We start from the raw sequence: 144,179 nt of genomic DNA, 5'->3' as shown, positions 1-144,179 counted from the left end.
GCCCACTCCCCGACTTACACGTCCGAAATAGGAAAGAATAAGGCACACCCCAGCGGGGAATGAGACCAGGAGAACAGGCTGCAAGAGTTAGTAGTTTATATAAAATTTGCATCCAGAGAACTCTGCTGCCCGAGAGCGTTCTGGCAAACATTACAAATGTATTGGCTTAAGAAGGTAAAAGTCATCACAAACGACATCATCATATAGGGGACTACATAGACACAGGATTGGGTAAAACATTCGGCTACATATATCTATGTTGACGTTGCTCCCTCTGAATTGGTTGTTCAGTTGGTGGGAGGGCGCGTGTCACGAGGTCCAGTTGCCTGTGTCCGGGTGGGGTGAGGGTCAGGTCGCGATGAAGCAGTGCAGGCACCAACTAATCTAACATAACATATTGTTTTGAGCATGCACTAAACAATAGTCACTAAAGATCCTTTGAGCAAATCATTATACCCTATATATTCTGTGTTTATGATAACACCAATATTCACTGGGGGCTTATGGGGTTTATCAGGACTCGGGGTTCTTGGTCTAGCTGGGATCATTGATCGTGGGGTGGGTCTCAGCGCATCAAAGGGACTAGGGGGCATTCTGACAGTTGTTAGTACTGAGGTGCAATATACTGTGACAGAGGTTGGCTTTTGTTAGTTAGGGCACACTGGGGTGGGCATCACACCAAGGTTACATGTCTGGCACATCAAGAGAATACCTAGCGGGATTGGGGCCCTGTTGCGCATGAGAGAAAATGGCGGCTCTTGTGTGAGCTCCGGCTGGATCCAAGGCCGTAAAGCCAGAAAAAATAATTTGCCGGCTCCGGTTCGATTTTGCCAGAGAACGGGTAACAATATCATCCGATTACCCACACGAAATTTTGGACTGATCGGTGCAGTGATTCCAGAGATAAGAACCCGGATGGTCGGCGTGACAGCCCGAGACTCGGCGACCGGTGAGAGGGGAGAGGAACCCCACCCCAAGGCGGCGTGTGCGGTGGCAGCGAACCGCTCGATTCATCCATCCAGCGGGGGAGAGTCGCGGGCACTCCAAGATCGTAGAGCGCCTGCTGGCCCCCTCCACCTTCATCACTCCAGAGACTCAGCCCGTTGCGAGATCGGACCGCGGCTGTGGAGGTAGGCCCTTCCCGCTCCCTGTGTGCAAATCCTCGCCCTCCGCGCGCCTAGCGAACTACACCACAGCCCCCTGTGAGCTCAGAGGCTGAGGGACAGGCGGCTGTCCCGATAAAAGACAGACTTTTTTCATCTGCTTCTGCCTCGTAGTCGGGCGCCATTGACTCCCCAGCTCAGTGTGAGCCGTGTGCTCCGCTTCTCAGCGGGAGCTCGGGAAGGCCTCCCAGTACCACCTAAGCAACTCACATCTAAGCCTCAACCCCTGGAACTTTTGGCGCCCGGGTGCCGGGTCAGACATTCCATTTTGCCATATATGACGGATCTATAAGAAACATCAGAGGCTACCATTAAAGCAACGGCTGGGCACTGATTCCACCGCCACAGCATCCGGGGCGCCTGGGACGACGAGACGATAGAGCGTAAAGTAAAATGTGGTAGAACTATCATAGCCCTCCCCCTGAGCACTAGGATAAGTGCCCACAAACTGACACACGTTCATCCAACCCACCACGGGGTGTAGTGTGCATCCTGATCAAGTCATTTAAGCTGGCAACAGGGCGGGTCTGCCCCCAACATTCTCTCTTTGTGGTCACCACGTGGGATCATACCAGGGCAAAAACTACACCGCAGGATTTAATACAGACCAGACATTGGGCTGCCGATCCGTCATGCTCCTCTACCCGGCTCTGGGGTTAATGACGATCACAAGATAATTGGGGGGGTGGAGGTCTGAACCACTCACATCTGATACATCTCCCAGACCTGGGACGATGCCCAAGAACTTTGGCTCAAAGAAAGGCAGAGGAACCATCGATAAATACACGACCGCAATGCAGATAGAAATGGAACCCGGGAGGGACGAGGAAATGCCTGTACATGAGAAGCAGATCCCCCCGGCTACCATGATGGACCTCCAGTCTGTTTTTCAGGCGATGCAACAGGGCTTTGCAACACTCACGGACAAGCTGGATGGTATCACGGCGAGTGTCGCCAATATAAAAACACAACTCGACAAGACAACCACTCGCATGAATGAGGCAGAATCCAGGATATCTGGCACTGAGGACACTCTGGAAGCCCTGAAGAACACGGTATCCACAATGGCTATTGAACTTGGCATAGTGAAATCCAAATGTGAAGATTTGGAAGCAAGATCCCAGAGAAACAATATCCACATAATTGGTGTTCCGGAAGGGGCCATAAAAGGATCAATGGAGAAGGTGGTAGAGGACCTTTAACGTACACTATTGGGTGATCCTGGATGGTCGTCGATGTTCATAGTAGAGAGGGCACACAGATCATTGACCCCAAAGCCAAAACCCGGGGCATATCCCAGGTCCATCATAGCACGCATGATAAACTAAAGGGATAGAGACCTGATCCTAAAAACCGCTAGAGAGAAACAGGAGCTAAAATGGGAGGCAAATATTATTCGCATCTTTCCAGATTTCACCCTGGTGGTCCAACAGGATAGGAAACACATTTCCCGAAGAGGCGGCGAACTTTATAGAAACGCATATTCCCCCTAATAATGGACAAACCTAAAGTGAGGGCGATCTAAACAATTCTGAGGCCTAAACATTGCCACCACGTTCTCGAAGTAAGAAGGAACAGCAACGTCAGAGGCTTCCATCCTGGCGGCCCACATCTGGGATGTTAAAAAAGAATGTACATGTTTCAAGCTGCAATGAAAACATCATCCCAAAAACTTTAGAATGTGTGAGAACAACATGCGGGAACCGGACATGATACTCATAATTAAAGCTGGCTTGGGCACTGGAGATGCCGCAGCCCCCCTTGTAGCAGGTGCTCGAGATGTTGCTGGGAGGGGAGGGATGGATATCTAACAACACAGTTAAAGTTAGGGGAACTGTGAGGGAGGGGGAGGGTCTAACTTGTGAGTTCTGGGGTTTTGTTATCAAAGGATGGTTGGTAAAGCAAAAAGCACACAGGTATCAGGCACGAAGACACTTCAGCGGGCAACGGCAGATCATCAGGGTTTACATGGCAGCGGTCGCCCCATTGACAATGGTTAAATTAGGCAAAGACAATATTAATGTGCTTAGCTGGAATGTAAGGGGTCTGGGATCCAGGATCAAGAAAAGGAAGATTCTGGCCCATCTCAATAGGCAAGCTGCCAAGATAATCTTCTTGCAGGAAACCCATTCCGGACCTCGACAAGGTGAACAATTGATGCCCAGCTGGGGGTCACATCAGTATTTTACGACATACTCCAGCCGGGCAAGAGGGGTTGCAATACTGATACATAAAACGTTGTCTTTTGAATGTATTAATACTGAGTGTGACCCAGAGGGGAGATATGTTTTGCTTCATGGCAATCTCGATGATAAAGAATTTGTCTTTCTTAACTTATATGAACCGAATATTGGCCAACCAGACTTCTACGCCTCAGTATTCGAAAAATTAGCGAGATACCCTACAGCCCGGGTGATATGTGGTGGGGATTTCAATACAATTCTAGATGTACATCTTGATCACACATCAACACAAACTAGAACACTGACCAAAGCAGCACAGGCAATACACTTACATATGGCAGATCTACACCTGAAAGACGCCTGGAGAAGGTTGAATCCCACCAGGAGAGAATACACCTACTACTCCACGGTCCATGACATGCACTCCAGAATAGATTTATGGCTAATAGATGGAGACAGCATGGCATGGGTCACAGACTCCCATACTGTCATGATCTCTGCTTCCAAAAGGTCAAGGTTTTCCCAACTCCCTTGGAAGCAGATCCATAACCCAGGTTCCGAGTGCCAACCAGTCCCAATTGGGACCTTTTGGACCCAGTCCTGGCGCCAGTGGCACCAGGCTCATAAATATGCCCAGTCCCAGCGCTGGAAGCGCCGGGCTCATAATGCTTGGGTGGACTTACCTTCAGCAGACCATGCTGCTTACTTGCCTGCCAGTTGAGCCTCTGATCCTCTTCTGTTTGGAACTACTTTTCCTGTTGGGTGGGGCTGGAGCCACTCCCTAGATTCAGAACACTGGAACTCTTCTGGAAGGCAGGAACTCTTTTCTTACCAGGAACTCTTTTCTTACTTAGGCGTGGCTGTGGAAGGAGACACCTAAGCACTACAGGAGGCTATTTAAACCACACCCGGTGGATGAATCTTGCTTTGCGTTATTCTGCAACCTCTGCAGCAGAACGCTCATCGTGTCTTCTGCATCCGGTCCTGGGCCTAAGGAAAAAGGCTTACCATCCTGAATCCAGTCTTCAGCAACACCTATAAAGACAAGAAAGAACAGGTTAGCATTCCGGCATCTGAAAGGCAAAGGCTTACCATCCTGAATCCAGTCTTCAGCAACACCTATAAAGACAAGAAAGAACAGGTTAGCATTCCGGCATCTGAAAGGCAAAGGCTTACCTACTCTTCATGCGCTCCGGAGGTCTTCACACTGCATTCCGGCATCTGAAAGACAAAAGTTTACCAACTCTTTGCACGCTCCGGAGGCCTTTGGCGCTGCATCCCGCATCTGAAAGACAAAACAAGGTGCGTTTAAAGACATTGGGGAACTTTAATACTCACGTGCCATTACTCCTTTCCACATCTAATCCAGTGGGTATTCCGGCACCCTGCAGCCGCTCCGAACTCGTACCTGCAAAATAAAAAGACAGTTAGAGCGCATAGTGAAGCACATAGTGAATCACACGGGCTCCATCTTCAACTCACTTCAGCCCGTCATCCGCCATCGCCGGAACCCTGCAAAACAAGAGACATCATTACTAAAGACTTTAAAGACATTTGAATGACTCGAAACTTACCGTTCGTGCAGTAAACGACGGACAGCAGTCCTCTGAAGTCAAGAGGCCTGCGCTACCTATCCAGTGAAGAAACTGGTTACAGCACCCTGCCCCGAGGCAGATGGAGAGCTCGGCATTCACTTACCTAAGGTGAGAGCGTTAACCTTTGGGGGTCTACAGGAGAGGAGAAGAGGAAAGAGATAGGGACACCCCAATAACCCCAGTTCATTAACCCCATATTTTCTATCTGCAGACATCTTACTCTACACGTCAGGCATACAGTGCACAGAGGTCCAGCCCAAAGAGCCAACCGGGTGCTACACATCACCTTTGAAGATACAGTAGTCGCCCAGTCAAGACCGGCGCCTCTGCGAGAATCAGGTGAGCGTTACAGAACGCAAAGCCTACCGCAAAACTCTCGCCCAGGCGCTATGGAAACCTCGGATACTGACCCCCTAGCCCGGTTACTTGGGGAACTAAGGGCAGAAGTGCATGCAGCTCGTCAGGAAACGAATGCTCTAAGAAGGGAACTAATTATTTCCAAGGAGAGAACAGACAATCTTGCTAGACAAGTGCTACAGTCACAAGCCGGACAGACCCCGTTACCCGCATCAGGGGCAAATCTTCCTTCAACATCCTCTATGAATCCAGTGCAGATCAACCTACCTGGGAATGTACCTCTGGCTCCGCCCGAACGATTTTCTGGTGACCCAAAGAGGTTTGCAGTATTTATCAATCAGTGCCGGTTGCACTTCTTATGCCGGCCAGCAGCCTTTCCAACTGATCAAGCAAAAGTAGCTTTTGTACTTTCGTACCTTAGTGGCAATGCGGCAGACTGGTCGATCCCTCTAGTTAATCAAGATGATCCGGTTCTCCATGATTTTCAAGCCTTTCAGCTTAGTATGGAAAAACTGTTCGCAAGACATTCACAGGGGCAGGCCTTGGACAATGAGCTTCTTTCGTTGCGACAGGGTAATCAAGACCTTTTGGCTTATATTGCATCTTTCAATAGACTAATAGTGGAAACTCAATGGCCTGAGGACAAAAGGATTACGCTGTTTTATAGAGGTCTACGTGGAGAGCTCAAAGACGTTTTAGCCCAAGTAGTGAATCCCCCACAAGACTGTTCGGATTATATAGACTTGGTCGTTCAAATAGATCACAGGCTGCAGAACAGGAAGGCCGATCGTTCCAAGTTTGATGCTCGAGTATTTTCCAAACCGCCAACTCCTTCCAAAGGAGTAGACTCCGGGGAACCCATGCAAATAGGGGGTCTGAAAGGTCCTCTAACACAAAGGGAGCGGGAAAGGAGGAAACAGTTGCAATTATGCCTATATTGCGGAAACTCAGGGCACTTTCTTCGAGACTGTCCGGTGAAACCTGCCAAGAAGGCAGTAGGAGCTGCAGTTACCAAAGTTACAAACTCTGAGCAGGGAAACGACCTCGCCCGACAAGAATAGAGGTCCTCTTGCCGAGCGTGAAAACCAGTTCCGTGACCTCGCATTTCGTGATACCTATGGTCCTCATTAGCCCTGATAATCCGGATCGATTACATGCAATTGAAGCTTACGTCGACAGCGGTGCCATCGGCAATTATGTGGATCATGAAATGGTTTTGAGGATGAATCTAACTCTTTGTCCCAAGGCTGTAAAGGACGTCATTACTACGGTGGATGGTACGGAGATAGCCTCCGGGCCAGTAACGCATACCACTCAAGAGGTGACGCTAGTAAGTCAAGATGGACACCATGAGAAGATCGTGTTCGATGTGATCAAGGCCCCTCAGTTTCAGATTATTCTAGGAATACCTTGGTTAGAGAAACACAATCCTCTGATCGATTGGCGAGCAAGAACGGTCCAGTTTCCAGAATGTGTCTCTACTTGTCACCCTCCACCTGGTGTTGCACTGGCCGCAATTTCTTCAGAGACTCCCCAGTTACCTCCCGAATACCTAGAATACCAAGATGTTTTCCGGAAGGATCAGGCTAACTCTCTACCTCCTCATAGGTCTTATGACTGCCAGATAGACCTGATACCTGGATCTACTCCTCCTTGTAGTAGAATTTATGCCCTCACCTAGCCTGAGAACCTTCACCTTCGACAATACCTGGATCAATACCTGGCAAATGGGTTTATTCGTCCTTCCAAGTCCCCTGCTTCTTCAGCTTTGTTCTTCGTTCCAAAAAAGGAAGGAGACCTTAGAACTTGTATCGATTATCGCTCCCTGAACCAGATCACCGTTAAGAATAGATATCCGTTACCTTTGATCCCTGAACTCCTGGACCAAGTCAGAAAAGCATGCATATATACAAAGCTGGATCTTAGAGGAGCTTACCACTTGGTACGAGTAAAAGAGGGCGATGAATGGAAGACGGCCTTCCGCACCAAGTATGGGCTATTTGAATATCAGGTCATGCCCTTCGGACTTTGCAATGCCCCGGCCGCCTTTCAATATTTTATGAACGATGTCCTCAGAGAGCTCATAGATGTATGTGTTGTTGTTTACATTGACGACATCCTCGTTTATTCTTCATCGGAATCTGAACATCGGAAACACGTGAAAATGGTCCTCGAAAGATTGCGTCAACACAAACTTTTCGCTAAGTTGGAAAAATGTGTTTTCAACGTGACTGAAGTTGAATTCTTGGGATTCATATCACCTGGCGGAGTGCGTATGGATTCAAAGAAGGTCGATGCAGTTCTCAAATGGCCATCACCATCCTCCGTAAAAGGTGTGCAAAGCATGTTAGGCTTCGCTAACTTTTACCGCAGGTTTATCCCCGAATTCTCTCGAATAGTCCAGCCCATCACTGCCTTGTTAAAGAAAAACAAACGTTTTGAATGGTCTACCGAGGCGGAACAAGCTTTCCAGGATTTGAAGACTAAATTTATCTCTGCACCAATCTTAAAACACCCTCGCCCCGAACTCCCCTACATCATGGAAACTGATGCTTCAAGCCTTGCCATGGGGGCAGTTCTATCACAAAAGGACCCGGTAACCAATCAGTTGCATCCCGTGGCATTTTGGTCCCGCAAATTCTCGCCTCCTGAAATCAATTACACGATTACTGACAAGGAACTTCTGGCTATCAAGTCTGCCTTTAAGGCTTGGCGGCATTATCTGCTGGGGGCCCGACACACCGTTACTGTGATTACGGATCACCGAAACCTGCAATATTTGAAGACCGCAAAAGCCCAATCCTCTAGACAACTCCGTTGGGCATTATTCTTTGCCGAGTTTGACTTCATAATTACCTATCGACCTGGTACAAAGAACGGTAAAGCCGATGCCCTTTCTCGGATGGGAGTGGAAGAACACTTGGTCAACCCTAAACCTGTACCAATCATTCCCGAACAAAGAATTCTGGGTGTAATCGCCACAGAATCCATAGAGGAAGTTAAGGATAAAGCCAGGCAACTTGTAACTCCAGCAGACATACAGAATTGGCATCTGCAGGGAAAGGACTTTGCAGTAAAGGACAACTTATTGTATTTCCAAGAACGATTATACCTACCCAGCACAGATTTACAGAAAAAAGTAATCTCTTGTTATCACGACTCTTTAATGGAAGGTCATCCCGGTATATCCAAGACCTCAGAAAAGATCAAGCGCTACTTCTGGTGGCCGTCTTGGAAAAAAGATATCAGAGACTTTATAATGTCCTGTGGAGTATGCGCCCAAAACAAGAGTCAAAAGAAAGACCAGCAGGCCTCTTACGCCCTATTGACATCCCACCTCGCCCTTGGCATACGCTTTCTATGGACTTCATCACCGATCTACCTCCATGCTCCGGATACAATACGATTCTAGTAATCGTGGACTTATTCTCCAAGATGGCGCATTTCATTCCGCTCAAAGGCTTGCCAACAGCAGCAACTCTGGCCCGAGAATTTCTCGAAAACATCGTCCGACTGCACGGTTTTCCTTCGGTTCTAATTTCGGATCGAGGTAGTCAATTTATTTCTCATTTTTGGCGAAGTTGCTGTCGGTCGGCTCAAATTGATGTGAGACTATCGACCAGTCACCACCCTCAGACCGACGGACAAACCGAGAGGACCAATCAAACTCTGGAACAGTATTTACGCTGCATGCTGCAACAAACTGAAAAAATTTGGAAAGATATCCTTTGGATAGCCGAGTATGCCTACAATAACTCTGTCCATTCGGGAACTGGGAAAACCCCGTTTTTTCTTTTGTACGGCAGTCACCCTCGAACCTCGGAGTTGGATCCCCTCCAAGATCTTGAAACACCAGCAGTAGACTACCTGCATTCTACAATCACCCAAGCCTTTAAGGAATCTGTTTCTCACCTTCAAAGGGCTAAAGAACAATACAAGAAAGGAGCAGATCAACATCGGAAGGAAGCCCCTCACTATCAAGTAGGGGATCAAGTCTGGTTATCCACCAAATATCTATCTCTAAAAGGGCCACGCACATTCAACCCAAGATACCTTGGTCCCTATTCCATCACTACCATAGTAAACCCAGTAGCGGTCAAGTTGGACTTGCCCCCGCACATGAAGATACATCCGGTCTTCCACGTCTCTCTATTAAAACCTGTGCAACCTCAAACCCGACTAACCAAATCTCCAAAACCTATCCTAGTGGATGGAGAACTCGAGTTTGAAGTCAAAAGCATTCTGGACTCCAAGATCTCCAAATCTAAACTATTCTACCTAATTGACTGGAAAGGCTACGGCCCCCAAGAGAGATCCTGGGAACCTGCTGAATATGTCCACGCTCCTCGCCTAATCAAAAGATTTCACCGAACATTTCCTGACAAGCCAAAACCCCCGGAGAAGCCCGGTTTGGGAGGGGCCTTGAGGGGGGGTACTGTCATGATCTCTGCTTCCAAAAGGTCAGGGTTTTCCCAACTCCCTTGGAAGCAGATCCATAACCCAGGTTCCGAGTGCCAACCAGTCCCAATTGGGACCTTTTGGACCCAGTCCTGGCGCCAGTGGCACCAGGCTCATAAATATGCCCAGTCCCAGCGCTGGAAGCGCCGGGCTCATAATGCTTGGGTGGACTTACCTTCAGCAGACCATGCTGCTTACTTGCCTGCCAGTTGAGCCTCTGATCCTCTTCTGTTTGGAACTACTTTTCCTGTTGGGTGGGGCTGGAGCCACTCCCTAGATTCAGAACACTGGAACTCTTCTGGAAGGCAGGAACTCTTTTCTTACCAGGAACTCTTTTCTTACTTAGGCGTGGCTGTGGAAGGAGACACCTAAGCACTACAGGAGGCTATTTAAACCACACCCGGTGGATGAATCTTGCTTTGCGTTATTCTGCAACCTCTGCAGCAGAACGCTCATCGTGTCTTCTGCATCCGGTCCTGGGCCTAAGGAAAAAGGCTTACCATCCTGAATCCAGTCTTCAGCAACACCTATAAAGACAAGAAAGAACAGGTTAGCATTCCGGCATCTGAAAGGCAAAGGCTTACCATCCTGAATCCAGTCTTCAGCAACACCTATAAAGACAAGAAAGAACAGGTTAGCATTCCGGCATCTGAAAGGCAAAGGCTTACCTACTCTTCATGCGCTCCGGAGGTCTTCACACTGCATTCCGGCATCTGAAAGACAAAAGTTTACCAACTCTTTGCACGCTCCGGAGGCCTTCGGCGCTGCATCCCGCATCTGAAAGACAAAACAAGGTGCGTTTAAAGACATTGGGGAACTTTAATACTCACGTGCCATTACTCCTTTCCACATCTAATCCAGTGGGTATTCCGGCACCCTGCAGCCGCTCCGAACTCGTACCTGCAAAATAAAAAGACAGTTAGAGCGCATAGTGAAGCACATAGTGAATCACACGGGCTCCATCTTCAACTCACTTCAGCCCGTCATCCGCCATCGCCGGAACCCTGCAAAACAAGAGACATCATTACTAAAGACTTTAAAGACATTTGAATGACTCGAAACTTACCGTTCGTGCAGTAAACGACGGACAGCAGTCCTCTGAAGTCAAGAGGCCTGCGCTACCTATCCAGTGAAGAAACTGGTTACAGCACCCTGCCCCGAGGCAGATGGAGAGCTCGGCATTCACTTACCTAAGGTGAGAGCGTTAACCTTTGGGGGTCTACAGGAGAGGAGAAGAGGAAAGAGATAGGGACACCCCAATAACCCCAGTTCATTAACCCCATATTTTCTATCTGCAAACATCTTACTCTACACGTCAGGCATACAGTGCACAGAGGTCCAGCCCAAAGAGCCAACCGGGTGCTACACATCACCTTTGAAGATACGGTAGTCGCCCAGTCAAGACCGGCGCCTCTGCGAGAATCAGGTGAGCGTTACACATATACATCCAAGAACATACTCAGACCACTCGCCGATACAACTGACACTAGGAATCCCTGATAGGATCAACAACAGGACACCTTGGATATTTAAACCTGCGGCCTTGAAGGACCTGGTTTATACCAATTTGATGAAAAAATAGATACAAGAGTACTTCGATGTCAATGAACACTCGGTCTCTAGCCAGTCTATACTATGGCATGCATTTAAAGTCTGCGTCAGAGGTCAGTCAATATCCGCAGAGGGCGGAATCCTCAAAGACATTAGAAATAGGTTAACTAGACTAGAAACACAAATAACGTCTTTGCAATCCCAGTACGCATCCTCCCCGTCACCCCTGCTCAGCTCAGAAATAAAGGCCAAATCAGACGAATATACTGAGACAGCAGATCAAGAGGTCAGATACTTTGATCGACCTGCTGCAGCTCGTAGATATGGGGAAGGGGAATGCCCGGGGAAGTTATTGGCGAGAACGGTACGAGGAGAGAACGGCCCCACAACTATATCCTGCATACAGATGCCAGACGGCACGATGTCCACAGATCAGGACAAGCTGAAGGGAACCTTCTATGCTTACTATAAAGACCTATACTCACTGCAGTGTGCCGTCACAGATGCTGGCATAGAAAGCTACCTCGCCCAGATACCTACAACCCTTTTAGCAGATGCCACTAGGGAATCATTGGAGAGACCCATCACCGAGCCTGAAATAATTGAAGCAAAAAAGCACTCCCCAACGGGAAAGCGCCAGGTGCGGACGGGCTGGGGGCTGAATTCTATAAGGAGTTCAGTAGTGAACTGGCTCCCAGGCTATACGTGGTCTGGATTGGAGCACTAGACACAGGTGAACTCCCCGAAACCACCAGGGAAGCAATAATTACACTCCTGCTGAAATCAGGGAAGCCTCCTGGGGAATGTGGGTCATAATGGCCTCTTTCCTTAATAAACACTGATGCCAAGATCCTAGCGAAGATAATAGCAACCAGGCTCACACCACTGATGCCATATATGGTACATGAAGACCAGGCTGGATATATATTGGGCAGGTCTACGGCAACAAATATAAGGCGATGTCAACAAATCATTGCCACAATACCCCCAGAGACCCAAGGAATAGCAGTCTCCCTAGACATGCGGAAAGCATTCGACACTGTCTCTTAGCCTTTCCTATTCGGGGTGCTAGGGAACTATGGGTTTGGCCCAAACTTCATAGAGTGGATCCAAATACTATACACACAACCTCATGCGAAGATTAGAATTAATGGGTCCTTCACAGACATACTAGAACTACTGGGTGGTACCAGACAGGGTTGCCCACTCTCCCCGCCACTCTTCGCTCTAGTTATAGAACCCCTTGCGGACATTCTCAGATCACGTTATAGCACATTCGGGATATGGCTTGAGGGCAAACCACATATTATAAAGTTATATGCGGATGATATTATATTATATATGAAGACCCCAGACCGCACATTGGGCAAGGTGCTGGCTGAAGTGAAAAAGTTCGGTGAATATTCAGGTCTACGTCTTAACTCCAATAAGTCTGAGATATTCCCGCTCACAGACGGCACCACGCAGCCCCAAAACCTACACGGTCTTATATGGAGCCCAGTACACATGGTTTACCTAGGCGCTGCTGTTGCCAGAACTGCCCAATTATCTCGAACATTGAACTATAGTTAACTGGCAGAATGCACTATGCACCAAGATGAAGCGCTGGAACGCCCTGCCCATATCAATGATGGGGAAGATAGCATTAATCAAAATGATAATTTTGCCTAAGCTTTTCTATCTTTTTAGTACAGTGCCAGTGTGGCCGGGTCGCGCTCTGTCCTCCAAAATCAACAGTGCATGCATAGAGTTCGTATGGGGTGGCCACTCTAGTCTGAGCTGGAGGGTACTAACTGACACGTATCCTAGTGGCGGCCTGATGGCTCCTGACATAGAATTGTATTACCTGGCAGCGCAGGCGTAATATGCGGCCGGCTGGGCTACATGCTTCCTCAATCCTGGCCCCCAACCCCCGCCTTCGAGAGAGCGGGAGGCGACACTGGCTCTACAAAGAATCACTAGGCCCGCCCCTAAACAATACAACACTATAAACCCATACAATGTCACAATCACAGCATGGGCCAAACTCGCTGATATATTTGGAGCCAGTAAGTTATACCACCCGAGCATGCCAATATGGGGCGACCCACACACACCCTTCCCCATAGACAGTGCAGTGGGTTCGTATTGGAGTGCCAGAGGCATTACACAACGGGGATAGCTGTTCCGGGATAAATGCTTTCTTAAGTGGGAGGAGATTAAAGACACTGTGGGAAACACAAGTACGCATAAACAGCAGTTCGATAGGGTCGCAGCTATTACACAACGGATATACCCATCATTCCCGAATGAACCCGAAATAAACATAGGACTAGGTTACATATTCACAGGGGGGACTCAGAGAGTCACGGCCTCCCCCCCTACAAAACCATAATGCAATCACACCCGATAGTACCTCACACAGCTAAGACCGGGTGGGAGCTGGATCTGGGCCAACCGATAGAAGACCAAGATCGGTCCCAGATTTGTGCACTGACCAAGTTGATATCATGCAACTCTAAATTCAAACTGATCCACTATAAAATTGTTCATAGAACCCACTACACGCCGGTGAAACTCAAGCGACTATACCCTGCTCTCTCTGGCACCTGCCCAAGATGTAACTCTGAAAATGCTAATATATACCATATGTTGTGGGACTGTGTGGAACTGAGACAATATTGGTCTGAGGTCTGTGGAGCTCTAGATAAGATGGCAGACCAACCAGTGGAATGGACACCGCGGATATGTATGCTAGGTGCGATGGGGAAAATGAACCCAACATGGCGAAAGCTGCTCAATTTAAGCCTATCGTTAGCAAAAAGGGTCATATTAATGAGATGGAAGAATGCACAACTGCCAACAATAGAAGACTGGAACAGAGATATGATGTGGGCTAACGATACCGAAGAACTGTACATAGATTCAGTGATGGCCCCCTCTAAACCCAGAAATGTATGGGCACGGTAGAGGCAATATTTGGCAGATTTATCTGCCCTTGATGACTCGTATACAACGCAAAACTAACCTGTATGTGTTGTATGTTTACTGGAATTGAATGTCGCAAATGTATGTGCTTAACCTGGGTGCAATGTTAAATAAAGTTGTAAAAAAAAGAGAATACCTAGCGGGGCCATGGGGTTATACTGGCAGTAATTTTCCAACGGCGGGGGTAAGAGGGCACAGGCAGGTTTGTGGAGATGGATGGGCTGCAAGGCCTGGTTCGAGCCGGTTCACGCACAGGACAGTGATCTCAGAGGAAAGGTGAGGCGTCACATCTATTTTGTTGCAATTACCTCCAGCTCAGGCGTGAGAATGGAGCTGCAAGGCTTTCGGACACGGGGAGGCAAAGGAGGGGGCCTTTGAGCACGCTGTGTGTGGCGCTGCAGAGTGGAGAGAAGCCTTTTCATATTATCACAGTGAGGCCTAGTCCAAAGATGGAGTCGAGGGTGCCCAACATGGATGCCAAATGTCTCTGTAACAGCCCCACCTATGTCATCATCAGCACGGGTGCTGGTTATGCACACAGGGGCGAAGGAAGCATCCCCCACTGTTGGTCTAGCAAGTGATGCATCTTGAACTGAATGGGTGAGGGGGGGCCCGAATGGCCCGCCACTCCCACACACTGGTAAGAAACGCCTTGTTGGAGGAAGCCGTAAGGTTTTTACAACTGGTTTGACATTTTTGAAAAATGTATACTTTTTTTATTTTGCATTTTTAAAGCACTCACAGAGCCCACGGGCATTGAGGTGCTGTTACAGGAATTGTTTGTTTTTTAGTTGCATAATTGTTTTTGTCTTAGCTGCATATTTATAACGCGCTTAAATACCCTGAGGTTTCTAAGCACGGACACGGAGATCAAACCTGTGTTGCTTCATGTCGTCTTGCTTTCAAGGCGAGCACGTTGCCGCTGAGCTATCCTCCCAGGACGAAAAATTAGACTCTCTTTTGCATATTAATGTGTTAATTCTGCCCCATGCAGTTACGGGAATGATAACTACAAAAACTCCCTCAGAATTAATATCTCTGCTATCCCATTGTCATCCTGAGTGTTTTTTTCAGAGGCGTGAGGAGCTTGAAGCCCATCCAATGTGTGATGACTGGCTAGAGATAGTGAATGCTCTGCACGGGCAGGGAGCAAGGGGAGCACCCCAGAACTGAGTTTCCAGGTCTTTAAAAGTGGTTTCAAAGGACAGTAGGGGTTTCTCCTCTTGGAGGAAATGTATGCCCTGGACTGTTCTGTTCTGTGCCTGCAAGAAACATGGCTGGTAGAGTCTCCTTTGCTAGATGGGTTCTTCAAATGTGATGTTAAGGCACAAAAGGCCCGACTTTTTGGGGGTCTTCTTTGTGCCATCAGAAACTCTACTGGCATTACCATGACCATGTGTGACTCAAAAGGCAGTGCTGTACTGCTTGTAAAACTCTTCTAGTGGAATTGTAAGCCAAAGCAGACCAAAACTTGCTATATATATAATGTGTATTTTAATCCCAGGTCTATGACATATCAAACTTGTTTGTTTCTAATCTGGTCTACAAATACTATGGCTACCCCTATTGTTCTTGGGGATTTCAACAGTGAATACCTGAATCAATCCTGATATTTAAAGGAGAAACATTTGAAGACCTCAGTGGCTGCAAGAGCCCAGGGATGTCAAATTGTGAATGAGTTGGAAATTCGTTGTAAATATGGGATCTGCAACTCCTGAATGGGGTGATTCATGGTGATAAGCCTCCTAACTGTGCATGGCGACACTGGATTAAATTTTTATTTCCAGAGAGGCTGCGCACAAGTGTAATTTATTGTCTGTGGTCTTGACTGAGAAAAGTGACCATTGTATCCTGTGTTTAGACTGGTGTATTGCTGGGGATGCCATTATTGTCCAAATGGTAGAGGGTAGTCTTGTTGTTAAGGGTAATAACTGTGTATTGTCATGAAGGCCATCCATGGGGTTGAGGTTTAATGGTATAGTAGAGGCCGAACTTTATGATTCCAAATTTGAGCCTCTTTAAATCTGAATACTTCATGCAAACTGTTCAGGGCATACTGAGAGGTGTAACTAGGGGTAAGGATCTGGTTGCTCAGATCTCCAGGACCACTAGAAACCATTGGTTTGACCTAGAGGTTCAGCCAAAAAAGGCATTGCTCCACCTAGCAATTAGGAGATTTAGTGAAGGAGTACTGAATATGTGATAGAGATTAGACACCAAAAACAGGCCTACACAAATTGGCTAGGATACATAAAGACAAAATGTTACGCTGGGATTCTGAAAATATGATAAAATCCCTGTCAAACAAAAATGCTAGTTCTTTCTGGGCCCTATTGAAAGCACTGGGTACACAGGCTTCGTTACAGGTTCAACCAATACAGGATTTGGCTTGGGTTGACCACTTTCTAAAGTTGTAGGGAGGCAAGGATATGTATAACTCTATTCCCTTGCCTAATTTAAATAACCCCAGGCAAATTACTCTGGACTATGATTTAATTCTGGAGTTTACAATTAAATTGAAATCATCCCATGCCCCGCGTCCAGATGGGTTGTAAAATGCCACCTGAAAGCTAACCCTGAACTATGGTCAGCTGTGTTACTCCAGCTGTTAAATAACATTTTAGCAACCCAATTAGTACTAGAATCCTGTAGACAAGCTGTGATTATTGTAACCTTCAAAAAGGGTAGTAGAATGGACCCTATGAACTACAGGGCGATATCGCTGCTGGATGCAGCCAGTAAGGTGTTTTCTGGCCTGGCTCTGAGAGATTTCCATGTTTGGACCTAGAATGCAGGTGTACTGGATACCTTTATGAAGAAGCTGGGTACTTCCCAGAGTTGTATTTTCTTACAACTTTTGGCAGCATAAGTCAAGCTGACTGGTAGATCCTTGTCTGTCCTTCTTGGACCCGTCACAGGCTTTTCTTTGCATTGACAGTTGTACTGATGAAGATACGTCTAGATCAGCATGGGCAAGTTACGAAATGGATTGGGACACAGCAAGGTTTGTGACGGGGCTGTGCTCTAGCTCCATTTTAATTACATTTTTATATACATGAAAGGGCCGCCTCTTTTGTAAATGTCCGCACAAACCCTCCATGCTTGGGCCAGTTGCCTCTTCAATATATGACATATAGTGATGATCTGGTCATTTGCGTCCAAACGCCAAATGGCCTTCAGCTTACATTAGCGGGTGTTTACAACTTTCTTTTATCACTGGATCTTAAAGTTCATGTGGTGAAAACATACATGTGTATTATGAAATCAGTGAGGAAGAGAGGAAAGTTGCCCGAGTTGGGTTTAAAAAAGAAAATCCGGCATTGAAACCGTCAGACATTTTAAGTATTTCAGCATGACTTTCCATTCTATCCAGTCCAAATTGGACATTATTAATAATGTGCGTGCCAGTACAAGGGGGGGCAGATGGCTAAATCGGAATCTTTGATCATCGGTTTGGGCAGTTTTCCATTGCCCCTTTGATGCGGTTTTATTCACAGAATATCTGACCAAAACTAATGTATGCGGCTAAAACTTGCTTGGTCATGGTCAACTGGCCAAAAATGTTATCAGTTATCTGGTGAAGAGTGTTGGTTTTGCCCAAATGTGTGCCAATGGGGTTAATTTGGCACGAGTTGGGCTTGAAAACTTTGAAAGCTCACAGGGATTTGCAACTGTCATGCAACTACATGCTAACTTGTTAGATCCCCGTCTGATGCACTGTTTGAAAAACTTGCTGTGCAGATGCATTTGGGCAGATGTAAACCCTGGAAGGAATGGTCTCTGTCTTCTAAAGACATGCTCAGGGCTACAGACTCTCACGAGAGGGAGTTGATATCTTTTCCCCTTTGAGTATAATTCAGCGCATAATTAATTAGCTGGATTGGATTAACAATAGAGCCTTGATAATGAAGTATCATCTTTTTTTACCATTTTTATGTGGATATTAAACCTTTTAATGTCTTACCAGTATATTTATGGAAACACCTATCTAGGCCATTTAGAAGCGTGTTCTTCAGATTTAGGTTAAACCTGAATCTGATGAGAAGATATAGGAAAGCGCTCAAATGTGGCCAGGACGGAAAGGATGTGTTGCTACTGTAAAGGAGACATTGGGCCTCATTACACAGTAGGTGGTAAGGGTTAACGGTCACCGGTAAGGGTACCGGTGACCGTTAACCCTTACCGCCTTATTACGAGGTCCCTTTGCGGGTTGGTACTTTAACGCCTGCTTTTAGCAGGCGTTAAAAAACGAACCCACAAAGGGACCTTGGTGCTAATTACGGTACTGCAATTTGCGGTACCGTAATTAGCGCCTTCCCCATTCCCATTATGCCCTATGGGGGCAAAAATGGGAATGGGGAAGGGCCTTGGTGAATGGGGAATTACCGCCCCCGCTCACCTTGGAGTAGGGCGGTAATTCCGCCATCCACCAAGGCGGACACGGTAAAATACCGGCGGCAACCATGGCGCTAATAGCGCCATGGTTACCGCCTACCGTGTAATGAGACTTTTTGTCACTTGTTAACCTTTTGTCCCGCCCTATGGCAGCTCCAACATGATTCATTTAAGAAATGTGTATTATATGATGAAGTCTTGATTACCTACTTTTTGGGTTTTGAATTTTAAATGTGCTGGATACTTCTTTATGTATTGGAGTTTTAAACTTTTTAACTAAGGTTTTAGTTTGATGGAACAGTAGAAATTGAAATTGTGGATTTGTACATCACTGGTGTTATGTCATTTTGTAGTGCACGTTTACTATTCAGGTTTTAACCTGTGTTCCCTTTAGAAAACAAATTGAACTTTTGTGTCTTTTTTAATATTTGGAAGGTTTGTTTGTTTAAACACCTGTGCAATAAATAAATAAAAATAGTTAATGCAGGATATTTTATGCAAGTTGCATTGCACCATACACTGGACACCTGATGAAATGTCTTTGAAATTCCTGATAACAATAACAAGGCTGTGTTAACAACCCTGCAGCAAGTTCCACCCACAACCGCAGGCCCCAAACATGCTGACTTATCTGAGGACTTATTGAATTAGTATCACAGCTTCCAGATTGTTTGTGGTCCTCACAGGACAATGAAGTAAGGTACATTCACCACACAGAGCCTGTCCAAAAATGAGTGGGCCTCTCAAAGTGATTGACAACAATTATGCAGTATCAGTTATGCCCCAGAAACAGGAGAAACGATTGACCCACTATTCGGTCCTTGTTGATGTCATATTCAAGGTAACCCAACCCACTATGATTACATAGATGCACATATATCTGGGTATGGCGGGATATTGTCCACAATGGATACTAGGTTATGCAGCACTGGTCGAACCTTTACATGAAATAATTCAATGAAACACCTCCATGCCACTGCAATGGTCAGCATAAGCATAACAGGCGTTCACCACAGTAAAGCACACACTCTCTAACATGCCTGCCCTGGAGTTACTAGATTACAACAGGAAATTAATTTTGAATTGCCACAATTGGAATGGATTCTTATTGGTAGTACTCACCTAGAAACATGGTGGCAAACCACATCCACTTGCAAATTACAGCACCCCACGTGACCAAATGATTGTAGGGTGTTCCCCTTGTCTCAGGTCCATTGCAGCAGATACCCTTTAAGTACAGCAGGTTGAATATATTATTTTGGGTTCCCCGGTTGTGATTGCAGTACCACATGCTATAACTGCACTGTTATTTAAAACAAAAATACAACACCTTGCATCGTCAGCCTTAACCAAATATGAAATGTTATTTGTGGGTTCATTTCAAATTACTCTGACATGCTGTCCTCTTTTAAATCCTGCATCTCTCTTTTCTAGTGCAGCAATTGCTTAACTAAATTACACAACATGGAAACACCTCCTTAAAGAGCCCTTTACACAATGCTGATTTGATTTATTGTTTGATGGGTCATGTGTTCGTGATGATAAAGGGAAAATAGTTGTGGGCTTCCCCTCAGACTGCTGTAGAAAGTGGCAAATTGGGGGTTCTGCAGAGCAGCAAAAGAAATGGCAGTTTAGGAGCTAGCTCCGACCCTGGCAAAATCCTGAGCATTAAAATGTCTGTTCCAGTGCCTGTGTTCGACATTCCGCCTCTACACAGATGTGCTGATAGTCCTCAGGCACCCCATATTCAAACTTCATCCAGGTCCGCACGCTGGAAGTGAGGAACCGAAGTGCTGCAGATCTGACAGTGAGGCGGCTGGGCAGGCTCTGAGGAAAGCATCTGTGGAAGTGGGTGCACCCACTACTCGAGCCCGGCGCTGTTGTTGCCTGTGTGACTCTGCCCATTCCGACCCGCTCCTCGTCTACAAAGTGATTGCAATGGGGAGGTGGGGACGGTGCAACACCGTGGGCCTGCCAAGGCGTTGAGAGCGGGTGGCTCTATGATGCTACATCTGCAGGCCGCTCCCTAAGGCGGGACCTGCGACTGGGGGACACCCGAGACCGCAGGCATACCGCAGGAGAGCTGAGTGAAGCCACGGTGCGCTTGCCCATGTCGGGTCCTGGGCACTGGGCCGTTCACCACCTGCAAGCATAATGGCCCCACCCCAACCCCCCGGGCCGTGCTACCTCCCCCCTCTAACAATACCTATGCTGCTGAGATCACGAGCGGGTCCTGCTCAAATTGTGCAACATTCACCCCTGCTACTCAGGCTGTGTGGTGGTGTGCCCGTGTCCCCCTGGAAGTGAGAGAACGGGACATTGGACCACAGGCAAACAGGATAACGTGGGGGTCAGCTAACAACCTACCGACCCACATTGACAGCGTAGCTATCATGTGCGTTTAAGACACGCTGTGTACTGGATGTGCACACTTCTGTAGTGGGGGACACTGATATTGCAGACTACACCAGCAGCCGTGGGAATACTCGCACCCTGAGAGGCCCTGCTGAACAGTACCCCTGTATAGTGGTTTTTGTGACAACCTATGCAGCTGGCTGGGCTGGTGAAAGGGATCTGCCTGGGACTCCACTGCAAGAGAAAAATAACTGCATATACGGGTGCTGAACGGGCCCCCAGGCTGAACCTGAGCACTGCACTGCCTGATAAGACACCCCATGGGACAAGGATCGCATCAATGCCCCCACAGCAGAAATCCTAGCCCCCACATGCTGCTAGGCGGCACTGCTGCGTCACATCCAGACCCTGGACCATAAACCCACCGAGTGGCCCACAACTGGTGGGATAAGAAAGCAGTAGTGGAGGGGGAACACCAGAGGCTACTGACATGGGGCAGGGTTTGGTCCTCACAACCACTGAGCTATCCCGCTCATAGGTCATTGAATGCACTGCGCTACTGCGTTTGGGGGAGGTGAGGACCCGTAACCTGCTCCTCTCTCAAGCTGGCAGAAGTAGGACACTGTTGCTGGACTATGTGGGTTTGATAGGCCTGACCACCGAGGCTGGGGACATACTGTAGATTTTTGAAAATCCACACCAGTTCACCGGAGACTAGGTCCACTGGAGGTACGCTGAGTCAACCAGAAAACCCAGCTGTAAGGACCTAATCCAATTAAGATCCTTTGATATAAAGAGCCAGGGCGCACTCCCTTTGGCTATATAGTGGCAACAGAGGGGAGGCAGGTGGAGCAACATTAGCAAGGGGGCTGGGAAGAAACACAGACCAATGGACTCTTTCACCAGCAATCATGCTTTGGGCCCCAGACCGGCAACGCCTGAACAGGCGGGGACATCCGCCCCCCTCGGGCAGCAAAACCAGAGATGACCAGTTACTAACAGCTATGCAGAGTGGATTCTTGGCAGTTAACGTCAAACTGGATGACATAGTAGCCACCATTGGGTCACTAAAATCCAAGCTTGAAAAAGAGACTGGTCGTATCAATGAGGCAGAGCACAGGATAAGTACAAGTGAGGACATGGTGGGCCAACACGACCAGGACATCACACTACTAAAAGCTGAACTCAAAAAGACCAATGAAAAATGCGATGAACTAGCATCATGGTGCAGAAGAAATAATGTACGTATTGTTGGAGTGCCGAGGCTGCGTGCAGAGGACCCATGGAACCTTTCATAGAAAATCTGTTGAAAACCCTGTTCGGCAAGCATCAATTTTCTACACACTTTCTGGTTGAGCTGGCGCACCGCACTCTAGCCCCGATCCCCAGACCGGGTGCCCCACCGCTCACCATTATTGCAAGAATGCTTAATTATAGGGATAGAGATCACATCCTGAAACTGAGAATGTGGGACGCTCCACTATGAAGCTCATAACATTCACATGTATCCCGATTTCGTAGCTAGCGTTCAGACACAAAATAGATCATATGATTCGGTCAAGAGACTACTGAGAGTCAGACATATACCATACATTCTGCTGTTTCCTGCGAAGTTACGATTTCAACATAGGGGAAGGGCACATTTTTTCAAAAACCCGGCTGAAGCTACGGTTCATATTGAAGTGTCCATCCCGCTCCCCTTACCGGAGTGTGGGGGAGTACCGCTTCAGGTCCCAGGTCCCAGGAAACAATGCTAGACAGAATGGTGGGGAAGCTTGATGGAGAAAAGGTATACTGTCACTGTTAATGGCTATAGCATATACAGGCACATGAAACAAAATGTATGGGTGGTTAGCGGGGGATGCGGTTGCTGGGGTGACCTACTGCTGTGCTACTCTGGCCGCACCTCTGGAAATGTCCATGGATCAACAGGGACGACATCATCAAGTTGGGGTAGATGGTGAGGGCGGGGGAGGGGCAGAGTAATTCAAAGGGAATGTTTAAGCACAGCAACCAGGGAAGCTGGCGGGAAGGAGGAGGGCAGAGAAGGGATGGGAGTTAAACGTTTCTTAAAAAGCAGACAGCAGCGGGCTGATGGGTGAACCTGGTTACTGCAATAGCCCATAAGATGTATGCATAGTGTTGGTCTGTTATTGTTCCCTGGTAAGACCAAATGCAGGGAGAAGTGACTGAACTACTCACATGGAATGTTCGGGGTCTGATTAATACTATTAAGGCCAGAATGATTGCAGCATACGTGACTAGACATGCGCCTAAAATAATAATGCTGCAAGAAATGCACGCACTAGGCCCGGTAAATACTGGCTTTGCACACAATTGGGGTAAACAGCGATATTACACAACATACTTATGTCAAGCTAGATGAGTCCTAATTATAATACACTGATCATTGCCGTTCCGAATGGAGGAGATGCAGGTGGATCCCAAGGGACGATATGTCAAAGTTAAAGGAATTCTATCCGGGGGAAGAAGGCGGTATGGTGAGGAAGGCAGACCTGGGTGCTTACTGGCAAGAGTAGTTAAAAGCGAGAAAGGGATAGCGCCCATCATGGGAATTGAGGGGACAAACTAACTAACTAACTAAATAAGCTCTTACATAGCGCACACTAACGAGGAGGACTATTGCATGAAATGTGGGGAGGGGGCTTGGATTTGTTTCACATGTTCTGGACCTGTCCTGTTGTGGCACAGTTCTGGCAGAAGGTTGCAACAACACTACATGATATGGTTGGGGTACCACCTACACTTCTCCCACTCAAATACCTGCTGGGTGATATTGGGAAATGATCTGCATTGAAACGTTAACTATTTAACATATCCTGTATAGTGCAGATAAAATGTATACTGCTTAGATAGAAGTTGGAAAATGTGCCCACATGTGATGAATGGCTCAGTGAATTGACATATGTAAATGAAAAAGAGGTGGGATATGCAATGACTGTACCTAGAACATGTCGACCAACGGATATCTGGGGACCATTCTGTGAATACCTGCAAGCATTATCAGCGAAGACTTGATTGGAAAATAATGCAATTGTAAAGTTTACCATTAGAATCATTGGGGTCGTGGGACCCAGGTCCAATCTTTCTTCCTATCTGCTTAAATAAAGGTTTAAAAAAAAAGAAACTGGCCAATTGCCAAATGTGTTCTCTCTCCAGGCTGCCAAATGAGTAGCTCGGACCAGAGCATGCATATTACTGACCAGCAGATTGTCACAATGTATACAGACTCGCAATATGCTAGCGGGATTGCCCAAGATTTCGCTCAGCTTTGGAAGCAGAGAGGGTTCCTCCCATCATCAGATTCTCATACCAAAAATAATGCTTACTTCTCTGCTCTGTCAGATGCCATCTTGTTACAGAAACAAACAACAATTGTCAAATGTGCAGCCCTTCAACCCTTTTATGAGGGATTATCGTAAGGAATCAATTGAGTAAGGTGGCTATGATATAGTGTGTTATTTATAACATGCTTAATGCCCAGAGGTTTCTAAGCGCAGACCCGGGGATTGAACCCGTGTTGCTTTGGGTGGTCTTGCTTCCAAGGCGAGCCCATTGCCCTGAGCAATACTCCTGAGTTTGAGATTTACAGCCTACAAGTCTCTGTTTGAGATGTACAGCCTATAATTGTATCAGATGCAGACCCCAACATTTTCTTCAATGCTTGTGCTAGCTACTGTGCAGGATGCGGCTCCAGAATGAGTAAAAGCTTGTGTCTATGATGGGATGTCGTTTGCCCCATGAGGAACTTTAGCAGGATCAAAATGGTTGCTAATCACACCAAAAGGTACTGCTGTCCAACTTGGCCGGTATTTATCACAGCCCTAAGTATGAAAAGGGGCTATGGTTACATCCATCGATCAGGGCTGGTACGCACCAGAATTTTCCTCAGTAGTTCGAAGGTATTATAGGCAGCGCTTCTTTTGCCAACAGCATAATATAGGTGAGGCAGTAAAGCATACCTCAGTAGCGCCTCCTTGCCCCGAAGGACTGTTTTTTTAATATTCGGGGTTGATTTTATCCACCTACAGAGATGCTCTAGGTATCAGTATGTGTTGGTTCTTGTGCATACCTTGTCTTGTAAGCTGGTCCGATAGCACAGTGAGTAGAGCGCTGGCTTTGACATGACCGCAGGTTCGAATCCCAGTGAGGCCAAACTCAGCCTTTCATCCTTCCGAGGTTGATACACCCCCACACTGTGGATAATAATAAGCAGCACTCATATACCTGTAGCGCTATATAAATGCTAAATTATTATTATACCTTTTCAGGATTTGTCGAAAGGCCAATTGCAGGACAGTTGTGAAGATATTGATAAAGGATTTTGCACCCCAGTTTGGGGGTCCCTCTGTGCATAAATAGTGGCAGGGAAACCCATTTCTCTGGCCAGGTTTTACAGGAACTGTGCACAGCCAAATACAAGGGCACCTGGACTGCGTTCACCACCCTCAATCAGTCAGGAAGCTTAGAGCCACATGCCACAAGCAGCAGGAGGCCTGGCAAGTGGTACTTTTTAGCATTCGAGGTACAATAAATATGAAGACTAGTTAAAGCCTTAATGAAGTCCTGATGGGCCAATCCATGCATCTTCCCTCATCACCACCACTAAATGCATCATAGATTAACTCTGATCTGACTGAGTAAATTATGCTAGAGGATGGCAAGCAATGCACCACCTTCATTAGGACTCGTAGGCCAAAGAAGCCTATCACAGGACACATTCATTAGAGCCTGGGAATGTTCTGTATGTGAAGGTAAGATGTCAGGGGCAACTTTTTTCTCTTGGCAGCAATACAACGCAGCGTGACACAGGTTCGAATCCCGATCCCGAGCTTATAAACCACTCCTTGGTATTAAGCGAGTTATAAAAGAACAATTATAATTACAATTGACCCTGCTTTGGGAGAGACCCTATTTAGTGCCTTTAATTACAATTGCTGCCGCAAAGGTAAAGGAACAATCTACCTACTGGGTTCATGTCACCCACTGCAAAAGAAAGGAAGCTCCAAGGGATGACGCACCACCTGGTCTGGTGCCAGCTTGGATTTTATTACAGTGTCTTTCTCTCTTAACAGTTTTCAAGAGAAAGCTTTTACCAGGTGCAAAAAATAGGCGGATTCTATAGGCAGCCATTGGTTTTACACCGATATGAAAATGTCATGCTGGCTTAAAGCCAGGCGCGCTTGCCGGCCGACTGCAAAAGGCAGCGTAAATCAGCAGTCGTGTACTGTGACCGTACTGGCAATCTTACAAAAACATAGGGTTGCCTCGCAGTGTAGGCGTGGACTGGGGGCAATATGCAATATTAAACAAAACTGAGGAGCCACGCTACAGACAACGCAGTGTGTTGTCATTATTCATATCTGTTATTTTCGCATATTTTTTGTGTGCACAGAGGTCACAGGGAGGGACAATTATGTCTAAGAGGATCAAAATTATTTTAATGCAAAAAATGGCAGTTGATACATTTTCATTTACAATACATACAGCCTAAAACCAATGTCCTAGGGAAATACTTATATTCAAGATAACACAAATGTTTCAGAAATTCAAAGGAAAAGAAAAGAGAAAATAGAAGGACACAAAAACCAATTCAAACCATCATATGAACTGCTATAAAGTAGGCTAAGTACTACTCTGAAACGGGTCCAGGATATATATATTATCTTGAATATACGTATTTTCCTAGAACATTGGTTTTAAGCTGTATGCATTGTAAATGAAAAAGCACCAACTGCCATTTTTTGCATTGACCTAATTGTGATCCTCTTACACATAATTGTCCCTGTGACCTCTGTACACACAGCAAATATCCGAAAATAACAGATATGAATAATGACAACACACTGCCGTTGTCTGTAGCGTGGCTCCTCCGTTTTTGTTGAATACTGTGACCGTACTGGGCCTGCAAAACCTTTACAAATCCCCTAAAATGTAAAAGCAGGGTGTAAACTGCTTACACCTTGGCTTTCTGCCTTGCTTTATGCTCCGGGGACTTTAAAATTACATAGTTAGACTCCTTTCCAGAATACATTCTCCTGTGGAGACTTTATTTCAGAAAATAAGCACCATGGGAGAGTGTTTGTTCTGAGGTAAGGTTTCTTTCATGGAAGGCATGCACATTTGTTGGACAGCTGCTTCTGCCTTTGCATTGGGAATCTGGTAGAGAAGCCCGGAACTCCAGACCTCTTACCATAGCACATAGCATCAGCTACACTACATGTGTGCAGGATTCCAATGCATCTGAAATTGGACCTTGCGACTGGAAATCACTAATCATTGGGGAAGGAAATCTGAGGCCAAGGCCTGAGGCATTATCTTATATCCTTTTCAAGAACAAGCCAGAACCTATGTGTGTTATTGAATGTGTAGCCTTCATCATGTGTATACTGAACTTGTTTCCCTTTTCTAAGAGGCTTACACTCCTGTTTTGTTGTTTTCTAATTGGGCTAGCAAATTAGCCTGAACATTTGCTCAACATGTCTCTTGACATGAAACTAAACAAGCCTTGAACAAACCAGTCTTTAGTATCCGCCATCCAGGAGTGGTGTGCCACCAATGATCTCTGCCTTAATGCCAGTAAGACCGAGATTCTCCTCAATGGCACACCCGCTCCCTCCTTTCCTGTCACTCTCTGGCCGGCCTCTCTTGGTCCTCTTCCTGCTCCCACCTGTGTGGCCAAAACCCTCTGGGTCATCTTCGACTCCACACTCTCCTTCTCTCCTCACATCTCTGATGTCTCTAAGAAGTCTCACTACCATCTGCACCTCCTCAGAGGTATTCTTCCTTTCCTCTCCTTCCCCCAGAAGCTCACTGTCTCCAGAGCCCTGGTTCTCTCTAGGCTGGACTATTGCAACAGCCTCTTTCTAAATCTGCCTGCTTCTACTCTCCGCCCTCTGCAACTCATCCAGAGCAGGACTGCGAGACTTGTCCTTGGCCTCAAGCCCAGGGATCGTATCTCTCCAGCACTGAAATCTCTGCACTGGCTCCCAGTGGCTGCGAGGATTAAGTTAAAAACCCTCTGCATTGTCCATAAGGCCACCTGGGGCCTCAACACCTTCAACTCTCTCTTCCTAAATTTCTTCCTTCTCGAGCTCTTCGCTCATCCACCTCCAACTCCCTCAGGGTCAGCTGCTTCTCCAAGCAACGAGTTGGTGGTAGATCTCTTTCTTCGGCTGGGACCTCCCTCTGGAACAGCCTCCCTGCCTCCCTGAAACTTGAGGAGAATCATCTCCGGTTCTGAAAGCACCTTAAAACCTTTCTCTTTGCTTCTGCTTTTTCTCCTCCTCTCCCCTGCTGACTTCCTGGCTGATACTGAAACTGCACTGGTTACCTGGCCACCCTCTGATCTCGGGCCCAGGCCCACTCCCCCACCAGCCGCACTTCTGCACTGCCTTCCTGGCAACCCCCGCACTCGGGGACTGTTTTATGTATCCCTACAGTCCCACTACCAGCACTTGACACCTGTTGTCTGGACTTACCCTTGCACTTGCCACCTGCTGGCTGTACTTTTACTTCGTTATTTATGTTATTATCCCATGTACTGCACTGCACCCTCAAGCCTCCCCCTCCTCACTTTCCTCCTTCCCGTTCCCATGCACTTGCACGATCGGAATGACACCTGGCCTAGTAGGATCAGTGTCTGTCTTCCCTCTGTTCCCCCTCCCTTGCCTCTTCGCGCCTTGAATCACTTGTGTATAGACGTGTTATAAATGCCATATCATATCATATCATAGCACCGATCCATGTTACAAAAATATATACTTGGCCACAACTAACAAAAACGTACATGTATTAATTAAATCAGGACTGGCTGACCTTTAGTCATTACTAGCAAATAGTTAAATGGGTTCATTATGCAGGATTACTTGAACTTTTCAACTTAATTTACATTAAACTAGCCACAAATGTAACTCCTGTATTTTCTTTAACAAATTCGATCACTGTTGTAGTTGGAGCACAGTCTACAAATGTATCTTTTTCTTCACAAATGATAGTTGACACAATGGGTACAAGGGCCATTTTGTAGATAATGCGGTCAACTAAACGGCACAAGTAATAGCGGTCAGAACAGGTCCTTATTCTATTTAACTCCACCGTAAATTTCTGACAGATATGTTGATTTTGATTTTGATTTTGATTGTTTCTTGTGCGAACCAAGCAGACTGAACTGCATTCGGGCGCAGATGCAGAGACGTCTTTATGGGAAGGCAAAAAGGGCACTTGCCCGGGCCCCCACCGTGGTAGGGGGCCCCAAGAAGAAGCCTTATTTTTTTTTTTACGTCAGTTTCCCCAAGTCAACAAAATTAAGTATTAGACATCAGGATTTTCTATGGTGCGCTGCTATGGCTAAACATATTTTCTGTCTGTTGGTGACAAGCCCATTTTGTTCTGATCTTTTGTTCCTGTAATGCTATGTTCACTGTGGTATACATAGTTTGCGTGGCACCACACCTGTAGCATTCTCACCTTTCTGTGGGGATTAAATTGATCATGTGCAATAGCCAAGGTTGAAATACATATTGATAAATGTGAGTGCCCCGATGGTTCAGAGGATAGCTCAGTGTGTTAAGCACTCATTGCAGAGATCTGCGTTCATATGCAAGATTACAATACCAAATTCCAGCAAGGCCGACTCAGCATTTCAAATGTATGAAGTTGTTAAGCCTACATGTACATGTAATTTGTTATATAGCACTCCAGGTGTTATCATCACCAATGTACCTGTACTAGATAGCAGTTGCTATATGACCTAACATAGTGTCAGTAAGGTGAAGGTCTAGAAAATGGTTTGTTTAGATGAGGAGTTGTAAAACCTGGGTAGCCACCTCCATTGATGACAATAAAGTGTTAGTGGTGTTTATCCAAATTCCAGACTGTGAAACCAAAGCGCTCATGCTTAGATCCTGGCATTACCAGCAGACGATACAGGGATCCTGGACAAATCTTATATCACTGACAGTACTATACTGCCTTCTATTGAAAGGTTTGGTTCTCACATACTGGTGGCATTGTTTGACCAATTACCTGATCTTTCCTATCATGTAGGCCATTTCAGTGGAAGGAGTTCTAGACAGAGGAGAGCAGAACAGATCTTGCAGTCTTCTTACAAGCATATTTTAAGGTCTGCTTATGTGACAAAATACAGTTTGCTTTTTTGTACAATTCAAAGGTTTGTCTGCCCGTTTTAAAAACCATTGCACATGCCTGTGTTTGGGGTGAATTTAAAGCTTTAGAATACAAAAGAGAAACCTATCTGAAATCTTTTAAGATCTCATCCATTAGTATGCTGGTATTTATCTACTTTCCTTGATTGAAGCTAGAATCATTCCCATTTTGCATAATATGTTTCTATAATGTTTTGTTTTGTAAATTGTTTATATTGGGTTATGTGATTTTCATATTTTCCAAGTCAGTTCTGTAAAATGGGTTTATTTTAGTTTAAGGTAAAAACTATAAAATAAATTGGTAAAGAGCAGAAATTGCAGAGTAGGTACGAATCCCAGCTTCACCTCTTAATGAATGTGTGATCCTGGGTATCTCATTTAATCTTGTATTTCCTCACCTGTCAAAACTGCAAGTCCCTAAACCTTTCAAAATTGTCAGCCCTTCAGAGTGATTTCGTTCTCAGGGTATGATCTTTAAAAAAGACTCACCCATGGTTTCACTGGTTATATATGGAGTTGCTTTCTCTATAATGATAGTACGCATTGATATATTACACACCACAGCTCTCGAATGGCAACACTGCTTGAAAACCATGTCCCACTTCTAATTTCAGTCTGTCTGGATACAGACACCTTTCTGGTACCTTCAAATCATCATCCACCCTCTATGCTATGGTATGTGTAGTTTTGTCCTTGCTTCCCTTGGTCGCCTGTATCCATGCTTGAGCACTTTTGCTGTCTCTGAGGCAGCTAATCTGAGTCGTTTGACTATTCTGGATTATGTGTACTTTTGTCATAAAATATGTGTCCTACAGTTATACTATGTCCAGTATACCTTCCATGTGGCTGCTATTGATGAAATGTTTGCTGTATCTATGCTTGAACCCAAGTACCCTCGTCGTAGACTGCTAATGTTGCCCTTGACATGCTACTTATGTATCACTCTGATTACAAGCAGAATGAAGAGGGTAAGGTATCTGAATGGGAGTTTACCATGCTTATTTTGATCTCTGTGATGCAGCATATCAAGCAATGGGTTGACGAGGTGTGGCGCACTAGATATTCTATATCCATGAATTCCTTTGGTCTGTTGGAGGGGGGCCCCAGAGGTGTCCGTGCCCCGGGCCCCCAAAGTTCTTAAGATGGCCCTGTGCAGATGTTATCTATGATTAAACTTTTAACTGATGAATCTGTGTTTGCCCCTACCTCTTTGGCTCACTTGAAAATTGAGTGCCTTTCTAAGGTCTTCTAATGATGGGCATGACCGGATAGCAGTTGGTAACTGGTTCCATAACTTTGGGCCGAACACTGAGAACCTCCTGTCCCCCTTCGAGGTCAGTTTAGCCTGGGGAATACCCATCAAAAGTTTGTCTCCAGACCAGAGATCTCTGGTTGGCTGATAATGCTGGATTCTATCGCTCAGGTATTTTGGTGCAAGGTCATAGAAACATCTATACATAAAGCATGTGACCTTGAACTTAACTCAGTCCTCCACCATAAGCCAAAGGAGAGCTCTATGTGACGCTGAGACATGGTCCCTTTTCCCAAGATGGGCAATTAGCCTAACTGTCACGTTCTGGGCCCTCTGGAGTTTCATAATCTGTTTCGCTGGGATCCCTGTCATCAGACTGTTGCAGTAGTCAAGATGGGAATTGGTCAACGGCCGTACGACAACTGAGTGGTCTTCATTTGCCACAAAAGGGAGCACGTTCCTAAGCATACACGAGAGTGGTACACAGCCTTTACTTTGGCCCCAACCTGGGCTTCACTGCCCAGGTTTTCCTGCCATATTCACCCTAGGTTTCTAACTTTCCTTGAGAACGGAATTTCTTCACCGAGAATCCGTGGTGTCATCTTTTGTTCTTCTCTCATTTTTTTCTCTGGTCCGAATAGTTTTACCTCTGTTTTGGCTGCATTGAGCTGCAACTGGTTGCATGCCATCCATTTTTTAATGTCTTGCATGCCCAGATCTATCATTTCAAATGCCTCAGACAAGTTCTCCGTCTCCACGTAGATCTGCGTATCATCAGCGTAGGAGTGGAATCTTAGTCCATGTTTCCTCAGTGTATCAAATAGAGGGCAGATATAAAGATTAAAAATCAATGGTGAGAGCGCTGAGCCCCGGGGGACTCTGCATCTCAACCATAGTAGCTCTGAGAGGAAGGCTCCTAATGTCACCTGCTGGGTTCTATCCTGCAGAAAAGAGCCAAACCAATCCACCACTACTTTCGAGGCTTTCCCAATTTTCCCAATGCGTTGAAGAAAGATCTTATGGTCAATCGTATCAAACGCCGCAAATAGGTCCAGCATCAACAATATTGTGGAGCCTCCCCTGTCTGCAACTTCCAGTAGATCATCCTGGACTGCCAATAGGGCAGTCTCAGTTCCAGGATTTGGACGAAACCCCGACTGGCATTCATCGAGGAGACCTCTACTATTTACAAACTGCTGAAATTGGTTACAGACCACTTTTTCTAGGATTTTAGTCGGCTAACATAGGTTGGCAACTGGACGACAGTTTTTTAGAACTGTAGGGTCTGAATTGGGTTTAGGGGTTTCACCAGCGCTTCATTCAGGGTACTTGGGACATAACCGTCCATTAGAGATTTATTTATGAAGGTAGTTATAAATGGGGTCAGATTTGCTGCCAGACGTACTGCAGTACATGCTGGCATAGGAAATGCCAGGTCTTTTGCAGGTTTTAATTGGAGTATTAAAGGTCGTACTATTTCCTTTTCAATAATTTGAAAGCAAAAGCTCTAATTTTCTCCCTGGTTTAATTCCACCTCTGTCTCTTCTTGAGGTTCTTCCCATTTTTCAGCAATCCTCACTTCAGTGATACTTTTCTGAATGTCCACAATCTTTTGTTCAAAGCAGCTATTACATTTATTAGCTTGTTCCTGGGTGTCGGCAGTAGGTGCTGCCATACATTTTGGATTCCTAAACCTGTCCACTACGTCAAATAGTGCTCTGGCTTGGTTTCCTGCCTGTTTAATTTCTCTTTGGAGGAACTCTTTTTTTGCCATAAACAGGGCTGTTTTATATTCTTTTAAACAAACGCTCGCCTTCTCTGCATCTCTATCCTGTTTGGAAACCCTCCATAAATTATTAGCCTGACATACCTGTTTGTGCATAAGACCCAATGCTGGTCCAAACCAAGGTTTAGATTTTTTTGTAACCTTCAGATTTAAAGGCGCGTACTTATCACAGATCTCTTTTAAGATATCTGACCCGTTGCTAAAGAACTCCTCACATGGGAGCTCAGTATCTAGATTTACCAATCGGTTCTCCACTTCCTCCCCAGGAATTCTTTCCATATCCGTCACCTTCTGAATCCATAGTGGCATACTCTCCCGTCCTTTCCCTTTTTGTGGTTCTATTCCCCTTAATCCAAATAGCTGCAAACAGTGGTCTGACCACAGTAATGGGATAGCCTCAAGGAATTGTCCTGCTCCTCCTCTTATTGCTTGGAGGTCTAGGCAGTGGCCCTTAGTATGTGAGGATTCCCTGGTGATAACCTCTAGATAATGAATATCCAGAAGTTCCATCAGGGCGCCTGAATTGGGGTGGGTGTTGTCCCTTTCCAACCATATGTTCCAGTTCCCTATGCATAATAATTCTTTATGTTTACTCCCCATTAGGGTGAGATGAACGTCTCATTTTTCCAGAAAATTCTCTAAAGGTCTGGGTGGTCTATATCCTAAGAGCACCTTTATTGCTCTAGTACGGGACAAAAAGATTGAAAATTCCCCAAACTGAACATTATCATTCCAGTCCAATCTTTCCACATGTGAAATATTCATGGATGATTTGTAGATAATCGCAATGCCCCCTCCTCTCCTGTCCTGTCCTCTCTATTAATAACTTGAATGATATAGTTCTCAGGTACCAGCTTGTGAAATACCGTTTGGGACCCTTCAGTAAACCATGTTTCTGTCAGACAAATGAGCTCCAGATCCAGCTCTTGAATTAGTTCTCCCACTTCCACATCATGTGCTACTGAACGTGCATTCAGTGAGGCTGCTTTTATAGTAATATCCTCCTCCCGTGCCGTCTGGGCACCTTTTCTAATCCATGCTCTCGAATTTTATTTAAGCTTCTCAGGTACAGTGGTCGGGAGCGGTTGGGAGCGGTGCTCCTCTACTTTTTTTTAATTACGTTTTACTGCTCCTATACTTTTATTTTAAAAAGAAACCGTTCCGGAACTGTTTTGTTTTAAAATAACAGGATAGCAAGAAGTTGAAACTTGCACTTTCAATGCACTACACTTTACATTCCCTTAAACAGCAGGCGCATGTGTTTGGGGGGGGTTGTATTGTGTGTGGGTGGCAGTGTGGTGATGGGGTTTATGGGGAGCTGGGGAGACCAGCAGGGAACATAGTTCCACTACTTCTTTTCGCACACTTCGACCACTGCTCAGGTATAAATGACCAAGCTCATTATCCCAGGATTTTAGCTGTGTGGCAGTATATCTTACTTTAGTTTCACCCTTATCCATCTTCTACGTTTTACCTCAGCAAGGTTGCCTTGCACCGCGTCCTCGGCCAGCAGCGTTTCTCACCGCTCGCCGAATCCAGGCCGCAAACAGGCCTAAACAAGCTTCACGTCAGCGCTTTGCACTGACGCGAGCCAGTTAAGGGCTCTGTCAGATGTAGATGACGTGCTTCAAGCCCGTCCTGCACTCGTGCTTCTGGGAGGAGAAGTCCGTGTATGGCTTCACGGAGCTTTCACTCAACCCGAAGTCACGACAGTGCCGGAGGTTAAAGATTACACAAGCAAGTATATTTAAAAAATTTCAAAACGCATTAAACACTTCACTTCATTTCCCCCCACTGTGGTGTCACGTGACCCTGCGCGCGCAGGCACGTGACACCAGTTTAATAAAGGAATCACCGGAACTGACGGAGCGGCGTCAGTCCGGGTTTAGGCACCAAGCCAACGAGTCGGTGCTTTATTACGCGCAGCTGTTCCCGCGCTACAAAGGCAATCAGCCCGCCCCCGCGCATCGGCGGAGGCCTCAGCAGACACGCTGAGGCCCCGGCAATCTGCTAACATCACACTGGCGACGAAGCGATCGACACCCACACCAGCTACAAAATCCTGCAGCTGTGCATAACGCTGCACACACGGTGGTTGAAGCCCCACTCTCTGATCAGGACAGGGGCTCCCACACACGGCTGCAGCTGAACCATCCTACACTCCTGGGAGAATCCAGCAATCTTCAACAGGTACTGCGCAGCAGTAGACAGACTAACCGCAACGACCCCTCCAACGTCGAGGTGCCACACGCCACACCGCCACCCTAGGCCCACGTCCCAACGCCTAAGAGACCACACATACATCTAGAATGTCGAGTCCGAGCACCAGCCCTGGGAGAGCCAGCATGAGCCTGTCTTCCAGGAGGAGCATCTCCTATGAACATCCCAACCCAACGCAGACATCATTTATGCCGCCATTTGACCCGTTCACTTCAGGCGCCGCCATCAGATGGGAAATCTGGCTCCAACAATTTGAGATGCACCTCGAAGCCAGAGATATCACCGTGCCAAAGAAAATGCGCACGTTCCTCCTACTCAACATTGGAGCAGCGGCCCTGCGACTCTTCAACGCAACACCCAACCACGGCAACGCAGACAATTACGACGCAGCGAGATTGGCACTCACGAACATGTTCAAGCCTGACCTCAACCCAGACTACGAACGGTTCCATTTTTGCATGACGAAACAGAGAGAGAGAGAGACAGTGGACAAATTTCACGCCCGCCTTTGCGAAATGGCGGTAGGCTGTGAATTCCCAGACGAAGAATTCGCCATCCGTCTCCAGATCATCAACGGGATATCCTCCGAAAAACTGAGACGGGCCATATTGTCGGAACGCAACATACGCCTCTCACGCATCCTCGAAATGGCGCGTCTCCGCGAGCAAACGGAAGACCAGGTAGCAGTCATGGAAGCAGCAATCCAGAAACTACCTTTGGACCGCCCCGGACCTGCGGAAGACGTGGCAGCCATTTCCAGACGCCAGAACGCCCGCACGAGGCAAGACTGGAAGCCCCACCCACCACAAGGGCGAGACAGAAGCTGCAAATGGTGCGGAGGCCCGTGGCACAAAGGCGACTCCTGCCCCGCATGGGGATCCACGTGCAGGAAATGCAACCGCCTCAACCATTTTGCCGCAGTCTGTTTAAACCCACCAGACAAAGACCATGCCCCACGCCAGACACAAGAACGCCGGAAAAAGTTTGCACCCAGAGAATCCTCACAACTCCAAACACGAAAAGGCAAGGCCAGAGCCGTCGATGAATCCCAAAGGTCCCCAGACTCGAGCGACAGCGTCGACAGCGATAGCAGCACGTCCCCCGAAAGAGGTGATAAAGGTAGACGGAAGAAGGGAAACAAACGGATACACCGAATACATCTCATATCCGCAGTTGAACCGCATCGATCACGGCAGAGGAAAAGACCATTGTGCACCGTCCTCTCCAATGGAGAACCACTAAAAGTGGTCCTCGACACTGGCGCGACAGTAAACGTCATGCCGGTGGCAGCATTCAACAGACTTCGCCCAAAACCCGACCTCCAACAAAAAAGAGTCAGGCTATATGCCTACGGTTGCAAGAAAACCCTACCCGTGCGAGGGTGATTCAAGTCAAACTTCGCCCACGAGAACACCAATTGCCGTGCACGCATATACGTAGTAGATGCCGGCTGCGAGACGCTACTGAGCTGCAGGACAGCAGAGAAGCTGAAGCTAATACACTTCGCGTTCAGCCTCCAACAAGATGAACTCAGCAGCCTACTGAAACGACACAAGAAACTATTCCAGGGCATCGGGTGCCTCAAGGGGAGAACCATCAAACTTCACATAGACCACACCATTGAACCGAAAGCAGTTCGACACCGACGGATCCCGTTCCACCTAAGGAGCGCGGTAGAAAAAGAACTGGCCAAGCTTGAAGAAGAAGGGATCATCGAGAAAACATCTGGACCAACCCCGTGGGTCTCACCCATGGTGGTAGCACAAAAACCCAAACAGCCGAGCGCAGTAAGAATATGCATAGACATGAGGCTTCCCAACGTCGCAATCGGAAGAGAACGCCATGTAACCCCCACGATCGACGAACTCATCGTTGACCTCACCGGAGCAACTGTCTTCAGCAAGCTCGACCTCAGATCAGGCTATCACCAGCTACGCCTATCCAAAGAATCGAGGTACATTACCACCTTCTCATCTCACCTCGGCCTGATGAGATACAAAAGGCTCAACTTTGGAATATCCTCTGCAGCGGAAGTGTTCCAACATGAAATCCGCAAGGTCATCACGGGTTTAGAAGGGACCACCAACATTAGCGATGACATCCTAGTATACGCCCCAAACAAAGATGTACACCATCAACGCCTAGCGGCGGTCCTGAAAAGGCTCGAAGATGCAGGCCTAACACTCAATGCAGAGAAATGTGAATTCAACAAGAGTGAACTGTGTTTCTTTGGCTACATATTCAGCGCAGAAGGAGTATCCCCCGACCCGTCGAAAGTGCGAGACATCAAAGACTCCAAAGCACCACAATCAGCCTCCGAAGTGAGGAGCTTCATGGGGATGGCCACCTACTGCGCACGCTTTATCCCCGACCTCGCAAGCGTCGCAAGTCCGCTCAGAGAGCTAACAAAGAAAGACCAGAAGTGGGAGTGGACCGCAGTTCATCAACAAGCGTTCCAACAAATCAAGGACACTCTATCTACCTCCACCACCATGGCATTCTTCGACATAGGAAAACAGACCGAACTCCTCGTGGATGCCAGCCCTTGTGGCCTAAGAGCAGTGTTGACCCAAACAGACAATGAAGGCAGAGTGTTCCCCATCGCATTTGCCAGCAGAGCCCTCACAAAACCGAACAAAACTATGCGCACATAGAAAAGGAAGCTCTAGCCATCTTGTGGGGATGCCGACACTTCAAGGTTTACCTGCTAGGCAAGCAAGCAAAAATATTCACGGACCACAAACCATTGATCCCGATCTTCCGAGGCTCAGCCCCCCACCCACCGGCACGCAGAGAGAAATGGATGCTGCAGTTACCACCGTATAACATTGAGGTGGAGTATCGCCCAGGATCGGACAACCCAGCAGACTACCTGTCCCGTCACCCAAGGCCAGCTACTGACAGTGAACATAACCACGCGGAAGAGACCGACGAGCATGTATGTCAGGTAGTCGCTTGCGCGAGACCAAGAGCCCTAACTCTACAAGAAGTTGTGCGCGAAACAGAAGAAGATACCGTCCTACAGCACACGGCGACAGCCGTCCAGCCGGCAACTGGAAAAACTATCTCATGTCCATTGCCCAACGCACAACACCGGCTCAGACCAAACTCAGAGCGCTATTTGGGATCAGGCACGAACTCTCAATAGCTCCGGAAGGAGTACTACTGAAGGGGCACCGCATCATAGTACCAGAATCCCTAGAGGAAAGGGCTCTCAAGTTAGCCCACAGCGGGCACCAAGGAATCGTAAAGTCAACAGCCTACCTCAAGTCCAGGATGTGGATGCCAAACATTCAGCAAAGAGTGGTAGAACTAGTTGAATCATGCGCGGCCTGCCAAGCATCCAGGAGACCCGAACACCCTGAACCAATCAACAGTACCCCAAGGAGCTGTACACGCTGGGACGCGGTCAGCATGGACCACTGCACCATTGCTGGAGAAGGATACCTGCTCGTAGTGATCGACGAGTTTAGCAGATATCCAGAAGTCGAACACGTAACCTCGACTAACGCCGCAACCACCATCCTCGCGCTGGAGAAGATATTCGCCACCCACGGAATCCCGTGGAAAGTGAAAAGCGACAACGGGCCCTCCTTCACCAGTCAAGAACTACAGGACTACTTTAAAGAGGGGAACGTCAAGCACCAGCGGATCACCTCGAGATGGCCCCAAGCAAATGGAGACGCGGAGAGATTCATGGGGTCACTTAACAAGGTCATCAGAATTGCCAAAGAACAAAAGCACCCGTGGCTGAAAGCCGTATACCGGTTTCTGCGGACACACAGACAGACCCCGCACTCGGCCACCGGGATCAGTCCCGCCGCCCTCATGTTCGGGGTACCGATACAGGCAGAACTACCCGTACACCCCCACTGGACAGCCCCCGAACCTGACATCCCAGCGATAGATGCCAGGCGGCTAAGGAGAAACGAACAGGAGAGCATCGCCAGGCGAGCCAGTCACCGAGAACTGACCCCAGGAGATACCGTTATCATCAAGAACCGCGCACCGCCCAAGAAAATGTCCCTTAACTTCGAAGTACGACCATGGACAGTCAGCGCAACCAACCACAGCATGGTCACCGCCACCCGAGAGGGAGAGACCGTGACACGCAACGTGTCACACTTCAGGAAGGTACCGCCGAAGATGTGGAAAGAGCCATCAACACCCCCAAGGGAAGGCGAAAGAGAAACACCGAAAATTCCTCGAGGGCCGGCACCAACGGAGAGTCGTGCTACACCAGGAGACATAGACAGATCGCGCTCACCCGATGGGAGAACCGAAGCGGAGACCACAGAAAAGGACGTGCCCAGAGAAAGAAACACCCGCTACCGTCTGAGAGAAAAACCCAAGCCGTCATGCCGTCTCCGAGGGTACATCGTAGACGGAATCTACAAGCGATCGCCAACGCCATGATGAACCCCGAAGAATGAAAACAAGAACTTTAAGTCGCATGTTATTGTGCAAGTCAGAACAGTTTATAAGACCCCGTGTTGATTACCATGTTGTTAAACATAATGCACAAATATCTCCAAGTTGGGGAGGAATGTGGTGTCACGTGACCATGCGCGCGCAGGCACGTGACACCAGTTTAATAAAGGAATCACCGGAACTGACGGAGCGGCGTCAGTCCGGGTTTAGGCACCAAGCCAACGAGTCGGTGCTTTATTACGCGCAGCTGTTCCCGCGCTACAAAGGCAATCAGCCCGCCCCCGCGCATCGGCGGAGGCCTCAGCAGAGACGCCGAGGCCCCGGCAATCTGCTAACATCACACCCACTTTCTAAAAAATTCCCCTTCTTTTAAAAAATGTTCGTGCTAACTTCAATTAGAATCTAAAATTGCACACAAAGGATCTCTTGCCTTTCCTGAGCTAGCAGCTGCTTTAACAGTCTCAGATTACTTTACTAGAAGCTTCGTGCTGACGCGAGCCAGTTAAGGGCTCTGTCGGACGTAGATGATGTGCTACGAGCGCGTCCTGCACTCGTGCTTCTGGGAGGTGAAGTCTGTGTATGGCTTCACGGAGCTATCACTCAAGCCGAAGTCGCGGTATTTGTTACAGATCACTGAAACCGTGTTCTACAACCACACGGGGAAAATTCCAATCATAAAGCATTTGCCAGTCAAAATTACGCCAGTTTTAAATGATGTGCCAAGGGATTTATCATTTAGCGCACATCATTTTTCCTTTTTTAGTTAACAAAATACAATCTGAAATGCCAAAACAAAAATACCATCAGAATAGGATAGCTGCAATTATGTTGCCAGTTCACATCAGGCTATTAAATATGCCAATATTGCCAATATTGATCTCAATGTGCCCGCCTGTCAGTGTACATAGCCCCATACTATTTTTCACTTTGTTTCATGTTGCATTGGGCCTCATTACGAGATTGGAGGTAGCCATGCCGCTTTTACCGCATGGCTGTCAGGTCGAGCACTCTTTATTGCATCCATTTTCTATTTATTTTTATTTATTTTATTTATTTGCGCTCCTCTGCTCCGCACTTTCCACTCTCCCCCTTCCACTCTCCTCCTTCCATGCACTTTTTCCCTTTTCCCTTTCCCATGCACTTGCACGTTCTCAATGTCACTGGGCTTAGTAAGATCGTTCTTATGTTGTGCTGTGTTCTCCCCTGTTCCCCTCCCTTGCCTAGTCACGCTCTGAAACACTTGTGTAGGAGTGCGATACAAATAAAATATCATATCATAAGTAGGGTGCTCCACTGTCCAGAATTGGTTAGAAAACCATAGATGTTTAGTCTGAAATATCAGCCAATTGACCCAACGTTAATAGGCGTGCGGGACATAAGTCTCTGAATGAGCCACAGGGCACCACAGGTACTTCAGAATCAAGATTGGAGGTTTAAGACATTTCTTTCTTATTGCGTGCCATGGTGTGGTGAATATGTTCATAACAAGGCCCTCAAATGATATGACTCAGGTAGAACTCGTGAATTTGGTTGCCGAGAAGTAAACATACCATTTTGTTTTGGGAGGATAGGTCAGGGGCAACGTACTCGATGACACAGAGCAACACGGGTTCGATCCCTGGGTCTCTGCTTAGAACCCTCTGGGTATTAAACACATTATAAATAACCAATCATACCAATTAGCCGGAAACTATGTTAAAAAAATGTGGCAGATCATTGTTGTCCAGACCCGCTTTCACTTTTGAATGCCAGTAGATCTGTATCTGCATAAATATCCTTGTGGAACACGCCTACACAGTCTCTAAATCAATGAGGATTAGTAAAAAAACAAAACAAAAGGAAATATTCTTGTGCTTGTCAAATCGAACAATATATTTATATTCAAAGCATGTTTTCATTTGACAATATATATGTAGGCCAGTATGCAAAAGCCATGTATTCATTACTTGTTCGTACTTTGTTGCAGATTCAAATTAGTAATCCGAATGTAGGTCTTCTGCTTGCTTTTATGTATTGGATAAATCTTGCTGGTTGTCATGAAAAATAGCTTTTAAAATCCTCAGGGCCTGATTCACAGAGCGTTTCTCTATGGGATTGCAGCATTATAAAACGCTTCTGTGAATCGGGCTCTTAATCCCTTAACGTCGCTTACATTAGTAAAAGAAAATGTCCTGTATAAAAAATGGACAAAGTCCTTTCTTGAGTATCCTTGTAATTTGTCCTTATGTTTGGATAATAGCACATATACAGACTGGCTCATTGGTCAATTTGATAGGCAATGTTCTTTCTTAATATATCTGTTTCCATTCTCTTAAAGTATAGTTTTTATTTGTATCCTCTTAAATGTATATCTTCTTCACGTGTTTCGCCGCTTAGTGTGGGTCATCCAGAGGAGTAATGTTGTTTGGGCTGTTATCCAGCCCCCCACCCGCCTCAACCTCCTCACTACAGAAGGAGACCTGGCATTTCTAAAACTGATGCAAAGAAAGAACGCCCATACCCTCACTTTTTTGTATTTGTGCTCGTTTTTGAAAAGTGAGCCAGTTGTCTGTTCTTGAATCTCGTGACTGATAGATTGGAACATGTCAGGCTGACAAATGACCGACTGTGGCGGTGGTTGAGCGCACATTGGGCTTGTGAGCACCATGACCTCCTCCCTGCCCTTCTCCTCACACCTTCACACCTTCCACAACATTGTCCATCACATACAAAAGGGAAATGGAATATGAATTTGCAATGCAAAACAGTGCCTGCAATGTAATGCATCAGCCAATGAGCATTCATGTATTGGAGGTGTAGATTGGATGTTATGCAGCACACACCCAGCTGGTAGGCAATGGGGCGCTGTACACCGCAGAGGAGCAATGAGAGGACACAACAATCTGGATAAAATTGGATAGATTAAGGGTGCAGTAGGAAAGACAGGGGTGCTGAAGAGTGGAGCCAGATGATGCATAGTAGGGGGGCAAGTGGCAGCCCTGGCCTGGCCCGGATTGGGAAGGTTGTGCAGATGTGCTCCCCTTGAAGCTAGATTTCGGTGACCTTTCTACCTTAACTGTTAAATCCCTCGGTCTGTATCAGTGATTCCTTCCCTTGCCGCCTTCTGCGACGATAGAGGAGGCAAAAATGACCCATTCGAATCCCTCTACGAAGACCCCAAAGCTCAAGAGAGTTTGAATCTAAAACTCACTGTTTCCATTCTGGGAACATCAGAAATTCCCTCAGCAATTCCGACTTCGCTGCCTGCCACCTACCGATGGCCGCTCCAAAGGTTCACTCATATTATGTCTTTAATGCCCTAAGACTTCTTTTGTATTGAAGGTGCGAACAGTTGTACAATTTCTTATATGTATAAAGAAAGCGTTGTCCACCTGTTTTCCAACTATCCATATTACTTGTGTGAATTCACTCTGCATTAAAATAGCCTTTGGAATGTTTTATATTAATTCGCAGTTCCAAAACAAAACAGATGGCTTTTCTCTTTTTGCGGGTAACACTATATTCGTGATTTATAAAACAGACCAACTTGCCAGCATAATTGATGGATCATTTATAAGTGAATTGTGGTATTCAATATATATGTATATATATTCCTATATCACAAAATACCAAAAGGATGATTTACTCAAATAGCCATTACATACATTGTGAAAAATACTGCTGTGGCGATGGAGCAGAAATCGTTTTAAGTGCGTGCAGCAAGACATAAAATGTAATTAAAAAAAAGTCCAGCAATCAGTATTTCGATGCTGTGCACAACTAGGCAGGCATTGGCTAGGATGCGGGTGGGAAAGGTCAACCAGATCAATCATGTGGTGCCAAACATCAAAACAAATCAGAGCACTTGACCAGCTGCACAAGAAATCATACACAGACAGCAATCTTTCCACCAGCTCACAACAATTTAAAGCACAAAAACCAAAAGCATTGTCAATAGCAAGAGTTTTGACTCATGAATCATGAAATTATCAGCTGTCTTGTTAGGTAGTGCCTTCGCAACCCAGGTACGTGCATCATGTCAGTCCTTCACATCAAATGGCACCTACACATCACATGGCCGCAACATAGGCTCCTTGGCCATCTTCACACCACATGGCATGGCAGCTACACACCACATGACATGCCATATGCGCCCAGCCTTGGCTCCTCCGCCATCCTCCACTATCCCTCTGGCCCTCTTGCCACCCTTGGTGGGGACCATGGTCCCCTGCCTTACCTCCACCCCCCAAGAAAGACCTTGAAAGATGGCAAGCTGCTCCACATTGCCACGCTCAACACTCACTCCGCCGTCAAACACTCGTCTGACATCTGCAACCCCCTCAAACTCATGGATGTTGACGTGCTCGTTATCACGGAGACATGGTTCAAGGATAGCTCTGTCACAAACTTTGACACCCACTCCTCCCTGAAGGCTACAAAATCCTCTGTGTACCCAGGCCAAAGAAAACAGGTGGGGGAGTGGCGCTGATCTTCCCAGAATAGATGCCTGTGTCCCTCATCCCTACTCAGGCCTACTCCTCCTTCGAGTGCCTAGTTTGCAGAATCTCTCTCTCTCCTAAATCTTCTCTCCTTATGTACACCTTCTATCGACCACCAGGACAGTCCACCCTATTCCTCTGACCTGGCCTCCTCTCTACTTTCCTCCTCTTCTCAACTCCTCCTGATGAGTAATCTTAAAATCCATCTGGACTATCCTGATTCCTCAAGACCTTTCCGCAACCTATGCAACTCCCTCTCTCTCTCTCTATCCTACCCTCTGGCTCCACGCACACCGCAGGCCACACTTTGTATGCTCTCATCTCCGCTGATATCCCTCTCTCTATCCCTCTCACTACCTCCCTCTCTTGGACTGACCACGCTCTTCTCTCAACACACCTGAAGCTCTCCTCTCCTCTTTCAGCAGCGCACACCCAGCACGGCCACTCAGCTTCAAAGTCACCAGACACATGAAAAAAGTGACAGTGGCTGCTTTTGTCTCTACCTACTCTCCTCTGCCCATTCCTATAGCTGATTCCCACACTGACACAGCCCTCGCTAACCTCAATCCCTCTCCAACACCCTTCATACTCTTGCCCCTGTCATGAGGGTCTGAATAAAGCCTTCCATTCCAAAAAGTGCAACTCTTGGTACGACTCCGATCTGGCTGCCCTTAAACGCAATTGTAGGGCAGCTGAGCGGAAATGGAATTCATCGGGCATACCATCTGACAAACTGGCCTGCCACCTCCTTCAAAGGCAATATTGAATCTTTATTCGAGCCCACATCTCCGCGGCATCAAGCAACACGGCCAAACTGTTCAAAGTCTGTAAGGAACTGGCCAATCCTGCAGCAGCCTCTTCTTCTGTCACATCGCCCACAGGACCTTTCCTCAGCCCTGGCTGAACACTTCATCACAAAAACCCAAGGCATCCTTTCCTCCCTCCCTTCCACACCACAGCACACACCAACACGGGAGCCTCCCTTGCCCCCCGTCCACTTCCCCTTTCTTCTCTCTCACCTGTCTCACTCGATGAAGTTACCAGACAGGTCCGATCTATGAAGGCTTCATCCAAACAGGTGGACCCCTTCCCCTCCAAAAACATTAAGGACAACATTGACTCCCTTGCCCCAGCCTTGGCTGATCTCTGAAATCTCTCCTTTTCCACTGGAGTTTTCCTAACTGCTCTAAAACACTCTTGTGCACACTCTGCTAAAGAAACCTTCTGCCGACCCCTCCATTCTGGCAAACTACCGCCTTATCTCTATTACTCCTTTCCCGGGCAAACTCCTGGAGAAGCTGGCTATCTCTCAGCTGACCCTCCACACTGAATCAATTGGGTGCTTCCAAAACCATCAGTCTGGCTTAAGAGCATCCAGAGGCATGGAAACTGCTCTTCTGAACACCCGTGAATAACTGCTCTCAAACCTTGACACCCTAACTGTCCGCCTTCTCCTTGACCTCTCCTCTGCCTTTGACATGGTTAACCACAGCATCCTGATCGCACGTCTCTGTGACACCCTGGGAATCACAGGTCAGGCCCTAGCGTGGTTAACCTCCTTTCTCTCCAACCGCCCATCCCAGGTGGAACGCAGAGCCTTTCTCTCGACTATCTCTCTCTCCACCAGTGGCATTCCCCAGGCATCTAACCTACCCCCCTGGTTCTTCAACATCTATATGGATGCCTTGGCCCGTGTGATTGCCACTTTCATCTCTAACTTTCAGTGTTATGTGGATTACACGCAACTATCTTTCAGGCTACCCTCAGCCGCAGCCTCCTCCTCCTCGCTCATATCTTACTGTCCGCTATTCAATCATGGTGTGCTGTAAACGACCTCTGCCTCAAAGTAATATAGACCTGGTATCCACGGGGATGTCACTCAGCCTGTTCTGACCTCTTAAGACCTCAAACCCTTCCCTGGAGTCTACTCGACTGGAGACTGGGCCTGAAACACAGGATTGGTAGAGTTTAACTCCCTATTGTCTCTGTGTGCTTGAACCCCTTCTTCCCCGGGGTCCAACCCTTCCCTTTGAACCACAGCTCACCTTGTTTTCGTGGAAAGTGTGATCTCCGTCCTGCTTTCAGCGCAGGGGTGCGTTGATTGATGCAGGCTTGTTGCTGCCTAGTTACTTCACTGGCAAGAGTCCGACAGGTAAGTATAATGAGTCTTTTGAACAGTTCTCTAACTTTGTTCCTTTCCTTCCTTAGATGATGGTCGGTGTCCGGGGATGGCGACGTGCTGCTGAGATGAGTAGTGCTGAAGGTGAGTGAGAGCGCGATGCGCAATGCGACCCTTCCGTATTTGTATTGAACTGAATTCTTTTTCTGTGTCTTTTAGGTACCTCGACGTTTTCAGCGTGGATGCCGGTTATGAAGAAGAAATGCGGTGAGTAAGTGCGGTATGCGGCGCCTCTAGATGTTTCCACGCTAACCTGGAGTGTCTTTTCCCTCTTGCAGATGGATGAGAAGTTCCGGAGACAGAGTTATCCCAGAGCGGCTGGGATTCAGGTAAGCGTTTGAAGCTTGTACAGTCTTTAAAAATAAGTGAAGATTTGCTGAATGCTTACTAATGCCTTTTTTCTGTTCTTTTCCCTTTTCCTTAGGAAGCGGCGTGCCGGGATGGGAATGACACAGCCGAATATGCCCGCAGAACAGAAGAAGCGATGAATGATGTGCAGAAGCACTGCAAGGTAAGGCTGTTCCTAACGGTGTTCTTGTTCTTGCAGGAGCTGAGTGTAGAAGAAAGATGCAGGCCTACTAGAGACTGATCCGAACACGGTGAGTGTCACGCTGGAGGTGCAGAAAACACAAAGCATGTTTCTCAGCCTGGGCGTGGCTTAATCTCTGGATATCCCAGGTGTCTCTGGGCTGAGCCAAACCCAAAATACTAGACTGCACATGCAGTTCTGGGAACCGAAATACTTTGGGGCATCCATCTTGTCCCCATCAAAGCACTACAAGTCCAATCCCCAATGTTATCCTATGGGAGTGAGTGAGTCTGGTGTCACAACCACCAAGTCTGACTCCAACTGGGTCTTTGGTGGGATGGAGAGGCCCTTGAGGGCCATGTAGGTGATCGTGGCCTGGCTCCAGCATGACATCTTGGAGGGCTGGGGACATGAGGGGCAGGAATCATGACACTCAATGACAGTAAGACTGAGATCGTTCGCATTGGGACCCCAGCTTCTGCTTTCCCACTTTCACTCCGGCCGGTCTCCCATGGCTCTGCGCCCACACCCATCTGAGAGTCTAAAAACCTTGGGGTCATACTCGACTCTACTCTCTCCTTCTCCTCTCACATTTCGGACATCTCTAAAACGTCTACACCTCCCCAGAGGTACTCTATATTTCCTCACTTTCCCCCAGCGGCTCACTGTCTCCAGAGCCCTGGTTCTCTCTAGGCTGGACTACTGCACAGCCTTTTCCTCAACCCCCTGCCTCTGCTCTGCGCCCTCTGCAACTCATCCAGAACAGAAATGCAAGACTTATCCTTGGCCTCAGGCCCAGGGACCGCATCTATCAGGTGCTGAAATCCCTTCACTGGCTTCCCGTGGCTGCAAGGATCAAGTTCAAGACACTCTGCATTGTCCACAAGGCTTTATGGGGCCTGAGACCTACCTACCAGCAACATTGCCTACCTAAATACTGTCCCTCAAGAGCCCTCTGCTCATCTACCTTGAACCTTCTGCGAGTGAGCCGGTTCTCCAAGCAGAGATTTGGAGGGAGATCCTTATCCTCAGCTGGTGCCTCCCTCTGGAATAGCCCCCCTGCTGCCCTCCGTCTTGAGCATGATCTTCTTAAGGTCAGGAAACTCCCCAAGACCTTCCTCTTCTCCTCTTGCTACTCTCTCCCTCTACATTGCTAACCTAGCTCTTTGCTCTTTCCCTCTCTCCCTCCTCTTCCTTACAGCTTGCTGACTGGCCGCCTGGTATACCTAAGAGTCTCACAGGTCCTGAGCACCCCCTCCAGTCCTCTCTCGCACTTGCATCTGGGCCTTGCACCCCACCATCACTGCACTTGAGAAACAAACCATGAGAGTGGTTCTCTCTGCACTCACCCCAGCCTCCAGCGATTGGGTGCACTTGGACCTCCCCTCCCCTTCCGGTGACCGTCTGTGCACTTGCACGATCCAAATGCACCATGCCTGAAGATCATCTATCTCTTTCTCTCCTGTCCCCGCCCTTTAATTGCACTTGGTAAAACTGCAGAATCGCTGTCAGGCCTATTTGCTGTCTCAGCTGTTAAATATTATATGCACTTACTCTGCCAGTGTAGACTATTATTGTTTCAGAAATTCAAGGGTTCTGAGAAACTAATGTTTTACCCCGTGTTCCCTCACTCCTTGAGCGCTTTGAAACACTTGCTGGTGAATAGGCGCTATATAAATAAATAATCCCTTAACATATAGCCAAGTACTCATATATCATATGCTGGCTATTGCCATCAAATGCAAGGTACTCAAACACCAGTAATTCCCTTCAAATGGTAAATACTTATATTCTGTGCCAGGGATTGGCACGAAATGGTAGCTGTTCACATCAGAAGGAAGTTTTTCTCAGCAAATGGCCAGAAAATACAGTCACTGAAAAGTATTGTCATCACATTTTCAGTTACTACCAAGTGCCAGGAATATTCATCAAACATCTCTGCACTCACACCATTTGCAAGACACTGGTAAAAAAAAGGCTCAGGAATTACCTCAGAGCCAAGGTTTTCCTCCAAATTACCTAATAGTTCCAGTTTCTGAAACCCAAATTGAAAATTACGTCAAAGACAGTTGAGCAAGTGGAGGCCAAAGTGGAGTCGCTAAATAAATGAACATATATATATATATATATATTACACAGTCACAGTAGTGGCTGTGTAGTTATGCTTAAGTTGCTATTTCCATAGGAAGAGCACTTTTTGGGTGGCCTATAACTCCGCTCCCTCTGGACGAATCTTCACCAAACTTTGCAATATATGGGCCACTCTGAATTTTTTTTGCAAAGTTTGGTGATGTTTGGTCGAGGGGGGGGAATTTATAGGGGGGGTCCCAAACCGTCTTTTTTTCCCATAGACTGAATGGGGGAAAAACTTTGTGCATACCTTCAGGCCAAACCGCTGGACGGATTTTCACCAAATTTGCGGCAGGGGCTTGGTACTGAAAGCGTGCTTTTGTAAATTTGGTGACAATCCGTCCAGTAGTTTTCTTCAAAACGACCAAAAAGTAGGTCTAAAAAAATTAGTGATATCTATGTGCGCTCCGCGGTCACACTTCCGATTGGCTAATCCGTAACGTCATGTCCGCGGACATGTGGCGCTTTCACTGATTGGTTGTGGAACAGCGTGAAGTGCATCAGATTTCTTCGCTGCCCCCGCCATCTTTTGTTCATGTTTTGGTGTACGCGGACATCGCCGGTAACACATACAAAACAAGACACCAATGCATTTGTCATACTTATGAAATACTGTTTCCGAAGGTGAGCTTTAATTAGGCTGGGATGGAATGTGGCAGCAGAAACTCAAAAAGTGGTGTTTTCTTGTTACCAAATTCATACGGTAAAATGGAAGTTGGTGCTCAATGTACGGCGACCAATTGCTGCGTCTGTGGTACAATGTATTTAGATTAATATTGTAGTCAGACTGGCGTCCGACGTTTTGAAATCTGAGGCCGCCACCTGGACTGTCTGATGGAAACAGCGGTTCTGGAGGCGTATGGGAGTAGCGGTTCTCATGATTGGATTCTCATATGTTGTTGCAAAGTGAGAATGTATTTGCCTTCTGAGTGAAGGTCACTTGATTTGCTTTTTTGGTTGTGAGATCAGTAGGCCCACGCATCCAAGTCAATCCATGAGGGGCAATTGTTTTTTGGCCTTGAGCGAAGGGGAAACTACAAATGCAATGCAAGGAATGAAAGCTTGGAAAAAATACCATTTGATAAGGTTATGTTTGTAAGGAACATGAAATATCAGTTCACGAAGATTCTTTGGTCCGAACACATTGCTGTCTGACTTGGCCAAAAACAATGGAGGCAGTAAACATCATGTAAGTATAATTTTGACGACTCTACACCGAACCGCGTTTTAATTTTACATTACCGAAACACTAATTGTGACAATATAACTGAAGTATTATCTTTCTGCGCAGTTGTAATTTTCCTCCAATAACGGAGAGTGCAGTTTCTTCACATTTGCAGGCTATGACTAGAGTCACCCTTGTTGACCGTTAATATTTCTTCTTTGAAATGTTATCTTTGCCCACATAGCTTTGTGTATCACTTTGCACGTTCTTTTGGTCTTGTTTGAAATGAAGAGATGTAATTTTTTCTTGCTTGTCCATTAATTTGGCTTCATAACTGAATTACCATCTCACTGTGTAGTTGCCCTTTTTTTAAACCTTACGGCGAGTGCTGATTCTCAGCGTTTGTAGGCTGTCACTATACTTACCCATGGTCAATGCCTATAATTCCTTAAAATGTCATGTTTGACCACTTCGATTTGTGTACTACTTTGCACAATCTTTGTGTCTTTTTTGAAATTTTTTGCTAAAGGTTTAGTATTGACACATATTTTCTCTTACGTTTTCTGCCTAGCTACATCTTGCCGTGCTGTGCGTGCCATGGTTTCCAGATGCCAAGTGACGGCTTCTTTGGACGCCAGATGCAACTGCTCGTGACCGGCTGCCTGTCCATTACAGTGTTGTGGGATGACCGGCCAGGCCCCCTTTGTCCCTATGCTGAACTAGCCATTAGGAGTAACATAACACCATTTATGGTGGTGTAGGGCAAAGGTCATGGCGCCATCTTGGAAATCACTGTGCAAACAAAGCGTGTCCTTTAACAGAAACGCATACTTTGTGTATGGGAGAATAACTATGTGTGCCTCACCATGAACATTTTCAATGACGGCCTTAGAACCATTGTTACAATTTAATTGAAAATGGGATTAGTCCAACGTTCTCTGACAGTTGTTTGTTAAATAAAACTACTTTACAAATTCTAAAATGTTGACGTTTTCTTTTAAAATCCAGTGCGCCATTTCAAAATGTAAGGTACCACATTGTACGTCGCTGTATGTTTATCTACAGGTTCTGCGTCACAGTACGTACTTTTGCTTTTTGCAGGCTGCCATGGAAAGCGAAGAGGGGCCATGTATGGAACAACCTCCTTCCCTTTCTACGGTGGCCATCTTGAAAAAGGATTTTGTTTTGTAATTGCTGCATGTTTATTTACAGGTTCTGTGTCACGGCACATACTTTTGCTTTTTGCAGGCTGCCATGGAAAGCGAAGAGGGGCCATGTATGGAACAACCGCCTTTCCTTTCTATGGTGGCCATCTTGAAAAAGGATTATAACCAGAAATCCTATTTTTCAGTAACACACGTTATTGCTTTGCAAATCTATACTATTACTGGCAAATCTTATTGCGTCTATGTCCTTTACTGAGAAATATGAAGTACATGGAGTCTATGTCATTTAATATACTTACACTGTGAAAGGTGGCTATTAACAGAACATTTACTTTGTTAACGGATGGCTTTCTTTTTTGGTAGGACAGCTAATAAGGCAATTTGTGAATGGAAATGAGAAAAGAGGCACCAAATATTAATATGGGGGGGGTAGGTGGACGGCGCAAAAATATTGTGCGTTTGCAATTTGTAAGGCTGGGGCAGTGTTTGTCATGCTGCTTCATTACAGCAGTGCTGCTGTTTCTTGGGGAGTAGGTATGGCCTTAGCTGATGTCATTTTCAGATAACTAGAACTTTTGCTAAAAGGATGTAATGTGTACTACATTGTTAATGGCTGACTACCCATACGTGTTGGCGCTGTGCAAGGGAAATGTTGCAGGTGGACGTTCCTACATCAATATAAAATCTGTTTCCACACTGTCCACGAGGCATACATCTTACTGTTAAGTGTTTATGGATTCTGGGACACGTCACTGTGCTGTACACCAGCATATTGTCATGTGGTATTCTCTGCAAGGTGTGTAAATAAGTCAGAAGTTACTTTACATTATGGTTACGTGCCACTACTATAAACCGATGATCTTTACCAAAAAAATGTTGTAAAAGGGACAGTATGGTTAAGTTGCTCTACTGAAAACCTGTGAAATTCAGTAAAAAAACTTTGTTAAAGGGACGTTATGGTTAAGTTGCCCTACTAAAAACCCATAAAATTCACTATAAAAAACTTTGTTTCAGGGATGTTATGGTTACGTTGCACTACTAAAAACCTATGAAATTCACAAAAAAATAAGACTTTGCTAACGGAACATTATGGTTCAAAGTAAAACCGAAAAACCCCTGAAATTCGCCAGTTATGGTCAGCTAAGCAACCATAACTCGCACCACCACCGTGCATTGCTAAGACTAACGCCCAGGACATCAAAGATGGCATCACATGTGCATTTACTTTTCATGAAAAGTCTGTACAAGGGATTCTTATTATAATGTTGACAAAAAGTGTCAAGGATCATTGGAATAAATATCATGAGCTAATTAGTGCATTAAGCAATGCATTGATATAAATAGCATTCTATTATGAAGCTCTTTACAGTATAGTAAGATACTCATGTATAAACATAAGTATTGTGTGCAGCATACATGATGGAGGTGCAATAATCATAATATTCCCATGTTGAATAGTGAAATAATAAATGCTTTCTCATTACAGTTTTGCGTACTGTGCAACATGCAATAAGTAGCTAATAAAACCCACTTACAACATAATTTCATTATTACATACAAAACACAAAGACAAAACAAAACATACAAATATGAGTATATAAAGGGAAAGTGAACTATGCAAAAAAGCAGCAGTAGAACCAAAAAGTGTTCATAACCTACCTGATTATCTTTATGCACAGAAATGATTGCTCTGCTTCAAACCTACTACTTCCCTATGTATAACTATCACATGATGTGACTGCACCCTAAAGAAAGTAATGCACATACAAATATGAGCATATCCAGAGAAAGTACAGTAATAAAAAAACTGCAGAACAATAAGAAAGTGTCGATAACCTTACTGATTGTCTTCATACACAGAAAGCATTACTGCATTTCAAGTTGGTATTTTCCTTATGTATATGTTTCATATGCTGTGAGTGGACCCTAAGTGAATTATTGTAAGAACATATTTGAAGTATATGTCTACCAATATAGTAGTTTTTGAATTTTGTGTTCCTAACTATTACTGGCCAAGATATATCACTAAAGGAAAAGAGAGCGAGTCAGACATGTGATGTCATCAGTGATGTCATCAATGACATTTGTGATGTCATCTTTAATGTCCTGGGTGTTAGTCTTAGCAATGCACGGTGGTGGCGTGAGTTATGGTTGCTTATTTTACCATAACTGGCGAATTTCAGGGGTTTTTCGGTTTTACTTTGAACCATAATGTTCCGTTAGCAACGTTTTTTTTTAGTGAATTTCATAGGCTTTTAGTAGTGCAACTTAACCATAACGTCCCCTTAACAAAGTTTTTTTAGTGATATATATATATATCAAAAACACAAGTGTTGGAGCCCCTTGACAAATTACAAACATGGTGCCAGGTAGGCGCTGGAAGTGCATTTCACAATGATAGACCCATAGGCTCTTAAATTTATTTACTTTTTTGTATTTATTTTATTGTTTAAAGTGGACCTAGCTCAAGAGTAGGGGAGCATTGTACAGGCTGTAGGTAGCCAGTGTTTGGGCTGGCATTTTATAACATTAGCCCAGTACTGTCAGTTGGGGTCTGTGTATTGGCATGTGCGTTCACTGGGATTAGTTATTTGTCAGGTGTTTTTGAAAGAGCTACATTTTGTGAGATTTGCAAAATTCGAGAATTGTGCTTGCATTTTGAGCCAATGCCTGATCGAGTTCCAGAGGGTGGGTGCATGAGAAGAGAAGCATTGTGTGTGGGTCATATCTGTGCGGACGAGTGAGTTGGTCGATTTGCTGTGCGAGGAACGTGTGATACCAGGTATGTGGAGCTTAGCCACCAGATATGCTGGTGTGCTACTCGGACTGCTTTGTAGATTGTACATGCAGTCTTCAACAGTATCCTGGCCTGGAAAGGAAGCCGGTGTAATTCGCTTAGAACACAGAGTGATTTGGTCAAATTTCCCCTCACCCGTAATAATACATGCTGCAGTGTGGTGGATTGCTTTTAGGAGAGCCAAGTGACCAGCTGGGAGCCTTGCAAGGAGGGCATTTCGCCCATCGATGTACAAGATCACAAGAACATGCATTATGGTCCAGAAGTCCTGCAGTGGGATAAAGGGTTTGATTTGGCAAAGGGTGGAGATTTAGGGCCAACCCATTTGGGCCAAATGGCTATGCGTTTCTGGAAGGACAGGCTGCTGTCAATGGTGAAGCTTAAGGATTTTGCTGAATCTGAGAGTAGTGGATCAAATCCGTCTAGGCACATATCATTATGCCATTGTTGGACAAGTTTCTGTTTAGTAGGGGGACCAATGAGAATTAATTCAGGCTTGAATGGTTTGAGCTTGATGTAGGTAGTCAACATCCAGGACTGGATGATGGCTAGGTAATTGCTGAGAAGCCTGAAGTCCTGTGGGCTTTTTATTCTCATGTACAACCGATTATCGTTCGCATATTGGTGATGGTGATATTAGGATCCTTGTGGAGGGTGTTCAGAGGGCCCATGTCAAGGTTAAAAAGGATCAGTGAGAGGATAGAGTCTTGGAAGACTGGGGTACCGCAGGAGACCGGGAGTCAGTTAGAATGTAATGAGTTCATCTGGACAGCCTGGTGTCTGCCCGAGAGGTAGGGGTAAACCAATTCATGACATTGTCAGACAATCCCATCCTATGAGCCAGGATGGAGAGCAGGATGCAGTGGTCAATGGTGTTGCATGCAGTGGAGAGGTCAAGCAGGACGAAGCAGAATGAGTCACCCTTATTAAGGATTTGTAGGGCATCGTCCACCACCAGGATGGTGGCTGTCCGATGTTATACTTATGCGTGAACCCAGACTGAAAGTCATTTAGGAGGTGGTGTAGTTAGATTCTGTTGAGTAGTTGTGTAGCGACTACATTTTCTAAGATTTTACCAATAAACGGGAGGTTCCAAATATTCCGGTAATTGGCCGGTCATCTGGGTATAGGGTCATTTTTTTCAAGAGGTCGCATGAAACATGCCTTGTAGTTGTCCCGCAATTACCAGTCTCTAAGGGAGGCATTAATGATGCTGAGGAGTGTGTTGACAGCCAGCCCCATCAATTGTTTAATGATGGCCTGGATTATGTTGTCAGAGTAGGAAGTAGGTTTGAGAGAGGTGATTGTTTTTAGGAGGTCTGGGAGACCGAGGAGAGAAAATTCAATCCAGGGCAGCAGTGTGTGTTTTTGGAATGCAGTGCAGATGAGGCAATGCTTTGGGAAGATGATTCAATGATCTACCAAATTTTCTCTGTTTTGCCAACAAAACAGTTGTTGATTCTGTTGCATTTTCCTGAGTTGCTTGCATCTACTGTCAGGTGAGAGTTTGTTACAATGCTTTACTACTGCAATGGTGGTGGAGTAGTAAGTGGTCATCTGAATCCCACTGTAGGTGTGGAGAGATTTGAGGTTGGTGAGATCTCCAGGGTTATGGTTTTTGCACCACCTTTTCTCAAGACATGTATTGAGCATTTGGTGGAGGCGAGCACAAGGGTATATAAAGGGGTGGATGGTTTGGTCTTAGCATGGCCAGTTTTTAGGTGAGGCATGAGTGTTCAACAGTTTCTTAGCCAAGTTGTTGAATAATTCTAGGAGGACTAAGGCATTCCCTGTGGTTGGTAAGTCTGTTTGCTTCTAATTTATTGACCAGGAAGGTTTTGAATGAGCAGCGTTGAGTGAGGGGGAATTTAGCCTGACCTTTGTGAAACGTAGTCAAGTGGGTGACCGATAGTGGGATGGCAGCGTGGTCGGACCAGTCAAGTGGGATAGGACCTACGCAGATGATGGGTGGATGATGTAAAGACTAAGTCTAGGGTGTTGCCTTTTTTGTGTCAGGGGATAGCACAATTTACTAAAGGTCCATGGATCCGGTCAATGCGAAAAAAAAAGCAAGCTTAGAGTGTGGCTATCTGCATGAGACTCTGGGACATAACAATCTCAGGGAAAGACATTAAATGTGCTGTTATTGTGAAATGTAAATAAAATGCAAGTGTGACAGCAGCATTTCATACTGCTGCTGTCACAATTAAAAATAAAATGCATGGCAAGAGCAGAAATGATATTTCCATGCATTCTGCATCCCACTCTATCTCTTCAAAGAAGGGGCAGGGGAATTTGTTTGTTTTCCCATTTGTGAATTCAGGATGTGCATTGAAATGAGTGCAGAGGCCCCCTTATTTTGTGCAAATGTGCAAAGGGGGTGAGGGCATATGAGGCATACATTCAAATGCCCTTTCTGGTACAGCACATCATTTTTGGTGCAAGAAATTAAATGCACTAGGTTTTAGAATCTGGCTCCATATTTAGATGCACTGTATGTCATTGTGCATCGGGGTGGGGGAAGGTGTAGAGACTTGCACTAAATACTACACCTTTATTACAATTTGGGGGATTTTCTTTTTTGTTTTGTGTTGTAGTTGGGACAATGAACGAACTGTCAGTCATGCATCCCAGTTCACAGCAACACATGGTTTAATGCCAATATACATTTTCATGCAGGCAATTTCCAAATTCACTTTTCCCACTCTGACTGTTAGGGCTAGGGGACACTCGGCCGGCGGAGCCCATGCCAACCTTCATGGTAATTATAGACCCTCACACCAGTACAACCCAAGCTATCAGGGGTTCCGACAACAGCCAAGAGGAAGAGCTATTTTCTTTTCTAAAGTGGTCCGTGTGGAAGAGGCGCAAGATGAAAGAGCGGAAAGCCTAATAGCAACTGTGAGTATCTCATCAGTACCTGAGGTGCAGGTCCCAGTAGGGGGACGGATTCAATATTTATTCAAGAAATGGTTAGTTAGATGTATCATGGGATCCTTGGGTACTCAATACAGTCAGGGGCTACCATACAAAGTTTTTTAAGCAGCAGATATGTCAGCCCCCTCCTCCACGGTGAGGCCGTGTTGAGGAGATGGCAGTATGGATGGAGATCTCTCAGCTACTAAAACCCATTGAGTCTTGTTTTCAAAGCCAGGCAATTTTATCAGCAACATTTATTTTGCGCGAAAGAAGGACAGTTCGTCTTGACCCGTGTTCACTCTGCGTTCTTTGTCCTTCATCATCATTTCAAGGTGGAGATGATTGCCTTGTTGAGAGACGTATTGAGGCCGGCGATTGATTTGCACGGTTGGATTTCAAAGACTACTATTCCAATCACCCCAGAGCTCAGACATTTTCTGTTTTCAATGGAAGCAGCATCTGTTTCGTTTTTCCTCCTTGTCCTTCTGCCTGGCCTCAGGAGAATAAGGTTACTGATTTACTTAGACAACATTCTGGTCATGGCTCCCTCTCCAGAGGTTCCCTGGTTGCATCTATGCCAGCCAGTCAATTTATTGATGGCATTAGGTTTTATCAGCAATTGGGACAAATCAGAAACCTGTGCAGTTCAAAACATACAGATTCTCAGCTTCATGATAGACTGTGACTCCTCTAGCCGTCGACTTCCCATGGCAAGGATACGCAACATCAAGTGCAAATCGTTCACATCACTGGTGGGACCTGGCAGACTGCAGTCTTCTGCCAGCAGTTTTCTGAACCCTTCAGAAACTTTGGGGTCCTTTACAGATTGATCTCTTTGAATTCTATCTCAATGCACAACTTCCAGTGTTTTTCAGCTGGAAGCCAGACCATTATGCTCTGAGTACAGACATGTTTCTCCAGGGAAGGGGAGGGGGTGTCATTTAGGTTTTTCCACCATTTGCCCTGATTCCCAGAGTGCTCCTTTATGTTATAGCTGAAGGCACAGACATTTGTGTTGATCGCCCATTTTGGCCAACACAGGCCTGATATCCTGAGGTATTCAGCTTGCCATGGTTACTGCTGATGGCCCCAGAGTTCCTTCAGAATTCCAATAAGTAGTTTCATCCTACGTTCTGGACGGCTCGATGTATCTAGTCACCTGGCCAATCTTTGGGACTGTTGGGCTCCACAGAGCATTTCTGAACCGGCTGCAGCACTTCTCAGACAATACTGGGCCCCTAGTACCCTGTCATCCTGTGATTTTGCTTGGAAAGCTTGGGTGCATTGGTGTTATCGGAGAGATTTTGATCTCGATTAAGCCCCTGTTGTAATGGTGACCAATATTTGGGGCGGATCTGGTGGGATCCAACTCTTATCGGATGGTCAATCTGTACCGTTCCACTATCTCCACCTATCATGACTTGGTGGATGCTTTCCCGGTAGGTGAACATCCTTTAAGTTTGTCGACTCCTTAAAAGGGTTTGATTTTAGAGGTCTCCCGCCATTGGGTAGTCACGTCTTTGGGATGTAAATTTGATTTTGAGTTTTTTCGAGTGATGACCATCCAACGCCCAGTTATCACTAAAACAACTCTCCACGAAACTGGTCACGCTTATGTGCCTGTTAGCATTTCTGTGGGTGGTGGACATACACTCCTTGGATATTAGAGGTTGGGTATTTACTACATCTCGGGTATCCTTTTATTTGTATTGTCGCACGAAGACGGCATCTAAGATCATTGACTTTTCTGCATTTCCAAACAATCCACGGTTATGTGTTCTCCAACGTCTTAAATGTTATGAGCAGGCCACGAGTTGCCTTGAGAAAATCTGCAGGGCCATTGTTTATTTTGTTTCTGAAGCCTTTTGCCTTGGTTTTCTCTCCTACTTTGGCTATATTAGTAAAAACTGTAACGGGGAGGCCGGGGGCAATACAGAACTTTCTGTGGCCCATTCTGTTAGGGGTGCAATGGCTTCCAAATCTTTTGGTCAGGGGCCAAATTGGAGAATATCCTCAAAGCAGCCGATTGGGCCAATGCTACAACATTTTACAACTTTTATTGCAAACCTGTTGTGCATGCTTCAACGGCTGCCTTGGCACAGCATTGACGTATGCATAATAGGAGCATACCTAGCGCTTGGTCCTACGATTCAACGGACAATCATGATAATATTAATGGCATGGAGGTGAGTGCTGTACCTCCCAGTGACCCATTCGGTAATTACTTTGTCCTGTGTATTCTCCCTCCAGATACCAGACCAATTTTCTAGTATGTATTGGTAACTTATTCCATTTCGTTTCCTGTCTACCTTTAGATAAGCAGCACACCAGCGTTCATCCTAGCAGTAGAGGGGTTATAGGTAGGGGTAGATAGAACTGCATCCTACCCTACTGTGTCTTTTGTATGCACTCACAACCCTTGGGTTCTCCCCTGTTGTATTCCGTACTAGAGCTCCTCTCAGGGCCTTTTTGGAATAGCGTGTTTAATGTTGTTGTTGTCCAATTCATTTTGGGGGACTGTTCCCTTATTGTGTTATAATTTCATTGCTGGGAAGAACCCCACAGAATCGATGGTATCCTAGTGTGTGGTTTGTGCTGGAAAAACAGTGTTTATGTCCTTTTGAGGAGCACAGGTTTCCAAACATGCATCTCTTTGTTTTTTTGGCTTTATCGCTCATGTTCTACCATGAGCAAAAGACAGGGGTCAAGTTCTTTGGACCAGTAAGTGTAGGAAACTCTGGCATTGCAGTTCTTAATCTCTTGGAGACAGCCTCTGTTTTCTCATAGAAGCTCTGCATGGTAATGCCAACAGAAGTCATCCTTCTTTGTCCTTTGTATCAAAGCTGTGTTTCTATTCTTTCTTTTAACAAATGGCTTGGGATCATGCAATGTCTGCCTCTGTGTCAGTTCTGGTATCTGTTCTGAAAGTCTTTGGACTCTGCTTCTACATGGGATGCATGTTGTGGCTTGTGCCCTTTGATCTATACTCGATGTGTTGCAATTGCTGGCTGCGCTCGGTGACCATCTAAAGCATACCTTCCTGAGTGCCATAATGGCGTTCCCACTGTCATCCCTGAGTTCCACAGTAATGTGGTCTAGTGTCAACACAGAGCATTGAACCTGCATCACTCTGTGCAGCCCAGAAGGCAGGGGTGGCATCCCCGGTTGTTCTGGGTTTCCTTTGGGCCTGACCTGCCTCCATTTGAAAATGAATAACCCTGGCATGTGGCGTGCTCCTATCTCCTAGTATAAGTGTTCTAAACTCTTCAATTGCCCCAGAAAAGGTAAAAAGGGTGTGTATGAGATATATATTACACGCTTATCGACAATTACAAGATTCCAGTTGCTATGAAGAATTGGCCATTAATCCATCTGAACAAATCACAAATAAAGTAAAGGGTTTACTTGACAAATGGCTGGACCTAGATATTCTCACTGATGATGATTGCAATTTCCTATTTAACAAATAACCCACAATACCTACTATTTACTTCCTGCCAAAGGTGCACAAAAATCCTTCACATCCACCTGGTAGACCCATTGTCACGTTAAATGGCGCAGCTTTGGAAAACATGTCCAAGTATATTGATCAGACCCTCCTGCCCTTGGTATTTACCTTACCATCGTACATACGGGACACAAAGGATTTCCTCAGCAAAATCAATGGAATCACATGGGAGGAGGATTATATGTTTGCAAAACTAGACGTAGTGTCATTATACACATCAATCAGACACTGTGATGGAAAAATCATGTGCAAACATTTAGTGGACAGCAGATCACTGAAATATCTTTCACATGGCCAGATGATTATGGAAATGATAGACTTATGTTTAACCAATAATGTCTTTTCATTCAATAACAGCTAATCAGCTAAGGGGCACAGTCATGAGAACTAGCTTTGCTCCTTCCTACGCAAATCTGACAATGGGTTGGTGGGAAAAAACAACAGTATGGACTGAAATCAACAGCAAATACATCGATCAGGTGGTTCTTTGGCTAAGATTTATTGATGATCTTTTTATCCTATGGAAAGGAAATGATAAAGACTGGTTTGACTTTGTGAAAACTTTAAACATTAACAACCTGAACTTACACTTTACAGAAACACATAGTCAGAAGTCAATCATCTTCCTGATGTGGTAGTAAAAGTAAATCAACATGAAATAATTACTGAACTCCATCGGAAACCGACTAGCTCCAATATGCCGCTATGAGCAAGCAGTAATCATCCTACCACTTTGAAGTGGAGTATCCCATTTGGCGAGTTTGATAGAATTCGATGAAACTGTTCAAATTTGGACTGCTTCGATAAAGAACGTAGACTAACTGCAACAAACCTTAAGAAACAAAGATATCCAAAAGCCATATTGGAAAGAGCGTATCTAAAGGCTCGAAATTTGAATCGTACAGAACTACTTTTAACAAATCAAGCTCTGGAAGAAACTGATAAAGAAAACGCTATTCGGCTCATCTTAACGTATGGCACACATTCCGGTGCCATACGCAAGATACTCCAGCGACATTGGAATGTGTTACGTTTGGATGAAGTTCTGGCATCACACATAGGAGAAATCCTAGGACTTTCTATACATCACGTATGGAAAGTCTTGTTCCATTAAAGATCTACTTGTGTGTAGCTATATGCCACCTGTAACTAAAACACCAAACACCGGTATATGGCTAACCCGAAACGGAAATGGTTTCTTTAAGTGTTCAAAGTGTAAAGCCTGCCAATACGCCATCAACAGTACCACCTACATACATCCAGTATTGGGCCATACAGTGGAATTAAAGGCGAGAATTACATGCGACACAGAATTTGTAGTATATGCTCTCATGTGCTCGTGCAAGTTATGGTATATTGGAAGCACTATTGTAAAGTTAAAATTGAGATTTCTGCAGCACATGAGAGCAATAAAGAATTTCGATGTTGGATATCCAATGGCAGTACACTTTAAAGAAGTGCATGGAGGCAAAATTGAAAGTTTTAGATTCTTCGGTGTACATCATGTGAAAGAAAACTCCAGAGGGGGTAACCGAGAATTGGAACTGCGACAAATGGAAATAAGATTCATTCTAGATTTTGAAAGCAAAAAGCCAAAGGGACACAATTTGGACAAAGAATTGTACACGTTTTTAGGAACTTAAAATTGACATACAAGTCTGAAGCAAGCGTGGCTGTTTCTAATATCTTTTTCTCCCAACAGGCCTCTATCTGCGTCAATATATAGTATGATTAAGAATTATCAAAGAAAAGGAAAAAAATGATGTTCCATCGTCAAATAGCAAATTGATATTGATGAAATTGTCAGAATTTTCGTTTACAGTTTGGTTGTAGCTTCACTTCAGAATTTTACAAAAATGGCAGGTGCCATATTTTGTTTCTATTGGTGATTAGGTGGTAAAGCACAGTCTCGTGTTGATTTCGCATTTGGAACTTTTTAGTGTTGCTAAATAAGAGTTATGACATATATCCATGCGGTTGAGAAATGCAATACTGGTGATAGCTGGGATCCTGAGTACAAATATAAGATTATTGTTGAAAATTTTAAGGCAAGCTTAGTCTATTCTATATGGTACTTACTATATATAGGCGCCAATGACACAGAGCATCCCATATTAACACCAACCTTCATGGCAGTGATAATGATTATGCATGATGTATTGTACGATACATAATTTAAAAGAAGGCACTAAGCACTTTTACATTTAGAAAAGAACAAATATTGGCAGCTATGTTTTTATTTTCATGCACTTAGCACTTTATAATTGCAAGCAGAAAAAGAATTGCTGCTATGTTTTTGCCAACTAATTAAGCACCTTCTTACGCATTACACACTTTATTAAGGAAACAGCGATTGTTGCTGTTATGGTTCTGATGCACTGAGCACTTTACAATTTTAATGAAAACAAGAACAGTATTGTTCACCTTCTTTAAATGCATTTAGCATTCTATGATCACAATGCCGGAAAAAACTGCTGCTTTGGTTTTATATACGAGCAAAGCACTTCTCAAGTGTTATATGTTTTCATTGGATCCACAACAATTATTGTGGTCATGGCTCTGATGTATTTGAGTAACACATAAGAAATTGTCCCTTTTTGTAAAACTGTATTTTCTATACAGGAAAATAGCCTCTGAAAATGGCTAATCATATTTGCCAGTGAGAAAACATGCCATAATTAAGCTTTTACAAGCGTACCACTATTGGTTCAGAAACTGGCTTAAAATGGCCGCCATGGTATTCGTGTGTAAAATAACAAACGGAATGCATTGAACGTGGAGAAAAGAGGAAATAGACATAGGACAATTGTGGAGTGGAAACCATAGAAACCATAGAGACTAAAAATGGGAAAGAGTATATGTATCACCTTGGTGTTTGAAACATTTGAATGTAAACAAGCAGCGAGCATGCTGCGAAACACGTCATATGAGCGTTCTCCTTTTTATAATCCTTTTTAATGGTTTAATAATTAAATACATTTTGGACATTGCGAGAGGAAATAACCGAGTCCGGCTGGTTCTTGAAGTTTCAGCGCAGTACAGCACAGTGGATCGATTGGAGTGCAGATCCTCCTTTGGGGCGCCGGAGGTCCGGCTGTTGTCCCCTCTTTTCTTATATATATATATATATATATTCAGTGAAAAAACTTTGTTAAAGGGACGTTATGGTTAAGTTGCGCTCCTAAAAACCTATGAAATTCAGTGAAAAACTTTGTTAAATGGATGTTATGGTTTTAAGTAAAACCGAAAAACCCTAGAAATTCGCCAGTTATGGTAATCTAAGCAACCATAACTCGTGCCACCACCATGACAAATCGTAAAATCTGAGAGTGGGTAATGAAAATTTCAATAGTGTTCCCCACTTCCCCTTTGAGGTTGGCTCTGAAAAGAGACTTATTTTTGTTTTTTTTGGAAACTGCTTATAAAAAACAGCTTTCATTTTGTAATTATTTTTTTTCACTTATTTTCTTCCTGATGTCTTCACATTATCCTCTGTAAAGCACTCCTTATATTTTGAAATAACATGGCATTTTCCAATATGGATAAAGAAATGCCATCTGATTTAAAATAGTCACCATTGACATAATCAATATTGTCATTGTTACAAGACAACATTCCACTTCTCAACAAAAAAGCAGACATCCCTCTGTTCACCAAACACCTTCGACCATTTTGCTGGGGACAGAAAACATTGGAATTGTCCCATAGTGCCCTTGCAGTATTTGAGAAAAAAATCACTTTCCCATCTGGAACAACTTCCATCAAAGCAAGAATCAAGTTTTCAAGACTAGTCAACAAAGTAGGAGCACTGGTGTATCCCAAATGGACACCACCCCAATGCAGTACCACTACACGTGGACTCTTCCACATGCAGAAAGTTTTACAAGCTCCAACCACTGCCTGCATATTGCAATCAGGCACAGTTGACCAATAAACCTCCACTCCTTCAAAACCAAAACTGACAGTGTTATATTTAAAAATAGCATACCTCTCTAAACCATCTACAAACATATCTCCAACCACCAACACCCTGACTTTCTCCACCTCTGCCATCTTCACTACACGCAACCTCTCTCAATACAAAGCAGAACCTCAACACCTGATTGGCTAATCCCATTTCATGCTCAGAATCCATGGATGGAGCATGCCCTGTCAGCGAACCCCTGCGGTTTCTGCAGAGCGTGTAACACTGGGTCAGCCCTTCTACCTTTTCCACTTCACTCTCTGCACCATTCCCTCATTGGCTTCTGTTAAGCAGTCACACAACCATCCACCAATCACATACAATAACTCTACATCTAACTCCATCATCACAGTTCAGCACTTTAGATGTACTGTTGATCACTCTGAGTACAATTGTGCTGTGATTGCAAAGCACCTACAGCAACAACTACTATAACACTCTTCAAGATTTCTGCTTGCAGATTCATGCACATCTACATGCATGAACACAAACTACAGGTATGAATATTTTCTGCACAGAACATGTACAGCTCTTGTATAAATGCATATAAACAGGGTAACTGCCACTTACCCTGTATAACCTGTTAAAAAAGCTTACTGTCGTTTCTCCCATCTGCTATGATCAAGTGTCACTTGCAAAGCTGTCTGCTCCCCAAATTTGTATTTACCCATATTACTAACTGTAATGTGCAAACTGTTATTCTCTTCATTCTTTCTGTCATTTGTGTAACCACTGCTGCCTATTTATCTACATTTCAACCATAATACCATTTAATGCATTATAGGGCATAGGATGTACATACAATTTCCTTTCTATACATTATGGATATTTTACATACAATCTATCATTTGAACTTCCTTTAGGAATGATTATAATAGAAATCGGACACAACACACACAGCTGTCTAACAAAGTGTCATTTCATGTTAAAAGATGAGAGAAATAACAGTATAATTGTGTGAGAAGGCTTTGTAGGGTGTTATAAAGTGACACACAGCCAGGATGAGTAAATGCATCTTTATTCCTGCACACAGATAGCCAATATCATTTGAAAGGCTCCCAGCTGAAACAACACCACTGCCTCTACAACTGTTCTTCCAATCTAGACAGCTCTCACATTCTAGCTGATTGGCCATTCCGTTCTAGAATTTACAACAGCATTCAACTATACACAGGTGAAGTCATGTCTATCACATCATGTACAACTGTGTACAAACAGTGTAATAAACCAACACATATAACATCTCCCCCTTCCCTTCAGTCTGCAACAAAAGCACCAGACCCTTCATTGCAACCCTTACTTTATTTCAGACTCTCCCATCCCCAAGAACCACAGGATCACCCAGTAGTTTGTTAATAACCTGCAGTCTGGTAAACTTGCTTTGTCCCTTTGCCACTTTTCCAGATTTTCTTGTTTGAACCTTCTCCCCTACAACTATCCTGGAGAGTAATAAGCTGCTGGACCAATCAAATCCTTCTGCTTTGTTTCCCACACCTTCAAAAAAGCATACATTGCATGCTTTTCCCCACAGTTCCTGCCATTTACCCTTTATAAATAGCAAGAAAAGCATACGGTTATTTCTCCTATCTCCTAACATCGAATAACACCACCTTAAAAAACTAGGTGTGCTCTCTGTGCTTACTATTGGAGTCGTTTCTAAGGCAAGTGCAACTGACAGGTTCTAAGTAAAATATACAGAATGCACATAGACAAAGGAAACTGCATCTACATGCTATGCACAGTTATCAGAAAGCACTAATACTGCAAAAACAAACAAATTCATGTCTACATTAACAACAGTGCTATTAACACACATGTTTACTAACTTCTTTCTTTCACAATTGGAGTGAAGACCACTCCCTGAAAACCAGCAGCGTCTGAAGTACGAACCAGAACTCAGAAGAAACCTACTCTTTCCATCCAAAAAATGTAGTGCCATACTGCCATAATGTTCTAACTTTTACTCAAACACTGTAGAATTCTAGTATTGTAGAACAAACAATTGTATTATCCTTGCAGCATTAGATTCAGTATTACTGATTGCCGCTCAGCAGGTGCATACTTTGTATTGTCATCTGAACACCAGTATAGTAACACACAGATAAGAGAATAGCCTTCCCAACCTGAAGTAACAGACCATTGCACAATCACACACCTCTACATACATACCTACCATCATATGTAGACACTCATGCACAAAGCACACATACATTGCACAACATCCCAACCCACACTTTCTTTTTTTCTCCAACAGACCCCAAAGAATGCTTACCAGAAAGCAACTCCGTAGAAAGCAACGCAGAAGTAGACAAAATCAAAATAAAAGTGTCCAAAATAAGCATCCACTTCTAGCAGAATTTAGAAAAAAAAGTTCAAACAGCTAATAGAGTCACTAAGCGAAACAAAAGCAGCTTACAGTAAAGAAACTTTGCCTCCTCTTTCAAAATGTAAAACTAAAGAGAAAGTTATTAAAAAGACTGCAGCTACCACTAGTGCTAACACTGCACCTACAAATCACAATATAGCCACAAGTAAGCATACCAAAAAAATTATTTTACAAAAAATGTTCCGCCAGAGACCTTCAGAACCTTATAAAAACAGGAGAGAAATCAAACACAACCCTTAAAACCTACCATAGGAAATTAATCCTACAAGCTCTCATAGACAGTGCAATTCTTCTCAAAAGGAAATTATTTTTTTAGTTTTAAACAGAATGAAACCACTAACTAAACTAACTACTAAACTACAAAAAAGACTTCTCGATAAACGGAATATCAACAAAGATAGCTTCACAAACATCTGTGGAGGTGAATGGAGTCACACCACCAGCACAGAACCATATTTCAATGAAGAAGCATACAAACAAAAGCAAACAAACACAATAGCCATAGATAGCTAATATCAACTCTCCATTCCACTGAACCAATGCGTCCAGTCTACAAATGGCCGTGCACATCAATGTGTAACATAGGCAAAAAATCTTTCACATCTTTACGCCAGTTCCTCAATCAGTATGTGAAAGGCAAAGACAAATTGAAAATAAAACTATTACAAAGTATGTACTCCTGTCCAGTGAGAAAATACACAGGACTACAATGACATTCATTAGCCTGCATTTCTGGACCTATTTGCAAAAGCATGTTCCACAATATTAAAATGATATCAACACACCATTCAACTATAAGAAATGTGGTTCATAAACTGTACTATGGCAAAAGTCCTGCTTTAGCACTAGCCAATTTAAATAACAATCTTCTACATGGTACAGCTAAAGAACTACTCGAAGAAATAGAGCATATCCAGAGAAAATATTTTGGAAGTGAAAGCCACTCACAAAATGCAATAGCATTACAACAGACTAGCAACAACTTTACAGATGGCAACCTTCTACTACACACATACAAAAAAAGAAATACTAAAGTTTAAAAGCACACCTGCTGAAGTACCAAATCATGTGTGTGCGTGTGTTGCCACAGGACCTTTATAAGAATAGTACAAAAACTGTAGACATAATGTACAAAATAGAAGACAATGAAGATTCCAAGTGGTTCCAATTAGCTCCTTATCTTATAGCAGAAAAAATTATGAAATTACTGACCTCGCTTAACTGCCATGGGTTTCCCCCTCCCCAGTGCCAAGGCCTTTTTTGGTGATTTTGGTATTTCGCCATTCAATGCCTTCTAACGTTTTCTCTTTCATTAACCCCTTAAGTGCCAAGGACAAGGTATCTCGTCCTTGGCAAAAGGGAGGTAATCCCAAGGACGAGATACCTCACCCTTGGCACTTAAGGGGTTAATACTTTGCAGTTACAGCACTGCAAAACTTGACAACAACCAAATACCTTCACGTTCTATCACTAATAACTTTTCCCACTACCAAAACCCCTGCAACAACTTAACTTGTGTGAGAGCATCATAATTCAAACAGTGCACCCATTTCAAGCAATAATACGCCTTCAACCAAAAACAGCAAACAACCTCCCTCTGAATTACTGAAAGGCATTTGTGGCAAAGTAGTATATTTGCCATTAGATCTCTGAGAAAATGTACACACTCTGGGAGTGCAACGTCCAATAGATCAATCTTTAATTATCTTAGTAAATGGCGTACATACAAAAGGCAAACAAATGTGGCAACAATTCGAGGATTTACATAAAGTTAGACAAGCCCTGCAATATCTAAAAGACAACAATGAATACTACAAAGAAATAAATATTGAATAAAACCTGAGGGAAACCACCAAAATAATTCAAGACTCGTCAGAAACTGGTCAATTTCAACTTCTAGATCCTGCTACAGAATCCAATATTTTAGACAATTATACAATTCACCCATTACACTCTAAAGACACCATAGATGAAGCACTGGAAGATTACCAAATGTGAAAAGTCAAAGGATCACCAATCAGCATATGGGAAACAAGTATAGAAGCACGTGCCTTTCATCTATTGTTTTCTACTGGAAAAGTAGAAAGGTACGATGAAAGACCCACACAAATAACAGCATCAGAATACCGCTCTTTACGAATGTATTCTGAAGACCCCAGATTCAGAAAAAATGTGGAATACATATTCCACCTTCTCTTTGAAAGTGAACCAGCAACTCTATGCTGTGGAGTTGCACACACATTAAAATCAGGTACAATTTTCCTAATATGTCAGCTACACAGTTACTACAAAAAGTACAAGAAAAAGATGAGGTTTTACAGTCAAGCATTACAAATCTTTTAGCAAACATGTGTGATACAAAAGAATACTGGTTCCGAAGTCCCGCAGGTGTACGCTGTATGATAAGAAACCTTGGCCCACCCACTTGGTTTGTGACATTAAGTTGTGCAGAATATGCATGGGAAGATTTACACGATTTCCTACGCACAGCAAACAAAAACAAAACAAATATAGATATAAAAACACCAGGAGAACTCTGCTCTCTAGATCCTGTAAATGTATCAAGATATTTTCATCATCGCTTCATTGCTATGCTACACTTCATTTGTAATAAAATTGTTCCTCCCCTCGGAGAAGTGCCACACTTCTTTTGGAGAAAAGAATACCAAGCCAGAGGAGCACCACACATCCACATGCTTTTGTGGATTTAAGATGCTCCTGAATTTGGTCAGGACAGTAATACCAATGTTTTGTAGTTCATCCAAAAATATGTCACTTGTGAAATCCCTTCACAAACAACACACAGTGACCTTCATGCACACATTTTATAATTTCAAAGGCACAAATGTGGGAAGTATTGATGTTGCAAATATAAAAACAAAGGGAAATACTACACCAAATGCCGCTTTGGTTTCCCCAGACCAGTTTCAACAACAAGTCAAGTAAACAACTTAATGTCTTCAGTTAGACATAGCGTCAAAGGTAAATCACCTAAGAACACATGTTACATAAAAAGAACAGAAGGATCAAAATGCATCAATGATTACAATGCAATCATTGCCCTCCTATGGAATGCAAATATAGATCTGCAGTACATTGTAGGCAATTCCACTGCAGTTGTGTGATATGTCACAGCCTACTTAACCAAAGCAGAAATAAACAGAGCTCAAAGACCTCTGGGTTGACATATCATCTGACAAAACACTATCACAGAAATTGCACAGTTTAGGCATAAACATGTTCTCCCATAGAGAATATGGCTGCTATGAAGCTGCAGATCATTTTAGATCGGTACTGCCTTGTATGGAAAATATGAAAATATAGTATGGCTAAACCTTGATCCAGTGAAATCTAGAAAAAGAGTTCTCAAATCATATGAAGACATAGAAACAATAGCCAAACATTATCCAAACAGCCAAGACATTTTTAAAAACAACTTACTAGACACATACTACCCAAACAGAAGTACCACTTTGGAAACCATGTCTCTATACCACATAGCCCAAAACTTCACATACAAAAATAATATCAAACCAGATGAGAAGAAAGGTAGAAACAGAGTGGAAAATTGTGAAGGCCGCTTAGTGAAACTTACCAAACAAAGCTTAATTAATCATATCAAATTGTCATTAAAAACTTCTCAACATAAACAACTGTATTACATGTCCTTGCTACAACCTTTTAAACCATGGAGAAAAGAAGAAGATTTACTAGATACCTCTGACTCCTATGAAGACGCTTTCAAAGCAAATGAAGCACTATAACAGACGTAAACATTACACAGTACAAAACAATGTTGCATAATGAACAGCAACAAAAAGAAGAACTCCAGGAGCAACTATATGTGGACACTCCTGGCAATAGTCAACCTTCTGTAACAGGAAGCCAAGAACCACTTGGACAGCCACTAATAGCAAATGAGGCAGAATTAGCCATGACTTAAGTAGAAAATACCATGTGTCAGTATGACCAATCTACAAAAGACTTTGCTCTTCTAAAATCAAAACTATACAAAAAAGCAGCGTAGCATTTTCCAAGAAATAACAAAACAAATTGAACATGGTGTGCAGCATGAAACTAAAAATTGTATATGCCAAGAATACAAACCTATACTGCTATACGTGAGTGGTCAAGCTGGTTCAGGCAAAAAGTTCTTAATCAAAATCATCAGCAGGTTCCTCCAACAATTAACAAACTGTCAGCTGTTGTAACTGCCCCCACAGGTTTAGCTGCCTACAACATAGGCGGTGTCACTATTCACCGATTACTACTCCTTCCAGTCGAACACCAAAACAAATTAGACTATTACAAACTTTCTCCAGAAGCTGCAATGGAACTACGCAGAGTTTTCAAACAAATGAAAATGCTGCTAATAGATGGGGTAAGCATGGTTTCTAATCTAATGTTAGCCTTCATTCACCTCAGATTACAAGAGGTCCTGAAAACAGACTATGAAGAACTCTTTGGAGGAAAACACATTATAGTTTTTGGAGGTCTTTTCAATTAACGCCAGTTAAAGGTGAACCTATTTTTAAAACCTTAGTGCACAAACTATGCCGTAAAACTATTGGCAGCATAGGAAATGTCAACCTTTGGCAATATTTCCAATACAAAAAATGAACGGAAAAGTTGGCGTCAGTCTGGAGACCTCACATACACCAATACATCAGGCACATCCATTCACTCTATGGCCATAAGTCATGTGCTACTGATGTCATGGAACACTTAGCACATAAAAATGTAAATTGTATGGCCTTGATGCCAACTCTTGCAAGCTGTTCAGAATTCAATGAAACAATGTTAAAAAAAGAAATGCAACCAATACTTCAAATTTGCTCCACAGACAACTGGACGTACATGGTATGACACTACCCATGTGTCAACAAGCCACAACAAGGCTAAATACATTAGAAAACTCTATCTCTATTACGGCTGGTTTGGAGAAAATATTAAAATTATCTTTAAACTGTAGAGTAATGCTTAAACGTAACCTTGACGGGCAACATTGACTAGTTAATGGATCACTTGGTACAGTTGGTGGCTTTCAAACATACCCACGTGACAACAACATTCAGTTTGTCAATATTCTCTTTGACAGACTATCAGAAGTTAAAAGGATGGGACGCTCAACAGCCAGCTTCCTTCTTTTCAAAGACATGGATGTAATTAGAGAACAATTTTCTGTAACTCTAGCATATGCAGTCACCATTCACAAATCACAAGGTCTTACCCTAGATAAATCATTGATAGATATTGGTAGCACAGTGTTTAAAGAAGGCATGAGCTATGTAGCACTATCACGCTTACGTACACTTGATGGACTGTTTCTAATCAACTTTGATGCAAGTAAAGTAAATGCTGATATTCCTTGCATTCTAGAATACAATAGACTGCATTCACTCCACTACCCCATCTAAAATCCTAGTCCTCAAAAACAATAGTTTGTAAGAGAAAACTACTTCAGACTCAAATTATGCAGGATCTCACAGCAATTCCTCCAAAGAAATTAAAAGAAGCTAATACTTCATCAAGGAACACAACCAAAGAGGGGTCTACTGCACAAACAAAGTCAACCACCTCTTCAAAGAAACAACGCACACTCCGAACAAATGACTTGGACACAGAACTGACAAGTCCATTGATATTTTCAAATACAACTAGTGTAAATTGCTATGCAAATGTAGCAATCAATATTCTATTCCAATTGCCACCAATTATTGACAACATTTACTTACATGGGACAGACCAATTGTGTTTGCAAATGTTAGTTCTTCACAGAAATGCAACTAACAATCCTGACAACACTTACAGTGTTTCTGGAATAAGGCAGGAAATAGCCTTCTTTGCTGGAAATTCACTATAAACACACAAGAGGATCCACAAGAATGTCTAATGTACTTACTACAAGTACGGGAAAACAAAAACATACCTATAAATGTAATCTTCCAGAATTCATACAAGTGGAAACATACATGCACTCTTTGCTGCCATGTCGCACAAGAAGAAGTCCCTAATGAACGCTTTGTGTATGTATCTATACCTAACTGTGAATCCATTCCATTTCAGCAACTTGTAGAAAATGCAAACCATGGCAGATTATGTACTACCTCCAATTCAGATAATCGCTCCACCTTACAAATACAGACACATAGTAAATACGTAATAGTAATGCTTTTACGTTACAATGGAGATGGTACCAAAAACAACTGCAAGCTGACTGGATTCACACATGGATTTATATCACTTGGTAAGAAAACCTTCACAACAATAGGTATAATCTACCACACAGGAGCCACAACCAATGCAGGTTACTACACTGCAGATATAAATAAAGAATTGTGGATGGTTTGAATGGAAATATACTACCATTACTCTAAAAGAGAGATTACCGGCAAATCTTGTAAACGCTTACTTAATTTTCTTAAAACCAAAATGTAATAACTAAACTGTGTATGAACATAACAAAACTTCAACTTCAAAACTATGAACAGTTAGAATACGCCAACAGGTATCTAACTGCCCCAAGATTCTGCAACAAGCAAACAGATAAATGAATACCACTATAATGAAACAAGAAATAAACAGTTATAATACACCAACAGGTATCTACTGCTCCAAAATTCTACAACAAGCAAACAAATAGATGAATACCACTAAAATGGAACAAGAAATAAACAATTAGAATACACCAACTGCCATCTAATTGCAACAATACTACCACCACTTCCACATAAAAAAGCATACACCTATTCAATTCCTCCTATTGAAAGCAACCAAAGAAATATGTTGTACCACAACGTAGAAAGGTTTTTTATTTAATCCAGCATGGATTTTTTGCCCGTAGACCCAATGATTTAATGAACAAACATAGGAACTGAGCAAATTGCACAGTACACGGGTTTGAACTATAGTTCTAAAGTGCTAACTATGAGGGTCGACAAAATACAGAAATGTCTACTATGCAATGCAATACTCATTATAAACTACCTACACTAACATGTGATCTTTTCTTTTATCACAGAGATTGAAAAAGAATGGCTGCTCCAGTTACCCATGTCATGAAAAAACGACATACAACCATACAAAGTCAAACAGTAAGTATGTAATGATTGGACTCACGAACACCACAGCATAACACACCCATTCAAGCAAACACCTGACCATAGACCACAATCCAAAATGTTTGCTTCCATGGGTATTTTATGCTACAGTGTTTGTTGCCAAATGCTACAATCTTGACTACATAGCCTGGCCAAAACTCTACATACAACCTCAACAAAAGAAACAGTAAGTATATAATAATTAGACTCACAAACACCGCAACATAACACAGCCATGCAAACGAACACCTCACCAATACAACCCGAAATGGCTAGAGTCTTCAATACCAACATTCTGAGCACAATCTAACAAACAAACTAACACATATCATCGCACTATCCTATAAACACTATTACACTACTGCCAATCAGTACACACATTTTTGAAAACATATCCCCTAAGCTGCCCACATACCGCAGTCAAAATGTTTGGTAGCATGAGTGTGTTATGCTGCAGTGGTTGTGGCCAGGGCCTAGAGTCTTGGGTACATGGCTTTCGGCCATGCACCCAAGACTCTGGGCCCTGGCCACAACCACCGCAGCATAACACACCCATAGAAGCAAACACCTACCAAATGACCACAACCCAAATACATAACACATCCACCTCAAAACCTATCCACTTTAATTAACATGCTAAAACAATAATTACAACCAACGCACAAACACTTCAATACATACCCTCTTCACCCAATGCTCTACTAACGACCTAAAACCAACATCATAGTAAAGTAAAATAGCCAGTAGTACGCCCAGTGTTTAGCATGTCCACAGACAACCTCAGTGACTGCGGACACCGCAAACACATCACGGCCTTCTCCTACCTAAAAAAATACAGCATTTGACCCATTTCTCACTCCCCCATCCTCTCCAGCCACTCCTACACACCAACACACTCCCCAAAATTAGATTTATGCTCACTTCCAGGCCGTGCTGTCTGTGGATGTCCTCAGATCCAACATGGTGGGCGCATCGAAAGAATGTGACACACCTCAAACTTCACCACAACCAATTAGAGAACATGTTGTATGTCCACGGACACAAAGCAAGCCGATTATCCAATCGGTGTCCTGTCCGCGGAGCAAACAGGGAAGTGTGTCCGCGGAGTGGACATAAATATCACTAATTTTTTTAGACCTACTTTTTGGTAATTTTAAAAAAAACTACTGGACGAATTTCCACCAAATTTACAACAGTGCACTTTTGGGACCAACCCGCCGCACCTGCGGTAATATATTTTACTGTGTAGTTATGGTTAAGTTGTTCAACTCATCGGAAGACCACTTTTTGGGTGACTTATAGTTTTGCTCCCCCTGGACGAATCCTCATGGAACTTTGTAAAAAAAGTATTTGACCTGCTCTGAATTCATATGGCAAGTTTGGTGAGGTTTCGTCAAGGGGGAAAATGTTATAGGGGGTACCAACATTTTTTTTCTCCATAGACATAATGGAAAAAATATTTGCTCACGCCTACAGCCCAAACCGCTGGACGGATTTTCAACAAATTTCCACCAGGAGCGGCGGCTTGGTCCCGAAAGTGTGTTTTTGTAAATTTGGTGGAAATGCGTCCAGTAGTTTTTTTTAAAAATAGGCGAAATGTAGGTGCCAAAAAATTTGTGACGTCTGCCTCCGCTTCACTGACCCATTTCCCTGTTCGTTTCTGTGAACAAGACTCTGATTGGTAATCGGGACGAGTGATGTGCCCCCTGATTGGCTGGAGGAAAGCGTGATGGGCATCACATTTTCCTGAAACGCCATGTTGTATCCACAGTGGGGTACAGGGCTGGGAAACAGGTTTTGAGGCATTGGTGTTTGGTGTTTGAAGAAGGGCAGGGAAGGGAAAGATGGTTGATATGATGTATTTGTTTAGGTGGAAGAGAACTGTGTGGGGCGCAGCAGCCCGCGGACACAGCGGTAGTCCGCGGACAGGTAGTCTGCAGGCAGGACTGCTGGGGGGATTGTCTGGTGAATGCAGGGATATGAGGATGTTTGCATAGGTTGCAGATAGGCTCTGCACAGAAGAATCTGGGCAATAGCACAACTTCTGCATTGGCATATGGCCATAACAGCAATCATTTATCCAGGTGCCTGGGTTATGTGTGTGGGTTGTAGCCACTGGTTAGATTCTTGGGTGCATGGTGGTATTATGCTGTGGTGGTTGTGGCCAGTCACTTGGGTGCATGGCCACCACAGCATAATACGGCCATGCACGCAAGATTCTGGCCACTGGCTAAAAGCATTGTAGTAGTATGTGTACAGAAATGGAATTTGGCTATTGGAAAGAAGTATTTCAATAATATGGGTATAGTGATTATACATACTCTATAGGCAGTGTACACTTTTTGGAACACAGTGAGACAATACCATTGAAGTGGAACTGATACTTTTTATTGTTGTAACATTGCGGGCACAGATTGAGTTTGTTGTACATTGTAATCCAGGAGAAATCTTTGTACGAACGGACCGAAAAAAAGTTTGAACGCATAAAAAGTCTAAAAAATTCTACCACCAAAGGTTCGAACACCAAACATTTGAACCTTTGGTGGTAGCATGAATTGAAGGTAAATTTTAAAAAAAGACTGCAGGGGTGTCCCCCGCAACACCCGGCTCACCATACTATACTGTATAGTGAGCGGTGGTTGGAGGGGACACCCCTGCTGAACCTTTGACATTAAAAAAAACAGGGGCTGCAGGGATGCCCCCCGCAACACCCCGCTCACTATACTGTGTGGTATAGTTAGCGGGGTGTTGCGGGGGACACCCCAGCAGCACACCCAAGAAAAAAAAAGAAAAAAACAGGCCCGCGGGGGTGTCCCACGCAACACCCCACTCACTATACTTTACAGTATAGTGAGCAGGGTTTGCAGGGGAAACCCCCGAAGCCTTCCGTAAAACAAAAAAGAAAAGGACCCTGCAGGGTCGGTTCCCGATCACGTAAGTGAAAGGGAACTGGAACCGCAGGGACTCAGCGTGAAGAAAAGGCAAGTAGGGTTTGTTTGTGTTGGGGGTGTGGGTGGGGGGTGTTGTGGGTGTGGGTGGGGTATGGTTGTGGGTGTGTTGTGGGTGTGGGTGGGGTTTAGATGTGTAGGGGTTTTGAACGAGTGTTCACATGGGAAATGTACAAACCTTTTGTGGTTTGTACATTTCACATGCCAACTTTTCCATTGCAGGAAAATCAGCTGCGGTCGGTTCACGTAGATCCTCTTTCTCTGTGTTTGGTGGGAAGTCGAGGAAACATGTTTGGGTTTATTTGTTGAGTCAAGAGGGATTTTTAGAGTAGATAGTGCAATGTAGATGATATGGTGATATTGCCATTGGTGAAAAATAGGGTTGGCGGTGTACTTTCATAACTGTAGATTGTGTTGACATTGTGAAGTTAAGGGCACATTGTCGTGTGTTGGTTGTGGCAGTGGCCAGATTATTGGGTGCATGGCTGCATTATGCTGCGGTGGTTGTGGCTAGTTTGTAGACTCTTGAGTGCATGGCTGGAGGCGTTAGGCAGCAGATGTGTTTTTAAACTGTGGTACTTTTTGTATGTATTCATTAGAAGATTTGCATTTCTTAGGTTTTCAGTATTCTTTTGTAAAATTACTGGATTTCCTAAGTTATCTTCACTTTCAAAATAGTTGGTTTGGATTTGGTCAATTATTTGAAGGAGTTCTTTGGCTGTTCCCTGTAGGAGAATGTTATTAGAGTGTTGTACTATGTAAAAAGACCTCCATTACAACAACAGTTTGTTGACAAGATTCTGTAGAGTGGAATAGTGTGTTGCAAATATTTTCATGTGCTGGAAGGTGCTTTTGCAAGTAGGTTTTGAGATGCAGGCTAATTATTGTCCTTGCAGTCCACTGTCATTGTGTACTGAAGAGGAGTCAATGGTTTACAAAGTTTTTATTCTAGTTTTCTCGTTTACTTTCACATAGTAATTGAGGAATTGGCATAAAGGTTTAAGGGATTGCTTTCGTACATTACACATTGAGGTGCACAGGCATTTGAAGAGTGGACAGATTGGTTTGGTGGATTGGAGAGTTGATTGTACGTTTGTTGGGCACATTTATTCAATGAGGGTTTCTACTGCCATAGTGGTCTGTAAATGTAATATCCTCGGCCACTGCTATTTATGGCAATTGGGTTTTTATGCTCTTGTGTGTATGAGTTTTCATTTACATATGGTTCTATGTTGGTTGTGTGAATGCAGTCATCTGCAGAGTAGGTTGCAAGGTATCTTTTTTGACATTGGTATGTTTCGAAGTAATTTTTGCAGTTACTGATTCATTTTGTAAGTGGTTTTATTCTGGTTGAAATTAATATAAACAATTTCCTTTTGAGGAGCGTTACACTGTCAATGAGAGCTTTCAGGATTCGTTTTGTGCAGTTATTTTTAAGGCTTGAGCGTGATTTCTGTGTTGTTTTTATAAGATTGTGAAGTACACTACAGTGGAAAAGTTTTGTGAAATTAAAGGGGAAGTGTGTTAAAAAATGTTATTGTTCTGATCGTTCAAGCAGCTTCTGTTAGGCATACTGTGATCAATTATAAAAGTTTTTCTATGCATCTTACCTTACTTTTACTCACTATCATGCATGCAAAAACAACATGTTGGGTGCGGTGATGTTGTGCTAATGTTAACAGTTGATGCGTTGCCCTAAATTCAAATTCCGTTCCAGCAATATTAGAGATAGGCTGCTCCTGAAGCTGATATAATTAGTCCAAACAATGTGATCCACTTGTTTTTATTATGTTTGTGGGCATCGTACTGAAAGGTGCCTCGTTATCATTTATGCCAAAATGTTCCTTAACGAAGAACCAGGAAGATAAACACAGATATCGTCATACAGAGGGTACATTCTCTTTGTTACCAAAAATGGTATTGACATATAGAATTTTTTAAGGAAACACTAATACTTTTTAATGTAACAATTGCTTTTATTTAACAAAGAACATTTGCAAGACATTATTAAGTCCACGAAATTAACAATATGTTTTTTACCATGGAAGTTACAGGTAAGGAACTTTGCATGATTCGATTTTGATTTCCAATTTCTGCATGATATGCTGATTACGAAGAATGATATTTCTTATGTGTCTTCATGTTGCAGTAGTGAAGGATTGGAGTGACGCACATGGTGGTTTTTGCGTGAGAAGTAGATTTTTTGCTGTTTGAAGCAGAAGATTTTTGTTTGTGCATGTTGCTACATTTGGAAGGCTGATAAGTTGCTTCTTGCTACTGATACCACAAAAGGACAGACTGGCCCATGTCAATCGTCCCATATAACAGTGATGGCAAACATTCCGTGGATAATTATTTTCCAATGCTGGTTAAAAAATCTGTCGGAATGGTAGCTGGAAACTGTGGCATATGCAGTACGGCAGTAGATGCCTGTTGAGATAAGACAATAAAAGTACATTTTAGTCGCTGTTTTCTAATGGAATATAACAATTGATATTGATATTTTATTTGTATCGCGCTCGTACAGAAGTGTTTTAGAGCGTGACAAGGGAAGGGGGAATAGAGGAGAACTAAATAACGATCTTACTAGGCCCAGTGGCATTGAGAATGTGCAAGTGCATGGGAGAGGAAAAGGGTGAAAGTGCATCGGGCTGAAGTGGAAAGTGAAAAAAAAGAAAGAAAATAAATAAATAATAAATAAAACAAATAATAAAAGCAGAAAAGTGGTAGTGCAGCAAGCAAGTTACTGTATAACTGATAATTGGAAGAAACGTAATTATAAACACAACCACAGATATTGAACACAGGCTTGACAACATGGGGAAGTAATTCAGAGCACAAGTTGCGTAAAAGGTGAGAGCTGTGAAGTACGTATACGAAGTGGTGGAAATGGAAGAAATGTGGAGAGGGATTCCACATGAGCCGGTGCAGGGTTGGAGTTTGGAGGAGGGGGCGGAGTTTCAAGGAGGCAGAGTTCAGAAGGAGCAGAGGTGCCAGTTGAACTCTGATGAAAGGAAATGTTAAAAATACTATTTTGAAAATGGCGCAATTTGTCCAATTGCTTGAAAAGTACACAAATCATAGTAAGCTTTTGTTGCTATGGTTTCTGTACTGTTCAAGCGAGTACTGTTCGTGTCAAAATGTAGTTAGACATCTGACTATGCAAATACCACAATTCATTTGAGAACGGCAAGTTTCAGCGAGACCAGAAAGGTGATGGCTTAGTGATAATTGTGTTTTCGAAATGGATTTTGCTTTTTGGTGAATCACAGGGTTTTTAACTCTCGGCGAACCTGGGTGCTCGCCTTAGTGATGTAATGTGGTTTGTGCAAGTAAGCTGTGCACAGTGCGGTCGTAGAGAGCCAGTGTAGCGAACTGGTTAGTAAGGAAATGTGCATGATGGATGATTGCCGAAGGGCCAGTGGCCATATCACTGTAGAAATAAAACAAAATGTGATACATTCCTGTAACTTACCAAAAGCATTGTTTGCGTGACCGTGTACAACATTCAATATGCAAATATGGGCAGGAGAACAAATGAAAGAAGAATTACCAACATCGACCAACTGTGGCAAAATGTACTTACAGTGCTAAAGTCTAACAAGCACCAAGAGCAACACCGCCCGGCCATGGAACATGCTAACATTGATGGAAGCAACGCACGGCTAAACTCCATGTGCCTAAATGTGTGCCTAGGTGTATGCCCACTGACAGTGCTTCCCGTGCCTTTTTAAGTACGCTACTGCTGGCTTTCTTGTCACTCAATTTGCAGATTTACATTGTGCACACTTCATAGTCATACTAACAACTTTTCTAGGAGCGTTTCATAATGTGCAAAAGCGGCGCACAGCACAGCGGGGCAACGTAATATTACTTGTATTGTTTTTGATGGTTACACTTTTTTTTAAAATTAAAATTCATTTGTTTTTGGTGCAAGCACCTTTACAAATCCAAAACCGATATAGACGTTCATTTTTTTGATCTTTGAGCAAGTAAACAGAAAATGGGTAGAAATAACGTATACTGCAATACAACATAGTTAAAATAACTCAATTTTCTATCCTCTCTAACCTACAATAAGACAATTATTTCACTCAAAAACAATAAACATATCAATAGCTTATTTTACAAAGATTTGTGAGTTCTCATTTTAATTCAATCACATAAAACTTCTTTAACAACACATAAAAACAGGCTAATCTTATAATTCAGTAGTTAAGTCAAAGGAAAGTAGTTTTGGTGGTCTCAAATTCAGTTTCTATAACATTTACCAACCTTACTGTTGACAAAATAGTGGTGTTATTTGACCCCCACATACAATTTAACCAAATACAATTTATGGAAAATATGGTATTTGCTAATGAAAATGCTTTCATTATTCTGCATCTTTCATTTTCAAAATGCCTACAAAACTGAAAGAGATTTTTCAGTGATTCTATTGTTTCATCACATAATATACATGTGTCATCCAAAGTGTCAGCTTTATTTTTGCCCCAGTGCTTAGTTCTCACCTTTATATGTAGGAAGCCTAATCTAAACATCATGTAAGTTCTTCGAACTTCTTTACAAGGACAAAGTTGTAGATAAGGCAAACGGGGCAATTGTTTAAGGAAGAATTTAGAATATTCTACAAATGACGAATATCAATGAAGTTCATTGCCACATTCCGCCCAGTCATTTTCTAAGAGCTTTTTATTTACCTTGCCTAGGTTCAATTCTAGGTTTTCAGGAGACATGTTGATTTTCTCTAACAAAGAGATCATGCGCAATTTATATTGAACAATAGAAAAGGGACTGTTTTCAATAAGCGTCTTATTTAGACCTGTGTACAGTGAATTTTTCGGATGAAACAACATTTTTGAGAAATGTGTTAATAATCGCCAGTTGTATCTTACTGATGACGAATTGAGACCCAATTCATGTCTAAGTATTGAATTTGAAAGAGATGCAGGTAATCCTAAAGTGTACTTCCATATGGAACCTTGAAGTAGGTCAAGGAGGGTGCCGAGATCATCTAGACATAGTTCCACTCCATATAACATGATAGCTCTACTTTTCTGTGATAGAATTCAAGTAGTGGTATTAACGCAAAAATTACAAATTTTATGAAGTAGGATTTTCATTTGTCCTTTCAGAGGAAGCAATTTCACAAATAGAATTTCTTTCATTCTTTTAGAGGAGGTGTTGTTTGACAACATAAGACCCAAGTATGGTAAGTTTGTCGAAATGGATATAGGCAACGATTCAATAGTCCAAGTGAAATGGCATACTTTTTTCCCATTGCAGAATATGATGATGTTCGATTTCTGTAGATTAACTGTGAGATTGTTGATATGACACTAAAGTAAGAAACTTTCCAATTTCATTTGTAATCCCGCCTGAGTTCTATCAAAAAGCAGGATATCTTCATTATATGCTAGCCAGGAAAGATTAAGCGAACCAAGCCGAGCAGCAAAGGATTTATCTTTGTTCCAGATGTTGTCCAGATTAGCCAGGTAGAGATTGAATAGGATGGCTGCCAAATTTCAGCCTTGTTTAACTCCTATCAAGCTTGGAATTGCTTCAGTTAGAAAGCCTTTGCGATTAATACATACTTTAATGTTGGTGTTAAAGTGAAGCATCTCTACAAGGGTGATCAGGTATGGAGGGTAATTTGCATAGCGCATTTTACCATATTTGCCATAACTTACCCCTGCTAACACAATCAAAAGCTGCCTTAAGATCTAATGAAGCAACAAAAATCGGCCTATTGTCCGGACATTTAGCAGAGGCAATTGTATGCGTAAGAATGCAAGCATTGAGAGGAGTTCCTATAACTTTTCTGAACCCTACATGTGCGATAATTAAGCTAGAGTGAATGTTTCCATCTCTTTAAGAATAAGTGCTGCAAAACTTTTCGCAGCTACATCTATAATGGCCACTGGTCTATAATTATTCGGATCGGTAATAGGCCCCTTTTTGTGAAGAGGGATGATTATTGAAGTGAGCCAGGACTGGGGAATTTCTTTTGAGAGAAAAATTTCCTGAAATGTGTCACAAAAAATTACCAACCAAAAAACAGGGTCATCTTTAATAACACAAGGAGGCAGACCATCGGGCCCTGCACATTTGGCCCCCTTCAATTTATGAATTACATGTATTATATCTAATTTCTCCCACGGGCAAATATGAGGGATTAAATGACAATCAGGTGGCTTTTCATTAGAAATAAACTCTGCAGGAGGATCAAATTTATTGAGAAAAAACTAAGTCCAAGTTGAGTCACTAATAGCGAAATCAAATTCTAAGTTCCTAACTTTGTCTATAGATCTTATAAGATTCCAAATATCTTTTGTTTTGCGCTTACATAACAAATTGACCATGTTTTGGTTCCGTTTCAAGGCACTTAACGCGCAAATTTGTTGTGTCATTCTTATATTTTAATAAAATGTGTTTTTTACTTACTATATAAGAAGTTACATTATTGACCAAGTTGGACTTCCTTATCTCTTGTATATCAGACTTTTTCTTCTGTTTAGGTATCGCCACTTCTTGTGAATATTGTACTTCCTCATTCTTTAGTGTTGTCATGATCCATGGATCACGCCCCTTTTGGTCCTCCTGGTCCCTGGCACGTCGGGGGTTACTCACTGTAGTACACCCAACATGGCCGTATTCGCAGAACGCGGTCTATTGACCTTTACGTCCATGCAGCACGTTCCATAAATTAACCACGCCCCCGCGGCTCCGCGCGTCTCAACGCTTTCGTTAGCTGAGGCTAGACATGCGTCGCGTTGCGCTCCTGGAACTGAGTTGCTGCTCTAATTCCCGGACCCTCTCCTTCTCCTTCCCTTTCCTTTTACCTGTTCTTTCCGCGTTCCACGCACACCTCTCCCGTGTGCACTCTTCCTTCCTGGTCTTCCTGGATTTTCCTTGATCCCTGACGAAGAAGCTGAACGAATCCTGGAATCCGACGACGGCCGAGCGGGCTTATACAAGACCCGAACAGCACAGAAGAAAACCCCAGCGAAGGATCCCGCAAGGCAACATAAACAGGTGAGGAAACACAAAACCTGTGACAGATTGAGACGCCACCTGACTGAATTCGACACAGACATGAAAGCAGCCATCCAGGACCTAATGCGTGGCATGCAAGAGCTGACGACCGAAGTGCAAAATTTAAAGGCAGAGAACGCCTTCTTAAAGCAATTGGTGTTGTCTCGTGAATCCGCTACGAAAGAGAGTGTAATACTGGGCGACGTTGTTGATAAATATGATGGTTCCGCAAAGAGTCTTCATGGATTCCTTGACTCATGTTTGGTCCACTTTACTTTCAAGCCTTATTATTTTTCTATGCCCAGGGCTAAGGTGGGCTTTATTATTTCGCATCTTTCCGGCAATGCTTTGACCTGGGCCACCCCACTGGTTAACTCTGGGGATTCTCTCCTGGATGATTACGATGGCTTCATACAGGCCCTTAAAACCATGTTTGACCACCCAGAGAAGGTCTACAGTGCCCGGGAACGTCTACTTGACTTTCAACAAGGAACCCAGGATATGCTTACATATGTCACACGCTTCAAACAGCTGGCTAAAGAGGCGGATTGGTCCCCTGAAGCTTGTTTTACCCTATTTCGAAGATGGCTAAACGAAGACATCAAGGATGAACTAGCCAGAGTGGCGCGCCCAAGTTCTTATCCGGCCCTAATGGATCTTGCCCTGCAGATTGACTTTCGCATTCAGGAGAGAAAGGCAGATAAAAAGAAAAGCAAGTCGCCACTCCAGAAGAGCCCCATTGGGATACCCTCGAAACCCGAAGGTATTCCCACTTCAAGTAACGAGCCAGAACTTATGCAGCTAGGGGCATTGGATGGACACATATCCTCCCAGGAAAGAATGCGTAGGATACATACCGGGTTGTGTATGTATTGTGCATCAGACAAACATCTAGTAAGAGAGTGCCCAATAGCCCACCCACGGCGCTCGGGAAACGCCAGCTCCCGATCCTAAATGGAGCACAGGTTCGGGAGAGAGATGCCTGCTCCACATCAATTCCATCCTTGAACTCTCCTGGTCAAAATTCCTTGGTGATTTTACAGGCCTTCTTATCGCCATCCAAGAAGGAAACACATCCCATCCTGGCACTGGTGGACTGTGGAGCTATGGGGATTTTCATAGACCAAGAATGGGTTCTTAAACACCATATTCCTTGCGAATCCCGGACTATCATGCAACCTGTAGAAGCTATTGACGGAAGACCCCTTTCTTCAGGACCCATAACCCTTCAGACCAAGGACGTCGAACTTGCCATAAACCACCATCGAGAAAGGATAAAATTTGACATCATCAAGTCGGCCCACTACCCAATGGTTTTGGAATTGCCCTGGCTTCAAAAACACAATCCGTACATCATACATCAACAAGCAGCGGGTTCCTTGTTCCTGGGCTCAGAATTTTGTATGTCCCACTGTTTATTGTCAGACCTTACTCCGACACCATCAGAAGGACCTCCTACGAATCACCAAGGTACCATCTCTGTCTCAAACATTATCCGGGTTCCGGAGATATACCAGGAATACTCTGATGTCTTCTTCACTGCCATTGTCCAGGCGTTACCTTCCCATAGACCTGAGGAATGTGCTATAAAAACGCACCCTTGTGCTGTAATTCCCTTTGGGAGGATGTTCATCTTATCCGAACCTGAAAAGAAAGCCCTTCGAGAATACCTGGATACTAATCTTGCAAATGGTACCATACGACCCTCTAAATCCCCAGCAGGGGCCTCACTGTTTTTTGTTCCCAAGAAAGATACCAATACTATCGAGGTTTAAATCAATGCACCCTTAAGGATCGCTATCCGTCACCCTTGATCTCGGACATTCTGGAGGCAGTAAGGGGCGCAGTTGTTTTCACCAAGTTGGATCTCAGGGGTGCCTACCATCTGATTCACATTAGGGCAGGAGACAAGTAGAAAACGGCCTTTAGAACACCCTTTGGTCATTAAGAATACTTGGTCATGCCTTTTGGACTTGCTAATGCCCCGGCGGTCTTCCAACGCTTCATGGATAGGGTGTTCTCAGACATGCTATTCCTTTTTGTGATTGTCTATCTGGACGATATCCTAATATTTTCGAAGGACATTTCCAAGCACGAAGAACATGTAAAGGCAGTTTTACAATGACTACGCGAAAACAAGCTCCTGGCAATGCCCGAGAAATGCATCTTCCATGTTTCTACTGTACACTACCTAAGATTTATTCTTAGTCCAGCAGGCATTGGAATGGATCAATCCAGGGTTAAGGCAATATTATCCTGGCCAAGCCCCACCTCTGTGAAACAAATCCAGTCTTTCCTGGCTTAGCTAATTTCTACAGGAAATTCATACCTTCCTTTTCCGAGATAGTCCAACCAATCATTGCTCTATTAAAGAAAGATGTACCCTTCCTTTGGACCACAACTCAAGAGGAAGTCTTTCAACGGTTGAAGACTGAGTTTACCAAGCTCCCATCCTGGCTCAACCTGATGTCAACCGACCATTCATAGTGGAGACAGATGCCTCCAGTTATGCTATTGGAGCTGTCCTCAAACAGCTATTCAGGGACAGGATGGAACACCCCATCGCTTACCTTTCCCGGGCGTTAACTGCCAGTGAAACCCATTACTCAGTCTTGGAAAAGAAACTGCTGGCCATCCGTCAAGCCTTCACCGAGTGGCATCATCTACTCCTCGGAGCGAAGCATCCTGTCCGGGCCCGCACGGACCATCGAAACCTACAAGTACTGCAGGCCTTGGAATGTAGGAATAGCCGTCAAGCTCGCTGGGCCTTCTTCTTTGCCCAGTACCAGTTCCAGATTCACCACGTTCCCGGTACACAAAATCTAATAGCTGATGCCCTTTTTCGACGTCCAGACTACGAACCTCCGAGAGATCAGGCATATCCCAAGATGTTTCCCCATACAATATTTGTAGCTGAAGCAAACAATCTCCTGAAGACATTTGCATGCACACTCAGACTTCGGAACTCTGGAAGGATCCTTCGAAAAGGACTCTATGGGATCTGAGAACCCAGGACGGATACCTGTTTAAAAATAACAACCTGTTCATTCCCACACAGAAACTACAACAAAAGATAATAAATCTCTGCCATGATATCCCTCACTCCGGTCATCGCGGCATTACCAACACCCTCCGTCTAATACAAAGACAATTCTGGTGGGCCAGAATGAAGGCTGACGTTTAACTGTACGTGCAATCTTGTTCTGTCTGTAATCAGAACAAACATGACAACCAGAAACCAGCAAGACTCTTATTACAGCCTACACCACCAACAAGACCTTGGGAAGTCATCGCTACAGATTTTATTGTAGAATTACCGCCATCCAGAGGGTACACCACTATCATGGTCACCATTGACTTGTTCACTCATATGGCCCATTTTACACCTTTGTATAAGTTACCATCCTCGTCAGAACTTGCTGGAATCTTCCTGGAACACATCTTCTGACTGCATGGACATCCTTCCAAGATTATATCGGACAGAGGACCACAGTATATCTCTCAATTTTGGAAACACCTCTGCAGGATACTAGGAATCCAACAAGCCCTCTCCTCAGGATATCATCCCCAAACCAATGGAGTCACAGAACGAGTGAATCAAACCCTTGAACAATACCTGCGTTGTTTTTCTACTAAGGTCCAGGACGATTGGTCGCTTCTGATACCAGTGGCAGAATTTACCTACAACAATTCGGACCATTCGGCTGTTAAAACCAGCCCTTTCTTTTGCAGCCATGGATTCCACCCTGCGGTACTACCTTCAGTCCTTCCGCATCCTACACCAGTTCCAACAGTCGATTCCTGGATTGAAACACTCATCAATGTACAGAGAGAAGCCAAGGAACATCTAGAAAGAGCACAGATCCAAACTAAGCACTATGTAGATTCGAGGAGAAGGCCAGGGCCTTCCTACACTATTGGAGATAAAGTATGGCTATCCTTGAAGCTACTGCCCCGACATCTAAGACCGAATAAGTTGGCTCCTCGATATTATGGGCCCTTTCCTATAAAAGAAATCATTAACCCTGTTGCCTTTCGACTTAAACTACCAGACTCCTGGAAGACAATCCATCCAGTTTTTCACAAATCTCTATTGAAACCTTACATCCAAACCACCCGGACTAATCTTAGACCCAGTCCTGTGGTTGTCAATGACCAACTAGAATATGAAGTGTCTCGAATATGTGACTCCAGATATAGACGAGGACAACTTCAATACCTGGTGGAATGGAAGGGCTATCCATCCAGTGAACGTACCTGGGAACCAGTCTCAAACCTGAACTCCCCCAGATTGCTCAGAAAATTCCATCTAATACATCCAGGCAAACCTGGTGGAACGAGTTTTAGAAGGGGGCATGCTGTCATGATCCATCGATCACGCCCCTTTTGGTCCTCCTGGTCCCTGGCACATCGGGGGTTACTCGCTGTAGTACACCCAACATGGCCGTATTCGCAGAACGCGGTCTATCGACCTTTACGTCCATGCAGCATGTTCCATAAATTAACCACGCCCCGCGGCTCCACGCGTCTCAACGCTTTCGTTAGCTGAGGCTAGACGTGTGTCGCGTTGTGCTCCTGGAACTGAGTTGCAGCTCTCATTCCCTGACCCTCTCCTTCTCCTTCCCTTTCCTTGTACCTGTTCTTTCCGCGTTCCACGCACACCTCTCCCGTGTGCACTCTTCTTTCCTGGTCTTCCTGGATTTTCCTTGATCCCAGACGAAGACGCTGAACGAATCCTGGAATCTGACGACGGCCGAGCGGGCTTATACAAGACCCGAACAGCACAGAAGAAAACCCCGGCAAAGGATCCCGCAAGGCAACATAAACAGGTGAGAAAACACAAAACCTGTGACAAGTGTCTTATGAATTATAAAATCGTGTGACATAGTTTGGAGGTGATTCGCAATCATTTGCTTGTTCCATTTTAGTATGGTAACCCTTTCCTTGTGATTCTCCCCATTATACTTCCAAAGGTCTCTATTTACGAGAGAAGTACATTTTCAACACGTAAATGCATTCCAATTGATCGACAACCTAGGTCTGTCAACCTGGATTAGGGAAAGACATATTTCTTGTTATCTAGATTTAAACTGACCTAAGATAGATGTTACAATCATTAGATGATCTCCCAAATGAGTATCAAGGGTATTAACCTTTGTTAATATACCAGATAAGGTCTTGGAGGAAAACATATGATCAATCCATGACGTATTGCACCCACGTTTCCAATTAAAGGCTGCATGTTTACTTTCCTAGGTAAACATCCCAACTCTTTAGAAAATTGTTCCATACCAGTCCCTTCTGAAAAGCAGAGTGAGCATGCGGGGAACTCAACGAAGAATTGCAATTATGTGTCCAAAATGGTGCATTAAAGTCCCATCCAATAAATATTTCCGCATTCGGTGTTCTGTTATATGCATTTTTCAGTTTGAATTGAGTCCATGTTTATGTCCACCAACAGATAAAGGTCTGATTCATACATGTGACTAATAATGAAGTTCAGGTTATCATTTATAAATATAGACCCCCTGCTGGTCTACCTTCTGTCCCTCCAATCGCATGATGTACACAGGAAGAAAACCCATTGAATTCAATATTTCCTATTGACATGGTTTCTTGAACCAGCAGAATGTGAGGCAATAAATTGGATTTCTCATTAATCATCCATTTAGCTAAGTTCCTAAAAACACAAGAGTTCCATGATGCGATCTTAAGGTCGTGAACTTCTGAAGGTGCATGATGAGAAATTATGCACGCAGCTGTTTTAATAAGGGGTTAAAGCCATGTGAGGCCATTCAAGGCCTTCGTAAGTGCGGCCAATTGTTCCATCATGATTTTAGAGGCGTCATTGTTAGAGTGTATTATTTGATTCATTAACAGCTGCTTGAATAGGGGGTGGTTCAAATTCCAAAAAATCCATTGCATCTTCCATGGCCGTAAAAACATACATATTCAGACCAAGTAGCTTTAAATAACGTAATGTTCCCATAGTAATTTGGCAATTATTGGGGAGAGCACCTTAGAAAGCATTCGGTTATTATTGTGGTTGAGAAGGCGGATCAATTCAATGTCATTTGTGACTAGACTATGAAGAGAAGGGATTAAGAATAGAGAATTCATAAGGAAGGAGCGATTGATATGAACCATACCATTGATGTTTGAATCACTCTTCCACCTGATAGTGTTTTTCATATCGTTCGGGATTGAGTGGAAAGTATGAAGAACATGCGAGTGCGAAGTCTCAGGGTCTACTCCTCTCTCACTTTCTGCGTTAGTATCATCCTCTCTCTGTTCCTCATTGTGAATGAAATCCTTTTTTATTGGGTTCTGATTTTGAAGACTTTCATTTGGTTGATTTTGTGTTGAAGGTATTGAGGAAGCCTCAATAGAGTTAGGCTGAGGCATCTTAGGTACTGTATTTGGAGGAAATATAAATTCCGGACTGTTCAGAACTGCCTGAGATTTTTTAGAGAAGTTTTAAGACTCAACACTTGTATTTTTAGGACCTGAGTGTACTTGTGTAGACATTTTATGGGATTTTTCAGCAACTTCTAGCTTGGCCGGAATTTCCTCCTCACTACTCAGGGGAGTTGATTTTAATCCAGGATTCACCTCATTTACTATCTTTTTTTCATTTTTCTGAAAGTTATCAGTTTTCTTAAATGTGATCTCTGAAAAATATGAGGTTAAGTTTGACTGTGTCTGCCCTAGATGTCTTGAGCATGGATCTTATTGACAAGTAGAATTTATACTTGAAGCTATCGATTCAGACTCTTTAGCCTTAATATTTGAGCGTGTTTTTTTGTTTACCTTCTGTTCAGAGCTCGTACATTGTCTAGTTGACGTACTAATAAGTAGAACTCTTTTACTTTCTTCGTCCAATTTGCTTAGATTCAGGACTTGTTCAGACAAGGTTAAATTATGTTTCACTTTTTCTCTAATTGTCTGATCCTTACAGGGGTTTATATTTTCTGAGTTTTTGTGCTTAGACGATTTCTCTACACATGCTACCCCCCCCCCTTTAATTTTATGTCTTCTTTTTAAGGCTTTCTGATGGGTTTTTTTGGCTCTACTCGAAATATAATAGAAGTTTTCTCACGGTGGTGTGTCTTCTTCCTGAATTTCAATAACTTCCGCCTGGTCTATGATATTAGTAAGTACAGATGGACTGTCTGTAGTCTCTATAATAGAAACCATCTTAGATTCTGTTGTTTCTGAAGCAGTTAACAATTCAAGGAGTTTTGCTTTTGGATTCATTTGAACTAGAATTTGTTCAACCTGTAATAACCGATCGTGTTGTAATTTCACAACTTCAAGGTAATCAATCGGCTCACATATGGGTTTAATTACATCTTCTTTTTCTGAGATGCCTTGACGTTGTGCAATTTGAGCAAAAGATGTAGGAATTCCTTTTAGAAGCAAGGGGTCAGCTAGAGTTTGTGATCCTTTATGAACTTTTTTTAAGTGAGGCACACCATTGCAAAGTTCCTTTTTTACAATGAGAGCTGCTCTTTCATGACAATTCAAGTGATGTTTGTGGCAAGCCTCTTGAGCTAAGATGTAACCTTCAAGTTTCGTTGGTTTTGACGTATTAGCACTAATGTCATTTTTTATCTCTTGTAATAACAAGTGAGAATATTCATGTCCACAATCTAAAAGATTCAAAATTCTAATTATGACTGGAAATTCCTTGTAGTCTCTATCTAAAAGTTCATCCTCATTATTTTCTTGTGACGGAGGAACTTCGGCAAATTCGAAAAGTTAAATATGGGGATTGAAGTATTCGCGGAAATGTGAATTTGCGGTTTTAATTCTTTCACAAATTCCGCGGTGGGGGAGCTGGTGTTAGGAAACTGCAATTTTTGGCAAGTTGAGTATCTTTTTGATCAAAACACTCATGGGAAATCAAGTGCTCCTTCATGCGGGACTTATGATAATGTACATGTTCTCCATAATTTCCATTTGTTGAAATAGGCGTCGAGGGGCCAAGAGATAACCACACTCTCTTGTCAAGGTCTGCCATTATTAAAGGAGCCATCATAGAAATCTCTGCCAAAAGTATGAATTTATTTTCATGAATCTCAGCTACAATTCTCTGATCCATGTTTGGATTTGGGGCTGCGGCAAACGGATTGCATGTTATATCTTCGTTAGCCACCTTTAGTAAGCATAATGCTTTTGTATCAGGAATATTATCAATTGTTTGTGGATTAATGCTCTTATCGTTAGGAGGTATAACTTCCTCAGTGTGAACCGACATGGAGAGAAAAGAGCGTTTTCCCTTTAAAGAAAGTGAAGGACTATTTTTATTTTTTACATTTTTTTTCCATCACAGAGAGCAGTTTCCATATTCAGTGGGAGTAGTACAACTACTGAAAAGAAAAAGAAACCAACTTGCAAAGTAGAGTTCTCCTAGAATTTGAGTCCTCCCTTCCTGAAACCACAGAGAAGAAAGGAAACTATACCCTTCAATGTATTACAATAACAGGTCTCAGCTTCTACCCGCCTTCCGCCGCACAGCCAAACAGCTCAACAGCTACTTGCAGTGCTTCTTGATGCGCACACGCGATGCGCAAAACCTTCTATTTTTGTAGGAATTGCCTCGCTCTGAAAGGTGGGCGGGATGCAGGCAGGGGGCTGAGCCAACCTAGGATGAGAAAGAACACTCTAATGAGTAATGGACGAGCATACAGCAGGAAAACACTTTAATCCGTATCTACAAGTAAGGTAAGAAGGGTCCTTGTACTCAGTGAACTCAGTAAAACAGTGAAACACATAGCACACAGGACAACCAACTCCGGAAATTAAAGGTGTCTATATTCTTTACAGTCTGTGTTACGAGTGCCACATTGTTTCTTCTTACTGACGGCACTTCAGTCCCAAGGGACGTGGAGCAGGCAAAAAGACCACAATTCAAAATAGATATTCGGAGGTCGAATTGACACAGTAGCAGCTCCTGCAGCTCAACAGCTACTTGCAGTGCTACTTGATTACACATTTTTCTATTGGTTTGGAAAGTTGTGTAAATGACGCAAATCTCCTAACCAATCGAAACAAGTGTAACTCTCCACACCAATAGAAAAACATAGCTAGATTTCTCACTAGCTGCTTTCAAGCTGGCAACACTGCACAGATCATATTTGGTTAGAGAGGAGAGCCCCCAAACTCGCTGAGGGTCTGCTTTGGCTCCTGTTGCCTGTGACATAGGTAGGGGCGGAGCCAGAATAGCGCTCATGGGGCTAATGTGCTGTGTGCGGCTGCGCCCCCCACTTCCTACCGTAGCGTGGAAAGCACTTTCTTTTTTTGTTTTTCTTTTGAAAGGTTTTCTTTGTGAAGGGCTATTTGGAGTTAATGCGGGTCGGATCCTGAGATCCAGCCACATATCTGGTACTAGATCCAGCTAAGGGTGGTGCATTGAGCACTGCTGGGTATAGCTCTCTATGGGATGGAAAAGTATCTGCAGAAAACAAGGAGAAAGATATGCATGTTTCAGGTTGTAGTACAGACAGATGTTATAAATTAACTGAGAAGATTAGTGATGGAAAAGCAAACCCAGTGCCCACGGATAATGTTTACCCACTGCCCAGGGCCCCACACTCAGACTTTATGAGTCTGTAGGATACAACGGTATGTTCCATGGGGCAAAGCGCTTTACATATTAGTACTCTGTATGCCGGTGGCATTTGTGTAACGTAGATGATTAATAGTTATCATGTGCTATAGCTAACAACCCAGAGCAAGGCCACTTTGCATGTTGTTTAATTAGTTATTATGCATAGAGCATAGAGCATTCTGGTCGTTTTTAATTCCAATAATGATATTATGGAAACGTCAATTTACATAATTTCGGGAAATTCCACTGTGCCATTCTGTCAATGAAAAAGTGTTCAGAATAACGGGTTGCAGAAGTGTAACTTAACTTTTGGAATGTCCACTCTGAAATAGTAAATGTTATCATTTTGTGTGGCTATTCGGCAAGTTGTGTCATTCAAACTGTTGCTGACTTGCACTGAAGGCCAACTAACAAAAGGAGCTTGTTGTCAGTCATTGGAGATAGAGACGATAAAAATATGCCACTACAAAAAAAGAAAACGGGAGTATAATGCAAGTCTTCTATGGCATTGTAAAATAGGTTACGTGCCGTGGACGTGTGAATATTCCAGATTGGTGTGTGTTGCTGGAACAGTCGTAGATATATAATCCCTGCAAGAAAATTGCATAGAAAGTGAAGCTCACTTTGGTCCAACAGTGTTTAATGCACCAAGCGCAAAAGGGGTTGGTTATTGTGACGTATTTATTCCACTGTTTAACCATTGCGGTATCTCACAAACATTGCTGGTGCATTCCATAGTGATGTAGTTGTCAGTCGTACTTTACACAATGTAATTTGTGAGAGTGACAGACTTAATGTTCGCTATATGGATAGATGAGTCCATGTTACCCATGCTGGAATTTAGAAATGGCTGAGCAACTCATTGTAGCCTGCCAGGGCCTTGAAGAGGAAAGTCTGGAGACACAGGGACTGGGGAGGCCATGTGAACAGTGGTCTTTGTGCGGAAGATCATTTTGAGGTGCACATCGTGTTTGGTAACTAGAGTGTTCCCACCCACCCAGCCCCCTTGGAAGCGCACGGCATAGCTGTGAACTACTTTTGGTACTGGAGGGGGAATGGATGGGGATGAGGTGAGCGAAAAGGGTAGCAATCAGGGCTGGACTGGCCTACAGGGTACTGTGCAGAATTTCCTGGTGTGCGTTAGGAAAAGGTTTAAGGTAGCTCAAAGTGTGTAACATGAGGTCACTTTGAACATTATTTCCACTGCTTTCATTGGTTTACTGTCTATCCCTGGCACCAATCATTCTTTGATACACTTACAGAGTATTGAGCATGTTTTTGACTCACTGAGAAACTGAAAACAACTATTCGTATATTGAGTGAAAGAAATTTGTTAAAGGGAAGTCATGGTTAAGTTGCAATAATAAAAACGTATGCAATTCAGTGAAAAAACGTTGTTAAAGAGACGTTATTGTTAAGTTGCGCTAATAAAAACCTATCAAATTCAGTGAAAAAACTTTGTTAAAGGGACGTTATGGTTCAGTTGCCCTAATAAAAACCTATCAAATTGAGTGCAAAACCTTTCTTAAAGGGACGTTGTAGTTACTTTGCACTAATAATAACCTATCTATATTATGGCTACAAGTAAAACAGAAAACCCCCACAAATGTGCCAGTTATAGTAAGTTAAGAAACCATAACTCGTGCCACCACCGTGCACTGCTAAGACTAACACCCATGAGATCAAAGATGACATCACAAATGGCATTGATGGCATCACTGATGACATCACATGTCTGGCTCCCTCTTTTTTTATGCACTTACATATCTAGGCCAGGTGGTTTTCTTCACTGACAGTCAGAAATACAAAATTAAAAAGGTACTATAGGTATGTTGGAATGTCCCTGTGGCACGGAGTGTTGGAATGCCAGTAGCTTGTGTAGAGAGGGTAGTGAAGTTTGTTTACAGAAGCTGTTCTAAATGCCTACTTTAAATAGCTGCAGGATGCAGGCAATGGGCCCTCTAGCCGGCCTGTACAATGTCAGAATGTGCTCATTGCTGAGTTGCCAAAGAGATGGTTTTGGAACAAGTGGGTGGAAACAGTGAAAGAAATTGAAAAAAGGGATACAAATTATAAGGGAAACTGGTGAATCATTGAACCAATAGTGCTGAGATATTTCACCCTGCGAAACTTAAGGAGACTACTCAGATCTCTTTAGGTCATCGACCAGTGGAACAATGTGCAGAAAATAATGCCTACTGTAATGCCCCATGTGATGTCATAACAAAACAGCTGGTGACTAATCTGCAAATAGTCCAGAATGCTATCCTTAGGCTATCCGCACGCCTCAGATGTTTTAACCATACCTACGATGCAAGCAGAGATCTAGTGCACAATTTTGTTTAATTGCTTTAGCTGGGTTTTCTTTTGAGGCGGAGGAATAATCTTACTACAAAGTACCACTGATATCTTACTACAAAGTACCACTGATACTGCACCTCTGCCACGCACAAGTGTTTCTCAAGGCAGCCATTTTCTTTGCAGATTTTGATTTAAATAGTCACCACCCGTTAAAGTGGCAATGCAATTCCAAAACACAGTTGCCCCAGTTAGAAGAATGATGGTCTGCTGGAATAACTATCTTAGATAAAGTATTTTGTAGAAATATAATTAATATGCAATGTTTTTGTATGCCTTCGATTAATAAATAAAGATGTTTAAAAACATAAATATAATTAACTACTCCAAACTAATATTAACTATGAATTTGCTTCCTTCATTTCTTAAATTGATGAACTGTCCAACTCTCAGCTTCCATACAAGCCTAACACAAGGTATCTAATCAACACCCCATGATGTCTCCGCAATAAAAGATTCACAAATATTTGTACATATTTGATTCAGCCACATTTTATTATGCACAAAAAGTTGACAATTTGAAACAATCGATAAATAAAATGCATATAGTAGCATTGCTATACATATTTGATAGCATACAATACATATTCAAGTTAAGCATATCGTGAATTGACAAGTACAAATTGACTATCACAATATTCTAAAACACTTTAACTTTGGGAAATGGAGGTAACCTTCTGCAACATTATTTACTGCCTTCAGGATTCACTATTTCATTTTCATAATCCCACCTGGATTTTCCTCTTCTCAATAAGAGTTCACGCTGTACACCTCTTACGCTTGCACCAGTTCTCTCACTTATCCGGAAATGTTAACAGTGTTTGATCATTACCTGGAATTTCTCAAAAAATGTTTTAACACTGTATGACGTCCATCCAAATTCTTATTTGCATTGGTATGCTCCCGAATACATAGCTTTGCTTTTCTAATAGTGCTATCAACATTTTGCCACACAGGGGTCTTGCAACACATTCAAGCAATAATCGCTGTTGCAATTCACCACCTCGTTTGCATTTCTTTTCTTAATCCCAGAATCATGTTGTCTATTTAGGACATAATGGCAAACAAAGCTATCCCCACAATGGAAGAGAAACGTGTATTTCCCTGTACAACCAATACCGTAAAGCTACCTTGGTTTTGTCTTGCAAATAGCTAGCCACTAATTCATCTTTCAAGTTTGGGAATTCGCTAAAGGTAATGCTTGGATACTTTCCTATTGTGGATTCAATGTTTTGCCAAGTTGCAGAACCTTCCAATGTCTGGCCAAAAATGTGCAAAACTCATTTGATTGATTAGAGAAATTGGTCAGAAAACGAATTGCAGAACTAATGTCTTTTTAAGATCCCAACATCTCTTTTAATAGTGCATCCCTTTTAACACCTTTGATCTAGAGCCCGAGCCACAGTTATTCGTGGACCGCTTCTGGAATGGAATTTAACACCCATGCAAGCTGACTCCCCTGCAATGTCTTGTGCAAGACTGCAATTCCTCCTTACACTAAGCAAATCTCAGAGCAGGATGGTGCACTTTAACAGGGAAAGATGCAGGCCACTGGCATTTAGGGTTGAATTGCATGAAGTGGGTTTCCTAATGATGCATGTTTCCACCTGGAACTCCACTTGGCCTTGCCGCACCCTTCAGCGATGCTATTAGTAAGTATGTAAGAACCCGTTACTGCTGCTGCTGACTAAGGGGGCTTAACGACCCTCCAGATCTCTCCACAGTTAGGGAATCTCAATCCATTACCCAGGTTAACGCAACCCCATTGTCAACAAAACTGTGGCTGAACTGCAAAAAGTCCAGAATGTTGTGACTAGGCTGACCACGGTGTGTAGGGGTTTTCACCAGGCCCCAGATTCCAGAAGAAAAACAGCACACAAAGAATGTTGTTTAATGTAATTAACTAGGTTTGCTTTTTGATTATAGATGTTTTTTTTATTCGTTTTCAATACCAAAAAGAGGTTGGCACTACAAAGTCATCCAACTCCAATGAACTTGTACTTAAAACAATTTGGCCCATAATTGCAAGTCACCCCTGACATCTCACATACTTTAATTTTTCATTTGAATTCAATCAATCAGTACTCAAAAAAACCATTTCAGAAGCTCCAAAACAGACACATTGTGGAAGAGAGTAGGATTAGAGTTACCAAATGTCCTTACTTCATTAGTACAAACTTACCAGGTGTATGCTTCTGTCTCACCCCTCCCATAAGGGACCATCATCAGCATCCAACACAGAACCAACCCTCTACGTGGCACCATGTGTTCCAGATCAAAGCCACAGTGACCCCTCGTCTGAGGGTGGGCTTCCCATGGACCTCTGCACCGCATCCTTGTACTGACCAGCTGCACTGAACCCATCCGTGATGCTACCATACCCAGTAGATAAGAACCCCTAACTGCTGCTGCTAACTGAGATGGGCTCAACATCTCTACAGAGCTCTCCACTATTAAGGAATCTCAATATGTTTCCCTGGGGATACCAAAAATATTGTTCTTCCGTAAATCAAGCGCTACCCTCAGTGACCTGCCAGGGTGCCAGTGCTGCTCCAGCAGGCATCCATGTGGATTCCATGACAAAAGCCCTAAAAGAATGCACAGATCTTGGGCCTCCGCTCAGACTTAACCACCTTAACTTGTTTTTTAAATGCTTAATAAAATGCCAGTCCCATACACATACTCCAAGTTACGGGGTGGAAAATCTGGCAATATTTACCTCCACCATGGAGGTGAAGGTAAATGTTGTAAAATGGCCACACAAGATTTGCATAGATCTTTCATGGTACAGAAGGGAAACAAAATTCCGTCCTTACAATACATACAAAAATAATGTCATGGGCCCATTTTAAAGAGGTGAAATGGTGGACTTCTCTGATGCCGTCCGTCTCACCACCTTACTTGGCAATGTTAGGTTAGAACGGGTCTGAATGGTATCTTGTGTGCATTCAAAAACGTATATAAATTGTATTAACCACTACTATATGGGATTAATTCCCATCATCAATAAGATGGTGGTAATAGATACAAAAATGTAGAAAAAAACAGCGGTACTCCAGCAACATCCAACACCTTCACCACTTGGCCAGTGGTCACGTTTGAATTGTGTGGATTTGCAGGAATACCACTAGTAGGTACTGGTATTTACGTCTGGCGGTATTTCTGCTAAAAAATCCACACAACTCGTAATAAGTCCTTAAATTTTAAGGTGAATGCTAATGGAAATCTGGTTCTTAGGGATGTATGACTTTACTTCACCTGCATTCACTTCACCATAGGTTCACTTGAACACTTTACCCTCTCCGGTTTTTCACTTGTCCTGGCATTCATTTCGCCATTACCTGCCCCCGCCACTGCACACAAAGGCAGGTTTTGGAGCCAGAGGGGGCGAAGGTCTCTTGAGGGGGCATTATTTTACCAGTGCCATTTAACTACTTTGCAGATTTATACCAGAAATCATTCAGTTGAGTGATGGTGTGCTTTCTGTGCCTTATATCTATTTTGTGTGCAGGTACTCATCCTTACAATTTACATATCAATGATTTTTAAAACATTTGACTGCACTCCCCTGTCCTCTCCCCAGTATCTCCTGAACATCTTAAACCCTTCGCCTTTCCCTATGATACTTTCCTTTTCTGTGTGCCTGTCTCTTGTGTGCTCCCAGTCCCTGCACTGCTCTCTGCCTGCAGCCTTCGCTGGACAGTACCACCCGCCCACCCGCTATTTCTCCCATTTTACTCCTTTACCTTTCATTCCCCCGCCCCCATTGTTCCCTCTCCCTTGTTATGTTATGTTGAGTTGTACAGCTCACCGCTACCACTCAGGGGCAGTCTCCAGGCGCTCACGTGGCTCTGCAAGAAAGAGGACGAATTGGCTAGTGAGGCTAGAGGGATATAGGATAGTTCCAGAAGCAGGAGAAACTGGCATCTCTGTGTGTTGGGTTGCTGATGGGTAGATTGCGTTCACTGGCTTGTTGTATCTGTAAGGGAGTGGACCAATGCCTGGATTGTTTGTTGTATGTGAATGTCTGTTATGTTGGGTGTGTGTTTGTGTGGCTTATGTATAAATTGGCTGGTTGTTAAGATTATGGTTGCTTGTACCATTTCTTCTGGTGCTCTCCTCTTCCCTAACAGTGCTAAAGCAATCTACTCTGCGCCGACTCCTTTCCGCCCAACTCTGCCACTGACAACGCTCCCAACATCTCCACTGTCAGCAACATTGCCACTACGTTACCTCCAAAACTGCCACATGACTGCGACTGTCACTGCCATTTTTACTCCGCCCCCCCCTTTCTGAAAATGTGGATTTATGTCCATAAGCACTGCCGTTTAGAATGTCTTTTGGAGACTTAACATGAATGCATTGTAGGTACACTTCATGGTATGAGTACATTTGTAGCATCCCGCAATAAACAGGTATCGTTTTGCAGAACCACGTTTGCCTGATTTAATGGCAATGAAGAAAAATCCCCATTTAAGCATTGTAATCTTCTACTACTCAGGTGAAAGTGTATATATTAAGAGAATGCAGGTATACATATGTGACTATAATTAAGCTTTTTAGTAAAGAAGAAGGTAGTTGGATATGTCAACAGTTCACCCAGACAAGTATCTAATAAAGAAAATATATCAATTTCATTTAAACCAACAATGTTAAAATCGTAATTAAATGACTAATTTTAACTAACATTTTAACTACCTTCTTCTTTACTAAAATATTCAATTACCCCCCAAAAAAGGTAGAGAGTACACTTGCTTTACATTGTTGGTTGGGACTTCCCTTCAATGTTCACTATAATTAAGTTTACATGTATGGAACATGGTCTTACGTATACATTGTTTTTAACTATGTGTTACAATAAGATAAGATCATGTATTTCAGTCTGCTTTTCTCGTGGGTTACCCGTATTTCCATCTTGGTCGTGTGACACATTTTTCAAAGTGCTCCTTAGGCCCCTACTGGAATTATTTGCATTATACATTTTCTGAAGAAAAACATGCAATGACAGTGCCCCCGCTAAGTAAAGCTCTTTCCTGGCCTTGTGGAGCTCCCACGCCCAGCCCTAGACACCGGCAGAGTTTGCAAGATGTACAGTTTGCTGCTGACATTTTCTGGACACTTCCCCAGCAGGGCTTCAGCTGCAGCAGGTACTGCATAGAAATACACACCCTGGCTTGTGTTTAGCAAACATGCCATCCACTTAACAGTATACAGACTGCCCTGGATATGTCGGGTTGGATAATGCAGATTTCAAACATCATTTACAACTTTTATTTTAATAATAATTATTATTTTGATTATCATCATCATTATCAAGTTTATTTCGGATAGGCATAGAAAATCCATAAAAACAGTGCATAATACAAAAATATCCAAAATGTAAGAATCTGTAAAAAATACATCCATAAAGAACAGTGTCAAAACAGCCAGGATGGATTACAAATACATTTCATTCGATTACAAAAATGTTGATTAATGTCACTAATGTTTCAGTGAAATTGAAGGGCAGTTTGTGACACATTACTGGAGAGTGTGCCTGGAAGGCCTGGAATTGTATCTCTGGCAAAATCTTCGCAGATCTGCCATCTGTGACAGGGAGTGCAGTGCACCCCCTCCAAATGCCTCCATGTGCATCTGTGACAGGGAGTGCACCCCCTCCAAATGCCTCCATGTGGCTGCAATAAAGAAGGATCAAATCTCTCGCCACCTTTTAGGTTCTCAAGAGCGTTTCACATTTTTTCTTCTGGGAAAACAGAGATCCCAAAATAATTTTTATTGGAAACATCAAAGGGAAGTTGCGGGACGTTCTTGACAGACAGTGTTTACAGTAATTTTATAAAAGCAAAACATTGCAAAATATTTTTTCCAGATGTTTGCTAGTTTTGACTCTGAGCTGAGAAGAAAATAGAGCAACCATATCTATTGCAACCTAGTGAGTGATATCCCCACTTAATACCATATTGGTTGCCATCAAGCACTGGAAAAGACTCAGGGATAATGTGAATTTTTACATAAAATGTGCAACAAAGTTCGCAATATTTTCTTAAATGATCTTTTTCCCATACTTTTTGATACACTCGATCAGTTCAAATTGATATTTGCAGATCAAAGCAACGCAGTGTTATACTCGGATTCCTTACCAGTAACCTTCATTACTCCTAATCTTATTCTTCCTCGTCATGGTACTTACTCGTGAAGGCGATCTGCCTCCCGACAGAACCCATTCTCAATTTGTTTTCTATTCCCCTCTCCCACTTATCCTGGTTTAAAAACACAGACCTCCTCCTGTTATGTCAAAAGATCCAGGATGATCTTCCCATGGGAGTGGCAGAGGAGGGCGTAAGCACTCTGATGAGAAAGAGTAAGATGAGGCATAATGAAGAATATTAACAAGCAATTAGATCATTACTTCCATGTCCCACTTCCTTATCCCAGTACTTACTCATAAACTATACTAAATACTTCAGATAGATCCAGAACGGAAAGGAAATTACCACACAGGTCAAGCTGTGCAATACTCAGTAAGGTACCCATAAGTAACTACAAGGAGGGGATGGGGAGACCCAGATGAAACAATCAATCTACAAAGGTTTGGACTAGCATGATATGATATGATATGATAGTTTATTAATATAGCACCTATAAACAATTTGTTTCAAAGCACTTCAAGGCAAGGGAGGGAACAAGGGAAAATACAATGACATTCTTACAGGCCATGTACAGTAAGGATGGGAAATTAACTATCGTACTCGGCTTGATGACATTTCAGATAGTGCAAGAGCTAAGACATAGATAAGGAAGGGAGGGGTAGAGTGGGAAGGAAATGGAAACAGACAGGCGACTACCGTAGTAGGCCTGATGACATTTCTGGTAGAGCCGGAGAAAACAAAAGGTGAGGGAGAGGGGTGCAGAAAGGGAGGGGAGGAACAAAACAAGCGACTATCGTACTAGGTCTGACAACATTTCAGATAGTGCTGGAGGGGGTGGGTGGAGGAAAAAAACAAGTAAGGGGAGGGGGGAGGAGACAGACAAGGTTGCTATCATGCTAGGTCCATGGGCAATTCTGATAGAATAAGTGCATAGAAGAAAGTAAGGGGAGGAGATAGGAAAGGGAGAAAGGGAGAGGAGGAGAGAACAGAGAGTAAGCAGTCAAAAAGAGTGGAGAAGCAAGAGGGCAGAGTGGATATAATTGCAGAAGTCAGTAGTAACACATAATGTTGCAAGCCAGGGTACAAGATGAAGATGGGAACAGCATGATTCAGGGCCGCCATGAGAAAGGGCGACGCACTGTGAATCAATGAAATCCATAAAAGTCAAATCCAGAATTTGCCACAAGACGGTGATGGTGAAACCAGAATGTATCAGAACAGACTCCTGCGGAAGTAGTTTAGAGGGTGGGGTAGGGATAGCAGGGTAGAAGAATCAAGCAAAATACCTGGGTCCGAGTATGGAGGGCAGAAGGGAACATCACGGGGGCCAGAGGGGTAGGGATGGCCTGCGGGGACAGAGGGAGTAAACACGTGCTGGTGCATGCTTACCTGCTGTCTGAGCAGGGGTTTGGGCCCTGGATCCTCTTGGTCTGAACAGATCCAAACAGAAATTACCCGTTTCTTTGACTGCCCATCGCTTCGGATGCCCGGGCGAGAGACGGCCTTGATCTAAGAGTTTAGAGCAGGAAGGAAGATGCAGGGCTAAGAAGTTGGACCGGGCTTAAGCCAGGTGACCAAGAACAACTTACACCTGCTCCTCATCTGCAAAGGAAAAGAGGCTGAAGGGCTCCTTAAGTAGGCAAAAAGAGCGGCAACCAGGAAGGAACCAGATGGGCGGGGCTTGCGATGTGGGGAAAAAGAGCAGCAACCAGGAAGGAACTGGGTGGGCGGGGCTTAGACCAAGTGATCAAGATCCACTTGCACCTGCTCCCCATCTGCAAAGGAAAAGAGGCTGGAGGGCTCCTTAAGTAGGGATATAGAGCGGCAAACAGGAAGGCACCAGGTGGGCGGGACTTGCTAAGTGGGAAAAAAGAGCAGCAACCAGGAAGGCACCAGGTGGGCGGGGCTTGCTAAGTGAGGAAAAAGAGCAGCAACTAGGAAGGCACCAGGTTGCTGGGGCTTTGGTCAGGTGACCAAGATCCACTTGCACCTGCTCCCCATCTGCAAAGGAAAAGAGGCTGGAGGGCTCCTTAAGTCGGGAAAAAGAGCAGCAACCAGGAAGGCACCAGGTGGGCGATGCTTGCTAAGTGAGGAAAAAGAGCAGCAACTAGGAAGGCACCAGGTTGCTGGGGCTTTGGTCAGGTGACCAAGATCCACTTGCACCTGCTCCCCACCTGCAAAGGAAAAGAGGCTGGAGGGCTCCTTAAGTAGGGAAAAAGAGCAGCAACCAGGAAGGCACCAGGTGGGCGGGGCTTGCTAAGTGAGGAAAAAGAGCAGCAACTAGGAAGGCACGAGGTTGCTGGGGCTTTGGTCAGGTGACCAAGATCCACTTGCACCTGCTCCCCATCTGCAAAGGAAAAGAGTCTGGAGGGCTCCTTAAGTAGGGAAAATGAGCGGCAGCCAGGAAGGCACCAGGTGGGAGGAGCTTGCTAAGTGGGGAAAAAGAGCAGCAACCAGGAAGGCACCAGGTGGACGGGGTTTAGGCCAGGTGATCAAGACCCACTACCTGTACCCCATCTGCAAAGGAAAAGAGGCTGGAGGGCTCCTTAAATAGGGAAAAAGAGCGGCAACCAGGAAGGCACCAGGTGGGCGGGCTTGAAAAGTGGAGAAAAAGAGTGGCAACCAAGAAGGCACCAGGTGGGTGGGGCTTAGGCCAGGTGACCAAGATCCACTTGCACCTGCTCCCCATCTGTAAAAGAAAAGAGGCTGGAGGGCTCCTTAAGTAGGGAAAAAGAGCAGCAACCAGGAAGCTACCAGGTGGGCAGGGATTGCTAAGTGGGGAAAAAGAGCGGCAACCAGGAAGGCACCAGGTGGGCGGGGCTTAGGCCAGGTGATCAAGATCCACTACCTGCACCCCACCTGCAAAGGAAAAGAGGCTGGAGGGCTCCTTAAGTAGGGAAAAATAGCAGCAACCAGGAAGGCACCAGGTGGGTGGGGCTTGAAAAGTGGGGAAAAAGAGCAGCAACCAGGAAGGCATCAGGTGGGTGGGGCTTAGTCCAGGTGACCAAGATCCACTTGCACCTGCTCCCCACTGCAAAGGAAAAGAGGCTGGAGGGCTCCTTAAGTAGGGAAAAAGAGCGGCAAACAGGAAGGCACCAGGTGAGCAGGGCTTGCTAAGTGGGGAAAAAGAGCAACAACCAGGAAGGCACCAGGTGGGTGGGGCTTAGGCCAGGTGACCAAGATCCACTTGCACCTGCTCCCCATCAGCCAACATGAAACAGATACAAGTAAGTCCAGGCTGACCTCCAACCAAGTACCTGGAAATCCAGGCATTGTTCCTGTCAGCTAAGCAGTCTACCACATGGATCAATGGCAGGAAGTCCCAACAAGGCGAAATACCAGAAGCGAGAAGAAATGTGTTTTGACCCACAGCCTGATATTCACGGCCTGGAAGAAGAAGCCAATAAACCCCAGGCAACCACAAGTGATACAACCTCCCAGGAGAAAGACACAGAAGGTGAAGCCGATCAGGAACAGCTTCAAGACTAAGGTTTCCAAGAATGGAAGAGGGGGTGACATCCAGCTTTCAAGTGCAACCAGACCTCTGGGGCACTGGAGGCAAAAGACCTATGAGGTCATCATCACAGGATCTAGGAGTCCCAAGAACCAATGAGACTAAGGTGAACAGACCAGCACCGATCTCTATGCGAGGCCAGATAAAGGGTGGTATACTCTTAGCTGCAGCCCTCACACTCACACTGATTTTAAATTCTTCTGCCATCCATAGCCTTGCTCTCTACTGACCACCAGCTGCTTCAGGTTAGCCACTCTGATGAGTACTACATTTTGGATACTTTACTATCAGCTCCCTTTTTTTAAAGAAAAGTGGTAGTCAGTGTCCATATGAAATGGACCAACTATTGAGACTGCTGATGTTCCCTCTTTTCAATATCCAGATTTTTGTCGGGAAGACATCAAACAAAATCCAAGTTTTTATCACTTGTATTGGAATAACAGAAAATATTATGCTAGGATGGTAGTTCAATTAGCTTCCAAAGTCCTAGAGACTTCTTCCTCAGATGGTGGTCTCATGATAAATGAGGATCAAAATTACACAGAGTTGGACATCACTTTTACATTGAAGAAAAAAAAAGACAAGAGATTCTCCCACTTTCAATCCCATTGGCTGCAGGAAGAAGTATGCAAGGAATTGAGTACTGCATGACACTTTATCTAAAGGGCCATACAATGGAACTAAACAGACATATGCTCAAAGAATTTGAAGCACCTCTCTTTGCTGAGAAATTACATTTCAAGCAGGGCAGCGATATTGACTCAATGGTTTTCAAGTAATGCATGATGTGTCCAAAGACTTAAGCACGACGGGTTTAGTAAATGGAAGCAAGTATGAAACAGCCAGTAATGCTATTGTAGAAAAATTACAAAACGTTAGAGAATTATTTTAAAAAAAGATTTAAAGCCTCACAGTTTGAGATAGAGAGGATATGCTTTACCGCATCTTCCCTGAACTGTAAGGTATTTCAGATGTACAGTGGTCTTTCAATTGCAATGTTTCAACCAGACTCACATTTATACAACTACAATGTGTGGTAGCATTTTCCTGGCAGCCACAGCCAAGTAGTTGATTGCAGTGATTGTACAGCCCAGCCCAGTTAGTAAAGGTACCCTGCAACAGTATGTTGGGAATACCACATCTTCAGGGATTAGCATGTGTTTTTGAAGCTTCTAGACTGTGCTAGAGTTATACTGTAGGTCAACTACAGTTATTTAGGTATATGGTGGAACCAATGCAGACATTTTCCCTAGGCTTCCAAGATGTCATGTCCACATGTATCCCAGTTGTACCTAATGTTTGAAAGTGCCTTATTCACTACCATATATAGTGGCACAAACAAAAATGCATTACTACTGTTAGAATGATGAAATTTCCACTGTTGGCTGGGCATTCCTCTTGTTTGATAATGGGTGTCAATTATTTCTGCTCAGAAAAACAAAGAAATCAATATACGTGATGCCCCTGTCCTTACTCCTTTAAAGATCTAAACATTGTGTCCAAAAGTAGTATGTAAGAGGAGGCAATGACAGGTCTTCTTCTGGTACTGTCGATGGGCTTGCCTTGAACATCTTATGCTTAAAGTAGGCCATAATGTGTCATAATTCCTGTGTCTATGTTCAGACCAGCATTTTTCAAGTTGAGAATCTTCAAGTACTTGAGTTCATGTGTTCTTTGTGTACTATTTGAGAGGCCACCTTTCAGTGCCATCACTGACAGGTGTGCCAATCCTTTGTGAAATGTTGTCCAACTGTTTTGTGGTTTAAGGTTGTGTGTCTATCTAGGTTCATTCCTTCACGAGACTTGCTAGAGCACCTACAGGTGCGAATCACATGCGACATAGAGTGAAAATGTGGAAGTTGAGCAACAGTTAAAACAAGAAACTGCCAATCAGAGGGAGGGATCATTATCTTGGGTTAAGGACCCGCTACCAGGTTACAGCCCGAGGAAAAGCTAAGAGCCATAGGTTGGGGAAGAGTCATTATCCCAAGCGATAATGACACCTCCTGAGGTCTATAGGCCTATTAGCACAAGGCAGTAGTGGCAATACATGTTTTTGAGTTTTGATGGTGAAGTAAAAAATGTTACTTTAAGAGTGTTTAAAGTAAATAGACAAATTGAGTAGGTAAATTAAATGTGGTTTTATTTTGTAATATTTAAATAACATGGTTGTCTTCATATGTTAATCATTTATTTTAATTGCAGCTTGGTTAACCTGGAACAAGTTTATCATGAGAATGTATTTAGTGGCTTGTAAAAGTAAAGAATATCTCTCGAAGAAAGTGAATACATTTCCCAATGTTTTAGCTTTTGCCTTAACGCGTTAAATATCATGTTGCATCAAAAAAAGTCCTCTCCGAGTGTCTTGTTGAAAATTATTTTGCCTAGTAATTGCATTGTTGTTTCCCTGACTGCTTCTTAAGACAGAATGTTCAGAATGCAATTAATACCTGTAGTTATTGACTGTGCTGTAAACATTCTGATTGGCTGAGAAGAGGTCAATAACGATCTCCATGGGCTAATTAGGCTTAACAGACAGGCCCTACAATATTATGATGTTGCGCAAGTAAAAAACAAAGTTGTTCTTTCTGACAAGGTATCGTGGTCACATTAGTACGTCTGTAAATCTTGTTGTTGATTATCAATATATTTGTATTTTTAAAATTATTCTATGCACCTGCAAGCATTTTTCAACAGGGTTTTTAACAGAGTTGCTAGGTTATCACGACAGTGTATCACAATGCACATTGGTGGCCGGTATGTTTTTATTGGGATGGAAATCAGGACATAAGATTCTAGAACAAAAATGCAATGTTGTGCAATAGTCTTTTGGACATAAAACAATAGAAAATCCATGGTGAACGGGGCAGGAGTAGCTTTAGCCACACACATACAAATCCAATAAAAAGAGTCCAGACCGAATGAGAATGGCAGGCAGCAGGGTCCGAGCCCGGCCGGCTTTTGTGGAATTATGTGCTTATTGAAAAATATGCGAGTAGAAACAGTCCATGTGTTATCAGCTCAGAGGACATGTGGATTTCAACTACTGTTTTGTTTGGGTAGTGCTTATAAAAACATTTTAAAGGCTCGAGAATTATATTAAGGTTTAGTCCTCTGCATTCCCTGGGCGCCTGGGGCTGAAGCTCATGCGGGTGGGAAACGGATCCGAGTTCCTGAGATCCAGAGATCCTGCATTATTGCTGATGAGACGATTTCTCGTCAATGTGTTTCTTTCAGTGCTGCTGGGAAGACAAAGTAAATAATGTTGCCATGTTATATTTATGGTATTGTTTTCTTTTTATCGGGCACATGCCACAGTGTGGCCTCTTCCAAGAACGTCAAAGGTTCTGAGAAGGAGGCTGTGCTGTAGAGTGTGTATATCTGGCCAGAGAATCAGATAATGAAAACAAAGTCTGTATGGTAGTGCAAGGATTCTCAACTTAGTTCTAGGTTTCTAGATTGGGAAGATCCCAGAGCAGCTCGAGGTTTTAACAGAAGAGAACATATATCCCAGCCCAAAAGAGATGCCCACTGGTTTCCAGTGCAAGCCAGAATTCTCCACAAAACTCTTAGCATCACCCATAAATGCATCACAGACAATGCCCCCATCTACCTCAGCCGCAGCCAGAACACTCATATCCAGCGCCAACACACACCCCCACATCAGATGCTTCACAATCTCCCGAGCAGGTAACACCAGCTGCACCATAGCAGCTCCCCGCATATGGAACTCACTTCCCGCCCACCTTAGCAATAAAACATCCTTCCCGAAGTTTAAGAACTTATTAGAAACTTGGCGGTAAGCAAATCCAATAAATAAATAAATAAATCCAGGGAAAACCTGCACACATCATCTGTGCATGGATTTTCTCTGCATCTATCCATTCCAATTCAAAGGACTATGAGGATACTGTGCACTGGTGTGGAAACACCGGGTTACCACAAAGGGCTGCTAAACTGGTGCACAGCATCCTCATGCCAAACCGTATAGGCATTCTGATCCCTGTGGATGAAATGGTGGCTGCAAGTGCAGACTGCTGCAGTGTTCATACGCGCGCACCAGAGATCACCCAGAAATGTATGCATTCAAGGGATGGAAGTGTGTGGAAATGTAGTGTGATCATTGGTTTCCCCGCCCTTCTCTCAATGCTTGCAGCAGATTCATGGAGCCGTCTCTGTTGGGTGCTCAGATGGAGCAGAATCTCCGGAACGAGGATGGCCTCATGGTCGCCTAGTGGTTGGAATCTTTTCCTGACGTCTTTTCACGGCCACTATTCATAAGACTGAATTGATAATCGGACACGGGTGCAGGTGGAATATGTAGTTTAATTCCACAATGAAGTCCTCTTCAGCCCACCAGCACGGACACTCCCACTACCGTCCATCCTTCACTCCAACCGCTTTGTCTTCACACCCCTCATTCCAGAGCCGCGCTTGCACACACACATTCCACTCTTAGCAACAATCTCCAACCTCAAGCACACTACAAAGACTAAGTGGAGGGTGCTACAATAATGCAATCATGATATCAATCCATTACTTTGAGCTACGCATTTGGTGAGAAAAAATGAAGGTCTTGCAAAGCACATTTAGGCGATAACAACCTATCTTTGATACCTGAGCAATCTTATCACAAAGGGTCAAGGTGGCATCCGTTTTTACCCATGGTTCTTACCACTGGTACATGGGTGGCACAAGATTTCCATACATAGAGGCCAGTAGTTTAGGGACCAGGTTTTGTTATTGCTTACTGCAAGTACAACCTCAGCTTTTCCACCAATCTGCTCTGGGTGATTAATGTACATTAGCATTCCACATACACGAGGCAGGTTTTAGGCGAGATGTCAGAGCCTTCATCAAACTTGACCACAATCTGTGTCTATGTGAAACCCCAAAGTAAATGGCCCTCATTACGAGGTTGTGGAATGGGTTTACCGGCACCGGTAATGGTGCCGGTAAACCCATTCCACCCTATTACGAGGTCTCCTCGCGGGACCCGCAATGGGCGCCTGGTAAAACCAGGCATCCTTACCGGGTCCCGCAAAGAAACCAGGGAGCTACCGTTGTAAACGGGCCCGTTGTTAGTTCCTTCCCCATTCTCATTGAGCCCTATGGGGGCTCGAATGCGAATGTCGATGGACCGGGTCCTGGTTCCTTAGACGAGGAATTACCGGGTCCGCCAAGGTTGGGATGGCCCGGTAAATCCTCATTTGAGGAACCCGGGCCCGGTATGCGGTAAGGAGGCAACCATGCCACTAAATGCGGCATGGTTACTTCCAACCTCATAATGAGGGCCAATGACTTCAGACTTCTTATCAACACAGCCGCACAGAAGGTAAGGAACAGTTGTGACATTCTGGAGCGGTAGGGTACTCTACAGTCTCATGGGTTGGGGAGGACTCATAAGTGGAAGTGCCACTGATTGGTGGTGGTCAAGGAGATACGATCAAATCCATTCAAAGACCTCCCTTCTGACACCTAGAAAGTACAATTCGTGCACAAGCAAGTCATGTTCTATGAAGAGGGTGAGCAACACCATGGCAACAGTGCCAAGAGAATCTGCTATGATAAGGAGGTCATCAGGTGCATTGACTAGAACCGTTTCTCTTCCGTTCCCTTGTGGAGTGAAAACCAACTTGGGTTTCTGTAATAAATTCTTTAGTTGACTAAAGATTCAATCTAGATAGCCACAGTTTTCAGTGACAAATTTACCAGATAAGTAACCTAAGAAAACAGTCAGTAATGGGCTTTAACCAGTACATCCAATTCCCACTTCTCAATAGTGGTTTCACTCCCGCCGATTTGAAAATTATAGGCGCCACTCCTGAGATCCGGGAGGCATTATGAACATGTTTCGAAGTCTGGCAACATTAAGAATTAGAGATGCTTCAGAGTTCTTTCGGGGTACAGATCATGAGGATAATCTGGTGCTTCCTTAGTACTTAGATCTTGTATAGAGCTGATGGAGGGGTGCCGCTGAGGGGTGGGTGCCTTGGCTTCCAGAGTCACATGGAAGCAGAGTTCCTCACTGCACGCAAAGCTGCAGAGTGGACTCTGCATATTTTGCAGATAGCATTTACGCTTTACCACTACATAGTGGACAATTGAAGAGTAAAGGTGTATATCGCCCTTGTCTACTTCTCACTTTTCTAGTAGATGGTGGTAAAGAGGAAAACTGCACAGAGGGAGCTTCCTGCGCAAATGTGCACATGGAGGCAGTCCCCTCCATGCAAATAATGTGGGGGTTAAACAGGATCCCCGCTGTCTTTAATATCTCTAGCCTTTCAGAGGAGTTACAAAGTTGTTGAAATCTAGAACAATATGGGATGCCCCTTTGATTACAGGACTCATGCCACAAACTAACAAAATCGTATTGCTTACGCTAATCATAATTTCCTGGCCCCCAATTGTTTTTTTCTTTATAATGGTACTTGCATTTTCTTAAGTGGCATTGCAATCACCAAAAATTGACGGTTTGAAAACTTGGAATCATTTATGTTTGGAAAATTCCTTTCCTCTAGGCGATTTCCCATTCCATTGTTTTAACCTATCTGTGTCATTATAGAAGGGATCCAACAACATGCAAATCTGTATTGGCCGGGCCCCCAAAGATGGCGTTGCTTCACTAAAGAATAGTGGAAAAATCTGGAATGGGGAGTCTGGGCCCTATCTGGCAACAGCAACCCTCGAGTCATCAATGTATAGCATATGTTCCATACAAAGAGCTGGTACTTTTTTTTCCACTGACGTTTTTTGTCTGGAAAAGTTGTATACTAGTTTTGGCTCATAAGCGGTGCTTTAGCTCTTATTGGGGTAAAACTGTTGGCATGGGAGTGTGGGTGGAGGGGAGATGGCATATGATGAGGAACAAAGGGTTTGCAGTTGTTCTTTCGCTACCTGTCCACCCACTGTGCACAAAGGGCCATGGCATTAGCTGTAGGCTGTCTTGTCCACAGCCCACCTATCCCAGTCACACCCACAGGGAACTCCATGCCCTTTATTTTCAGCTGCAAAGGAGCAAAAGGTGAATATTGCAGAACTTAATATTGTTATCGCTTTATATTAATACTACAAAAACAATGTTACACCATTTTCTGGGCTAAAAAAGGTATTTTTCCATCCTCAGGGATCATATATAGAAGGCAGAGATATGGCACTGTGCAAGCAGAACATGCATGGGTTTACAATCGCCTTACATGGCCTTAGTCCTTGTATTTTCATTAGCTTGGAATACCCAGAGGACTTTTGTCTCATTATTGTCTATGGGAACTCCCGGAAGTATATATTAGTCCCTCTTTTGTGCTGATGGGCACCTTCATACGCAATCACGTGTGGACAAGATTTTTCAGCCAATGGCTGTAGTGATGCCAATGAAGAAGCAAATGAGAATACTACCAACTCCAAATGGCAGGAGGAACGCATTAATAGAATTCTGAGCCCCTTGTCGGAGGACTTATCTCCTCGCTGGGTAATCACATAGGAAGTGAAAAAAACTCTAGTAAAAAAGCGTGGCAGGAAGTCTGATAGAAAAACTTGCCAATAAAGTGAGCACTTGGAGTTTTGACGGTAACATCTGCCATTAAGTATGAGTACCTGGGTCAAAACTGTGTAATATTTGGTGTTCCTCAGCTTATGAAGGAAATATCTGTTAGTCTGATAGCAATATCTGCCATGTCGTATAAGTACCACAGCCTTACCTAACAATACCTCAGTTGGAGAAACTCCCCATCCTTGTATGTGAGGAGGATGAGCTCCAGGGTGCTCTGGTCGTCGAAGCTGCTCTCTGACGTGGGCTCCAGAGGCCCCAAGGAAGCCTTGTGTAGGGGCAGGCCCCAAATAACCTTAACCCTAAGTGGGAAAACCACCTAAGAAGTGAGTGCACATTTAGTAGGTAAAGCAAGCTTATCATATAAACAGCCGGGAGGGGCTAGATGACCCTATGGAGTAAAACCAACCCAAGTCTCCCTGAACCACACAAGTTGACACATTGCATACATTTTTTCAATAGTTAAAACATTCCCATATATTTTATTACAAACCACCCCCCACATGTGATTGGTTAAAACCTTTACAAAGAAATCCCATCTTTCTTAACTACCATCTATAGCTCATGGGTAGAACACACCTCTTTTCAGGATTCGTCCGTGGTAGGTGATCACATCATCACACAGTTAAACATTTGTGTACAAACATAATTCATTACAAGTCCCAGCTGGTCTGAGACCTCTTCATCCTAAATGTAATTGGCACATGGTTTGCACAGATACTTCAAATGACATTAGAGAGAGCAGAATAAACTGGTTACCTTTGAGCTGTCGATAGCCATCTCATCTACCCCTGCTTACTAGCGTAATTGGAAAATACTATTCTAATGATGACCAATTTAGCAGGCATGGTACATCCTGAAAACAATTGAAAGACAGGGAGCATTGGTCAACCCTGGCCTCAGGCATCCTTCACTGTACGTTTATTGTTAGTCAAAAGCAATTGTTCCGATCCCCCGGACACTTCATCTGCCTTTCGCGATACTACCAGGCCATAAAAACCCTGGTTGGTTTGATAGCTGAGATGAACATCTTCTAAGGTCATAGTTACTAATTTACCCTTCCTCTGGCCTCTGAAACAACTCTGCAAAACCAGTTTCTCCAAGTCATTTAAAACTCATTTAGAGAAACCTTGACTGCCGAGTTTAATCCATTTATGAAATAAAGCCCACTACATGTAGATTTATCATTCCCTGTGTATGTATAGCAGTGTGCATGCATGTTTTAACAACTGTCATGTTTTCTTCACAGCGGGTTCTGTATGACCAGTCCCCTTCCTGGCATGCGCACTATAATACTCCTTGCTGCCCAGCCTTTAGGCACTTCATTGCACATTATATCTGGATCATGTTTTATATTTCATTTTGTGGTTTTAGCTTTTGTCTTTCTATGTGTGCAAATCTAATATGTAGCAACTTCAACACAAAGTAACACTAAAGTAACACATTCTATTTACATTTAACTACACTGGATACATATTTAAAATTGCAACCTCACGCTAACTTTACTGCACCCGCAGTCACAAATATGGCACACGCAACATGAACCCCTCATTGGGATCTTTCATGACCACCCCAACATTCCCCCCTTTAGTTAATACTTTAACTAACAAATCATATTCCTGTTCCTCAAAACTATCTTTGCAGGGAAAAACCCTACAGTCATCATCTCTTACATTGGTCCCAATACGGGCATACTCCTCTTCTGAACAAACCAAACTTATCCTCCACCATTTCCGCATTCTACCCTCTGCTCCACACAATCATCCCAACTTGGCAGAGGACACTAAACAGCTTCAGCCTGAGTACCCATGTGAGATGAACTGGTAGTGGTTCTGGCTTTGGACCGGGTCACAGTCAACATGGCAGCTGCTTTCAGTACCTGGGCAGACCAACATCGTAAGAGCATTTGACAAGAGCAAAGATAATAAGGAAAAAGAAAAAACTAAGTAGTAGAATCTTCACAGTGAGCCTCATCCAAGATAGTACCCCAAAAAAGAGAGTCCAACCAAGAGTAATTTGTGATTCCTGCCTCGTCCTCCATAATCACTCTTATCTTATGCAAGGCAGAAATTGTCTGAGTAAGGCTACCATTCTCTGAAACATTGGGAGCCACAAACATGCAGCACATGCTCCCTATCTTCTGACAGACCCTTCCCTATATAGCTGTTAGGAGGTCGAGAATATACCTGTTCTGCAAGGTTATAAGCCTCAGGGCCTGCAGTTATTCTTTGATGGATCTGAACGCTGATTTGGATTAATCAACAAACAGCAAGAGATATTACTAGGACACCTGGAGCCACTGGCCATTTGCAGCGGCTTGGACTCCAGGCACCAGGAGGGACTTAAAGAAGGTCTCTATATGACTAAATAGACGGTACTGTTCACAAATGTTGATTAAAGATTTTGATGATGCCGCTGAGATGTAATTGGACCACTTGGTCCATGGCAATAGTACCTCCTTTCCATGGTCAAAGTTATAGATATGTCCATGTGTGATTATACAGGGGACGCAAGGGTCACATTGGACAAACGCTGCACATATATGGCTCTGGGCATCAAGCGAGTCAGGACCAAATGTTCCTACGGAATGACAAGGACAGGCACATGTAATGTGGTGAAACTACACACACCTCGCCAGGCTAGAGGCAACTGCCTGCAGGCATACAATATGCATGTCCAAAAGAGCAGCTGCACCTCCAGCCACATCAGCAATGCAAAGCATGAGGCTGCAGGTCCCATTTGTGCCAACAGGCACCGTGCCATTACCCTTAGAACACAGAGAGAAATGGCTAAGTGCCTGTATCTTGACAAGTTTTTCTGGCTCATTGAGCCACGTCAGATGCTGGAGATGGTTTTGCCACACATTTCCACGTTCCCCTCATACCTCCAGCTCTGCACTTCTTCACCACTTGCTCCCATTGGTTATTGGTAATAAAAGCCCCTCGTACACTGAACATTCTTCTGCTCTTTCCGATCTGTAGCTGAACATTCTTTGTCAGCAGGTCAAATGGATGCTGTGACCAATTGTCCTTCAAACTACACTTGCACAAAGCTAGGTGCACTAGACACAGTGCATCTGCTAACACAATTATATTCATTATAAATACCCTCGGGACACCAGAAGCATGGGGGATGAGAAAACAGATGTAGCAAAATCCTACATATCTCTCTCTCCCAACCCTCCTCATGCAGCTGTACTATACAATATCTGCTGCAAAACCATGTGCATCTACTATTGGGTCTATTGCACCATCCTCATTGTTCAAGAAATCAGCATCAACATTTATTTTTGACTGTAGCAATATTTCCTTTTTTGGGACAAGATACATTTAAACCATTTACATGTGGAATGAACTGCAAATCATTAGGGCATACTTAACTCTGAGCCTGCCCCCTGATCAAGTGCCATTGGAGGGGTAACAATATCCCTTTGCATGTCACTGATGTGGATCTAGCTCATTGCCCTCCACCTCCACAGCAGAGTCACATAAATCACACAGTGCAGCCCATGGAAACGTAGCTCATTCCAGTGGCGTACGAAGGTATGTATGTAGATCCACTCTCCTGGGAGTAATAGTTGCTTGTGCTGATCATCAGTTTCCTTGCCTCTTTCTCCTGAAGACTGTTGGTGAGAAGACACAACCTATGGAGATATCATATTTTGGGTAAAGCCCTTAGGAACTCCATAAACTCCTCACCTAGGACCCTCTATGGTCTTTTGTGCATTTGATGTAGTGTGGGCAGGTGAGAACTGGGGGTGTAATCTATGCCCAGTCATGATCTCATGAGGCCTGAGGTGGTGTTCTTTCCCTGGCTGATTCCTGAAATAAAACAGCAGCAAAGGTAGGCAGTGAAGCCATGATTTTCTTAGATCATTGCACATCTTGGCCAGTCGGGTATTAAGGACCCTGTTTAACCTTTCGATGACCATGTTGGCCTGCAGGTGGTATACTGAGCACAACCTGTGCTTGTTTACGAAGAGTGAAGTAATTTCTGTGAACAAGGCATTGAAAAAGTGTGTTCCATTGTCAGATTTCAGGTCCTCACAAATTCCTTACTGTGGAAATACCTCTTTCACCAGAGATTTTGCTGCATATTTAGCACCAGGGTGTAGGCAGGGACCAAGCTCAAGTCACTGTGAGAATGGACCAACTGCTACAATAAGGTACCAGTAGTTATTACATTTCATGAGCATATCTACAAAATCTATATGGAGCTCCTGAAATGGCCCAGGGGGCCTCGGCAAAACTCCCCTTACTGACCTCATGGTGTTTACAGGATTTATTTCCCTACAAACTATACAGTCTCCTACAAATCTATTAACCTATTCCTGGAGATTCTGTATAAACCATTCCTCCTGGAGCTCTGCTGCAAATTGTCATTGAGAAGTGTGCAACGAGTAATGCAGTTGCTATGGAGCTACAAGAAATAGTTCTACAGGTATTACTACTTTCCCTGTCAGCTCGTGTCTCCACAGCAAATCTGTGGGCGTGAGGGAACATCCACTCTTTGCCCAAAACCCCTGTTCCTCTTTAGGTGCTTTTACTTGCATTTCTATTATTTGAAGCACTGGTACTACAGAATATGCGGCTGGCAACTGTACATGCTGGGACATGGCTTCCATTTTCTGGAAATCTGTAAATGGCAAGTGAGAGGCTTTCTTCGTCGCCCTATCTGCGGCATAATTTCCAAGTACTATGGAGTTAGTACGATTAGTATGCGCAGTGCATTTTGCAATGCCTACCTCTGTGGAAAGGGTTAACACATCAATTAGTCTGCATAGCAGCCTAGCATGCTGGACAGGGGTCCCATCAGATCTCCTAAAACCTCTTCTCTGTCACCTTGTTAACCCCAAATGCACAGTGGAGGGTACATATGCAGAGTCAGAATAAATAGTAACTACCTTCCTGTTACTCTTTTCTAGTGCCTCTCTAAGTGCCACTAGTTCTGCTGCTTGCACGCAGTAATTCGAAGGCAACCACTTCTTCAATCTGACCTGGTATTCCCCATCCACAAGGCCCACAACGGCTGCACCCATATGCCTCTCAGCAGAGTCTCGATTAATCGCTGAGGCCCCATCAACTAACAGTTGACCTCCCACTAAAGCATCCTCCTTAACAATCATCCTCTCTTCCTCTTCTCGCTCATATGTTGCACAATCATGGACAATGTTAGCAGGTTTCACTGGATCAGCGACAAATGTTGCAGGATTGACTAGGTGACACTGTACGGGATGTATTGATGCATTTGATGAAATAACCTTGTATCCCGAAACTCTTTGAGTCGTCAAAGTTGCTTTTTCAAGCTTGCAAAGACTCAATGCTGCACGTGCAATGTCACCAGGCAACCCATGGTAATGGTTGAAGGATTTTGAAATGCAAAAGCTGCTACTTATGAAGCTTGTTCACAAGGGAACTGTCCCTGCATCACTGGGTCTAGGAGTCCACTATAATATGCTAGAGGTTTATGGTCTAACGATGTTTGTTGGTTCAGTACCACTGTCATCAACTGCCTGTTCGAGTGCGAAAATGAATAAAATCAGCATTGCTGATCGTCGCCTTGAGTCCCAAAAGCAAGTTACCATTTCTTCAGACCATTCTATCAGACCCTTCCCCTTTTGCACTTCCTTAAGTTCTTTCAGTAAGGGCCTTACATAACTAGAGTAGTCAAAGATCCACAATCTACAATAGTTACAGATCCCCAAACACTGCTGCATCTGTTTCACTTTGACTGGCTCAGTTGTATTCTGAACTGTGGTGGCTCTCTCCGGCATTAACTTCCTTCCAGCAGGTGATATGATTTCCCCCAAATATAATACTTCTGTCTGGAAGCACTGCAATTTTTCTTTGTCCACTTTGTACCCCTTCTCTACAAGCAGGGTGAGGAGCATTATTGAATCTCCTCGACACTTCTCTTCTGAAGTGCGACAGACTAGCAAATCATCCACATACTGAATTACTGTACTGGACACATGTACATTTCCCAAACCCATTTGAACCACCCTGTTGAAAACACTCAGAGATTCACAGTACCCCTGAGGCAACCTTGTGTGCCCGAATCTCTGACCACGATATGTAAATACCATGAGGTACTGAGAATCAGGGTGTAAGGGGACCAAGAAAAATGCATTCTTCAAATCAATCACTGTGAAGTGGATCGTCCCATTAGGGGTATTAAAGAGAGTTGGGGCAGGATTCAGTACCACTGGAAAGTCTGCCTCAACCAGATTATTGGGGGGGGGGATGCAGAAACTGGACCATCCTCCAAATTGACCCCTTTGCTTTCTTCACAGGGTACTACTGAGAATCCTGCAGACCATCCACTAAACCCTGCCTAAAGTCTCCTCCCTGGTGACCAGGAGAGGGCAGATACTTCCTGATCCCTATACTGGGGATGGTGTACTTCGGGAGGATCACCTGGGTGGAGATAAGGCCCAGGGCAATGAGGAGATTTTGGATGGTGAGACACAGTACTTTTCCCTTGTACCACACAGGCTTAGAGGAGGAATTGGCTTATTGCGATTTTGATATATCTCAACCACCTATTAAGGATGAAAGGGTAAATTCTGAAGAGCTGACTCAATTTAGTGTTGAACCTGAAGAACCAATCTTCTATAACCCAAAGTTACAATGTCCTCCACAATATCAAACGTATACCAACAGGAACAGTAAAAAGTTGACTTTTCCTCCCCCTTCCGTATCTTAAAAGGTTAAACCTTATAATTCCTCTTTTTTATAAAATCAAGGGAAGAAAATGCATCTTTAAACCTTGGACAGAAGTAGAGAAATTGATTTAATCTAAAGTGCACTGCATGTCCCAGAATTCCTCAGGTACTCAAAAGAAGAAGAAGAAGAGGGATGAAGAGGCATGCAGGATTAAAGGTCAGGCAGGCAAGCCGTATAGCTTTAGGCAAGGTCAGGCAATTAGTCTTAAGGGCCGGTACATGAAACCAATTAGCCCACCAGAGGGGCGTGAAAGGCTGCAGCAGGGAGGCGCAGTAGAACGAAGCTGAAGCAGGAGCTGAATGGTCGGCAGTAGCAGAAGCAGAAGAAGCAGAGCACGAGACAGGCAGTTCACAAGGAAGTGTGACCACAGAAGCAATGCCGGAGTAGAGAAGAGACAGATTTCACCTGCAGACTCGGAGTTGGTCCTGTGCTCACAAGCCCTGATTGGCTGTGGCAGCATTGGAAGGCGATGTAAGCATGCAGGCTGTCTTTCCAGGTGTGCCTAATTGCTGTGAATGCAGAGCTGAAATCGTGCATTCTCTGAAGGCCTGTGTGCAGAAGTAAGCCGAGGGAAACTGGAGAGTAGGAGACTCTCCCTGGATGATGCCAGATAGGAGACACCCGTGCCGCAGAAGGGTGTGGATCCCAAGAGTTCCCGCAACAGTAGTAGAAGAAACCAAGTCGGGAAGCAGAAGCATTGGGAGTCGGAAAAGGAAGCTCTGTACTTCTGAACAACAGATACTGTGACGGTAACCGTAACCAGTTTTAATTGCACTTGTTCAGACATCTAAGTGAGTAGAAGTTGACCGCAGAAGTGAGAAGTCTTTTTGTTAAGGGAAATGCAACACACGCTTATGTAAAACGCTTGTGTGAACGCTTTTCTTTTCCCTAACATCAGCATTATTTTTTTGCTGAGTGGTCGCGAGGATCACGTTAATATGGAGAGCATTGCCAGTAGCTTAATTGAAGTAGAACTGACTTTAACTCAGTGTTTCAAGCACTGCTTAAAGAGGCTGAATAGTGGGAACGCGTCTCTCCTTGAAGTTGAAATTTAAGAATAAAATGAAATTGCATTTTGTTTTCATTGAGAAGTCCACATCTTGCAACGTATTAAAAGCTGAAGCAGAAATCGTAGAAGTAGTTGAAGCTGAAGCAAGAACAAGTATTACCCGAGCCCATAGAGTGAATTCTATAAAAGTAAATCCCGCTCAGTTAAGAACTTTACACCAATGTTCTGAAGTTGATTAAATTATTGTTGCCCATGAGTCCTCTAAATGAAATGAGACAAGATCATCCAAAGCTGCAAGAGGGGTACAACAGCTTTGGGGTAACCATTGGAGGAAAGGTATATATGAAGCTGGGGAAGGGAGCTGGGTACTTGTTAAAAGAAGCTATTTTAAAGTCTGCATGGCTGAGACTATTTGAAAGGAGAAGAAGTGGTTGAAGAGCTAGAAGCAGATTTTGTGGTAGCAGTAAGACAGGCAAAGCGGCTGACCTTTCTTGCCATATAAGAGAGAAAAGTGCCTTGCCAACCAGTAGAGGTCAAAGAAGTCTTGTTTAAGTTGCCTATTTTTAAAGTTGCAGTTGTAGCAGCAAACGTGCCGAATCTCAGAAGTTGTAGTAGGAGTAGTAGAAATGTGATCATCAAAATGCTTGTCAGAGCTGGAAGAAGTAGAAGCTGAAACTAACTGTGGGGCAAGGGAGCCTGCCCCCACAGTTTGATAGTAGAAGAAAGTTTCTGAGAAGAAAGCAAACTTTGGGCAAAAAGCATCCTGACAAACTGTGCATAAAAGAAGCCACCGCAGTTGAAGCAAAGAATTTGGTACTTTTGTCTTCAACTTTGCCTATTGTTTCCTGGATGGAAGCCCTATTGGTACTGTTATTTTCTTTGTGGAACTGTAAGAGGAGAATATTTTCATCAAGCAAAGAGAGACTTCTGCCAGTGGATTTTTAGTTGTATGAACTTGTGTTACTTTGGAACTTTTCAAGACTTTCGTTCAGACTTCTTTTGCTCCTAGGAAGAAATTGACTTTGGGACACTTCTGGGGGTGTGGGATCTTCCTAGAACCACTGGAAGTCATACAAGACACTGGGTGTTTGGTAGTCTTTGATTTGTGGTGTTTCATGATGCATTAAATATTTATGTTGTTTAGTTTGAGGGTTAGTTTTGTGAATGCTAGGAGGCTTTCCCATAGATCCTAGAATAGGTAGGGAATTCCCTGGTAGAGTAGGTTATGTTATTGTTTATTTTATTATTTTATTTACAATACAATGTTTAATACTTAGACAACTAAACCCAGTCGTGAGTCTCACATTACGGACCGCTCACAGTAGATAGCCATATTACATGGGTACACAGATGGTTATATTATGCCTTACTTGAACAATGCCATAATAGTCACATAAATCCCTTCATCTGCCTTTCTAGACATTAGGTGCTGTTTAACCTGGGGTAATATTGCACTGTTTCAATTTTGTTTGCACTGCTCCAACACTCTTTAGCAGCCCCACACCATGAGCATTGCTGGTTCATAAATGGTCTGGCACCTTTGCCAAATCTTCCTTCCAATGTGGCAATGTATTTCTAACGATGAGCATGGTATGTGCTACTTCCCTTTGCTCTATTGCTATCTGGCAAGGCACTTCAATCTCAAAAACTATCTCTCCTGTGTCTTTGGTGTCTTCGAACAATTGTTCATCAGACATGTTCCCTAGCTATGAGGTCGCATTGATGCGCAGAACTGTGCACCACTCTTGTCCTTCGTCCTCGGTTCCTGAGAGGCCCACCCTGTTCTTCTTGATTAATACAGCCTCTAAGAAAATCCTAACAATGGTGCCTTGTGTTACCTCCTGTGGCACAACAGGCCAAATCAAAAACTCAATCGGTACCCACCATGTCTGATTTATGATCCCCGGGACCCAGCTCAACAAAACCATTACCCCATAAAGAAACTGTGCAATACAACAAAGGAGCAGATATATTGTGTGTACCTACCTTTATACGTAGATCTTCAGTTTAAGGAATTAACAGGATAGCCCCAAAAAACCCTGTGTGTCCATCATTTTGCCAGACATGGGAAACTCACCTTCCTTGATGCAAGAATTTGAAGCCCATGTATCCACCATGAATGAAAACGTTTGGTCACCTACCTGCACATCTATCTGGGGTTTCTCTTCTAGATCAGTGGTAATGGACAGGACTGGGCACATCAGAAATCCCTGTGGGCTGGTCTACTCCTGGTACATGTTAGCACCGGTGAGCAGAAAAGGACTCCCCTCACCTCCGAAACACTTGCTCCAGTGTAATGAGTTGCCGTTTCTTGGGGTAAAGGATTTTTTTTCCATGTCTGTACTAGTGCCTGTGCTGGTATATTTGGTGGAATCCCATAGGTCTGTGCAGCCCCAGTCACCGGGTTCTGTTCAACATGTACCTGCTGTGATTGCACCGAGCCTGGAGCATATGGCATCGTTGGGGATTGCGTTTGCTGAGCTCTCACATTAAAATACGATGACCTGTCTCAACAATCTCGTAACTCATGTCCCATCCTTCCGCACGACCAACACTGAATCCCATACAACCCTTCATAGTTATTTCACATTGGCCCGTTAAATCGGAGGCCCCATTTCTCTGAACCCGCCAAATGACCCACTTCCTTGTGAAAATTGGCCCCTGACCCTTGGAAACCCTCTCATTTGCCTTGGACCGGGAGAATTGCTGGTCCATCCAACCCTGTGTCATATTCGATTCTCCATGTCCCTGTTGTCCTAATTGCCCCTACTGTCTTTCCATGTAGCTGGTTATCACTGCCCCTTCGAAAAAGATTTTTGCTAGCTTTTTCTGAACAAGTTTGGCCTCTGCCTTTTGTGCCTGTTCTATACTCTCCTTTTCCTTCTCTTGCCTCCTTTTACAAAAATGTACAATGTGTGAATGAATGTCTGGTCAACTCTTGGCAACTATCCCTACTACTGTCATGATTCCTGCTCCTCATGTCCCTAGCCCTCCAAGATGTCAGGCTGGGGCCAGGCCACGATCACCTACATGGCACTCAAGGGCCTCTCCATCCCTCCAAAGACCCACTTGGAGTCAGACTTGGTGCTTGTGGCACCAGACTCACTCACTCCCATAGGATAACATTGGGGATTGGACTTGTAGTGCATTGATGGGGACAAGATGGCTGGCCCCACATATTTCAGTTCCCAGAACTGCATGTGCAGTCTAGTCTTTTGGGTGTGGTTCAGCCCAGAGACACCTGGGATACCCAGAGACTATTTAAGCCATGCCCAGGCTGAGAAACATGCTTTGTGTTTTCTGCACCTGCAGCGTGACACTCACTGTGTTCGGATCGGTCTCCAGTAGGCCTGCATCTTTCTTCTGCACTCAGCTCCTGAAGAACAAGAACACTGTTAGGAACAGCCTTACCTTGCGGTGCTTCTGCCCATCATTCATCGCTTCTTCTGTTCTGCGGGCATCTTCAGCGGTGTCATTCCCATCCCGGCACGTCGCTTCCTAAGGAAAAGGGAAAAGAACAGAAAAAAAGGCATTAGTAAGCATTCAGCAAATCTTTGCTTATTTTTAAAGACTGTACGAGCTTCAAGCGCTTACCTGAATCCCAGCCGCTCTGGGGAAACTCTGTCTCCGGAACTTCTCATCCATCTGCAAGAGGGAAAAGACACTGCAGGTTAGCGTGGAAACATCTAGAGGCGCTGCATACTTTACTTACTCACTGCATTTCTTCTTCATAACCGGCATCCACGCTGAAAACTTTTCGGCACCTAAAAGACACAGAAAAAGAACTCAGTTCAATACAAATACGAAAGGGTCGCATTGCGCATCGCGCTCTCACTCACCTTCAGCGCTACTCATCTCAGCAGCACGTCACCATCCCCGGATGCCGGCCATCATCTAAGGAAGGAAAGGAACGAAGTTAGAGAACTGTTCAAAAGACTCATTATACTCAACTGTCGGACTTTTGCCAGTGAAGTAACTAGGCAGCAACGAGCCCGTATCAATCAACGCGCCCCTGCGCTGAAAGCAGGATGGAGAGCACACTTTCCAAGAAAACAAGGCCCAGTCTCTAGTCGAGTAGACTCCAGGAAAGGGTTTGAGGTCGTAAGAGGTCAGAACAGGCTGAGTGACGTCCCCGTGGATACCAGGTGAGCGTTACAACTACTTTATCTAAATTGTGCTGGACTTCCTTGGGGAGTACCTTCTTTAGCATGTAGTAAAATATCACCACATTCTTATCCCATGCTTCTGCCATCCCTGCCCTCCACATCTCTGATGTGTGCGGCAGGATCATCATCCAAATTCATGGTTTTGGCTAAAATCAGATTCATATCAGGCACATTGGGATACATAATCTGCAGGGCCCCCCATACCTGTACCCTGCAATTATTAGAAACTGCTCCATCGTGAGCATTTGAATCCAACTGAACTCCCGGATACCCTGCTCTCCTCCAAAGCTCACCTGACCGCTCCCCCATCAGAGCCATGAATTCACTTTTCATGTCACTTACGGCCAACATGACACCGGTGGCATGTTTCTCTAACGCATAAATCCACATCTCCAGACCTGCAGTTGAGCGAAGTGAGTGCCTTCATCAAATTATTCTGGTCCATGTGTGACCACGGGACATAATCCGCCTTTCCGAGACCCTTCTGGAGCAATGGAAACTGAGTTGCACCCGCTTTTACAGGGACTTCTTCCATCTCTCAGCTTCTACTAACTACGGCTATACGAGTACCCTGGCGCATCCTAAGGCTCCATGGTGTATTCTCTGTTGCTACTCCTGGAGCAAGAATTAGGGTGGCTGCACCCTGCTCTCCCTGCTCGACATCCAATTCCCCTTCATCTCCTACTCCTTTTATCACTTCCCCTGATACTTCCAAAGGCAGGAAAGCATACTCAGCACTACCATATGATGCAGGCTCCCGTCCTCCCTGCTCGAACCCTCTACCCCAGGCAATATTTTTGTTCTCCAGGTCCATCTTGACTTCTTTGAAAATTGATCTATTCAACCTAGCAATAACCTGCCCATGCCTCCACCTTCCTTCCTCTACATCCTTTGCTTATCTATTAATTTCTAGGAGCTCTTCATTTCTAAGCTGCCATAACAGAACTATCTCTTCCTCCGCTAGCTGCAGCGCTTCTTCCAGTTTTTTCTGCTCCAGTGTCTGTACTGCCATTCGCAACCTCTCCTCTATCCTAGCGGTAAATTACATAACTTCCTCTTTCTCCCGCATTCTCAATCCTTCATCTGCTCTTCTAGCTGCTGGCCTTCCTCTCTCTCGTTCTGCTACCTTAATCTCTCTGCTAACCTAGAAGTCGAGAAGTTATTCCCTTTCTGTTCTCCATTCTCAACCTTTCTTCAGCCCTAACCATTCAAGGAGTTACTCTTCCACTTTCCTCAATGTCCCATTTTCTAGAAATTGATGGTCCCATTTTCTAGAAATTGTAGCTGATGGTGGCATTACCCATGTCTGTCTCACACCCACCGGAATGGCCACTGCAGAAAATGGAGGTTCGAACCCAAGGCCTATGTACCCTTCTGTGGGCAATAAAAGATAGAACCCATATGGGGGCAGTCCAAAAGGAATTTCTGCACCCTACTTCTTTGGCCCCTCCTCTGAAATTTTAACACTATGGGCCTTCCCACCTTTTTCATACATCTTCCATAACTCTAAGATGTTTAACTGCTTCTCTAACTTTGAACACTTGTGCCTTGTACTTAAAAAAAGTACGTAGGTTCTCCAATATTCCCTTATCATAGGTCCCCTCAGTAGGCCAAAAATGTATCATTTTACCCTCAGTCTCTATAATCTAAAGCTGAAGCTATGGCACGAACTTTCCACCCAAAGAACAGCCCTTTTCACCCCTCTCGATTTCTTAGTCTTTCCTCACAATCACTCACCTTACTCGCTTTCACCACAATCACCTCACTCAGCTATCCACTTTATACTTCTCACTCTTACACAAAAGACAGCATCTTATCAAAACAACACACGCCGGACAATATCTGTGAGATATCTCCTCTACTTGAGCATAGAATGTTTTCCACTACAGCACTGCTGCTCTCTTCATCATTAGTACTACAATACCATCTTTTCCTGACTACAGGAATATCCCCTTCACTACTTCGACTAACCAAGAAAAGCAAGGTGAGGGCTGCGTCTGCACAGTCAATACAGAATGAAGGGTGCCATGTGTATACTTCGGGAAGGCATCCATGGGTGGACTTACCATAAGATGCCACCTCACCACAAGGTGAGGGCTCCAGCCAACCAGACAAGCAAACTGAAGGGTATCAGGACAAACCTCACAATCAACGTGCTGGGTATGATAAAATGAAATTATATTTTATTTATATCCCACTCATACACAAGTGATTCAGAGCGCGACCAGGCAAAAAGGGAGGGTAACAAGGGAGAGAAAAAAAACTCGATTTTACTAGGCCCAGTGACATTTAAGAAAGCGCAAGTGCATGGGAAAGGAAAATGGGAGAAAAGTGCAAGGAAGGGGGGGAGTGGAAAGTGCGAAGCAGAGGAGAGAAAACATAAACAAATATTAAAATAGAATAAATAATAAATAAGGGCTTTAAACCATGGTAGTGCAGCCAGCAAGTGGCAGGTGAAAGTTAGTCAGAAAGGTATATCTGATAAGTGCAGAAGAAACGTGGGAGGGGGACTGTATGGGTACAGATACAGAACCCTAGTGCAGATGGTGGCCTGGAGGCAGTGCAGGAGGGTGGCAGGGTGAGCAGATACCTGGGCCCGAAAGAACAGAGGGTAGCCAGGTGCACAATGCCATGAGAAGAAACAGATCAACAGGGGAGAAGGGGGCAAAGGCAGAGGCAAAGAGGAAGGTCTTGAGAAGTTTCCGGAACCGAAGATGTTTACCATCTCACAGATCTAAAATAAAAAACTAGGTACAAATATATATTCAGAGGATTTACAAGGAAAACAGTTCACTCACTTCTTCAAAGAATTCACCCTTTCAATCCCCATAACCTTGGCTAACTCCACACAAACACTCCGATTCTACACTTACCAAACCCCTTACATCACAGAAAAAGACTCTTTTTCCCCATTTCCCCTCTTGCTTTACCCCCCAAATGTTCACTCATGTGAACCTGTTGAGCTTCAATGCGGTGCTCCATCAAATCGTCCTGTACATCTGGGCCATGGTACCATGCCTCCGGGGGAACAGACAGGCCTTTGACCAATATGGTGACTGCAAACCACTCTTTTTCACTGTGCACGGAAGACTGGTTCCCGCAGAGAGGTGCCGGAGCTGAGTTGTGTGGACAGGAGACCCCCAACATCTCGGAAAGCCTGGAGTACCATTGTGGTCACGAGAAATGTAGAGGTGGGCCCCTAATTACCTTATCCAAAAGCGGGCTCAACACCCAAGAAGTGAGTGCACATTTTATATGTAAAGCAAGTAGGGGCTAGATGACCCTATGGAGTCAAACTAACCCAGGTCTCCCTGAACCACACAAGTTGACACATTATATACATTTTTGCAACAGTTAAAACATTCACATATATTTTTTACAAACCACCCCCCACACACGATTGGTGAAAACCTATACAAAGAAATCCCATCTTTCTTCAATTCTTCCATTCTCATTGGCAATTGATATCTTAACTACCATCTTCAGCTCATATGTAGAACACACCTCTTTTTAGGATTTGTCCGTGGTAGGTCATGACATCGGGCCTCATTACGACCCTGGCGGAGATCGTGGTGCAATATGCACCATGGAGCACGGCGGAAAGCTGCCAATACCGCCATGGGGGTTGGCGGATTTACCGCCCCATTCCGACCTTGGCGGGGCAGTAAATCCCCAATCCCCATTTTACCCTTCCCCATTCCCATTTTTGCCCCATAGGGTATAATGGGAGTGGGGAAGGCGTTAATTACGCCACCGTAAAATACGGTGGCGTAATTAACAACAAGGTCCCGTAGCGCCATGGATTTCTCCGCCCGGAAAAACCAGGCGGAAAACGGCTCCATGGCGCTACGGGAACTCGTAGTAGGGCGGAAGGGTCCGCCGCGAATACCGCTGGCGTAAACCCACTCCGCCAGGGTCGTAATGAGGCCCATCATCACACAGTTAAACATTTGTGTACAAACATAATTCATTTAAAGTCCCAGCTGGTCTGAGACCTCTTAATCCTAAATGTAATTTGCACATGGTTTGCACAGATACTTCAAAGGACATGAGAAAGAGCAGAATAAATAGGTTCCCTTTGAACTGTCAATAGCAATCTCATCCACCCCTGCTTACTGACATCATCGGAAAATTCTAATCTAGCGAGTACCAATTCAGCATGCATGGCACATCCTGAAACAATCGAAACACAGGGAGTATCGGTCAACCCTGGCCTCAGACGTCCTTCACTCTGCGTTATTGTTAGTCAAGGGCAAATGTTTAGATCCCTCTGCAAGCCCCCATGCACTTATAAATGATTACATCTGCGTTCGCGATACTACCAATCCATAAACCCCTGGCTGATTTGTTAGCTGAGCTGAACATCTGCTAAGGTCATAGTTACTCATTTACCCTTCCTCTGGCCTCTGAAACTCTGCAAAACCAGTTTCTGCAAGTCACTTAAAATTCATCTCACGACACCCTGACTGCTGAGTTTAATCGATTTATCAAAAAAAAAAGTCCACTACATGTAGATTTAGAATTCCCTGTGTATGTATATCAGTGTACATGCATTTTTTAACAATTGACATGTTTTCTTCCCAGTGGGTTCTCTATGTCCAGTCCCCTTCCTGGCAGGCGAATGATAAAACTCCACGCCGCCCAACCAAGCACATTATATCTGTTTTACATTTCATTTGGTGGTTTTGGCATTTGTCTTTCTATGCACGTGCAAATCTAATAGGTATCAACTTGAACACAAAGTAACACTAAAGTAACACATCCCATTTACATTTAAATACACTGGATAGATATATAAAATTGCAACCTCATGCTAACTTTTCTGCACCCCCAGTCACAAATATGGAACGCGCAACATGAACCCCTCTTCATCATTGGGACCTTTCCTGACCACCCCAACACTTGTCACCCTCTCAGAGAACTCAACTTCCAACTCCATGTTGCTACAATTTTTACAGTGAACTACACTGCCAAGCAGTCCACCACCTGGGAACAGGAAGATTGCTGTGTCGAACCATGGCATAATATTGCATGCGAAAGAAGTAGCCAGTAGTCAGGATGCTGGCAGGAGGTGTGTGTTACGCTCACCTGGACCCCACAGGGGTGTCAATCGGACCCGGACAGCTGCGGTCTCCTTCAACGTGATGCGTAGTGCAGAGATGACTGTCTGGACTGGCCCGCCTAGTCTTGTCTGCTGGACCCAAAGAAGTATTTTCCTGCAAGTGGAGACAGGGATTAACCACCTGTGGGTTTTAGTGATGGCCTCCCAACTGTTCTCGCTCTCCCCCACTAATCACCTCCGATATCCCCTTAGTAACCTCACCTTATGTTCGTAAAAGATGAGCTCTCCCTCCTGCGTGTCTTGCAGGGGCGCGTAGATACCAGTTACTTCACTGGTTTAAAGGCGTTGGGAGAGTTCCGGTAAGTATTGACTCTGAAGTCCCTGGCGGGATTGGTAAGTATCAAGTTCAAAGAGTTCAATGTGCCCGATGTTCACTCTTGTCCCCTTCCTTCCTTAAGTTGCAACTGAGTTCATGAGAAGAAGGTCTTGTAGCTGCTGCTGGCGTTCAGGTAAGAGTCTGTGTTACCCAACGCTGTCCGGTAACTATTGCATGCGTTAACGTGTTGTTTTTCTCCCTCTTTACAGATGCGGAATATGAAAATGTGGAGAGTTTTGGAATAATACCGCCAGTGGTAAGTCTATGGTTGTCGTAAATCTCCCCCCGTCTCACCTGTGATCGGGATCTCCCTTGTTCGGCCGCAGGACTCTTCCTGTGGATGGTTCGGGTCTTGAATAGGCTCGCCCGAGCCTCGTCAGGTTGCAGAACGCGTTCAGAGTTCCAGGAAGTTCGTGGTTCCAGGGTATCCAGGATAGCGATGAACGAGTAAGTAGGGAGGGAAATCCAGGAACAGGATAAAAGGCAAGGAAGGAAGTAAGAGGATCAAAGGAAACCAATGTAGAGAGTAAACACACGTCGGGTCACTACCGAAGATAGCGTTGAGACGCTCGGACCCGCAGGGGCATGACCAATTTATACTACGTGCCACAACGTGAAAGCTAGTGCGTAGCACGGAGCTTGGTACGGCCATGTTGGGAGGAACAAGGAGTACAAGCCCTTTGTGACAATGACCATGAGGTCCAGAAGGGGCAATTTCGCCGGGTCATGACAGCATGCCCCCTCCGAAGACTGGTTCCTCCAGGCTTACCTGGGTGAATAAGATGGAATCTTCTGAGCAAACGAGGGGTCTTTAAATTAGAAACTGGTTCCCATGTTCTCTCGCTAGGGGGGTAGCCTTTCCACTCGACCAGATATTGTAGTCGACCCCTCCTATACCTGAAATCACATATCCTGGACACCTCATATTCCAACTGGTCGTCCACAACAACAGGTGTGGGTTTGAAGGGTTTTCGAGTAGAACTAACGTAGGGTTTCAACAGGGAAGTATGGAAGACTGGATGTATCTTCTTCCAGGAATCCGGGAGCTTAAGTCGGAAGGAGACAGGATTGATGATCTCCTTTATAGAAAATGGACCATAATAGCGAGGAGCTAATTTTTTTGGTCGTAGATGTCAAGGTAACAGTTTCGAGGCTAGCCAGACTTGATCGCCAACTGAATAGGAAGGTGATGGTCTTCTCTTAGAGTCTGCATATCTTTTGGTTCGAGTCTGGGCCTGTTCTAACTGATCCTTGGCCTCTCTTTGTAAGTCGATCAGCGTCTGAATCCAAGAGTCAAGGGTAGGTACCGGAGTAGATTCTTGAAGAACTGATGGTAAAACAAACGGGTGATAACCTTGACTGCAATAGAAAGGGCTGGTCTTGAGAGCTGAATGATCTGAGTTATTGTAGGAGAATTCGGCTAAAGGTATAAGGAGAGACCAATCGTCTTGAACCTTGGTGGCAAAACAACAAAGATATTGTTCCAGGGTTTGATTTACTCATTCCGTTGCCCCATTGGTTTGTGGATGATAGCCTGAAGAAAGGGCACGTTAGATTCCTAGAACACGACAGAGATGTTTCCAGAATTGTGAAATATACTGAGGTCCCCGATCCCAAATAATCTTGGAAGGAAGGCCATGAAGACGAAAAATATGTTCCAGGAAAATTCCAGCAAGTTCTGAGGAAGATGGTAGTTTAAACAATGGTGTAAAATGAGCTAGATGAGTGAACAAGTCAATGGTTACCATGATGGTTGTATATCCTCGGGAATGTGGTAATTCAACAATGAAGTCAGTGGCAATAACTTCCCAGGGTCTGGTTGGCAACGTAGGTTGTAGAAGCAGACCCGCCGGCCTCTGATTATCGTATTTGTTCTAACTACAAAAAGCACAGGTCTTGATGTATTGAACTACACTGGACTTCATCCCTGGCCACCAGAACTGTCTTTGTATAAGACGGAAGGTGTTGGTTACTCCTCGATGGCCGGAGTGAAGAGTATCATGGCATAGATTCATTACCTTCTGTTGAAGTTCTTTTGTCGGAATGACCACTGAATTGTTCTTGAATAAATATCCTTCCTTGATTGTTAGATGCCAGGGATTTTTCTTCGATATGTCCTTCCAGAGTTCAGATAATTGAGTCTGTACTCTGATTTCTTCCAGGAGATTGATCGCTTGAGCTACAAAGATTGTGGATGGAAACATTTTAGGATAGATTTTATCCTCCAAGGCAACGTAGTTGGGACGCCGAGAAAGGGCATCGGCAATCAAGTTTTGCGATCCAGGAACATGTGAAATTTGAAATTGATATTGAGCAAAGAAGTAGGCCCATCGAGCTTGTCTACTGTTCCTGCACTCCATGGATTGTAGGACCTGAAGATTTCTGTCAGGATCGGCAGGTGGAGACTTTGGAAGGGTTGGAGGCAGTGACCTTTTCAGAGTAACGTTCTAGTCCTCATTCAAGATGGCAGCACGCACTATATCTTCCGGCTCCGCCCCTCCAGCCAGTGTGTTGTATCTGTTTACCTCTCGTTACTGCGCTCCACTTTTCTGAATCCTTCTCTCGTGATTTCAATTCTGTGATTCTATAGTATCCATTGCTATCAGTCCTTTCTAACTTCTACGGCTACTCGCTGTATTTTCCCTGCTACTCTACTTTGGTTCGCCTGTTTGTTTTCCTCTTTCCGCTAGCTTAGACTCCATATCTCTATTCACGGCGCCTGCCGTTATGCATTGCTTTCTCTCATTGTTCTACGCGCGAGCTGCTCTCGCGACTTCCATTTCTCCCTTCCTACCTTCACGGCGCCTGCCGTTCCGCACTGCTTACTTTCTTCGTTCTGCACGCGAGCTGCTCTCGCGACTCCCATTTCTGCTCCGTACATTCGTGGAGCTGGCCTATTCTGCATAGCTGATTTCTTTTTACATACGAGTTTACTTTGTGTTTGTGTACTTTCATTGTGATTCTCAGCATAGGCTCACGGCGCCTGTCCGTTACTACTTATTTTCTGTTTATGATTCCATCTGTATAGGTTTTCAGTTTCCATAGCAATTCCCTTGTTGGCTCTAGTGCTATCTCTCTGTATTTTTGGTACTTCCTCCTTTTTTTTATTGGGTTCCATCCTCTTATTTCTTTTGCCCTTCTCATCCCGTTGGATCATCTCAGGACTTTGGTCTTTGGAAACTCAACTTTCCCCACATCTGCAAAGCACCAGAACCAGGGTTTTTTCTGCCTTCCGGCTTTTTCCCTGGGGCGAGGCTGGCCCTCCTGGAGGTCCCCTTGAGCAGGTTCTCATCTCTGTCACGGTGGCCTCTGGAGGGGCCAGACCTTATTTACACGAAAGAAAAGGACGGAAACTAAAGGAAAGTCCGCCCAAAGAAAGAAAGAAGGACAAGAAGAAGCCTGAAACAGCACTTAAGGAACGTACTTCCGAGTATTCAGGTGAGGAGAAGGGGGAACTGGAACCGGAACCTGACAGCATACAACGCCCTACTCACACGATGGCTTCCTTGGAGCAATACCAAGAACTGGTAGCTGCGATGCAGAATCTAACAGCGGAGGTGCAAGCCCTGAGAACGGAGAATGTTGCACTCCGACAACAGGTTGTTTTACGCCGTGATGACTATGGAGACCTGCCAACTATGCCACTCTCTTTTGGAAAGTATGATGGGTATCCTGGTGGTCTAAAGGACTTTCTTGATGCCTGTAAGGTGTACTTTGCCTTCAGGCCCCATGCATATGATACGGCCAGATAAAGGGTCGGGTTCATCATCGCTAACCTCTCTAGAAACGCATTATCTTGGGTAACGCCGTTCGTTACAAGCAATGACCCGTCCTTAAATGATTACGACCGTTTTTTGGAGCTGTTTAAGGAAAGGTTTGACAGACCGGAAGTACTCTATTCCTCTTTGGAAGCCATTCTGGACGTTTGCCAAGGAAACACGGATTTGCAAACTTACATCTCCCGTTTCCAGAGACTAGCAACCAAGACGGACTGGCCAGATTCGGCCCAACAGACCATTTTCAGACGAGGCCTTCATGATGAAATTAAGGATGAGCTGGCTAGAGTAGCCCGACCTGCTTCTTTCAGGGATCCGATAACTCTGTCTCTCCAGATTGAATTTCGTCTACAGGAAAGGCGACAAGAAAGAAGACGACCTAGAGGAACCTCTCAGGCATTAAGTTTCCCTTCCCCTTCTCCTCTCACAAGACCCTCAACCATAGCAGAAGAACCCATGCAGATCGGAGCCACCCGGGGCCCCCTGACTCCAGAAGAAAGAAAGAGAAGACGGAACTCCGGGTTATGCATGTACTGTGGTTCCTCCAAACACCTACTGAGAGACTGCCCGGATGTACCTCCTCGACGGAAGGAAAACTTCAGCCCCCGCTCTGCTGCAAGGGAAGTGTCGGGGGAACTTACAAGCACCCTTGCATCAACACAAGAACCTTAAACAACCCGGAAGAGAACAGTCTGATGGTGTTCAAGGTTAAACTTTGGTTGTCTGGTTCTGCCCCCACTGAGGTATTAGCTATGTTGGACTGTGGAGCAGCGGGAAATTTCATGGACCTAAGATGGGCAACCGAACACCAGGTGGCTACCAGACTCAAGTCTGCTCCCATACCAGTTGAGGGTGTAGACGGCAGATCTTTATCATCTGGACCCATTACCTCTGAAACATTCCTGCTCAAGATGATGATGGGCCACCATGAAGAGATTCTGGTATTTGACCAGATCAGAGCAGCTCATTTTCCCTTGATAATAGGGATTCCGTGGTTAAGAAAACATAACCCACACATCAACTGGACAGATAACAAGGTGAACTTTGACTCACAGTTCTGTAAGACCCACTGTATGGAACTTTCCATTGCCGGAACCACAGATGTCGAAGCTGAAACAGGAAGACCAATCCACAATCCAGTGATCGTTTCTTCTATCCCTCTACAATATCAGGCATTTGCCGAGGTATTCATGGATGCTATACCCAAGAAGCTGCCCCCGCATAGAGCTGAGGACTGCAGCATCGACTTGATACCAGAAGCCGTGGTTCCTTTCGGACGTATGTATCCCTTATCGCTCCCTGAACGGACTGCCCTTCGAAACTATCTGGATGATAATCTTCAGAACTGACTTATTCAAGAATCAAGGTCCTCCTGTGGGGCCTCTTTGTTCTTTATCGCCAAGAAGGATTCCAAAGAGTTACGTCCGTGTATAGATTATCGAGGCTTGAATAAGGTTACCATCCGTGACAGATATCCCATGCCATTGATTCGGGACATATTAGAAGCGGTACAAGGAGCCGTCTACTTCACGAAGCTTGACCTAAGAGGTGCCTATCACCTGCTGCGTATAAGAAAGGGGGACGAGTGGAAGACTGCATTCCGCACCCCCTTTGGCTTATATGAATACCGGGTGATGCCATTTGGCCTGGTAAACGCCCCAGCCGTATTCCAAAGGTACATGGATAAGGTGTTTTCCGACATGTTGTTCATAACGGTGGTGGTATACCTAGATGACATCTTAATCTTTTCCAAAACCCTTGCAGAGCATAGAAGACTTGTCATACAGGTGTTGCAGCGTCTTCAGTCCCACCAGCTACTGATCAAACCGGAAAAGTGTCAATTTGAGGTTACGTCAGTGTCCTACTTAGGATTTATCCTGTCTAAGCAAAGGATAGAGATGGATCCGATCAAGATAAGGGCAATCAGAGACTGGAAAGAACCTACTAATGTAAAGGAGCTACAGAGTTTCCTGGGTTTAGCAAACTTTTATCGAAGATCCATACCCAATTTCTCAAACACCGTGCTTCCTCTAACTTCCTTGTTAAAGAAGGGCGTAAGGTTCGTCTTTTGTGAAGAGCCCAGAAGAGCGTTTATCGCCCTTAAGGAATGCTTTTCTAGGGCACCCATACTGGTCCAACCGGATCAGTCTAAACCATACATTCTGGAAACCGATGCTTCTTTTTGTGCAGTCGGGGCAATCCTACTACAGAAACTAGAAGATGGTGTAGAACATCCTGTGGCCTACTATTCCAAGACCCTGACTACAAGTGAGCGCAATTATTCTGTAATTGAAAGGGAACTTTTAGCAATCAAGTTAGCATGCCAAGAGTGGCGTCATTTATTGCAAGGAGCCGCCCACAGCTTTGACATCAGAACAGACCATCGTAACCTTCGGGTCCTACAACAGATGGAATGCACAAACGCACGCCACGCCCGGTGGGCATATTTTTTCCTGCAGTATGACTTTAACATCACCTATATTCCCGGCACAGAGAATATGAAGGCTGATGCTTTGTCTCGCAGTCTAGGGGAATGCTCAGGTACCTACATGGGACATGAATTGGTCTTCCCAGGACGCAGGATAATTGCATCCTCTCTTTCTTTTCTTCAAGATCTAATACCTGAGTATCAAACAGGCTCTGAACTCCCTTCCTCGGTCGTTCTTGGTAAGGACGGGTTGTATTATCAGGGAGAAGCACTGTTCATTCCCACCAAGAGACTCCAGACTCTTGTCCTCTCTTGGTGCCACGACACCCCACTAACAGGTCATCCAGGAGTCAGAAAGACTTACAACCTGCTACGCAGGGGCTTTTGGTGGCCAGCTCTTCGGAATGATGTGGATCGGTATGTATCTACGTGTTCGGTTTGTGCCTCCAACAAATTTCGAACTGGAAAACCGCTAGGGTTATTGCAGCAACCCTCCTTGCCTGAACACCCCTGGGAACATATTTCCACAGATTTTATTGTGGATCTTCCCCCATCCGAAAACATGACTGTGATCATGGTGACTGTCGATTCTTTCAGTAAGTTGGCTCACTTCTCCGCCTTCAAACACATTCCTTCAGCCTCTGAGACAGCGGCAGTATTCCTCCGAGATATAGTGCGCCTACATGGGTTACCTCGGACAGTGATTTCAGATAGAGGACCTCAATTCACTTCTAAGTTTTGGGCTTCTCTTTGCCAGACTCTGGGGATTCACAGGGCTCTCTCTTCGGCTCATCACCCTCAGAGTAATGGACAGACCGAGAGATTGAACGCCAGTCTGGAACAGTACCTGAGGTGTTTTTGTAGCCCGCAGCAGGGGAATTGGTTTCGTTTCCTTCCGCAAGCAGAGTTTGCCTACAATAATGCTCTGCATACTACCATCCAGATGAGTCCTTTTTTTTGTACTTATGGGTACAATCCCCAACATTTGCCCTGGCTCAGCGCCCCTTCCACCAAGATTCCGGCTGTGGCTGAGGTTCTGAAGGACTTACAAGAAGTTCATGAGCTAGCTCAGAAAACACACCTGAGCAGTCAACAAGCACAAAAGAGATGGGCAGACAAGGGCAGAAGCCTCAATCCTACATGGCAGGTTGGACAATTGGTCTGGTTGTCTACCCGTTTCTTGCCTAGGTGGGTACATTCCGGCAAATTCTCCTCACGGTTCCTCGGGCCGTTCCCCATAGTACAACGGATTAACCCGGTGGCCTTTAAGCTTAGACTCCCTGATTACCTCAAGAGGATACATCCGGTTTTCCATGTCTCCTTACTCAAGGAATACAAGGAAGATCCTTTCCAAAGAACAGTCCACAGGGTACGTGCTCAAGTGAACCCAACACCAGAAGAATACGAAGTGGCCTACTTGGTTGATTCTCGGTACCACAGGGGTAGGTTACAATACCTGGTACATTGGAAGGGTTACCCGTTGGAAGAGAGGTCTTGGGAGCCGGTGAGCCATATTCATGCCCCCAGACTGATAATGAGATTTCACCACTTTCACCCGGGCAAGCCTGGGGGACCCCCGATGAGAAGGGGGTATACTGTCAGGATCGGCAGGTGGAGACTTTGGAAGGGTTGGAGGCAGTGACCTTTTCAGAGTAACGTTCTAGTCCTCATTCAAGATGGCAGCACGCACTATATCTTCCGGCTCCGCCCCTCCAGCCAGTGCGTTGTATCTGTTTACCTCTCGTTACTGCGCTCCGCTTTTCTGAATCCTTCTCTCGTGATTTCAATTCTGTCATTCTATAGTATCCGTTGCTATCAGTCCTTTCTAACTTCTACGGCTACTCGCTGTATTTTCCCTGCTACTCTACTTCGGTTCACCTGTTTGTTTTCCTCTTTCCGCTAGCTTAGACTCCATATCTCTATTCACGGCGCCTTCCGTTCTGCATTGCTTTCCCTCATTGTTCTACGCGCGAGCTGCTCTCGCGACTTCCATTTCTCCTTCCTACCTTCATGGCGCCTGCCGTTCCGCACTGCTTACTTTCTTCGTTCTGCACGCGAACTGCTCTTGTGACTTCATTTCTCCTTCCTACCTTCACGGCGCCTGCCGTTCCGCACTGCTTACTTTCTTCGTTCTGCACACGAACTGCTCTCGCGACTTCATTTCTCCTTCCTACCTTCACGGCGCCTGCCGTTCCGCACTGCTTCCTTTCTTCATTCTACACGCGAGCTGCTCTCGCGACTCCCATTTCTGCTCCGTACATTCGCGGAGCTTGCCTATTCTGCATAGCTGATTTCTTTTTACATACGAGTTTACTTTGTGTTTGTGTACTTTCAGTGTGATTCTCAGCATAGGCTCACGGCGCCTGTCCGTTCCTACTTATTTTCTGTTTATGATTCCATCTGTATAGGTTTTCAGTTTCCATAGCAATTCCCTTGTTGGCTCTAGTGCTATCTCTCTGTATTTTTGGTACTTCCTCCTTTTTTTTATTGGGTTCCATCCTCTTATTTCTTTTGCCCTTCTCATCCCGTTGGATCATCTCAGGACTTTGGTCTTTGGAAACTCAACTTTCCCCACATCTGCAAAGCACCAGAACCAGGGTTTTTTCTGCCTTCTGGCTTTTTCCCTGGGGCGAGGCTGGCCCTCCTGGAGGTCCCCTTGAGCAGGTTCTCATCTCTGTCACGGTGGCCTCTGGAGGGGCCAGACCTTATTTACACAAAAGAAAAGGACGGAAACTAAAGGAAAGTCCGCCCAAAGAAAGAAAGAAGGACAAGAAGAAGCCTGAAACAGCACTTAAGGAACATACTTCCGAGTATTCAGGTGAGGAGAAGGGGGAACTGGAACCGGAACCTGACAATTTCGATGATCAGTACGGACTTGAACTGGATATTTAGCACCCAGGAGTAGATGTCTCCATTCAGTGAAGGCATGACAAATAGCCAATAACTCCTTCTCCAGAACTGAGTAGTGAGTCTCGCTGGTGATCAGGGTCCGTGAGAGATAAGCAATGGGATGTTCCAACTTATCATCGGATTCTTGTTTTAAAACTGCTCCTATGGCGTAATTGGAGGCATCAGTTTCCACTAGAAAAGGACGATTTATGTCAGGTTGGGCCAGGATGGGGGCCTGAGTGAATTCTTCTTTCAAGCGTTGGAATGCCTTATCTTGTGGTATAGACCAGTTAAATGGAACGTCTTTCTTCAGGAGATTAACAATGGGTTGAACAATCTCGGAAAAGGTGGGAATGAATTTCTGGTAGAAGTTGGCAAGCCCCAGGAAGGATTGTATTTGCTTAACAGATGTTGGGGCGGGCCAAGCCAGTATGGCCTTCACCTTTGAAGGGTCCATACTAATTCCTTCTGAACTAAGGACAAATCCCAGATAGTGAACTGATGTAACATGAAACAAACATTTTTCTGGTTTGGCTAAGAGTTGATTTTCACAGAGACATTGAAGTACTGCTTTTACATGTTCTTCATGTTTCAAGGAGTCCTTGGAGAAGATCAATATGTCATTCAAGTAGACGATAACATTGAGAAATAACATGTCAGAGAATACCCTATCCATAAAACGCTGGAAGACTGCGGGAGCATTAGTCAGACCAAAGGGCATGACTAGGTATTCAAAGTGACCAAAGGGTGTTCTAAAGGCTGTTTTCCATTCGTCTCCTTCCCGGATACGGATCAAATGGTAAGCACCTCAGAGATCCAGTTTCGTGAATATCACTGCACCTGTCACAGCTTCAAGGATATCCGAGATCAGGGGTAGTGGGTATCTGTCTTTCAGGGTGTATTGATTTAGGCCCCGATAGTCCAGGCAAGGTCTAAGCTCTTTGGTATCCCTTTTTGGAACGAAGAACAATGAAGCACCAGCTGGTGATTTTGAAGGTCTTATGGTGCCGTTCTAAAGATTAGTGTCTAGGTATTCCCGGAGGGCTCTCTTTTCGGGTTCTGAAAGGATAAACATCCTGCCAAAGGGAATCACTGCTGAGGGTTCAGTATCTATGGCACAGTCTTAGGGTCTATGTGGAGGTAAGGCTTGAACAATGGCAGTAGAGAACACATCAGCATACCCTTGATAGATCTCTGGAACTTGTACAATATTGGAAACCATGAGTGGTGTCTCTGGACACCTTGGTAGACTTATAGGAGCTGTGACTGAGGTATCCAGGTTTAAACAATGGTTCATACAGAACTCCGAGCCCAGGAATAAGGATCCGGCCGTCCAGTTAATATATGGATTGTGCCTTTGTAACCAGGGCATGCCCAGAACCAAGGGGTAATGGGCTGATTTAATAATGTCAAACACAATTCTTTCTTGATGATGATTTATGGAAAGATGGATCTCCCTTGTTTGCAGACTTATGGGTCCTGAGGAAAGAGGTCTTCCGTCAATTGCTTCCACTGGCTGTGAAAAACTCTTTGCTTCATATGGAATGTTATGACTTCTGACCCAATCTTGATCAATGAAGACTCCCATTGCTCCGCAATCCACCAAGGCCAGTATGGGGTAGACCTTGTCCTTGGATGGCGATAAAAAGGCCTGTAATATCACCAATTTGTTTTGTCCAGGAGAGTTCAAGGATGGAATTGATGTGGAGCAAACATCGCTCTCCCGAAACCTTGCTCCATTTAGGATCGGGAGCTGGCGTTTCCCGAGTGTCGGGGAGGAGCCAGAGGACACTCTTTAACTAGATGTTTATCTGAGGCACAATACATGCATAAGCCTGTGTGTATCCTTCTTAACCTTTCCTGCGGGGAAATTGGTCCACGAAAGGCTCCAAGTTGCATGGGTTCAGAATCAGTGCTCGGATTCTTGGCAGATTCTGTCCTTGTAGTATTCTCTGGGGAGTTTCTTTGAATTGAGACTTTATTCTTTTTCTTTCCGGCCTTTCTTTCTTGGATTCTGAAGTCTATTTGCATAGACAAGTCCAGGAGGGCCTGGAATGAACTAGGACGTGCCACCCTGGCTAACTCGTCCTTGATCTCTTCATTTAGACCTCTGCGAAACAAGGTAAAACTGGCTTCCAGGGGCCAGTCGGCCTCTTTGGCTAGCTGTTTGAATCTGGTAACATAGGTCAACATGTCTTGGGATCCTTGTTAGAAGTCAAGTAACTTCTCTTGAGCACGTTCTGGTCGTTCGAACATGGTCTTGAGTTCCGCAATGAACCCTTCATAATCATCCAGGAGAGCATCCCCTGAATTGAGTAAAGGAGTGGCCCATGTAAGGGCATTACCGGAAAGATGCGATATTATGAAGCCCACTTTAGCCCTAGGAGTTAAGAAATAGTAGGGCTTGAAGGTAAAATGTACCAAACAAGAATCCAGGAATCCACGTAAGGTCTTTGTTGAACCGTCGTATTTATCAACCACTCCTCCCAATAATACGCAGTCCTTGTTCGCGGAGTCACGTGACAAGACAAGCTGTTTTAGCGCCGCATTCTTGGCTTTTAAATTCTGCATCTCTGTGGAAAGTTCTTGCATTCCGCGCATCAGGTCCTGAATAGCATACTCCATGGTAGAATCCGTATTGATCGTTTGGCGTCTCAAACTGTCGTAAATCTCCCCCCGTCTCACCTGTGATCGGGATCTCCCTTGTTCGGCCGCAGGACTCTTCCTGTGGATGGTTCGGGTCTTGAATAGGCTCGCCCGAGCCTCGTCTGGTTGCAGGACGCGTTCAGAGTTCCGGGAAGTTCGTGGTTCCAGGGTATCCAGGATAGCGATGAACGAGTAAGTAGGGAGGGAAATCCAGGAACAGGATAAAAGGCAAGGAAGGAAGTAAGAGGATCAAAGGAAACCAATGTAGAGAGTAAACACACGTCGGGTCACTACCGAAGATAGCGTTGAGACGCGCGGACCCGCAGGGGCGTGACCAATTTATAGTACGTGCCACGACGTGAAAGCTAGTGCGTAGCATGGAGCTTGGTACAGCCATGTTGGGAGGAACAAGGAGTACAAGCCCTTCGTGACAATGACCATGAGGTCCAGAAGGGGCAATTTCGCCGGGTCATGACAATGGTGGTAAGAGGTTGTATCTGTTGATTCCCTTGGCTCACCTTGTTTTTTCTTGTGTCCCCTAGGTGCCGGATTACGGCGAAGAAATGATGGAGACAGTGCCGGATCGAAAGATGCTGTGAGAACTGGTGAGTATGGCGCCATGCTGGAGCTGGCGAAACGACACGTGCAGGACTGATGTACTTTCCAGGTCCGGAGATGAAATGGTTCCGGAATTAGGTGAGGAATTTGAAATAAGTTCATTTTCTAACCTTGTCCTTTTCTTCTTCTTTATTCTAGGAGCTCTGGATTCGAGGCGGGCGTGGCAGAAGACTGGATGCTGGCTGCAGGCACGCGGGCGTGGCAGAAGACTGGATGCTGGGTGCAAGCACAGTGAGCTTCATGCTGCTGGATGCAGAATAGCGCAAAGCATGTGCTGCTGTTCGGGTGTGGTTTAAATAGCCTCCAAAGTAGTTCCAGGTAAGAAGTTCCCTAAAGCCACGCCCGAGTAAAAAATAGTCCCTGTAACAAAATAGTCCCATCCAGGCCTCATGTAGGCTTGGACTCTTTTGAAGCATGGTCTGCATCAGGTAAGTAAAGTCTATGAGCCTGGCGCCTATGGTGCCAGGACTGATATCTATGATGAGCCTGGCACCTAAGGCGCCAGGACTGAACCCAGACAGCCCCTAGCTGGGGCTGTTGAGGTTTAAACAAATGTCTGGATGCCTGCTCCCGGAGCTGAGGGCCTTGGTCCTGATGCCTGGGGGTAGGCATCATGACAGTGTGCCTGCCCTGTGCGTATGAAGAAGATCGCATTCACATGCTGGAAGTCTCAAAAAGACCCGCGAATGCCACAGTGTCACCACAGGGGATTGAATACATTCCAAGGTGGTGATGCATGCTGTGGGTGCATTTAAAACGGTGTGGTTCTCCATCAGCATTTAATAGTCAAGAAACCAACCAACCTGTGCCAAAAACAGACTGGCACCAGTTTAACAAGGGGAATTGAGAATCCAGGGTGAATAACGAATCACAGGCCAGAAAACAAAGAAAGTTGAGTAAAATAACCTATCAGGGAAGGGGTCTGGAACCTGGATAAAGCAGATGTGTGTGCTGGAGCTCCCTTGATGCAGAGGTGTGTCTGCAAGAAGAGATTGCTGCATTTCTGTGGAGCTTAGAAGGCACTGCCCCTTTGAGATATGGATTTGGAGGAAGGATGGGCAAGTACGGAAGCCTTGGAGAGAATGGCCAAGATCTGCAG

The sequence above is a fragment of the Ambystoma mexicanum genome, chromosome 5p, assembly GCF_040938575.1.
Source record: "Ambystoma mexicanum isolate Mex_15411 chromosome 5p, UKY_AmexF1_1, whole genome shotgun sequence".
In the NCBI taxonomy this organism is placed as follows: domain Eukaryota; kingdom Metazoa; phylum Chordata; class Amphibia; order Caudata; family Ambystomatidae; genus Ambystoma; species Ambystoma mexicanum.
This window is presented reverse-complemented; position numbering follows the sequence as displayed.